The sequence below is a fragment of the Sinohyriopsis cumingii genome, chromosome 12, assembly GCF_028554795.1.
Source record: "Sinohyriopsis cumingii isolate HCF-2022 chromosome 12, ASM2855479v2, whole genome shotgun sequence".
Classification (NCBI taxonomy): Eukaryota; Metazoa; Mollusca; class Bivalvia; order Unionida; family Unionidae; genus Sinohyriopsis; species Sinohyriopsis cumingii.
The window spans coordinates 45,851,838-45,996,016 of NC_142972.1; the positions used below are offsets into that span (position 1 = coordinate 45,851,838).

Genomic DNA, 144,179 nt, shown 5'->3' on the forward strand with positions numbered 1-144,179 from the left:
GCCCAGGCAATGTTGGCAAATTACTTTTCATGAAGGAGAAAATCACTTAATAAATAAGGAAGAAAATGTGAGTGCTATTTTGAAAATGAGTGATGCTTATTCTTAATACGCACAAGAATAATTGCCTTTGACGAAGAATGACAGGATTTAAATTAGTGTGGTTGTTACGAAAAATGTGGGCGTTCTATTGTCCATAGAATAGCTATTTATGAAAGATATATTAGGGTTAGTGAAGATGGTATCATTTTAAGGAGTCTCTCATCTAACAAGTCACTCAGTCGCCCATCCACCCTTTTAATGTCCCAAAAAAGATGACCCACAATGCTATGCTTGAGAGAAAGTTGTGTTCTGAAACCCGATTGTCGAGAAAGTGGTTGTAGTTTGAGTGTATGAGAAAACGACTGAAACATTGCCGGAGCGGAGATTATATAGTTATTGCAAGGAAATTGTTCTTAAAGTCTGTTATTGAGTACACAAAATAGATTTAAGAAACAGTGTTGTTTTAATGATTTAAACGAAAATTATTATATGTCATAATGAACATCACTACTATCACTTGAACAAAGTTAACCATTGCCGTAACCAATACAATCACCTCATTCATCCTAATCAATGTAGTCGTCTTCATAACCATCTACTTCGTCTTCATCAGCGTCATAAAGAATCATTCAGTTAAAAGTTCTGTATGAAACCACGTAATGTTTTGCCACTTTGAATAAGGTTAACAAATTTAACACAGATACTGTTTCTTCTTTATTTAAATTTAGACCTTTTACACATGAAAGCATCAACACTTAAAAATCGAAAACAGAGCAATCAATACATAAAACGACTTATAGTGAACAAACGCCAACTTGTTTTGCAACTCAATTTGGTGCACTGAAATAAAAGTAATTTATTTTCTCATTTATTTCTTTGGTCGTCAAGTTTGACTACAGCACTTCAACCATATCATTCATTAAAGAATAAAATCTTTCTTGTCAATGAAAAATGAATAAAAATGTGGAACATATAAGTGTTGTATATACACAAAACTACATGCTTCGTTCGGAGTCGACTGAAAGAGCGAGTTTGATACGGCTAGGAATACGCGTCGTCGCAAGTCACGGCAACAACCCGTTACGATTCTTTATCATTAGTAGCTGCATGTGCTGAAAATTTCCGAACGTTTCACGAGTACGGCTGAACACGACTACGTCATCAACAACACAATGTAACAATATCCAACCCATCAATGAATGTGCCCGTTTTGTCTCTCAACTACGGAATATATATGGAAGAGAAACTTAATTGGTTCGTTCAAACATCGTGAAAGATCATATTGGATCATACTGGTGGAAACGTTAGCTCGTGCACACAGTGACTGAGTAGGCAGCTTTATGCATATTCATAAGGAAACGAAATTTTCCGAACATACGCAGCCAAGGGTGATCAAGGAACTTAATGGCTTTTCTCCTCTGATGTACGACGATGGGGGACACGTATTGGCTTTATCAAAAGGATTATTCTCCTGACTTGTACAAACACCTAAATGCGGTTTTGTACTTATTGTATAGTCTGTCTTGTGCGTTCTGTCAATAGTTTTAGCTTAAACATATGAACGAAATTCAAAACGAACTTGATTTACATAGGATCTATTGAGCTGCGTCTGAGAGGATAGGCCTGCGGACGGATGGAATATCTGTATTGAATGGCATATCAGCCATATAAGATTACACGAGCATGTGACAAAATATTTTAATAATTTATTTCGTACTACCAACTCGCGGCTAAAGCATACCTGCTGTAAACATCAATCTCTTCAGAACTCTATTGACGACATGTTGACCCATTTAAGTATTGATGATTAAATAAAATGCTTTATTACTGTTCAAGTCGTACTCATGCATGTCTGACAAAATTGCTATAAAATGCAGTCTAGAACAAGTTTTTGAAGCCAAGGCGCTTTCGGAATATGAGGATCCTTTTCTCAAAAACCAATAACACTCAAAACAAAATTCGCTAAAATACGAAATTAACACGATAAAACATATTGGAGCATTGATCCTTAGTGTACCTTTATCGATATTTCAAATCTCGTCTGATGTGGTGTAAACTATGTTATTACGAGAGATAAATATTTACATTCTCAATAGGTGTTGTCATTAAACCTGATTTTCACAAGAACAAAAATTGACTTGGGGTCTTTCCCGCACATACATGTCTAAGCTACGTCTGCTTTTATACGAATTGCGATTACGCTAACAACGGATTGTACAGGATAGTGGTAGATTTATATTTGCAAGCAGTTTGCAAACTGTAGGTTCATATGTACATACATTTCATTTCTTTCAAACAATAGCAAAACTACGCCTTTCTAACTTCAGACACTTCCCGAATCTGTTTTGTGTGAACGTTTTATGAAAATGAAGTTACTGCTTTCCACATGTACAAATAACAGTACAAACGTACACTGCAATAACATTCACACATATATTTGTAATAATCGCACCATCAAAGCAGATTTTTTTCTCAAAACAGAATTGATTTAAATGCAATTGTACCAATAAAAAAGTAATTTTTTGTTCAGCAAGTTGTATTTTTAAGGACACAGATGTTTACCATCAAGGATTAGGCTCATTGTAAATATTCATCTACGCTGCAATAATGAGGAAATGGGACAAGAAGCACTGAAGGAAATATATGTTCGCGTTAAAAGTTTAATTAAACTTTGCAGAATTTTAAAGAAAATAGCACCCGATTGTATTATGTATGATAACTGAAAATGTTTGCTTTCCCTTGAAGTGTAAGAAGCGATGACCGATGCAGTGGTCCTTATGACTAATGTTAAAGGAGTAGTTGAAATAAATGATAGTACAAAATGATAAGATGTATGAATAACACAGCACCATATTTTACTTTAGCAGCAACTTGTCACAATAAATCAACTCTTCGGGCATTAAAACATGATAAATATTTTGAAATATAAAATATTTCTTGGAATGTAAAAGACATATACATATTTCTTTTAGTATAATTTTATACCATCGCTTCAAACATGTCGGTGATGTTCTATCGAAGTATCGTGATTTTGGTTTTATCACTCTTTGTCGAAAGAATCGTAATCCAAAATAACACGCCGGTTTAGTGAAGGATGTTATCACGAGGTTTTATAGGATATACATAACATTTAATTATTTGCGTAGTGATTGACGGTCGTTTTCGTCTTTCTTCGTGATGTTTCGAATGTCTGTTTCGAGATCACTAAATGAGTGTCTTTATAGTCTTCATTTACGTTTCCTTCATGTGCTGTAGGATTTGATAGAGTCTTAGGGTGGACATAGGTTGTGATGATATGAATTAAGATTACACATTAACAGCTGAGAACAATAATTATAAAATTACAAAATTCATCGCAGGTCATCTTCGGATACATCGTATTATGAGAGCAGTATCTTCACGGTTAATATGCACTTTGAATTTTGCGCCCTCACAGCATGTTCTAGGCCGGTAGTCTAAAGTCTCATTATTTGACGTCACCACCTCTTTTCCTTCAGTAAAACATTCTTTGCCAGAGAACTCTGTCTTCGGCTGAAATTAAAGTAAATGTGGAATAAATAAAACTAGTATCTATACAAGAATCAACAGCTGCTGTGGTAATTACATTATCAACACACAAGACTAACTTATACATGTATTCAGATGGCTTGTAATTGGTATGGTCTGTTTAGACTATTGACTGATAGACTGGAGTTCAAAAGCAAATAAAACATGAAAGACTATCTCGTTCCGATGAAATTATATTTTCTTGTCCAGACAACACCATGAAGTCTGATCAGGTGAATCTCAGGGCAGGATTCTAACCCAGACACTTCAGGTAGCAAGTTCGATACTCTAGCCATTAAACTATAGCTACATTATCTGGTTACCCTCCGTTTGTTTGTATCACCTTTTCCATCAAAACCGCCGATTTGTGACAAAACTAAAGCATCAAAGATATACCAAATCACGAACCTAAGTCATTTCATTCATCAATTTAAAATGCCTAACCTTGCTTAACGCCAGGTGGCCATAAGATTGTCAACTTGTTCGAATTTTAAAACAAACTGAAGAAGTTGAAAACATCGAGACAGATTCATGACAGTCTCAAGAACAGTCTATTTTCATGACAACCTGTAGTCTGCATCCAATATTTCCAATGACAAGACTTAAAAATATTCTAAAATAATCGAACAAAATTATTATTTTTTTTAACTCGTACATGTATACGTTCTCAAGGATATAACTTTACGGAAATTTAAGAAATTATTTAGAGCTTATCGAAGACGGAGAACTACATGGTATTATTAGTCCGAAAAAATAGACTTGTTCATGCAAATACGGCGCCGTGTTGGTAAAGAAAGTCCCGTTTTGGTTTTCAATGTGCAGAATATGATAGTGTAAGGCACCCTCTGGTGACAATCAGATAAGAATTTATAAAATGATGAATCAAAGGATTATCTTCTGTGAATATTTGTATTATTGCTGCGTTTCGTTTTTAAAATCGTGAGGGCGGATTTACCAACATAATGGAGGGAAAACGAATATTATCAGAGGATACCTAAGTCTGTGAAACAGGGCTAACGTATCCATTCATAAACAATTAACAGTAACACACAAAAATATTATTATGATCACAGTTGAATGAACATTAATATGTCCCATTATATTGGAATGTTCACAATATAGACAATATTCAATTTCTTTTTGCTATTTTGAAAAGATATAGTATGAACGCGATGTCAATTACGTGTCACTTACCTTCCTTTGTCTCTGCCGATAAAGTGTACGAAGTACCAACAGACTGCAAACCAAAGTCCGTTTCACAGACTACTTAGACTATTGTCATTTTTCACCAATTGTCAACATATTAGTCGAGAAAGTAATAAACTATTTTTCTATCTCTAGATAATGAATGGATATACGAGATATGCTCCGAGAAACAATAATGCGAAGCAGCAGCAGTAACAACGATGAAAACAACAGCAGCAGCAACAAGAACAAGAACAAGAACAACAACAAAAAACAACAACAATAATAATAATAATAATAATAATAATAATAATAATAATAAATGTAGTATTTTTACATGGTAAGAGTTAACAAAGCTACTGTAGATGGACTTCAAAATGTGAATAAATAATCGAATACCAGTCTGGTTTCAAGAAGAAAAAGTCTGCTGTGTACTACATATGTATCCTCAACGTAATTATTTCCAAGAGTTCTGGTGACAAAATAACTTATAGTGTGTATAAATCGATAATCATTCGATAAAATCGACGGCAATGTGTTATGGCATAAATTAAACAGCCACGGTTAGTAATGTGGTAAAGGCATTATATGCTATTTATAATTACGTAAATCTTGTGTGAGACACAATAATTCTTCCGTTTTTTTTGTATCACAAAATGACTTGAAACAAGGATAGCCTTAGCCAATCTTGTTTGCAATTTTTTGTAAACAATATTTGTACTAACAGAGAGCATAATAAAAAGGAAGATGATGTTTTATATATGGATGATTTTTAAATTTTGCACAAACTGAAGAGTCATTTCAGACCATACTGAATACTTTGGGATAATCATACACCCTTTTTTGGAACCTTAATGTCAACACTAGCAATGCAGGATTTGAAAGAGGCAAAGAGGCAAATCCAGAACTGTACAAGAATAGATGAATTGTCAGAAAATGTAGATTCATTTAAGTGAGTAAGTATACATTTGTTTAAGGGGACTTTAATTTACACAAATTATTCGGATGCACTGTTTTACATATAAGGGTAAAATGTTAAAATTTTAATACTCTCATTGGATCAATGCTTAGTTATTGACAAGATATACTGAGTGTCCGTCTAGGAAAAAATGTTGAACAAATTTATAAAAAATTTCGCAGACGATTATTAGGGATGAAAATATCTACTAATTTGAATTTACTGTTGTGAACTGTGAAGAGATGTAAATACTAAATGTTATGCATAAACACATACAATGACAATAGTTAACTAAAATTTTGCATTGTGTTATTTTAGAGTGCTGAAGCTGAATTCCCTTAAAACATGTACGAAAAGATCAAAATAGAGCTGATATGTATGTTAACGCAAAGTAAGTCTGTACAGTGAACAAACAGCCTTGGTCAATTTTTTGTTTGACTTCAAGGTTATGGTTGCAAAATCGTCGCATCAATTAAACATGTTTCTTTTAGTAGAAGAGTGCCCTTGAACAATCTTTACATAAACACCTTCATCTGTATTTAAAATTTTCGAATGTTATATAGGTGTTTACTACATAATTCTGCGTTTTGGTCAAATAGAACTGGTATTTTTTTTTATTCATGCAATAGATAGAATATTACACTTGTGCCATGTTATTAAATGTTTGAACTCTGCTACTTTCAGCAGAAATGTATGCATATGGCTCCATTGATAAATTTAGCTGGAAATGAACACTTTTCAAGATTAACAATTTAACTAGAAATTATCAGTGGATAAGTCCCACGATATAAAAAGGTAAAAAGTGTTGCTTCAAAACTCATATATTGGTCTTCTGCCAAGGAGTAATTTAGTAAACTACTTAGAAATTCCCATGTCATTTTGGAATTTAAGAAGTACATATAATGTTTCCTCAAATGAGCATTTAGTCCATAATGCATCAACGAAATGCTATTATAGAAACACAATCAGTGTTTATTTTATTTTATTAGACATGCAACTGAAGGCTTGAGAAGCAGGGAAATCATATACCTGGATCGTAGTTACTACTTTCTTCACCTTATTATCGTTTTATTTTGTCGTAAATGCAAAAAAGACAATAAAAGATAACTGTTATCGTTCTTTACACCAGTGAAATGACTTCCTGTCTGGTCTTAAATTATACATCAATGCTTGATTCTAAATGCCAGTGAAAGGGATGCAACTATAAAGCATAACGTTTTATTAAATAACAACGCTAAACTCCCTTAGCTGCCAGTATCACTAAGCATGTCTTCATGTGCAATAAATCATTTCAACTTTTGATCAAGTTTCGTACGTAATGTGACCGAAACCCCAAAAAGATCTCACGAAACTGCACATATCTGCTAGACGAGGAACATCATTGGCAATATGCTGGGTTGAGGCATCAGTGGAATTCAATTGGTACTGTTAAGTGTTATAAACAAATCGTATCATTTACAGAATCATACATATATACATAGACATACACAAACACACACAGATAGATAGATAGATAGATAGATAGATAGATAGATATATGGATGGATGGGTGGATGGATGGATTCATGATCGGCAATCAGGTGCAATTTCACACATGATTTGGATTTGCAGCATTTTTCTCTCTGTCATGATGTACAAATGGCTATCACCGGAAGGATATATATATATTTATATATATACACACACTGTCTTGTGCAGACGATTACTTATCTCTAATCATGATATAAGACCCCCGTTTCTCGAGACTAATTTTAGATTCTTCAAAAATGTCGTGTGGCTTGTGGTCTCCCTAACTCTCTCGACGCAATGGTGGACTTACACCGCCTAACACATAATACTTTTACTATAATATTCCCCGTGTATTTTAAACCACTTTAGTATGTTTGAATTTCAAAAGGATTATGCATTGTTCTACCGTGATTGTACATCTTACCACGCATCTGAAGCAGAATCCTAGTGCATGGTTAACGTGCACAACTGCCACTGTTTCACTTGTATTACAGCAGGTCATATTGGAGCATGGAAGTATCGAATGGTGCCATACGTAACTCAAGGTTCCGTTACAGCACCCCGTAGTCTCGGAATCCATTATAGTCCCATCCGTCGAACACTGAAAAATGTTTAAAATATCTTGAGAGGATGTTGCTCTGATGCAAATAAAACCAGCTATTTTCTAAGAACACTGTCTTTATAAGCATTCTGTTTTTTCTGTTTTATCACAATTATTTCGTATCTTTTGCATACAGTGAACTGTACTACATAATGATGATAAATAAATCATGGCTTAAAACAAATTTATTTTTTTTTTTTTTTTAAATTTTAAAAATATTGATAGACATGACCATTTCTTTCAGCTCATGGTCATGCAAAACATTTAAAAAGAGTGGTCATTATCAATTCAGCTGTTGACCGTTCCGGTGGCCTAGTGGTTAGAGCGTCCGCCTCGGATGCGGGAGGTCGTGGGAAGAGTCATGCCAAAGACTTACAAAAATGGTACTAACAGCTGCCTCGATTGGCGCTCAGTACTAAGAGGTTAGGGTTAGGACTAGTTGGCCTGGTGTCAGGATAATGTGACTGGGTGGGACATCATGCTAAATGTCTGCGGCATGATGCCCCAGTGCTAGACATCAATATAAACTGTCACACTGCAGACATCGTAGCGATATGACTGAAAAACTGTTTAAGCTACGTTAAAAAGCCGAATCACACACACACACATACACACACACACACACACACACAAACAAACACACACACACACACAATCCAGCTATTAGATAAGCAAGCTTCAAGTAAACTAGTTATCCTCGGTGGTGATGGTGGTGTTGGTGGGCGTGGATGTGAGTCTGTGTGTTACTATCTATACGCACGACAGTAATTGGTTTTCACTGAAATAGTGCTTTGAACTTGCTCACATTTTGCCAACATTTAGATTTGATTAACTGGCAAGAATATACAAGATAAGGTAAATGTTTACTACAAATAGCAACATTTAATTTATACTTATTTTATTGTAATTATACTCTTAACACAATATGTGGGTTAGTTTTGGAAGTATTATCACCCTTTGAAAGTAACTAGCCATACAACCGAGAATGTCTAAAAATCTGTTAAAACATTAAAGAATAATATCCCATTCAATAAGCGGCCAAGAGGACAAAACTCTCCCAGCCTGCACTTAACTAGTGGCATTCAAAAGCTGCTTTATCTGGCTTTATGTCTGATGGACAGTTTTGCTTGTTTCGCGTCTGTTTCAGGTACCTCTAGGCGTCAACAAATTTCTAATACAGAACATGAAACACAGTTTGCACGCTTTATGACAAAAATACCAAACAATAGGCGAAGGGGACGCAAACGGTCAAAAGCGGTGTAAAAACGATACGTTTCAATAAGAAAGCATTTAAAAACGGAATTTGTATGAAATTGTACACATTTATACCTAATGGTCGACACATGAATGAACGGTGGTAAAATAATGAGCAACGGGAAATGATAAGTACTCTCAGAAAGGAAACAAAACGCTTCTAAATACAAGAACTATGCATATAGTACGTTATGAAAGTAGGAGTAATCTGTGTTACCTGTTACGACTAACAGATGAGAACTCTTATTTAGATAATGATAGAAGAGGATCAACGAAATTCAAAGAAGATGACCGTAGCAAGTGCAAGAACTTTACTTTTTTCTTACAATATCATGGGATCAAGTACAAAAATATACATTGAGGAAAATATATTATTAGGGTGAAAACATACGGGTAATTATTGGCTAAAGTATGGTGGTAAGTCACATGATCACATACTTATGATATCATATACATAATTACATACTTTTTTCAAATAGCTTTCCTTAGCGTTAATGCGAAATACATCAACTGTGCTGTTTTTATACTTACATCATCAGATTCTCTACAAAGTAAACATAATATATTGTGTAAGATGGGGATTCGTGTTAGAACGTGAGAAAAAACTTTAAACTAAAATCTGAGTAATTTTTGAGCATTTTTAAACAATGAAATTCATCATTAATTTCCCCTCTGTCGCTTAAATAATGAACTCTTCGTGCCCTGTTGACAATGGTTGTCTACCTGTAAGGGCAGTGGTACAGGTCCATTGGTTCCGTTCGGGATGGAATAAGACACCCCCGGCCCCTCTAGTCTCCCAACTATGAATAAATTAGTGTGATGATAGCACAGCATAACTGGGTGGACGTCTTCTTCGATGAAGTGATTCCCTTCAGCACCACAATCAAACAGTCCTATGCAACCACATCTATATATGATGACAACGAGCTGGAAACATTTTACAATCAACTGCAGGATGGTATTGACAACTTGCCAAAGAAGGCCAATCGCTTTGCAAAATGAGACTGGAATGCAAAGGTGGGAGTTGATTCACAGACAAACTGTCAATACACTTGCGGATTGTTCTGCAATGCTGAAACTAATCAAATATGACTCAGGCTCTTAGAGTTTGCCGATTACAACAGTCTTGGTCCTCAAAAACACGTTTGGTCCTCAAAAACATCTAGAAGATGGACCTGTCATACTCCAGATGGACAACATCATAACCATTGGATACACCTTAGTAAAAAGACGATTCAGCGAGGGATCTGAATATCGTAAGAACACGAAGTTTCCCTGGAGCAGATATTGCAAGTGGTCATAATTATTCTCCCCTGAAGATGATTAAAAAACCTAAACAAACAAGAAGCAGATTTAACCTTAAACATTGACAGATCCAAAAGCATTCCAAACAATGATAGGTGGTAAATGTACACATCTGGTAACCCTGGACGACCATGTCACCGACACAGAGTCCTTAGCAACCACATCGCACAGCCACCGAGATCATGGGCATATATCGTCACAAAAAACAAATTGGGTCACAACATAGGTCCCATTGCTATGTGACAAAAAAGAGAGCTGCAAAACAGAATAAGAGATTATGAAAAAGCTAAAACGACAGATAGATAAACGACATGATCAGAGAAGGATAAAAAAGGCAAATGAGTCCTGGATAAAAAGACAATGATGTGAAACGACTACAGTGCGCAGAACAACAACAAGGTGGCATATCAGCTAATGAAAGATCTCATAACTCTTAACAAAGAGAAAACTTCCACCATGAAGACATATCAGGAAAATGCCTAAGAGACGATCCTGAGGTCATCAAGCAATCGACAGAACACTGCTCAAGATTTTACAATCATATGACCCAAGGAGATCAAGCAGTACTAATTTGCCCTCAGGCAGAAACACTTGAAGACAACCACAGTGTTTGTGAGGAAGTAGAAACTGCAATTAGGTAACTAAAGAAAGGAAATTCCGCTGGCGTTGACAACATATCAGCATAGTTCATTCGAGCAGAAGGAAAATAAATAGTCACAATCATAGCAACAAGTTGCAATGGCAGACAAGAGAATGACCCACCGCATAGACTTAGTCTTTGGTCAACGTGATCCCTTAGAAAGAAAACCTACAAATTTGCAAAACCACAGAACCTTCCGTCTGATCAGCAACCTAAGCAAAGTCATGCTGAAGAAAATTCTCAACCGACTAAAGCTTCAAGTAAACAAAATTATTTCTGAAGAACAGGTAATCTTCCGAGCATGAAGAAACACCATAGAACAAATCTTCAATATCAGACGCCTTTTCGAGAGATACCTTCAGCATCAGCAAAATCTATATAATGTCTTTATATACTACAAGAAGGCTTTTTCACGAGACATTATGGGCAACTATGAGGAAGTATAACATCAGCTCAGACCTGGTGCGGGTTGTTGAGCACCTCTACAACAAAATCATATGTGCTGTCTCCATCAATGACAGTAGAGGAGATTCGTCCCAAAATACAGTTGTAGTCAGACAGGGATGTATACTGTCACCTACACTCTTCAACAATTTCTTGGAAAGGCTCATGGAGGATGCATTGCAACACCACGACGGCATTGTTGTCAGCATCGAGGAAAGAACAACTACCAACATTCGCTTCACGGATTATATGACTGAACTGGCTGACATGGCTGAACGCCACTACACAACTCCACAACATACGTTATGGAGATTAGCAGCGAACAAAACCAAACTGATGACAAACAACATCAAAGGCATCAGTACAGAAGTAATGTCAGTGAACAGAAGCTGGAAACAGTAACAAGTTTCAAGTACGTGGGATAAATTATCACTAATGAGAGCTTCAAATCAGAATTATTTTGCTGGATTGCTCAGACAAAAGCAGCAATAAAAAGGTTGAGACCAATATGGAAAGACACAAATATTGCTCTTGGTTCCAAAATAACGCTGATGAGATCGATTGTCACATTGATTGTTTTAGTATGCTTGTGGAATATGGACGCTCATATCACATCAACAAATAGGGATTAAAACCTTTGAAAAGAGATGCTGCCGCAAGATATTGGGCATCTCATATATTGACCATGTAACCTACAAAGAGGCACACAACAGGAACCAACGAGCCATCGGACCCAATGAAGACCTCTTGACCAATGTGAAAAAAATGCAAACTGAAGTGGTACAGTACTCTCTCAGGATCACCTGGACTGGGAGAAACAATCTTGCAAGGCACAGAAGAATATGCAGAGAGAAAAAGAGGTGGGAAGACAACATTAAGAGTGGATAGGCATGAGGTTTGATCATTCCCAAATGGCATCAGAGAACAGGAAATGATGGAGAAAATTGGTTGTGATGTCATCTGTGGTGTCCTAATGACCTTTTGGGATACAGGATTGATGCTGCTGCTGCTGCTGATGATGATGATGACGATGACCTGTAACTATGACTAGGAAGTTCTCATAAGTTAAAGAGATTGTATAACTGTATTATCGCATTACTTTCAAAAAACATATTAACACTTTTCCCATCTATAAGACTTTACAATTCCCACGATTCTTTAAAGAGGCTGTTCCATTTACTTAAAATCCATTAACCATTGTCCAAATTGAACAATAACTAATCAGCATAGCAAACATCCTTCGGTATCCCAACACAATCATACCCATATTTACAAGGCAGCTGCCTGATATAAGTTGCCAAAGTTATTCTCTCATTATCATCCAGAGATGTTAACATCATATAGCATTTCCTAGGATGTCCATAGCTAGGCAGATGCTGTAAGTTACGACAATATTTTATACATCTCAAATAATAGTCAATATACATTGTCCACATTCACGAAGAGCTGCGGTGATTTTAGTGTCCTCCAAGAGACAAATAAAATGTTCATGGAATCGCATCTTTCTACATGTTTCCTATTCTTGTATTCCCAAGTCTCATATGAATAGATGAGAATGGGCTTAACGTGAACATCAAATAAATTGAAGACACTGTTCGGTGGTGGAGATCAGAGTTTTCTTATTAGATTTTAACGGGCATTCAAGCGTTATTGGCAAGTGTATGAATTGATATAGACCAGTTAAATCTGCTATAAAACATTACTCCCAAATAGTTGTACTAAATTAAAATTTTGACATTCTCATTGCACAAGTCCACATTTCAAACTACCTAAGTATGTCACCGTTTCTAAGAAAACAATGTTTATCATATATACACTTGGATACTGCTCCAAAAAGCCCGTCTTTAGCAGGTCATTTGCTACCTTTAAACGAAGTTGATTCTTTCAATAACTTCTTTCTCGGCTATTTCTGAGTTGCGAATCTGATTTGTGGCTTTTATTTCTTATATTATTGTCATGATTTTATATAAATCGTCAAAAAAAAAGACAATATTTGTTCGTAGTTCGCCTCTAGATTGATTCAGTATGTTTTTGAAATACTCCAATCATTCTAGACTATTTTTGTGGTATTTCCATCGAAGTACTCTTAGATTTCGATCTTACAAGACCGGAAACATATTTGCCTCATCACATAAACTCTCTAATTTAATATACAGAGCTTTGATCAACAATTCTTTTTATTTATGCAGACCTCTCTATATTTATTTCTGAGATCCAGAAATCTTTAATAGTTTGCACTTACATTTATTTCTCTAAAGAACCAGGACGTTTTAGGAACATTTGATTTTGACAAGACTGCATTTTGCCATAAAACTATCTGTTGCATTATATACTATTTTAGGAGCATAGCAGAAGCCTGGTCTATATTCTTGGTAAAAGTGGTTACGGAATCATCGAAAGCGACTTTGTAACAAAATATTTTTAAGTAGTTCACATATACATTATTTGCATTCTTATTCAACTTTATAGCGATAATGTGAATTTGGACCAATATTTATATCAACTACAGCCGTATTATTTTCATATAATATTCTGATTGAAACTTCAATCAGTAAATTATCCGAATCTGTTCTCCTTTGTACAGTGAGTCGCTCAACATGTGTAGATAAATCTGACTTAGCATTATATAATCTACTTGAGTCATTCCCCTTTTGGAAGACCTGTATAATCCCCCTTTGCTTCTCCATCTACTCTGCCGATTGGAAACTGAATACTAAATGTGCAGTAAAACTGAATCAAATTTAAGTGTAATCATCTCCGTATATCTGAATTGTCTCATGTTGCAAAGTTGTCAATAGTATAATATACAAAAACGAATGTTTGAACTAGTTTTATATTATTCGATTATATAGGTATACCTATAAGAAATTCCAGTTTTAATCACCTCTCAGTAACCTTTTTATATCATTTTCAGTGTCGTTTGAAATGTCAGTCATATTGATTTCCACTACGTCAATGAGATTAGAAAAACTTCGTATAAAAGTGAACCAGAAAGTTCTATATAGATGCAACCTAGCATGACATGCGGAACCTCTAATAATTACTTGTTCAGTACAATAAAACGGCGCTCCCTATATGTCTACACCGTTATATTCGCTTTTAAGACGAATCAAATTGCAAACAACAAAATATACAGATTTGCCGCACCATAATGCAGCAGCATATCAGAGTCTATGCTGCTTATTCTACTGATAACTACTAACATTGTGGACATAGTCAGATCTGCCGGCGGATAATTCGCTGTCAGATCTTTGCCTGTGCAATTTGCAGTTGGGTTCGACTTTTAACAAGTACATAAGATACCTTACGTTCTGTCCCAGTGCTGTAAATTATATACAACTGACTCTCACCAGCCTTGTACCGCTTTTTCATGCAGCTGTTTCGCGAACATCAAGACCGCTAAATGGTTAGAGAATCCGCCTCGGATGCGGACGATTGTGGACTCGAAACCCAGATGAGTAATATCAAACACTTGTGAAAATAGTACTTGGCATTAGTTAGTGTTAGGGTTTGTCGACCTAGCGTTTATATATTGAGAGATGATGCTCTGTGTCTATGGCATGATGCCACAGTTCTAGACATTACTATCACCTACTACACTGCAGACATCGTAAAGATATGACTGAAACTGTGAAAGGTACGTTAAAAATATTTTCGTTTAAAACACAAACACACAAGCACTTTTGAAGTGAAATAGTTTCTATTCCTCAGAACGTTAAAGTGTCATCTGGTAGAATTTGATTTCCCAGGACTACAGTTTATTGACAACATTTGCATGAAGGGTTATATTACAGTTTCCATGATTGCCATTAATTCAACGAGTAATTTAAGCTGGTAATAGCTGCAATCCATTCAAATCAAATATGAAGTTGTGATACGAGCCTTTTAAAACAACGCGCCAAATACGACACAGTCCAATTTCATTCCATTTTATCGTCCATTAAATCTTTGGAACCCATTATTGAATATTTGGTCTGAGCTAACCTAACGACATTCAGCAGTCAAACATGTATTATGCTTGCTTTATAATCATGTATTATCGATGCATCTCGGACACGGTAAACTGGATGGCTTTATTCCCGTGTGTGACATCATTCTCGGAACGAAAATAAAAATTAATTAAGTTTTAGTACGTTTTGTACAGATCAAATTATCCAGGAAGCAAGTAAAAGAAGACAAATTCCTGGTTATGGTAACATCAAGAGGTAGCTAATATACATAAACATGTACATACTGGTGTATCTTCCTTGAACTAACAATGCCTAGAAATAATGTTAATAAGTTGAAAAAGGATTCGTTCAGATTCGTTTTGGTTATAGCTACCCAAAAAGTAAAATACAAGACAGGACTCTTAATAAGCAAAGAAAAATAAATGCATTTTACTTCACTGTAATCTATCTGGTCTTTGATTGATAGAAGATATGTTTTCTTAAACAAAATTCAACCAAAATGATTAATGACTAACCAAGTTTTTAAAAAATACCGTGAATATAGTACATACTAGAGGCTGAGACCTATCCATGAATTTGACTCAAAAAAGTACATATCCAACACAATGGACATTTGTCCACAATTCAGGAGAAGATACAATGAGAGAGAAAAATATAGGAAGAGAAATAATCGAAAACGAATCTTAAATATGTCAAGTGAGTTAGATAAACAACAACAAGCCAAGAACATATTGCAACCTAATGCGCCACAAACATGAGAGGTACATAATATTAAAACCTTGTTAGAATGGTTTAGAGTAGGGAAATTTGACAAAAATGATTAGAATTACATATCAGATAAATAATAAAAGGTTCTTTAGTATTTTTAAATATAATTTTGTTATCAAAAGTTAATATCTGCATAACTATCTAACTATATTAGACATACACAAATGTCTTCAGCTTTAATCTGAAAAGTGAAATCAAATCACGTCTCTTTAATGTAATTTACAAGGGCCGGATCCAGAGAAAGATATCCTGGCGATACTAAGTATATCATGCAGTACCAGGTAAAATTAAATGATTTTGTACAAATTCAAGTCATACACATGAAATAGATGTTAATTAATTAATGCTTATTAAAATGTCTTTGAAATTAGACAGAAATTGAAATGAAGATAACTGATGTTGACATGGCGTGGCTTATTCCAAATTGCAGTCCATTTTCGAAGTCAGCTTTGTGCGAGGATATTATTATTGAGCTATCAAATGTAGTTTTCTGGCATAGATGCATCTGTACTTTCGATGCAGCGCAGACACTGGATGATGAAAAAGCAAATACATTACTGCTGGTAATGAAGCCTCTGAATTCCCTGAAAGCTTCGACCAGTATCAGTTATTGGACTGTGGATGGCATGGTATCTTGAAGGCAGGTAACCGAGGAAAGGAAAAAAATCACGTTGTGACTTAATCAGAAATATTAAGCATTGGGCAGGTCAGCCAGAGAAATAGCTACAGGCGAACGAAATGAATCTGGGATGTAGATTTGTCCGAGAGAAGGATCTGCTGCGTAATAACGAGCAAAATACTAAGAATGAATTTGTATAGTTTTGTGTATGTCAGATTTTAAAATTCTCAAGCTCATGTACAAACGCAATATGTCAAATTTCAAAATTCTCAAGCTCATGTAACACTATCTGGTATAAATAAGATCGTATGTCAATGATAAGTATTGTGATAAAAAAAAACAACACAAACGCCGAAAATTCTGTGCAACTAGTTTCGCATTTAATTTATGCTTCTTCAGGCACGAATTGTTTTGAAAGTAACGGATGATAAGTATGGGATACATCTCGCATCATTCAATCTTGAACTTATTATGACCTTCAGTATGACCTGAAATAAACGGACACAGAAAGAAAAAAAGCTGTACGTTAAATTTCTTGTAAAATTGTTAAATACAGGCAAAACTATAACAAACAAATTTCTTTCATAGTCAAATCGAAATCATTTTGGTACTACATATTATTGCAGAAGGAAAAACAATAACCGAAGTTTTGATCAATGAGAATCTCGTACCCTATGTATCGAAATATGCATACATGATGGATCATTCGTTCACAAGTTTTCTACTAGAGTGCGTTGACTTTGAAATATATTTTACAAATTCAAAGTATGTATGTATGTATGTATGTATGTATGTTGTTGTTCTAGGGTTTAACGCCATTTTTCAGCACAAGATAGGCTATACATGTCGGCCAGTATAACTAGTGGAGGAAGAACCCTGGAAAACCCAGGGAAGAACCACCGACCCACGAGAAGCTACCGGCAGGCTTTCCCACGTACCCACGCTAGCCGAAGCTTGGACTCGAACCCACGCAGGCAGAGGTGAGGTGGCAGTGATCCGTAACGGTGAGCGCTTTAGACACTCGGCAACTCGGAGCCCCCATGTATGTATGTATGTATGTATGTATGTATGTATGTATGTATGCATGCATGCATGCATGCATGCATGCATGCATGTATGTATGTAAGTATGTATGTATGTATGTATGTATGTATGTATGTATGTATGTATGTATGTATGCATGTATGTATGCATATTGTTACGGCTATATCATCTTAAAACATGTAATAGAAAAGAGTGAGAAACAACAGGCAATATTTTATTTCCCTATAATACAAAGTGAAAATGAGAAGAATGAACTCACGGTATTTAGAATTAAACCCAAAATAATCACTAAATTACAGATACGAGTCCTAATAATAAAAGTTCTGAATAAACTTTAGTGGAATCCTAAATTAAGTCCAACCCTGAAAGTGTTGATGTATTGTGTGGCCTGTATCATATGTTTGTACCAACAGTGATTTGTTGAATCACAGTAATACAATTTCCAGTAAGAATTCACTATATATCTCAGTGAATGTCTCTGTCCAAGATTCTTAATTTTTAATGAACACTTTGTATTTCCAGTGAGAAATCGCATAAATGTATGTATGTATGTATGTATGTATGTATGTATGTATGTATGTATGTATGTATGTATGTGTGTGTGTGTGTGTGTGTGTGTGTATGTATGTATGTATGTATGTATGTATGTGTGTGTGTGTGTCTATGTATGTATGTATGTGTGTACATGCCTGTGTGCGTGCATGTATGTATATATGCATGACTGACTGGATTGATAGATGCATATATAGATGGATAGATGGCTATAAATGTGGATGAATGAACGAAATGGTATTATATTATGTTAGAGATTGCTAGATCGATTCAAACAAAACTCATTGGATCAACAAGTCCATTTCAATATTTCTTTACAAATATAATATAAACATGTTAAAAATAAAATGCTCAGATACATTAGCAGAAATTGTATCTAAATGCTGTACTTAGTTCCATTCTGCAACGAAATGCAAGTCACTCATATCAAATATTATGATTTTATTCCGTGTAAGAACACTCTTTCAATCAGACAATATCCTATTCAGGTAATCAGAGTTGCTACAACATGACATATTTCCGATGGAAAACCATTTATCCCGCAACGATTTGTGCCAGGACATCATTATTAGGCTATCAAATGTGGCTTTCAATCCGGATTTAATCTTTTATTGTCGATGTAACTCTGACACAAGAGACCAAAAATGCTAATGTAGTCCTACGTGTAATAAGACCTCAAGACAGTTATAATGCTTTATCTAACTTTAGATAATGGACTGCATATCACATACTGTTTTAGAACCTGCTGTTAGGATGACATTACCAGATTTTACTTCATGACAACTATCGACGAAATGACTGGATATCTTGTGTTGTTTGTTTTTTTTGGTGAAGACGACCTGGAAAAAATTCACTCAGACATTCATGCAAGACAACTCAAGCATTTATAAATTGCAAGGTAATTCTGCACACCAAGCAAAAGCTTTTACGTTTTAAATTTGTCGAAATGGTTTTTACAATAAAATAGTCTTTAAAATTCTTCGGTGCATTCTATAAACCTAATATTTAAACACATGTCAAAGCATATCATAAATAGTTCAAGTAATGTAATTTTTATTTAAATTCTGTTCTTACCTCAAGCGTAAATTCTGAAGCATATAATCAACACTCTATAAGCATGCCACCAAATCAGATCAAACCTCCTGTCCGGCAACAAATAAGCTCAAAGACTTATATTCGAAGAAAACGAAACAACTTTAAAATTCGCATTTTCAACAAAATAACCTAAAAGTAAAAAAGGTTAACAGAATTTGTGCTCAAGATAAAAGAGATCAAGAGTTACGTTTTCCAAAACAAGGTCTTGGTGAAATTATAAATTAAATCACTGTTCCAGATTGTTTATATCTTACATCAATATATTGAAATATCACACGAGGACAGTTCACAAATTCAAGGTTGAAGCAAAGGCAAAACATAGTTGGATCCAAATATTGTATAAGTTCTGTCGATTCTTCATATAATAAAGTGGATTATGGACTCGCAAACCTCGAAGAAAAACTAAATTGCTAGTCATAAGATGTACTGAAATATTCAATACAGAGTGACTAAATGGCTCAACAGTTAATATACTTCAATATTTGTGTAACCACCAATGCAAACAATTGGATTAAAAGGATGAACCCTTCCTTTCTAGCATACACCATTACCCTGCCAGCCTTACCTTGCTCAAAATGCGATGCAATTTTGACTTACATATATTTCATATTCTTTTTAAACACTGTGCACAGTATCAGATAAATTTGAACAAATTTACAACATCGTATAACGAAGATCATAGACGAGATCATTTATTGTCAGAGCCTTCAATCACATACAACAAAATTGGCTGAGTCAAATTGATATAATATTCTGCAATAAGTATACGGAAGCCGTGACAACAAGCACGCACATTGGCCGGAAAAAGTGATTTGGTTCATTTTCTTGAATGTTATAATTAACATCTTTATACACACCCTGCTCGTACAACCATCACACAATTTATGGCACCTTGTCATCTCATCAACCAGATTTAACTTTATGCGATTTTCGTCAATGCAGGCAATACGTCAATTCTAATCTGCAAGCACCTGGGTATGGGGTATTGACTTTGAACTGTGATATTTTATTGATAAGGAAAACTCAAAATTTGAGTTACAAGAAACAGAGCTAAACGTTCACAAACACATTGCTAACATATACTGAAAACGGAAACATTCGAAGGCCGGTTGTTGTTCTTGTTGTAGTGTTTAATTTAGAAATTAATAACGTGGAAAGACAACATAAACCACATTCAAATTGTTCACAAAACTAAACTGACTACAAATATTCAACAGGAAATGTTATAGGAAAAATCTGCATCTACTAACATCAGCATACTTCAAGTTTTTAAATCATCCAGTTCTTGGCCATTATATTTACATCAGCAAATGGACGTAAAAAAGAATTAAACATACTTAATAAAGAAATAATTGTTAGAAACGAATGTGCATTTCCCACAATACTTTTAGATTTCAGTAATTTTAATAATGAGGTTCGATGATTGTGCCTATTTGAAATCTGTTTAGAAAATGCCATAACATAAAAGTGTAATATATGACATAAGGCAGATTCATGCTAAATCCAAAAATAAAAGAAACGAAAGAGATGCTTTAATTGGTTTTCATTGCAATTAAAGAAGAATACGTCGGATATATTGAGAAATGAATTAACAGACTTTGTTGCGATTGATCATTCTCTTTTAAGTAATGAAAGTCTGACTTCCTTAAAAATAAAATAAATACAATAACGGATGATAGCTCTTGCAAATATTGTTCATACGTGTTCAATCAAAATAGTTCTCTTAAAAGACCAGCTTTGGAGCATTCTTGAAGTGGTCTTCTAACCGACGTGTCACAATTTCTCTCTCTCTCTCTCTCTCTCTCTCTTATGTGATATTTAATATTTAATTTATGAAACAAGTTGAATAATGTCCAGCTTTAGCGAACCATTTGAGATTATTTTTATCACAAAGTTTTCATGTCATTGGAAGTTATTTAGATGAAGAAAAAAAACCGGATAATTTCGTTCATACTGATAGACGTTGTACCTTTCATTTGTAGTGCGTACAAAATAGTCCCAACTCAAGTTAAACTAGTATTGACGTTTAAAAGCAGTTTATAAGTTTCTTGTAAGCTATAAATCAAAGAAAAAGCAAAACATTTTACACAAACAAAATCTATTTCAACAAAGAATTTCCAACGTGCGTGATGTCGAATTGTATGATGAGCTACAAAATATTATTCAGACTTGTGTTTCCCCCCTTACTTATATTATTCAGACATGTCTTTCCATTGTGGGACCTATTTCATCTATACTCCTCTTTATTTCGCACACCCTCCTCTCTGTCTCTCTCCATCAAAATGAATAGATCCTGCAAAGTGTCAAGACGGTTGACACTGAAGTATACGTTTATATAATTAATGAGAAGGTGCCATCAAATGTGGCTAAAATAAACTCCAAACAACAAAAAGTAATCTTCAGTTATTACGTTTTATAACAGGTTTTTCACATTAATCGTGCAAATTGTCAATGAATTGTCTTGCATGACCTGCTGATTTTTGACGCACTGTGCCTCCCTTACAGTATCGAATATATGTTACACTCAACGACAAATAGTACACATTTTTATGAAAACTCTTGATTAAATATAGTAACAAAATTGTTTAAGTAGCAATTTAAATCATCTTCACGATCACAGTCATGTCTGAAATTAGGCATTGATGAATGTTGATTGCAAACCAGAATTAAGTGCGAATCGAGATTTGGGGTGCAGCATGTGTTGTCGTAATAGACTGGAAGTCTTCCAACACAAAACATAGTCATGTCTGAATGCATAAACAAACAAAAAAGACACCAAAGAAATTAAAAATAAACACGCAAAAATTAAGACTTATTTTGTAATGATGGTCCACTCTGATGTTACTTATACTGTTCTGACGTGTGTATATGTTCCAATCCCATCCCAGCAATATTTTCGAAATCAACAAGCGTAAGAAATGTATTAACCAAAGTTACAGAATCCTCTTTAGTTTGCATGATAATACACATGCATCTGACGAAATACAAAATCTTATGCACCATATTTACGAATGATATTTGTACAAGGAAACTGTCTTGAAATGATTGTAAAATTTCGATATTTTTTTATTGATGTAATAATGCGGTCGTTAGTCGAAGTGACGTAGAATGGAAGAACAAATCCATGCAAATCGAAGTCTTTTGCCTTAAACAATTGGGGGGTGTATGTCCGCATCCACATGTATACATACATTGACACGTGTGTGTGTGCACGTGTTGTTATGAGTTAAGTCCACAACTTTTTCTATATTTAGCATTCATCATCCTGCTAAATACATAAACTTTTTGTCATAAATGTTTTTATATGAAAGCATTTTTCCAAATTTAGAAAGTTCACCCTAATCCAAGTCTAGAGTGAAGAAAGAATATCACGCCAAAAAACCACTATGATATCAATTTGAAACAAATGAAGAATAACACCGACTTGAAAGATATTGAAAATAACCCACATAAGTCGTATTTGGATAAAAAGAATTTCAATATATATTGAAAAAGCAAATACTTGTAGGAAACAATGATTCGGTTGCAGCGTACTTTCTTTCGACCTAGCCAATTTTCTAAAGCTAATTTAGGACAGGAAAACGGGCTGAATACGATTTAGACTGGATATGTTATCCAGACTTGGCCACTCTCAATGGAGTAAAATCCCCAATGTGATATTATTGCGCGCGTGACGTGTCTTAATAATCAGGGGCTCAGTACAACTTATACATTTTTCAGTCTGTGTAAAGTTAAGTCTACTTCTTATTCTCTTGGAATATTACAATACATCATTACTGCAAGTCCAATTAACATTATTTATTATCCTCGGGTCAGGACTCCAGTAATTTCAATTTACTATTCACTGATCTTCACCATTTCTTTTTAATATTAATATTGTTTAGAATTCGATTTTTATAAAGCCAATACGTAATACCTCAAACAACTCCTGCCAATGATTTATCCCATTCTTCAGAATCTTTCCTGAATTGCTTTCCAAATCATTTTGTGAAACTGCCAATAACTAACTAACGCGTGACACTTAAAATTTATATGAATACATCTATAATTGAAACATTAATCATATTTAATTCAACTAGAATATCAAACAAAATCAAAGACAAAGTGTTAATAATTTCAGGCCTTGAGAAAATGGGAATCAGAGAGTGAGAAGTAAGTGTTAAATTAATCAAGGCAGTTTTAAAAGAGACCAGACCGTATCCAATCAAACTGAGAGATTCAAATCTAGGGCGGAGTCTAAATAAGCCGCCGCTTATTTTCGAATTAAATCCATTTTTTTAATCAGTGCATGTGTGAACCTCACCAAGGTCAGATCATGGAGAAGTTGAAAGCCGTTAGATCACACCCCGAGTGTCATACGTTGCACACTCGTTAACGGCGAGAAGGAAATTCTAGTTGGAATTCTAGTTTAGGATTTGCGAACCAAGGCTTCTTGAGGTAACATATCTTCGCCGGAATATTTGTATTGCTTTCGTAAATAGGTGTTGTAAGATTGATACATTATTAAGTATAGTTAGTATATTAGAAATTGGATCTTCCACGTATAGCTGAATAATATATAGCGTATAGCAAATCATTGACATGCAGGATTAACGTATAGTAGACAGTTGGACTGGAATTGCAGTGAATCGTATAATTTATTATGTTACATCATAATGCGTAACTGAATTTATTAGAGTATTGTGCTAGAACATGTACTAGCTTTATCAGAATGAATATAGAGATTGTGAATTATGCAGAGTTAGTCATTGCTGAACTTATGCACACATAATTAGGTATTGGTATATTTGTACGTGTCTTTTATAATTCGTAGGGTATGAAATGCATACGATTGCTATTGATGATGATAGTTTACTATATGGAGAAGTTAACCATTAGGGATGGGTATGCACGTAGTACACTCGTCATTATTATTATTATTATTATTATTATTATTATTATTATTATTTAATATAGTATAATTATTATAGAACAAAGCGTGTATTGCATACTTAGATGTGAGTGTGTGAGTATACCTGTTAATTTATTCGCCAATTGTCTGAAGAAAGGCTTGCGAGAGTATCGTGAATTTTCCTAATATTAGAATAAGGAGACAATAATATATATTTCTTCTAATTCTACTGGAAGCTTTCTGGTTGAGTGTTAGAGTTCGACACCCAAGGATCAGAGACAAGGAAAGATGCATGAAGCGCACTTAGTAGGTCTTTATAGTAACGTCAGCAGTTTGTGTAGAGGTGCTGTGCCGTAAGGTGGACTTGATGGAAAGTACCGGAAGTGTCGGACGAACAGTTCCGGAATTGCCAGGAGAACACGATGACAGGGATACCGGAAGTACAAATGAGGAACAAGAGAGCCGACAGTGATTGCCAGATGAGTAACATTGTCAGCGCTGAAAGGAAACACTCTCAACTTAGACCTTTACATTTATGTAATGAAATAATAATTTGCAGCTGCTAATAAGACATTGATTGTATTTGTTCGAATGAAATTGCGATTGAGAAATGTGTCGATGAATACATGTGCCATATTTTATTAAATTGTTATACATACCTAGACCGTCCGCATTGCTGACTGGGGGCTCTGACTCTGAGCTATTTAAATCTTAATTCCTTATTTTTATCCGGTATTCGAAATAATCCTGTAGGAAGCATGCGACAAATATCATTGTTTAACTATCAGAATTTGCTGTTGATGTAACTTTTTTCGTGCAGTGCTTGTTATACTGTTCCTCGTATCAACTTTGAAAAATGGAACCTGTTGAACACCTTTCCTACCATCATAGAAACAATACTGTCTTATTTATCCCATTTTACGTTCCACAATTTATGTAATGCGATCAGGTTTTACATATAACCTGCTATGCTAACATAACCAATTGCATTTTTGCAATACAGTTGCTAGTTGGGTTTGCACGCAAATTTCTACTGCATATCACTTTCATTGTACACGCAGAATTTCGTTCACCGTGTCTGCACTGAGGCTGTATAAAAAAAGATCATGCAAGAAACGATGTTACCCTCACCATGCTGCCACATTTCCAAACATTTGAACGACAATAATGTTTGATTAGTTTTTATCATAAAAAGTAACATTAACCTTTTGACAAAAACATGACAATAGAGATATCAGTGCAACATACGATTCAGAGATGCAATGAAAAAAGAAACAATCGAAAAAATAAATTGTGAAAGGGTTATCTAAGGCGATAAATTATTAACACTAATAATTGTTCAAAACTAATGAATAATAAATTGACACTTTATCCGTTATATTTTCCATAATATTCGATATGTAAATTAGCTTTACACGATCATGATTTATTTGTTCCTCTTTTAATTAAGTATATATTGTTTAAATAGATGTATAGCCTCTGATTCAAGAAAAGAGAAAGGTTTCTGAATAGTTTTTTTATACCCGGTGTCCGCTAATTCGTTTCCAGACAAAATGTTGTATTTTCTTAATATTATGCAATGTTAGCAGGTATCACTCGATAGTTAAATATAATATTGCTAAACGAAACACAGACCTGCTGAGATATGCTACAGATATTGATTCACGGTAATTCTCCCCAGTGATTAATGCATCGGCTTTTCATCTAGGCGCTGAATTAAAATTTAATAAAATGTTAAAGTAATATGCATTTATTTTATTCCCTGATATTGGGGTGAAGACTTGCATATCTCCATGTAACTCGCCTCTAGGAAGATCAGAGAACAATATATTGCTCAGGAATATGCTAATAAATAAATCAGCCTTTAGCCAAATATGAATGTTGAAGAGTCAAGGAAAGAGCTAATCTTGTCAAATATAAGTTTCAGACGATTTGCTCTCTTTTCTTGTTTAATCAACATTCATACTATGCAAGACTTATTTATTTTTTCTATCTGTTCCATTTGAGAATGGTGAACTACCAATGTTCGTTCTAAACGGTGAATGAGAGTCCCGTCCTTTAGCATGTGTAACTTTGCTGAATCCATTTCAGTGTTGATGTCTTTGCAGAAATCTGTACGCTTTTTACAATGCAATATTCCCATCTTACGGTGAACATTGTAAAGTTCAGAATATTTTATTGCAACCGTTTTCGTTCCTTTGAACCTGCTAAATAAAGTTAATGACGTTCGATAATGCTCCAGGAAATAATTTGCAGTTCCACGTACAACACGCCGAACGCCTGCAGACATAAATGATTGATATAGCACGGGATAAATAGTGACGTAAAAATGTCGAAGGAGAATAATTATGCTACTGTGAAAAGAACATACACGAATTATCCCGGATCTGTTAGGGTACTCACTGATTGATATGTATGGCGACTTCAAAACGGTTTCCTAATGAAATTTAGAACGTGATTGTTGTTATATATTGTGAACAGGACAATTGATAGCTATGCTAGAAACACAGTGGAAGATATTTATATCATCGCGTGCATAAATGTCTCAGCTATTTTTAATATACTGAAGAATGCTTTGAAGTTCAATAGGGTATTAGCAAGATGGGTCCAAAAGTTTTGACGGCTGATGAAAAACAGACTCGGGTTGAAATTGCCAAATAGTTAATGATAAAACGAAAAGAGTGATCAGATATGATAAACGATCTGGTTGCCTTTCTGAACCTTAAAATAATAAAGTTTGGATAGAAAGAAACGAGTAGAGACCACAATTTACTGGGAATAATAGGACTGTCAAGATTGTTTTATTCGCTTTACTGTTGGACGAAAATGCCCAGTCGTTCACGTTCCACTACCTGGTTCTGCTAGTTGTCCCTGGACTCTTGAATACCTCTCAGGGGGTGCCAAAGTTGTGGACCTCTTCCAAGCAATACGTCCGCGCACTGATATATTACTTCAATTGATCTTTGTATATGTGACCGTTTTCTTGTACTTTAATACTTAAGAAAATATGACACACTACAATGCTTATCTGTGGTTGCGTTAGCGTAATGTCACACATCCATGTAGCGGCCTATCTAACCCACTAACCAACTCGTTTTCTTACTCACTCGCTTAGTAGCTTACAAATTCGCTAATTGATTGACTGTGAAACTTTAGACTTTATTGTCTGACATACATAGTTTCTAACTTTCATATTTATTTACTTACTAACAAACCACTGAACAAACAAGCAAACATTAATGATATGTAGTTCGCAAAACAGAATCCCGATTTATTTGGTGACAATAGCTATTCTGCATTACTAGAGTTTCAAACAAGTCTTAATACGGACCATGACTACGACTTAAAATTATTTTCCCCGAGGAGAGCTTCAACAGATTTGATTTATGGCTCCTTGTTTGAAAAGCCTTGCATGAAGTGCAACGATATTCCAAGGATAATGACAAATGTATTCCCTCTTAGAAACTGGATAATAGTGTAATTAAAGTGAATAACTTTCCGATGACCCGTTACGGTAGTTAATAATTGAACCGACCTCGGCGCTCAAGGCCACCTCTGTCAACTAAAACTCATGAAATATTTATCCATTATGTAAATAGCGTAGAATATGTGAAGAAAACTGGTTCGTGATGATACTGGAAATACTTATATGCACACATATATTTACATGTTCATATATGTATATACCTCTTAATTTTCTTCTGCACGAAGAGCAAATCAGTAAGGAAAGGTTTGAACGAATAGTTTTCTTGACGTGACTTAGTTACCGTATATATTTGTTTAACTGCAAATAACATAGGCCCTGTGCTACCGTTGCATAATGCACCGGCAAATCAGAGTCTATATTTTCCTACATATTACTCCTAGCAAAGGGGGGGGGGGGAGTGGGAGACAAGCGACATACTCCTCGAGAAATGCCCCATACGGCTTGTGTATCTGATCAACTCTGTCAACTAAAACCCAGCTCCTGGCCTTCGCGAGTGGCTTAGCTTCGAAGTCCGGCGGAACATGTTTCCATTAACAGGAGAAGGGGTGAAGGCGGGCAACTGACGCCTTAACACCAGTCGCTTCGGGTAGATGCTACTGGTAAACCTTGGTTGGTAGCCCATCTAGGAGAAGGAAAACTCCAAACCTCTGCTGCCTTACGGCTATACCCACTCATGGGAAAGGCTAAGAGAGTAAATCTCGACAGAAAATCTAGAGACGGAGTCCCTAAGGCGGTCTGACATTAAATTCATCGTCATTCCGGCAACTCCTGTAACGCCGTTGGTGCCAAGCTGTATCGGCACTCGTCATTCCCTTGGATCCACCAGCTGTGTGGAGAGGGGGTGATTCTCCATACCACCCTGCCCAGGCTTCATAGCTCCACTGGAGAAGACACAACAGCGTCGTCGTACGGCGTCGGCCCAAAACGGGAAGTAGCAGTTTACCGGTTCTAAATCAAAGCTGAGCTTGGAGCCAGGGGTTACTTCTGCACAACTACCGCCAACCTCAAGCTGGGCAGCACCCGGGCAGTATGGTCCTGCCCGCCATGGCCTACCTGCTTCACTGGGTGCGTGGAACTTAGAGAACCATCCGTACCAGGAAAGACTCAGTGAAGAAATACGAAGGCTCCAGCTCTTCGTTTTGCAAGATGAAACAGCAGGACCATGTGTCCTGTATTTACCACTGACCTACGACAGATCGGCGATGCACGAAAGACTGCTATCATTGACAAAGAACTTTCCCGACAGAACATCGTCATTGCCTGCCTCCAAGAGACACGACTGGTTGAGAACGGCACCATGAGGGAATCCAACTGCACTTTCTTTTGGCAAAGGAATCCCTCAGCGACTGCTGCAGATGTGCTGATCCTACAGTCTATGTGCGACCAACACTTTCTTCAAATGCAAGGAAATCCATCAGGTGTGGTGGAGACACCCACTTTCACACCACTGGCACCAGCGAGACCTCGTCATCATCAGGCATGCTGAACTAGCCAGTGTCCTCCACACCCACAGATACCACAGTGCCGACTGTACAGTACAGTACAGACCATTCGCTCGTGGAGAGCAAGGTGCGAATAATACCCAAGAAGCTGAACCACGATAAGCAGAAGGGTCGCCCACGCATCAACACCTGCTGTGCAAGCGACCCAGATAAAACACAGTAGTTCATCAGCAAATTGAAGGAAGCTCTCACCAAAGCGACACATGATGACACAACCGTGACTTTCTGTAGAATAAAGCTATTACTGCTTACGGAAAGGAGCCTAAAAATGCCGACTGGTATAAGGCCAACTGGGAGGCGATGGAGCCCGTGACTGAGGCAAAGAGGAAAGTCTTACTGACATATAAGGCTGCACCTAGACCCAATACACTGCAAGCAATCAGGACTCTCAGGAACAACGTTCATCAGATCTCCAGCTGCTGCACCAGCACCTATTGGCTGAACCTCTGCACCAGTATACAGAGAGCTGCCGACACCTGGAATGCAAGAGGAATGTATGAGGGTATCAAGAAGGCGACAGACCCCCACCAATAAGACCGCCCCCTCAAGTCGACGAAGTCATCATAGACCAGGGGAAGCAACTGCAGCGATGGGTCGATCACTATTTCGAGTTGTATGCAAACCAAAACATCGTCACCAACAACGCCCTTGACGCCATCCCAGACCTGCCTGTCATGGAGGAACTAGACGCACCACCCAACCTGGAAGAGCTCGGTAAAGCCATCGATTACCTTGCCTGTGGCAAGGCTCCTGGAAGCGACTGCATTCCGCCTGAAGTCCTCAAGAGCGGGAAATCAGCACTGCTCCATCCCTTATACATACTCCTCTTCCTCTGCTGGGAACAGGGACACATCCCCCAGGACATGCGTGACGCCAACATTGTCACTTTGTACAAGAACAAAGGAGGCCGTAGAGACTGTAGCATCCGGGCATCTCCCTCCTCATCATCGTCGGAAAGGCTTTCGCCCGTGTTACCTTGGCGCACTTGCAGACCCTAGCTTCCCACGTCTACCCAGAGTCTCAGTGTGGCTTTCGGGAAGGCAGGTCAACTGTAGACATGATCTTCTCACTACGACAATTGAAGGAGAAGTGTCTCGAGCAGTAGGCATTTGACCTGGTCAGTCGGAGTGGACTCTTCAGATTCCTGCAGAAGATCGGGTGCCTCCATGACTGCTCGCTGTCGTCACGTCGTTCCACTAGAACATGCACAGCACAGTGTGCTTCAATGGCTCAACATCGGAGGCCTTCCTAGTCATCATGAACATAAACCAATCTGAAAAGAGAACTAGAAAGAAGGAGAAACTACAACTTACTCTGGAGTTACACCATCGTCTCCCGTAGACGGACGGATGCCAATGCTTGCAGCAAACTGCATTGACGTATTATACAGCTGAAGATCTGGATCTATACAGTCTGTAGTTTGATCCGAATTATAAACGAATATTTATGGCAAGTTAACTTGTTTCTGCATGGAAAATATAAGCCGTTAGTCTGTGGTATCTGATGGATGCACTCCGATGTATCTGTGTTTGTCTGTGTGTGTGTATGTGTGTGTATGTCTGGGTGTGTGTATGTGGGGGTGATTTCGATTTTTTTAACGTAGCTTTAACAATTGTTCAGTCATTTCACTACGATGTCTGTAATGTGGCAGTGTATATTGATGTCTAGCACTGCCACTGACATGTAACATTATGTCCCACCCAGTGGCATTGTTCTGAAACCAGGCCGACCATTCCTAAAACTAACTCTTAAAGTTGAGCGCCTAGCGAGGCAGCTGTTAGCGCCATTTATAAAAGTCTTTGGTATGACTCGGCTGGGGCTGGAACCCGCGTCCTCCCGCATCCGATGCTGATGCTCTAACCACTAGGTCACCGGAGCGGTATCTGCTGATACACTGAAGTTGTTTGGACTTAATTTTGACATGAGCATATTCTTGATGAATTTATTGTATATTATTTTAATTGAAATATACAGAAAAGTACCTCACTCAAATTTTATTTTTTTACCACAGCGTATAAGTGTTCCATAAGGCTGCAATCTTTACTCCAAATGTAGTTTGCTTGTGCGATATTGAGACAGTAACAAAAAGACTACTAAACATTAATGATTGCATATACTTTTGCCAAACAAATTCTCTGATTAAATATATCACATTACATTGTTTAATATTCTAGTGTCTATGTTATCATTTTTTTAAATCTAAATATGTTCACTATTGATTTTGTTGTTTTTTTGGGACGAGGGTATACTCACGACTAACCTAAGGAGCGTATCCGACTCTTGTCTAAATATTGAAACATAAAAAAGTACTGATTGTACAGATGAATACCATTTGCATTTCTGAGTGTTGAGTAACAACGATGAAGGCAGAAGATGTGTATCATGCAAGATTTGCTGCGTAAAAACATTTGTCGCGGACAGATGGGGGAACACTTTTCCTAAGTACTTCGATTGAACGCATACATGTTGTATATACCTTCTTTTTTCGGTGGGCTATCCCTTTTCTGAGAACTTCCACAGATCGTCGGTACAGAATATTATGGACACAATTAATTAATTAGTAAAGGAAGAACATTAAAATATACTTGTTACAATGATTTTATATGCACGTACGAAACCTGTACTCTAACAGCATGTGATATTCTGTTGTTTGAGCGGGTCAGCATTACAACATCACACCAGCTTAAATGCATGTAAAAGATTTTCGCTTGCTCGTAGCGAGTATGCATTTTTGCAGAAAGGCTTCTCTTTATCAATGGAACCGAAAATGTTTCTTAAAATATAAATGAATGCACAAATGTTCCACAAAATGAGCTTATAAAACAGATATTGCTTACAAATCAATCTCTTTTGACTTCCCAATAGTTTAAATTCCCAGCCTAAAGTATGGTCGAAATTATACTTTGTTGTGCTGTGGATGAAAAAAATATTAATTACATTCCACTGTAACAGCTTAGCATTTCATTTGTGTTTACTATTTTTGCAAGTAACAAGACTCTTGAGAAACTAATGGGGGCTGCAGAATAACACTCTTCCACAAACTTCGTCAGACACAAGAAAATGGAATTCAAACATTGTCAATCATTGAAAAACAGGCCATGCTTCCTATCAAGAGGGTTAATGCTGATGAATAACCGATGATAACAAGGCAAGTCATCTTACATATTGCTAAATAACCTTGCTTCCATTAACTTCTTTAGACAGGCACCTTTTCATTTCCTTTTACATGCCGAAAGCTTCCTCTTTCCAACAAGCTGTCAACGCAGCACTTACACCCATTAATCTGGTACATTACAGACCATTAAGAAGAAATAACGCACTTATCCTTTCATTCAACGGTAGAAGTTTGTATTATTCCAAGAAAATCATTCTATAAACGCCCATCAAACCAACTGAAATAAGACAAAACATAGAGCATGTGTGTGTGTGTGTGTGTGTGTGTGTGTGGATGGGTGAAGTTTTATGTAATACATTTGCGACTTTCTTCAAATTTAAAAAATCTCAAATTTTCAGAATAAATCCATGTTGTAATTGCACATACAGTAATGGAAGATATCAAACAATTAAAATTTCTAAGGGTGAAGTACTACTTATAGAATATTGTATGAATAGTCATTACAAATCGTTTCGAATTGAATTCAGAATGCAGAACTTGGGCAAAATCGACCTCCAAAAATTATATTGTATTTCATGAAGATTATATTACAGGATTTATTTGGGGAAATATTACCCTCCGAAAAGAGTGGACTAATAAACTAACACACTGTTCGGGAAATTGTAGCTTCTGAAGATTTGCTGCAGTTCATTCTTGATACTGTACATGCGAGATTTAAAAATAAAGAACGGATTCAATCTTCGAATGTACACATACGATAACACGAACTCTAGAAATATGGTACAAATTGATGCGAGTGAAATGACCTCGCAACCTTTCTTAGAAAGGATGCAGTTTCATTACAATCGTTCCAAAGAGGAATATTATATCCTTGAACCCACTGTAAAGACTGTTATATATACCCTTATACCTTCTTCTGATCTGGTATATATAGAGGTAAATGAAATCCTCCAAACAATATGTGCCATCAATTATCCAACATTCGTGTCTTCAAAATAACATGCACATGTTCCAGTCGGATGTAGTTCAGTACAATTAAGATATAAAACAATGATTACAATTTCCCACATATGTTAAAGTACTATATTACAAAACACAAATTAGAAACACGTGGTTTAAACACACGTATGTTTCTCTACAAAGAAGACTGCAAGGCTGGCAACTATAGGTTTCATCATGAGCATTCAGAAATTTAAACCTTTTAAATTTAAAAATAATGTTTTGGTTTTTTTTGCATTAGTTTACTATAGGAGACGAATTATTATAGCGGGTCCTAGGAGTACAGATTTAAATGACCTGGGTAAATATTTCATTTACAGATGATCGTGTTTTAATGGACGCTGTCCGCAGCACAGCAATTTATTTTCATCTAGTTTTACATCCAGACAGTAATACAGGTACGAGAAACAAACATATAAATGTCCTTATGTTATAGTGGAGGGAGGTGCAAAGGCGTAATGCTACTAGTAATATTATAACTTTCTTTCGATAGTTGCGAGTGAGACTATGAAAATCGAGATAATCAATATTATTATTATTATTATTATTATTATTATTAAAGTATTGTATGAAGAGTCTAATGTATAAAGATTAGTTTATCTGAAAACATAACAAATCGAAAACTGCATCGTATCAATCTGTAATGGTTTCCTTAAGTAACCCATACAATAGTGTCAGAAGTAAGATCGAATTAGGCGGCGCACTAACGCTTTTTGGTGGTTCATGCTATAATAAAACCTTTAACGCTCTTAAGACAAATTTGATCAATGCAACAATCCAAAAGTTGCCCGAGCTAAATAAATCACTACATTTTGCGAACTGATACGTCCGACACCGGATAAGGAGCAGTTTTGATAAGGAGCAAAGACGGTAATGTCACTTATAACTAAAGCTAGCAGAAAATTGCTGCTTCATAAGCAATACTGTTTTTTGATCGAAATGGAGAATTTGGCAATGGTGTGGAGGACAGGAAAATTTCAGACGTACTTTTTCGGAGGAAATTTTTCTTAGAAACCAACCACCAGCCTCCCATGTATTTGAATAGAGCGAAAGTCGCCAACACGAGACTAATGCGTAGGGCCTTGACTATATAGCTAAATCGTTTTAGATTGAGGCAATTCAAGAGTCTGAAACCTTAGGGGACGATTATTTAAGTAAAGTGTGATTTGCAAATGTTTATTTTTACCAAGGTAATACGGTACTGAGAATAATAAGTTTGAGTTAGCGTTCGTTATATTTTTCAAATTCCGCAATTTCTCAAACAGTTTCCACTTTTTTAATGGGGATGGTACTTCGCGTAATTCTTTGAAGTAAATTATTTAAGCAATTTTTTGAGCTAAAATATAATAGGGCTGGGTTTCCACGTACTGCATTCCTAAAGCGTGGCTTGCTTTTAGTCGTCGCTATTTTAAAATTCTGAATGCCATTTATCCGTTTCTGCACGCGCAATGAGCCTGCAAAGAAAAATCATTTACCTATAATTCTCTGGCTATGGGCTTTCACCACGACCAAGATATTTATTCAGTAAACTTTCGTATTTTTGTCACGATACAACGAGTTTTGTCAGGAACCTGTCCACTTTACGCATGGATTCCTGACGAAAACAAAAAGGCAGAAGTTTCACAGTGGGCTCTGCCAGAAAAAACCAGATATGTATTGTGTTGAAAATTACTTACACTAATCACCTTTCTGGATTAATCTTCATCCATATTTGTTTATACGTTCCATACATTGTATTTTGCTTGATTATTCGTTGAAGATACGTGTTCTAGCTTGTCCCCCTTGGGAAAAATATAATTATCTTATATCAGTTATTTGACTCCAATCTCATCATTCTGTTATATCCATTGTTGAATAGTATACTCACGAGTATGGTGTCAGATTCATGCATCGTTCAATTTAATTTTGAATGAATAACTCCTTCACGTAATTGCTTTCAGAAAGATAACTAACGACCTGATTAAATAGCCGGTTGTGTGACTGACTGGCAGTCTGGCCAGAAAAACAATAAAAAAGTGATTTAGTAAAATTCTTAATTGTTTATGAAATATATATATATATATATATATATATATATATATATATATCCAATCGCCCTGCTTTCAAGCACTACCCACCAAGGGTAGCTCTGTGTGCTTTGATGTTATTCTGTTACCAACATTTGATTAACGCATTGTTATGCATGTTTGATTTAATTTATATTTGATTTCATTTAATTGTCTGTTTGTAAGTTTTAAAAAAAAAAAAAATTCATTATATTGCAATTATATGTAATTGTGTTTACAAGGAACTTGATATTTTCCAGAAAATTCAGTTTGACCTGAATCTTTTTATAAATATCTAATAATAAAAACACTTTCTATTTTTAACTTAGTTCCCTACCTTGATTCAGAAATCCCTGAGACAAATAAACACCTTTTCACTTTTATTTTATTCTCGGAGTAAAATGATTGTTCTATTTTATCAAGATCATACTAGGAGTACGTGATTTTATATCTAAACAGCCTCTATTTCGCAATTCTGGGTTTTCCGAAATTGGGCAGTATTCAGGTTTTATACTCATGTCTGTAGAGAAATTAATTAGTGGTGCTTTTACACTTTTTATTCAAATTATTTGGATTCTAAAAGATTTGTGTGCTCATAGATAATTCTTGGACAAAGACATTTCTTTAAATTTTATTCTGAAATTCAAACACCGGAATATTATTGTTTGTCAATCAACGACAAACTTTAGATAAAAGCACAATACTGCCTACAGTATACATCATCGCCTTCCATTTTGGATCTTTCGATGGGACTCGAACTCAAATTTCATTAGAACATTTCATTACAAGGACTTCTAAAATTTAATTCGTGGACTATTCCTGGTATTTTTTTGTGGATTTGATGCTCAAAACCTTATGTTCTTATGTTTTAATTTTTTAGTGTTTTCCCAGGGAAATACATTATTTGTTACATTTTTCAAAGCTTGTTGTTTTCAGTCTTTCTTTTGTTACTGTTTATTAGAGCCTAAAAACGTAATATAAGAGCATCCAATATGACTCTGGTTGACGCATCAAAGTACGCATTAGTTTCACATATGACTGGAGTCCTCGAATCGAGATTTGGGATTCGGTGGCTTCTCAACAGGGTCATAGCTGATATTATTCTTTACTTAAGTTCACATCAGTTTTCGACGTTTTCTCTATTGATTAATTTGAAGGTTCTTGATTAATGGTGATATATGATAACACTAATGGTTAAAATAAATATTCATTAATAATGTTAACTTGTTATCGGATAAGAACAAGAACCAGATTTTAATTACATTAAATGATTATTTTTATTTTCCGGACGACAGCCCACAGTTTCATCTCGCAGCATGTCATCTTTACGTTATCGCAGTGATATGGAAATAAGGAGCATAACAAATATAGTATCACACTCAATAAAAATATTTGATGGGAGTTTAAGAAGAAAACCATCAAATGAATTCCAAACTAGTTTTCCAGTCTTTCGTTATGAATATCGATTAATCTCAACTTTATGGCGCTTCGTTTATAGGGCTTGGTTTCATCATTTTAAATTGTTTTTTGTAAGCATTTGAATTAAAGAGGTTCAAGTCGATGTGTTTATTTGGGATATAAGATCTCGATATGAATGAAATCCTTACATGAATGGAGAGTGATTTGAGACTAGAAGTTTTCATTACCTGTACGCATGCTTAGGAAATTTCGTTTCCACTCACATGCACGAAACCAAAATATAGAGAATAATGAAGCATATGTGGAAATCGGAAAAGATATGTCTAAAAATAAATTCCTAATAACATCAATAGATGCTATTCATAGAGTACGTGTTACATAATTGAAACTCGGTATAATTTGAAAAATGTGTATGTATTTTCATTCAGGTGACAATAATTATATATGCTTCGCTAAATAAACCTTTTGTAAAGCAAGTAAGTTAAATACTATCAAAAGGCAGTTTAATTTAAATCAGGCTTCCTAAGAACGGTTGCCAATGTCAAATCTATTTACACATATAGTGTTTGATAAAAGGCGCGTAACTGTATATGCATTTTTCATGTACTCTAATATTTCATTTCCTTTCTTTTCGTAGTGAAAGTCTGTCAAGCAATCGTGTCATTTCATGCAGTATTACAGATGGAAATTTACAAACATTCAGATGTTTTAGCAATGTTTCCTCATTAAATATTTTGGACTATGGCCATATGTTATGCTTCTACCTATAATCAGTGAGATAACTTAAACTATAATTGACATGCATGTACTCATTTATGAGACTTTTACATAGTTTTTGACGAGATGTAATATATCCACGTTGTCTGAACGCTTTCATTAGAGCATTCCTGGTTCCAAGCATTACCTGGCACGGTATTATCAATTTAAAAATATTACTTAAAAATGAACAAGATGGAATGAGCCCACCAAAGTTATTTTAGTCCAACTTGAATCTTCAAATCAGACCGCACGATGTTTTTCGTTCAGATCGTGCTTGCCTCTGAGTAAAAGGGATCTGTGCTTTGAATCATCATGTGTAAAAATTACAAAAACTGCTGAGAATGACTTTCAAAGGTATTTTAGATTTAACATAGTCGGAAGGCAATTTTTGCGCGTCATTAATTAATATGTTTGGCTGTATCCTAGACCATCCGGAATATATATTGTCTTTTTGCTCATTAACGGCAAAACAAGTAATGTACTTCTGGGTTTATTTTACAGTCGAACCGCCGCGATGAGTATCTTAAGGTACTACAGTTCTAGTTCATTAAAAAACAAAATTAAAAGATACATGTTTGTATTAACGTGGCATGAAATGTCACTTCAAACGAATTGTTACTGGCGCTACTAATCACGAGCCTAACGCCTTTTTACCATGATAAGCCTATGGTCTGGTACTTTTAACTGGACCACAATTTTATAACTCGCTTATCATTATTTGAAACAGTTGACCCCTCAATATACGGTGTATATTTTCTAAACAATTAATTATCAAAGCCATTTCTTGACCACAGTCCATTTAGTCACCTAAAAACTACTTTGGAGTAACGCATTCTTCTGTTTGAAATTTCATTTGCACAGGCTGCTGTTATGCTCAGTCCAGTAAATTATTACATCTGATATAGACATTTGCACTGATCAAAATTAAAAAAGAATAATATTGTATCCTTACTTGCAAATGACATAAATAGGGTCCCGGCAAAATCTTTGATTTTTGCCCCTGGACCTCATTAAATATTTGTCTTATGTTTAATTCAAATATGTGTTAATTATCGAAACCTAATCCTGCCTTTTAGCGGAAGGTTTCGTGCTTTGAATAATGGGTTAGAACAAGGCAAGACAACGTAATGATTCTTTAAACGCCCTGGATCCCTTATCTTCTTTAGAATCCCACCGTTCCATTTCCTTTATATTGATGAAATTGCCCTATTTTGTATTAAATTGTCACTGTAGCACTTAGGGCGCAAATCTACTTAATCAATGGCACTAATCATGCAGAAATAAACCATCCCGTCTTTCAGAAAATACAACATTTATCTGGTACATTGCTTACCGGAATGAAAACAATAAAAACGCAATAAATTCATGCAACATATATCCCATTCTCAGCCACTTCAACAGCCCATAAAGCCCATTTGATGACAAGAAAATTAAATACGGTATTGCCTTCAGCTTTGGAAAGAAAATCACTTTAAGAAAATATTTTTATTTTTTATTTTCTTCGGTTATCAACAATGTGAATGTATTAAAAAACATGTCACGTGTGAAGCTTTTAATGTTTTGATAGTAAAGTGAGGACATACAAAAGATATTTCTATGCAGTGCATTTGGGGGGAATAAGTCATGTAAGTTTAAAACCATTCAATCAAGACCTGCTTGAAATAAGGATATGCATGACACATAGATCTATCAATCAAACTGCATGGAATGCACATGAAATATGCAGACCAAAGTAAATCACGTACTGCATGGATCATCATAAATAATTTTAGCGACTATACTACTTTACATGAATTTTTAGCATAATCTAAATTGGATCATAAGTAAGAAAGGCATACATCCAGTACATCAGCAGTGTTATGTTCACATTTATCCTGCAAGGGAAGAATTGGCAACGAAATACCAATATTGTAATGATCAATTAAGAGAAAGGAAATACATATGTTTGGTGATAAACTTTCTTGAGAAAAGTGCACTGTATAGAAAACTGAGTTTTCCTATATCAAATTAGAAACATCTATTATGGAACAGTAAGAAGTATTAAATCCCCGAGAGACAAAGAAATTGTTTCGTTTAATACGCCTGATGTATAAAAGCTGCAAACCTATCGATTATTACGTCAGCATCGACAGTAGAAAAATGCTTTCAAAATGCAGCCTATCCAGACAGAATAGTACGTTGCTCAGAAAGTCCCTGTGGCATATTATCTTCATTATATTTTAATCAGAATTAAAACTTTTATCTTATGATTTGTAACAATAATTTGATTGTGTCTTACACAGTAGAAACGAATTCATAACAAATTACTAAAGGTAATCTCACCCAAACAAACACCAGTCAATAAATTTCGAATCATTTTATGCCACGTTCCGTACATATACAATGTTGTTTCTTTTTATAATTCCTCAAACTGAAAACATGTACTGTTCAGGAACGGACTCCTCATAAGATGTATAAACCAATGTTTATTATAAAAAGTAGAGATTTCTCACCTTTTGAAAAAGGGCGATTATGCTTTGATTCTACTGAAGGGTGAGTTTATGATGGATTTGAGTCACAATAACCAATCAGTTTAAAACCCACGCTTCCAAAGAAGAAATTACAGTGCACGAATTATTCAAAGTGGATAGCTGTAACAGGGCAAGACAAACCGATTCAATGGCGTCACAAACCGTTGATTTAATATCAACGTTAGAATCAGTGCAGTTGATGGAAATTGTAATCGTTAAGATTTTATTTCATGCATGAAGGACTCTTTCTTATCTCATTAGAAGATAGGAGGGATTTCATTTATCATATTCAATAGGACTCCTGATTTGTTTAATCAATCAACCAAGTCACTATACAACTCATGTCAATTAAAGGTTGGTTTTTATAAAACGAAAAATCATCTTGTTCAATCGTATATATTCATTGCGGCAACTGTTTTAGTGTCTAAAATAAAGTATGCCTAAATTGGTGAACATTTTAAGATTATGAAAATAATAATATATACGTTATTTTGTCAAAACTGTCCTATTTAAGGTCTTTTGGGCAAGGGTTCAGAAAAAGACACATCAGATATAGCGGTTCCCCTAATTAGATTCAGACATGTGTAGAAAGCATCATAGGTTTTCAGCCGGCTGGGTTCACCAATCCAAAGTAGCTGTATGAGTTTAAAACGGACGAAACATCAATTCTTGTTTCATCAGAAATCATTTTTTAATATTGTTTAATTTCATCGTCGATGAGTGCCTATTATCATTGATACTGAACAATACTAAATACTCTGTTACTTTTCGAAACTCTACTGAGTATTCAGTCGAAGACTATAATGTATAGTAGTGGCTGCTTGATAATTGTGTAAAATTTAGAAAAGAATTCGTATCTATATATATGTTAAGGCTATCGATAAGTAGTTATCAATTACTTTTGTAAAGTTGGGAATAAGAATGTAAAAGACTGCTGATAAAATCGAGCCGTTTTTATCAACTACATTTTGAACTGCCGCTGCTATAATTGATCAACAAAAATGTAGATTGTCTAATATATTAACAAATTTAAGTTTTCAGAACGTTTGAGAATCTTGATTTACATCATGTTGGTTTTCCTTGCAAATTATTTGATCTAGAAACCCTTTGAGATGCGGGAGCAGAACAAGCGGACACCTATAAATACCTGGTTCTCTGAGTATTCACAAAAACAGTTAATAGTTATATAATGACATGCAAGAGCAATAATCGTTCTTTCGGGACAGCAGTTGTAAAGAAGAAAAACACCACTAAAGTATTTTCACTGCTTTTGACAGTACTGTCGGTACTTACACATGATAGTGAATATGAATAATCTTCTTGCATTATCAATTACTGCTGCAAGACATATTCTTCGATCAATGTGTCTGGTATCAATGACGAAGATCGTATTATGAAGATTGGCAGATGTTCTTCGTTTGGATTTTCTTTATTTATGTAGATGCACGTGGAAAGAGTATGCTTCAAATACATGCAATTTTTTCTGTGAATCTGAGATCAAGGTTTTGAAGGCAGACATTATGAAGCATCGATGATTCTTATTTTATAAGCAACTTGTATGTATGTATGTTGTTGTGGGGTTTAACGCCATTTTTCAGCACACGATAGGCTATGCATGGCGACCAGTATTAATGGTGGAGGAAGAACCGGGAAAACCTTGGGAAGAACCACCGACCCACGCGAAGCTACTGGCAAGCTTTCTCACATACCCACATTGGCCGAATCCTAGACTCGAAACCACGCAGACGGAGGTGAGAAGGCAGTGATCCGTAACGGAGAGCGCTTTAGACCACTCGGCCACTCGGGGCCCCATGTATGTATGTATGTATGTATGTATGTATGTATGTGTGTGTGTGTGTGTTTGTGTGTGTGTGTGTGTGTGTGTGCGTGCGTGCGTGCGCGCGCGTGCGTGTGTGATGTGATGTGATTTGGATTTTTTAACGTAGCTTTAACATTTTTTTCATTCATATCGCACGATGTCTGCAATGTGGTAGTTTATAGTGATGTCTAGCAATGGGGCATCATGCCGCAGACATGTAGCATGATGTCCCACTCAGTCACATTATCCTGACACCAGGCCGACCGGTCCTAACACTAACCTCTTAATGCTGAGCGCCAAGCGAGGCAGCTGTTAGTACCATTTTTGTAAGTCTTTGGTATGACTCAGTTGGAGATAGAACCCACAAACTCCCGCATCTGAGGCGGACGCTCTAACCACTAAGCCACCGGAACGGTATGTATGTATGTATGTATGTATGTATGTATGTATGTGTATGCATGCATGAATGGGTGTATGCATGAATGGGTGTATGTATGTATGTATGTATGTGTGTATGTGTGTATGTGTGCATGTATGTATGTATGTATGTATGTGTGTATGTATGTATGTATGTGTATGCATGCATGAATGGGTGTATGCATGAATGGGTGTATGTATGTATGTATGTATGTATGTATGAATGGGTGTATGTATGTATGTGTGTATGTATGTATGTGTAAACATGCATAAATGCCTGTATGTATGTATGTGTATGCATGCATGAATGCGTGTATGTATGTATGTATTTATTTGTTCAAAAATCTATGTATTCTAGGGAAGGCTTGGGTGGTCAAGTAATACAGCAAGTTTTCATTACCATACAAAGTGCCTTTTTAGAGTAGGTGTACATATTATTCGATTATTAATTAAGTCAATATAATACCAAGTCTTGTATTGTGTTACACTAACTTACTATACTGAAGTAACTGTCACGGAATTGTATAAATCCTTTTATTTATATATCAGAAGGACGAGTCGATGTAGTAACAAAATGCTTGATTTAACAGAACAAATATTGGACCATAAACCAGTGATACTAGAATTAACGATCATTAATACAATCAAATGGGGACAAGGACTGTGGAAGATGAACAATGCTCACCTGCTCGACGACGATTATGTGGACATTGTTCATCTATCCTAGCAAGAACTCACTTCAAAATGTTATGGGGATATAATTGATAATTGGGAAATTATAAAAATGGGAAGAAAACAAATTTCAGAATATAACAGTAAAACTAAGAAAATAAAGAAACAATGGGTAAATGAGAAATATCGTGAAATACAGTGGCAAAATGGTCCTATAACAGAATAAGTTGAAACATGTCTCAAACAATGGAACAAATTAGAACAAACTACCACTTAAGGTATCCAAAATAAGGGCGGGAAAATTTGGGGAAGTGTACAAAAAAGGTAGGAGACTTTACAAAAGGATAGAACTAAAGGGAGGTAGGAACAAGAAAACAAGAGTATAAAAATTAAAAATACAACATGCAAAGACAAAGATATTTTAAAAGGCATTAAAGAGTATTATGCAGAAATATATAAGACCCAAAATATAGATATAAACATTAAAAAACTACATAGAGAAAACAAATTACCAAAAATACCAGAACAAGATAAAGAACACTGTGACAATACTTTTACTGAAATTGAAATTCGTAAAGCAATTAACATTTGGATACAGGGAAATCTCCAGGGTTAGATGGGATTACATCTGACTTTTATATTAAACTTCACTACGAATTAATTTTCGTACTAGAATTGCTATATAATGATATACTTTTTAAAGGGGAAATGCCGAAATCTTTGAGGGAAGAGATATTTACATTAATATATACAGGGGAGGTAGATGAGGAATGAAATTAAAAACTGGATACCGATTACACTACTAAATACTGACTACAAAATACTAAGAAAAATTGTCACCAACATAATAAAAAACCTGCCTAGATACAATAATTAATGTAAACCAAAGATGTGGAGCAATGGAATAGAACTATTTTAAATAACACTTTAGATTGGATCAATAACTGACTTTTTAACTAGTGGGGGGAAAGGAGTCATGTTTCTATTCGATCAAGAGAAAGCTTCTGATCGAATAGAGCATGACTTCATCATTAAAGCACTGGAATCCTGTGGATTCGGCATACATATAATTAATTGGATAAAAGCTATGTACAAAAATATAACATCTAAAATAATAATAAATGGTGCAGTACCATAAGAATGTATGATACAGAGATCAGTAAGAAATTGTTGCCCCCTGTCAATGATGCTCTGTATTATAGTTATAGAATCTTTATATATTAACATTAATACAAATATTAATATTCTTGGAATTAAAATACCTAATTTGAAAGGGGAATTTAAAACTATGCTACATGCAGACGACTGCACAAACTTCACCAGAGACAAATTCTCTTTTAAGCATTTACAATATGAATTCACACAATTGGGAAAAGCCTCTGGGTCAGCAATTAATCATGATAAAACAGAAATAGTACTGATAGGTAACTGGTGAGGTAATCTCCCTTCAAATTAATTACAAAGTATGTAAGAGCATTAGAAATATTATATGGGAGCAACTCAATTCATCTCAGCTACCGTGAACTAATAACCAAGATAGAAGAACAGGTTCACATTTGGTCACACACAACACGCAATCTCATGGAGCGTATTCAGGTTGCTAAAGCCTACATGTATATTTAACTCAACTATGTTATGAATACAGTACACCTAACTAAAGCAATGATGGAGGTCATAGAGGGGACGATTATAGACTTCATATGGAATAATAAAATGCATTATTTAAATAAAAAATAAATATATAGACCAAAAGAAAAAGGAGGATTAAATGTGCTAAACATAAGTATTGAACAAAAGGCAAATATGTTAAATAAAATAAAACATAAATAGCTCACCCATATTCCCCTGAGAAGCTATTTATATCTATTTGTATGGCTATTTGTGCCGATTTAACGATTCTATTTTAAAACATAATATACTTACAAAGTTACTGGAACCACCGAGATGTGGTAAAAGAATAAAAGATTTGATATATACGTACAGAGACAATAGTGAAATTTTGATTGGAGATAAAAGCATATATAACATAATAACCGATATCATATTCAAAGAGAAACAAGAGATAGAGCTACCGCAATCAAATTTAAACTGGAGGAGTATATGGAATAAGTGGGCAGGTATAGCATCTACAACCATACAAAGTAGGATGTTCCTGTACCTGCATGACAAATGGGTGACTGGAGAGGTGGCCTTCAACAGGCACCTAATAAGAACTTTACCACCCTGCAGACTGTGTAACAACCATACAGATAAAAAAAATCATATTATTTTAAGATGTATCGAAACTTCTACAGACAGGTATAGAATCACAAATAAGATTAGAGGTAAATACGGGGGAGTGGAATCTAAACAATTACTATATACAAATGACATCATAGATGCGAAAATATACTCTCTACTAACACACTTTATTAACGAAATTATGAAAACCTTTAGAAATTATACATAGACCTTAAAATTAATTTAAATTTGCTTTTAAAATGATATGTAAACAGAAACAGACAAGACGAGATAGGTATGTACTCTTCTATAGAATTTATCCTAAAGGAGAATCTCTGCATAGTTTTTGTAAGTGTAATTTTGGAACTACATTCTAATATCCAGATTATATAAACAACTATAACTATTGTATACTTCTACAAATACTTATTCCAAATAAAAGAAAACAATAAATTCATTTTTAATGATATACAAACAAAAAGAGACAAGATGCGGGAGGTTTATCCTAAACAAACGTCTCTGCATCGTTTATGCAACTGTAATTTTGTTATTCTCTATCAACACAAATACTAAATACTAATAAAATAACACACTAATAAAAAAACACTGAATACCTCGTAGAAACTAATACAAGCAATAACATCGATAGGTACAAAAAGAACAAACAGTGGGACAGGGATTGGCCTTACTGATTAAGGTGCATCTGATGGTACAATGCCTAAGCTACGTGGCTCACGCGACCTAGCACGGATCGTATCGGATCTCCCGAAAGGTAAGGTCAAATTATAGAACATTACGGAAACACAAAAACGGGGACACACATACAATCTACTAAAACAACGAGGCATAAAATGCACAACATACACGAACTCAACAATAAAAATATTTTCTTTTTTCTTTCTCCTCTTGATTATTTTATTCTCAAACTTTTAGTTTCCTCTTCTATTCTACACACATCACTTTAACATTAGAAAGAATGGGAATGAAGGTATTGGTCTCTGTCACGGAAGCGTGTGAACAAAAGAGTTGTCACATGTTAATACCGGACTTCCCTAGCTGGAATTATTTTTTCTTTCTTAGACATGAATCCTCATAACTGAAGACAACTCTAAACATAAATGTGATTATGAGCCAGTCCGTGCAAAAATAACCAAACGGGTATCATACAGTACATATAGCATACGCATATAGAATACGCTGGACAACATAGATTCCTGGCAAGGATCACTAAGGTAATTAAAGCTCCGAAACCAGTCAGGGTTAAGGAGCTATATAAACACTAGAGTTGGACGGTGTACAAAACCTAATGCAAAATAATAAATCTATCAAAATTCTATTTGAATATACACGCACTACATATATTGCAGGGGCAAAAAACCCCACATAAAATCATTCAAATTTTGGCACGGGGGGGGGGGTCCTCTCTATGAAGGAATCTGAGAGGGACCACACCAATAAATTTAAGGACTTGCACATCTTCAGCTGTAGAGGGATGTGCATTATTAATTTACTGTGTATAAGTTATAATAATTGTATTACTACGTTTATTTTTACACGTTTGCTATGTAGCTTCGGTTTACTTGGTAAATTGCAAATATTTTCCATTCTGGTTTGTGACTTATCAAGGGATTTATATTAGCAATATTAAGCTGCATTTTTAAGAAATGTTTAGTACCATAGGATTCTTGTCTACTTCTTGTTTACTTCTGAACCTGTTTGTTGTTTTGTAGTTATTGTGCGGATAGTGTAATCTATGTAACTTACCGTATATAACGTCATTACTTTTTATCGTATATGCCCGTGTCATGCATAGTACACGGTGTTTGATGTATTTTCAGCTGAGCCGACTGACCAGTCTGAAAAGCTGTAGAGCTGACCTAGCGATACGTTATTGGAGTGATCGGAGTCGACTGTAGAGCTAAATACACAGTGTTGCTGGTCAAGTAGCAGGTGATCTGGCGTTGCCGACCGAGTTTGGTGGACGCTGACTGCTTGATTGACCAACCTGAAATACTGACGGGCTTGATTGGACAGTGTGACTGATAGCCGAGTGTGCTAGTGGCGGAGTGTAACTCCATACATGTAATCTTTTAGCCGTGGGCTAAATTCTAGGGTCTTTTTTAAAACCCAGTGTGTTTTGGGGACTGTAAAGATAATTTGTATATCTGTCCCTTTTTGTTTACATAATTTCAATATTTGAGTGAATACATTTTACTATATGAGTAAAATACTACATTTCTTTACTATTTGAGTAAAACACATCATTCTTTCGTTGTGAAATCATTGTGAATTATTTACCCCTTGTACTTGTACTATGTAAAGCCATTTATTCGTATTTTCATTATTTTAAGTCCGTGCTTTTTATGTTAATTGATCCAATATTTGGATCATATACACGCATCCATTAATCATAATTAATTGCTCATTCAAGTCGTTCGTATCACCATTAAAAGTGTACTGTTGTAAATCCCACCGGTTATCTTGTTACAGTAATACAAATTATTCTTCAAGGAATGGTCTGACGGGAAACATCAAATTACGTTCCAACATTCCGTTTCAGTATACTGAGTATATCATATAACCAGAGTAAATTTGATTCCTAGTTTAGTGAAAATGAAAATGAAGAACACGATTTTCCAACCACATGAAACATTTTATATTTATGAGTCGGTTTTGAGGGTGTGCGGAATATTTATAGGTTACTGCATTTTTATGGGAAAATATGAACGAGATTTTTGGATGGAATACTGCACGACCTTGGGAGTGCAGAATATCCATCCGACAAAACGAGTTCATATTTTCCCATACAAATGCAGTAACCTTTTTATCATATGCTCATTTTCTTATCCTACCTAAGGCTTAATTATATAAACAAAATACACTACAAGAAACATGGTAAATGAATGTGTGCCGTATTCCAAACTAAATGCACAAGCGCAGATTCATCATTACATAGCAACATTATTAATGCGATCATAATTCCGCCGAGATAAATTTGAACGTAGTCGCGCGCTCGACATAACTTTCGAAGAAAATGGCGTGACTAGTTAAACTTGAAATTTGCAGTCATATTGTGAATAAATGCGCATTGCAACAACTTTTCCATTTGATCTGGAATGAATATATTTTGGTATTTTTTTTCAATTCTATAACAGTTCGTGATTTGGACTGGATTCATCTGTGCAAATTGTATATGAAATACATCTGATTGGAGCAGCGCGGGATAAGCGTGTTTACATCTCCAAGTGTGTTTGTTCATAATGTGCGAAAATATGAAGTGTTTCAATTGCAATTATCAAATGACGCTATTGAATTTAATGTTTATTTCGTTTTGAGTGCGGTAAGGAAGATGTAATTGCACTTGAAGATAGTCGAAAATACAGTACAATTTCGAAATGTGTAATCAAGCTTGAGAACTCATGACATTGCTCGTGTAATTCGGATTGGCAGAACTAAGAAAGTACATTTTGAGGAAATTCTGGATGTAAAACATTTGTTGCCATTCTTATTACCAGCTAAAGGAGACATTCTATGCCTTTAAAACTTGCATGTTATTTGTAGGTACCAAACAATTGTATGAAATCTGGAGCCTATCGCAAAATCTGAAACAATGTTTAAAAAAGTTAACGTTCAATGTAGCAAAGCAGTTGGTATGTTGCAGTCCACGAAACATCTGCTTTAGTTCATTCAGAAACAAATTTAATCAACCAGAACGTATTGCGCCTACTATGCGAATGTACATGATTTGTTTACAAAGTAGTTCCTACTATACTATTGGGCACACGTGTCCTGCGCGTGTTTGCAATATGAAGGTGTGCAATATCGTAAAATATTGAACGATTCTGATAATGTAAAATTAGCGGAGAAAAAAATGAGCATATAATAAAATATGATTATTCATGGTCTCTACTTTACGTAGAAATTAGTACTCACTTATTACAATCTCAAAAATTCCATGTATCGCTAGGTAATTCAACATGTCATAAAGTCGTTGACTGCATTTACAGATTCGAGATTTCCAGCCTCTGACGGCTGCTTCAGTTTTATTTCATGTTCACTGAGAGTAAAAATTTTAAGAGTCTGTTATGAGTAAAATTAACTTTATAATCAGCTTCGTAAAAAACACCCATGCGGCTCAAATATTCAAGACCACATACATAATTCCATGCATGTTATTATTCGAGTAATTCAGCAATGTTTATTAAGTTTTTAAAGTTATGAACTAACAGAACCTTTGTTGGCTGTATGTACGTAGGTTTTCAAGACAAATATTTTATGCTTGACGAAAGAAATATGTCTGTAAATCCAAACCTTACCTGTATGAACGTTTGACCTAGGACTAAGGTAGGAACAGTTCTGTCATCAAATTGCATTATGATTCTAGTATCTAAAATGTTTTTGAACAGCTATAACATGACCTAAAGTATTTTTCAGTCTTTCTTTGAAGGAAATAATTAGGTAACATAAAAAAACACTCAGATGTATATAGTCAGTGTAATCGGTAGATAAAATACGAGATTTTTCGAAAACACTAACTTGATAATAATAATAATAATAATAATAATAATAATATCAATAATAATAATGAGTAAATAATAATGTAAATAGACTCACCACTGTGTCGAAAATAATATCCAGAAAAAGGAGAAGAAAGTTCAATGTAGCTGTGTGTGTTATATTCATTATGTAACACACTTCATTTTAATCCCTTACATGAAAGAAGAGTAACAGGCTTTCACTTTTCAATAGTCAACACTCGGTCATGTTCGCTCCCAAGACAGCTCTAATATTCACATGCCAATGAATAATATCCACTCCCCATCGTATTGTAATCACAGATATTCACTGATGTACTGTTGCTGAATGATCTGCAACAAAAGCAATATTTTAGGCAGTAGCAGTAGTAATATTGGTCGTGGTAACAAAAACGCAGCAGTACTAACGAAAGCGGTAACTGTAATGTGAGAAGAAGAGAAAGTGCAAATGTTGTTTACCACAAAACAATATTATAAGTGAATAGGAGAGAACGTCTGCAACGCACAGCATCAAAATAGCCCCAACACAAGATGTTTACGGTTGATATACAGTAGAAATAATATTTAGATAACGGCAGGCATATGTAAAACTTCTCTTGGGAAATTCAGACACATTGGAATTTACAGATGTACTGAACTTTATATTTTAGAGGTTTCAGGAAGCTTGAAAATCGATATCATAAACGGCCGAGGTGAAATTGTTTTCTGTCCACCTAGAGATAACAGCGGATCCTGTAATAGTGGTCTCCGTTTTATATTCTGTCTTTTACAAAGATCATTATAAGTTCGGCTTACGTTGGTCCATTCGCTACCTTTGTAGCAAAACTGTAAAATAAAATGATACTAATATTTTCCTTGTCATCGATTTCACGCATATTTTGCCTTCGGTAAACTACTGATGCTGCCTTTTAAAACCTGAAATAAAACAAATCATACTAATATAATCTGCTACTTACTGATCAGGCTGAAATGTCGTGTTTAGGTCACAACCTCCAAGTGGAATTTAAGGGGGAAATATCCGTAAATGGTGTTATCTTGAGCAACAACAGTACTTCTCAGTCCAAGTAACACTCCATTTTCTTCAATCCTGTTCCAGTTTGAAGATTTAGAATTTTATCTGAGCTAGGATAGATGACTAACTGTAGAGGAAACTGGTTGAAAGGCTTTTAGAGATGTAAGATGATAGATATCTTTAAATCTTCCTGTCTGGTGGAAATGCCGTGACAGATAAAAGTGTTGTTTACAGCAAATGGACAGTTTGAGAACAATTTCCTTAAAAAACGGTAATAGACACGGAATACAGTTTGATATTATTAACATTAATGAAGCCTTAATAGTGGTAATTTTCAGATTGCCACTTAGATATATCAGTGCACGAAGAACGGTTGCTTTGAGGCACGCTGAAACGGATTTCTATAAAACTGTGTCCGCAATAATTATACCAAAGCCATTCCATGTTCATCGATTTACATCAATCGATATGATTCTCAATCACATATTTGAGTACATACCGTTGAACTGAAATTTAAGTTCGCCAGAGATATTTAAAATATTGAAGGACGACTCCCATTTATTTTTATTATTATAGGAACTTTATCAGTTTCAGTCGATAAATGCGCACTTTATACATACTCGATACAATGTATCGTCACTTCATTCCTAAGAGGTATAGTCATTAGCTAGGACGTCTTTCAAGAAATTTCTTCGAAGTAATTTATTGGCAGCAAAATCTCTAATATGCTTTTCACGAGTGATTATTTGAGCAACATTTTTAGTGTTAGACATAAAACGAAATAACCAAAGGATCGATAAACAATAACATGTAGTGAATTGACAATTAGTTGCATTTGCGTAACAGAGGTACATAAAACCATTTGCAAGTACTCACTGCCACAAATTATATGGTCCTAAAAAGTCATTTACCTGGCTTCCGTACGTTTTTCATCAATTCGCTAGCATAAGGTTTGGGGTCATTGGATAGACTAACGTTTATGAAGCATCATCCGTGTCACGTTTACCCCGACCCAGAGTAGCCCCAGTTTGAAACATGTATAATCAAGGTAATTCTGACAAGCCATTGTTTGATGTTAAACATTGCCGAAGGCTAGCACCAATCCATTACGTAATATTGCCGTGGTTAGAAGTGGAGAGCCAGACCTAGGAGCTGCGAGGACGCCAGATAGCTAATTATCACCTAGATGTGGAAACGTTTGTCCAGATCAAAAGAAGTTGCACGAAGAAGTGGGAGTGTCTTAACTTTTTTCCCTGCAGACAGACAGCCAGGTTGAACTGGCCGCTAAGACGATTGGACAGGGTCACAGTGCCACCCAATCAGAATCGTGATAGGGGAGAGACCCTGATTTGGGTAGGATGATACCTCCGCGTCTTCCGGCAAGAATTAGTTCGCTAAGAGAGATTGCCAGAGGAGGTTAGCGTAACTCCGAATAGCCATTCGTTATTGGCGGGAAAATCTTAGAACAGAAAATTCTAAGTACAGACAGCTTCAAATAAGGTCAGTGAGCTAGTTGTTCGGTCTTTGCGGAATGCGACTGCATTTTAATTGTAGGTCGTATGTATACTTTATTATTACTAGAATCGTAGTACGAAGAATTACTTTGTGGTATTAATATGTTTGCATATTTTGAAGGAATGAGTTGATATTTGTAAAGAATTATATAGCTTGCCAGCCGTCGTAAGAGTTAATATTGTAATTCGCTATGTGGGTATTTTATAGAAGGCTAACACATGTTTTCATGTGATTATAGATTTTGCCATTGTTGAATATTTGTGTAATGTACAGACATGCGTCTGATTATTGTCAGATTGTAGTACAATGAGATTAAATATATATGTGTATATACTGATGTGACGCAATGTATTGATGTCTGTATGACAATTCGCTGATACCGTGTTATTACGCCATTGTTTACCCTGCAAGGAGTGTGTGGAAATTTCGATGTGTACGCATGCGTGACAGAAACCGTGATAGCCTTATCTGATGATTAATTGTTGATCTAGTGTGAGGTGAGATTCGATAAAGCAGATGTTAACGCCTTGTGGTTTTTCACAGGAAGCTTTGAGGGACAGACCAGTTACAGTGTGGTCCCGTAGTCTCAGATAGAGAGACGGAGGAAAGGAGAAGAAAGGAGAGAAGTCAGGAGAAGTTGAAGTCGAGGAGGAAAAGGGGAGAGAAGGGAGGAAGAGGAAATTGGAAGCAAAATTGGAGGAGGAGATAGTCGAGAGGGAAACGGAGTCGAAGGAGGTGTTGGAGGAACGGAAGGAAGGAAGTAATTAGCGGGAAAGAAAGAGATAAGTAGACACAAGGACAGGGGGAAAATCGAACTCACACTGTAAATCACGGGATGAATTAGGCTGTCACTTGGTCGAGGGAAATACCGGTGATTGAGAGTTTATCGTTTTAAATTATCGAATGTATTAAATTGTTATTAATTGAATTTCATCTTCGTGTTCTCTATAATTTAGCCGTCGGCATTGCTGACTGGGGGCTCAGAGCTGTAAATCTACCTCGTCACTAATTTAACTTCCTAACCCTACGAGCCAGGGTGGAACTTCCATCATAATTTAATTAATATATATTGGAAGAACCCCACCCCAATGCGTGCAAACGTCACAATCCGGCAACAATTTTACTGATTAGCTGTTTTCTGTTCAAGACCTTATGTCGTCTCTTAAGCTAAGACACATATTAATACATGATAAGAAACAATTTCGTATGGACAGGTCTGGCAGAATCAACCTTAATTTATATTTAACCTTCAGACTTGACTTATTCATAAGTGTCCAAAATAAAATCAGACTCGTGTTTATTCGACCCAACAAATGTGTTGACCTCTTTGAAAAAATGTATTTGGAATATATGCCTTTATTATGCTGTTTTGTTTATTAATATTCAGCAAGCCGTAATAACGTGCTCTTTCCTTTTTACAACAAGGTAGGTAAGAAATGATACGGATTCCTGATCAATCTTATCATACGTTTTATATTTAAGGGTTGTGCCAGATTGATTTTTGGAAGTGCTCAAATGAGACAGAGATGTTCTTTTACCACAAAACAATCTGCTGAGAGGAAGGCTTACTGACAAATGAAATTCGATGAGCAAAGGAATAATCATAAGCTGTGCGAGCAGCAATTTCCAATTTCCGAAGTTTTCGCATTTTGCTGTTTAAAATGTATCGTGACATCATCGTGGATGCAATTCTTGAATTCTTCATTTAGCATGAACTGTCTGCGGGTAACGTTATTTTTATCAACCTTCTTGCCCGAGCACCGCCTATCAATAGTAGTTCTTTTTCCCATGCAAACTCGACATGGTTTGTCCAGTTTCTTTTATACCTTCGTAAAGCTCCCAAGATATGCAGTAGCCACCAACGCATACCACCTCCAAAATACATTCCTTATCCATAGCATAATCAACACTTTATTGTACGACAGTGAAATGTAGACTTCATGAGTTTGTCAGTAAGTACACTTGGTAATAACAAAGCCCAATCCTCCATTGTCCATTTAAGTTTTCAGCAATTCTTTCAAAGTGATGAGAGTATTTATCTAACTCTTTTTCTTGAAAATGTGGTACTAACTTGATAATTCTGTTAACATCAAAACTTGATTTGTATGTAAAGGTTGAACAGTGTTACGCTTGCTAGTTCTAATTCTCCTAATCTCTTATCTTATTGAATTTCCCTTTCCTATTTAGTTCCCTCGTCATTTCTTCTTTGTACTTTTCTTTATGATATCTCTTCATCTGGATTTGATTTTTTTCTTTCTCTCTCTCTCTCTCTCTCTCTCTCTCTCTCTCTCTCTCTCTGCATTTGGGTAATTTTTAGGCTTAAGCTTTCTTTGTTTGAACAACATCAGGATTTGTTAAACTGTAATTCCTTTAATTTCCAATCAAATGCAGAGACTGGAATACGAATCAAACCCACATAACTGTGAATCAAACTGTACCTTTCCACCAAATATTGAATCAATATACCTTATGTTTTGCTTTGTTAAAGATGCTTTCACCTTAAAAAGATAATGTTGTCTGGCAAGCTCAAGTAACTTCTCTTTTTGTGCAGTCTCTAACCCACCCAGGGAAGGACTTAAAGCAAAGTTCACTACATTAGATATTGTTAATGCTTGCTAGTTTCGCTATAGATTTATTACATGTGTGAAACTAAAATCTTTAAAAGGAAGAAAAAAAATTATGAACAGTTAAGTTAAATTTAAAAACAAACTTTTAATATCTCTGTAATATTTTAATAAATTCAGATTCCAGACAAGCACCTAATTTCTGTTAAGATTCGACGTCTTAAATAATGTCTTAGAAAGTAGCGAAACTAACAAGTCCAGTAAAATCAACAAATATTTTTTCTCAGTTACAACGTGAAAATTGAAGAGACACTAACACTTATGACAATTAAATACCAAATATTCATAAATGTTGCATCACATATCGCAGAGTTTTCTACTTGGATTGCAATAATCTTTAATGTATCATTGTATCGATAGTCTTGAATGTGCTGATGTACCTATCGTCTTAAACATGTTCACAATAATCCCAGGGTAAAGTGTGTGTTCAAGTGTCAGTGAGCGTTTTGAAATTCGAATGAATTGTCTAATTTGTTTACTAAGCCATCTCTATCTACGTTTCAATGGTATCGATGTTACAGGAATATATTTATTTTGTCAAAGATTTTGAGAAGCCACTTTTCTATGAAACTGTGTCCCTCAGTAATGATTAAAACACGTGTGCTACATCGCATCTGTCAACAAGACTTAACGCAAACATACTAACACGCAACTTCACTGCTGAATGAGATATCAGACCAAAATAGTCGTCAAACGCTTCACAAGTGAACCCACAACCATAACATTATATTGTTTAATGTTTCCATGTTTTCGATACCTGCTCAAAACGGAGTACAGCTTTCTCGTCTATTTCCATATGGCCTATCAGATGAAGGGGCTTTCTTTCACAACGTGTCTGACCCACTTGGAAATACCTCATTCAAATTTAATTAATCCCAACGGATACATTTTGACGAATTAATTAAAAGGGAAATGTGTGTATTTTCAATGAAACTGGGATGGCTAAAAAACATTACGTGGAGGCAAATTACACGGTAGCTCCTCAGAGGCAGAGCTAATATATTGCCCCTTGTAATTTCATTTCAGTAGTGAATCTCTTGAATAAGTTAATATGAACATAAATTTATATCTTAGAACATAATTTGAGATATGATATACAACATATCCTTACAGAGGCCTATGAGAGGAGCTTGAGTGTCATCAAACATAAATACTTTGAAATTAAAAGTGAACACATTACAAGTTGTAAAATTCCTATATACATGGGGTATTCAATATTGTTTTAGTCGCTAACAATTGTTGAAGCCGTGCAGATAACATCCATTAATGTAGATATGAGTTACTTACACAAAATACAATTTCTTCCGAGATGAAATTTCGACCCAAAAAGGAAACAATGTTGTTAAGTCCCTCACTGCCACCATATGACAGGTGGTTGCTAAGGACCTAAAGCGCAAATATGCATCTGAAGCACTATATAAAGTCATTTAATGGATGACAATCAAAGTTAGTTCCTTTTGCATCCCTTGGGGTGGGGGCGTTGCCCCTACCCCATTCTGTCTTGCATTCAACATAACTGTCTCCTTTATTAGGAAAGATACAGTTATACTAACTCTGCGTAATTGTGGAACATATGAGATATTATATGAGACAATTATAAAAGGGACTGAATTGGAAAGGCAAAAGCAGGATATCATAAGTCTGTTGATGAGCCAACTATACTAGGGACTTGCCAGGAAATGACAGGATAAACAGGTCGAGCTGTATTAGGGACTTGGCAGAATAGGACAGTATTAAACAGGATATCATACGGCTATTGATGAGGCGACTGTTCTAGGGACGTGGCTGAATAGAAACGGATAGAACAGGATAGCATAGGTCATTAAATGAGACAGCTAGACCAGGGAATTGGTCGAATAAGACAGGATAAAACAGTTCAACGTGCGTCTATTGGTGTGAAAACTATACTATGGTCCTAACTGAATAGGACAGGAAAAAAACCGGATATTATATAATATTCAAGCTTCTTTCGAAGCTGTATTTGACGAGATAACTGTACTGTGGACGTGGTTCAATAGGAAAGGATAGAAAATGATATCGTAGGTCAATTTATGAGACAACTAAACCAGAGACTAAGCCAAATAAGACAGGACAAAACAGGATAATAGATAATATTCGAGGTACTTTGTAGGCTGTATTTGCTCTTATTTTGATCGTCAAAAATTGTATATTCATACATTGCTAAAAGAAATCAGATCGAACACGTTCTATAGACATCACAATCAGTGCTACCTCAAAATAAGCACGTACATCCGCAAGGAGCTTGATAGGAAATGCGAAGCAAGTTGTCTAATATGATTATTGACTAATTCAAAAAACGACAATTTATGATGGACATGGCACACAAGACATCATGGAGTTACCTGCACTTACAGCTGTAATTATGTTGTCCTCTTTGTGGTATAATATGAATCAAACCTATTATTTGCATTCAAAATAACAAGTACTATACTTTGCTCTTTTTCTTTCCTCTTCTTATTCTATTGCTACATCCTCTTAATAATAATGATAATACTACTACTGCTACTACTAATAATAATAATAATAATAATTGTTCTTCGTCCTAGCATGTATGTAAACTTTAAAATGCATCAGCTATAAGGTCTCTCTCTCTTTCTCTCTCATGAAAATAATTAGAATCAACTTTCATGCTATACTCATCTATAGTGCACTCCTGTACTGAGCATTTTTTCTTCTGCATGATAATAATAATAATAATAATAATAATAATAGCAACATAAAGTCTGGTGGTATAGCTGTATATGAGTCAACTGTTCTAACATATTTTCATACCTTAATACTGGATACGTGTATATTTCACCAGAATACTCATCTTCTCACTCTGATGAAGATATATTTGCAATTATAAAACATGACATACCCACGTTGCTGGCGATTGCAACGTATATACTAGTACATAACCAGATTTTATTTATTTATGTATTTTATTTATGTACGGTAGTACTATTGACCCACCTCTTGATGAACTATACGCGAGATAGAGAGATATATGTTCGTGCTCACCAAGATCAAAGGAAGAGATATATCATTATGGGGGGGGGAGAAGCTTAATTTGTGGATTATTACTTGACGCAAACTATCGAATGGCAGATCTTGCATCGGAATATGTACATGTATCCAAGTTAAATAAGCTATTTTGATAGACAATGTTTCAGGTGATCAAGAAATTTTAACTACTTACTATCCTTTTATGTTGATGATATACTAAGATCAAAAGATATGTCGATACTGGTATGTGTTAAATACTTCGACTGATATGAACATAAGGGATGTCGGATAATTTAAATGTTCCTAAAGCTCGATACGTGCATAAGGGACAAAGCAAACTGACCACAATTGTTGAGCCATTTAAAACTTTATTTGCACAAGGATAAAACATATGACAAATAGTTGTTTGATATGATCATTTGAAGAAAGTATTGAACATTTAAAATAAATTAAACTCAATGTTGCAAAGCAGAGAGAAAGTGTTATTAGTGCTTATAGAAATTTGAAATCCCAGCCTTAGGTTGATAGAGGTTAAAGATTTGTTAAAAACGTGATTTAAAAATGCTATGAATATTTCAGTTTAACAAAACATCTGAATTGCTTGAAGATTATGTTTCACCGTAGTGCTTTTAAAGCAATTTGTGGACTAAGAATGAACCAGTACAAGCAGTATATGCCAATGACAAAATGACAGCTAATAAATGACATGCGCCTACTGTAAACACCCACATCCTCCGTTCAGCGTTTATGCATATTTTTCTAAGCACAACATACGAATTTTAACATTTAATTGGGTAATACAGATTTGATTATCAACATGAGCTCGTAGAAAATATAATATCAGAGGACGAGATGAAAATAGTACTGTCAAACCTGAAAAACAAACACGCCGATGAAATAAATGCTGTACCGAATGATTTTTGTTCAAGTGATTATTCATATTATTAATTAAATACTTTATTCATTATTTAAATGTTTGTATAATGTTTAGTTTCCTAAGAAATGGTCAACGGCGATAATAACTCCAGTTAATGAAAAAAGTGATGCACGTAATCGACCCAACTGTAGAGAAATAAGTTTGTTTTCAGTTCTATGCAAGGTATTTGCAACTTTTATGAAACAACGATTAAATGACTGGCTTGCACACGATGGCGTTATGGGAGTGTAATGGGCTGACTTCTGGAATGGATACTCAACGGTTTACTTTACCAGTCAGGATCCAGATATCGGGGAACAACCGTTTTACATTTTTTGATGAGGCTTTTTACTGAGTGAAGGTTTTTTATGCCAACTTTTAAAGTACAACTAACTACAAAATGTTATGAATGGTTAGTGCAATCCGTAAAGATGTGAATCATTGTGTTAAAACTAATAATTATTTGAACGATGTTTTTTGTTGTCCAGCTGCAGTACGACAAGGATGTTTATTATCTCTATTACTGTTTGTCTTCTTTTGAAATGATTTTGAGAGTACTATTGTAGATGAGTCCATGAGAATATCACTAGAAGTAATATGAGTGTTGTATTGTTTGATTTCGTTGATTAAACATCATTGTCAGACACAATGTATCAACTCAAGAAACTGTTAAATATACTGAGAATGTATTGTTGTCAATTGAAACTGTCAGTCAACCTCGGAAAACTAGCATTGTTGTATTTCACAGAGGAGACTATATGCATAGCTACAAGAAATGGTCCAGCAGAACTTGCAACATACTATAAATATTTAGCTGCATATTCTCCAACAAAATGTCTTGTACATTTGAGGCAACACTTGCCAATCAATCAGCAAAAGCTCTACACACACACTGAACAAGCTGTTGTTCTAAATGTGACAAATTCCTTGCACATACACCGCTTTACATATCTGACACAAACATTGTGGATGGAAACAAAAGTGCACACTTCATTTTGAAATATATGATGGGTTTGTCAACAGATGCACGACATGTTTTGTTTAGCACGAATAAGGAAGAATGTGCCTCAAAAACGTTTGCTATATTAGAATTAGGAATTATTAGTTTCAGATTTTAAAATACGTCGAATAGCAGTTCGAAAACAATTACAATTTCAATTAAAGTAAAGTGAAAACTGTAATTATTGAGCAAATAATGTAAATCACATTAAACTGTGGATTTAGCAGCCCCTTGGTTTACACAGGGTGTAACTAATGAACGTCTATTTGTAGAAATGTCTGGATAGTTATATAACGATATTTTCATGCAAGAAAGGACAGATGAGATTAACGGAATTGATAGACTACGTTTTTATACATATATTAAATGTATATATGCACGACAAATATTTAGATGACGTATGTTAGTCGTATTGAGGTAACCTGTTTTGAGGATCAGAAGCAGAAAATGTACCCATTAGAGCAAATACTGGAAGGTAAACAAATATTCTATATGAAAACAGAATATGTCTGATCTGTGACACATAAATAGTAAACTAGTATCACTTTATTCTGACATTTCCATTGTATGCTGGACTAAGGTGTCAGTATATACCACTGAATATTTACAGAAATCCACATTTGCTAAAATTCTATTCTCATATACGTATGGTTGACAATAACATATTAATGAAATAGCTATAGTTTGGTAAAGCATTGAAAATTCTAGAACGTAATATGGCACCCTGTCTTTACAAGTAATTAGAGATGTATTGACAGTTTTTAGAACCTACTCCATGATAAAACTATATTTAGGAATACTAGAATGCATAAATAGTCATACATTACTAAATCTAAATGTAAATAGTAATGTTTTCCCATGTGTATATGTTAACCATGAAATGAAGTATGCCTATTAAATATCATTTTTTATCAGTGGCTAGCAATAATAATACTAATTTATTATTTTTTTAAAATCAGCAACTGCATCATCACCATGTTACTTAATCTCAGTGACTTTTCACTTGGCACTTTAATGTCTTTGTTTTCACAGCGTGTTGCACAAGAAGAAAAAAAGTATTTTGAAAGATCACTTATTTCTAGGAAAAGATAGTCTAGACTTGTTTCCTGCTCTTGCTTCATCCAAAACATAAACTCCTATTACCAACTAGTACATATATTATGCAACCGACATTAAAGTCAAAAACATTTTCATCCTTCTTTAATAAGTGTTTTGTATGTGTAATAAAATTAATTCCATGCAGTTATCAGGCAACGATTGTGCTATTCCATTCTTTGCTTGTAACCTACACTAGTAGGTGTTACAGACGTCGTGCTTCTTCATTTTACTCGCCAATCCAGACAAAAATAAAGCGAGAGATTTATCTATATATAAAAAAATTAGAGAACTGAAATTAAAATAAAACATTTTTCTCCATAAGATGACGTGCAACGTTCTTGAAGTAACGTTTAATGAAGTTTTCCTTATACAATTGACACATCAAACCATTACAAGTTCAGCTGTTTGGATAGAACAATAGAAAATAAAATGTACAATATATCAATTATGAGCTACACTTCCTATGCTAATCTTTTTCTCCCACATAACCACTATTAGCATTTCCTTACTAGTACCAATAATTATGAATGATATGATTATTTATTCTAAAGTTATGTTGGTTTTGAATAATCAACTTAATTATTATAAAAACCGTTTCATTTCCTGATGATAAACTTCAAATATCAGTTGATGACATTGTTTGATTTCAGATATATATGTTCATATTGAAGATTTTAAATATCTTAAGCTACAGTTTGGTAAAGTCAAGTAAGCCTTGTTCAATTTCGATTTCGTTGACCTGTCTTCCTACCATCTGTGATCGACACATGGAATGAGCTTTCCCTAACCACATGAAACTGTCTATCATAATCGGTGGGGCCCGAGTGGCCGAGTGGTTTAAAGCGCTCTTCGTTACGGATCACTGCCATCTCACCTCTGTCTGCGGCGGTTCGAGTCTAAGATTCAGCCAATGTGGGCATGTGAGAAAGCTTGCCAGTAGCTTCTCGTGGGTCGGTGGTTCTTTCCGGGGTTTTCCGGGTTCTTCCTCCACCATTAATACTGGCCGCCATGTATAGCCTATCGTGCTGAAAAATGGCGTTAAACCCCACAACAACAACAAAAAAATCATAATCGGTAGAAAACATATAACTAGATGTATTATTTCAGCCCTTGGCTATTGAGCCTGAAGTGATTGGTGAGCTTCTGCTTTAGCAGCGCGACCTAGACACGCATAGTGCAAGCTCATTTATGATTTATTCAGGGTAAACATTAACATTGAGACTTGTTTTGTTTTCTGATGTACATTTCCTTTGGAGAGTGATTGCAATTTACTTTCAGAGTGCAGATATATCATCAGAGATCAACTTTTTTCGGTCTAATTCACTCCTTAATATCGATTGTGACTTGATTACTGGTCTCTTTGGAAATTAATAACAGACTCCTGCATAAAATATATCATTACAAAAGCGTTGCAAATATTTTTGTATAAATTAATAATCTCACAGATTCATACATGCACTAACTATAATTTATCTGACTTGCATAATATGTATTCAATCGAAATCTTTTTCAACATTCTAAACAAATCTATTATAATAAATTTTAATTTGAGACCTTATACCTGTTTCCTGTATGACAGATATGTAATCATGTTATTTATAATAGAGAAGATCCTTTAATGAGGTATCTAGTTTTCAGTAATATTGCCTTCTATACTAAAATGGTCATTTACAAACCAAGCGAGAAGTGTGAGCGGTGCTTGAGAACCCGATGAAACGTGCGATGCTGCGTCCTTTACATTTCCTTTCCAAATGCGTAAGTGCTTCGCTTTGCGCTTGGTTGTCTTCCTAGCAATTTACGTTCTTAATCAAGTTACAAGCTATCTAAAAGTGTGGAGCTTAAAGAAAGATTCCCTTAGTGGGAACTAAGAGACATATTGCTTTAGAAGTTCTTGTCTCTGTACTGTTATTTGCACAACTGATTGGTAAGAGCAGAAACAACACACAGGTCGTACGCCAGTGTCAATTTTTTCAGTCGTCATTGTTGTGCAGTGAATATTAAATAAGCTAATAAATGCATCGGTTTCGACAAACAATTCGCTTACATTATAGATTCTTACATGAACTTCAAAAGGATACTTGTTAGCGGGTTAATTTTATTAATCGCTAGAAGGTCTGATCTTGAATACTAGAGTTGAAATGCTATCATTTATACAATCTGATTTCAACATAGTATGTTTATTAAAATGCTATCGATTTTGAATGAAAACAAAACTATATAATGTTGGTACTTTAGCTGTTGTATACGTGAGCATGCATGAACTTATGGGTGGATATACGTGTGTTTAATTTAGCAATCTCCTTTTTGTACATTTGATGTGGTATGTTTATCTCCTGGTTATTAAGAAAACAATTAACTGAATAAATTATATTTTCATCAATACAATATAGATTTAAGCAAAATAACATTTATTAATGTGGTAGAAATTATTAGTCTTGATTACAAACATGTCTCTTTTGAGGATGAGATAGGTGGTCATAGACAACAGATAAATGCCGCATCTTTGATGATACAGAAAAGGTCAGATTCGTGTATTTTGATATCAAACCCCAATAAATGTCAATTCAGCAAATATGACGAACATAAGTGTATGCAATATGGATTTTGGCCTGGCTATAAATTATAATTTCTAATGACTGTATTTGATTCAATTTCGATTTGGCAGTTTTTGTGTCAGAGTGCTATTTCTTCCTGCTTACGGATAATCTGGTTATGTCTTAACTATTTGAGGAGAACCTCCCAATTTAGAAATATCATATTTTTCGACAAAAGCACAGTTATAATCTCATTGACATATATTTCTGCAAAATTTGTACAAACTTATGATCACTGGAGATATGTTTTGTTATGTTTGCAAACATTTATACACAATACCTTGTATGCAAAGGTGAGTATGTCTAAACCAAATTTAAAAACTGTATGATTTGATGTTTGTAAGCATTGTCAGCTACGTTAGCGCTGTCGTGTGTGTTGTAAAATAAACTTGCAGACTTTAGCCCCATATTTTTTGGATTACTATGCATATAATCTTGGTGACACCAAGTTCTCTTAACACATTCGTACGTTTGCAAATCAACAAGCATAGAACTGGTGAAAACACTATAATAATTATTTCATATTTGTAGCTATTATCAGCGTCGGTGAGATTCGAATACAAAACAATTTCATGGAACTTTTGTAGGTGCATTTTCTTGCGTAAGATTTGATTTTGACACTATAATATTGGCTTACCCTACAGATTGTTTGAAGTGACAAAGGTGCAATTTTACATCCTTGATACGTTTCGTTTTTCAAATCAATTTAAGGGGTACAAACAAACAGAGAGTTATGCAAATAGTAGAAAAATGTTAAACAAGGCCTCTGACCTTTGTAATATACAACGTGTATTAACAAAAACTATTAAATAATGAACATCAGACTGTTTACGTTGCGACGAATACAAGCCGACTATTTTTATATCATTTATATTTTCTATGAGATAAATACATTCAGTACAAACCTGTAAATACAGCGATCCGATTATGCCTGGGGACGCAGGCTAGGTGAATATCAAGCTGATTAAACTTTTAGTTTATGTATATTCAAAGACGTGCGACTCAATAACATTATCCATGTCATTTACGTTCACATTGAAAGCACTATGGTGATCTAAGTGGTTAGAACTTCCAGCTCATATGCTGGAGGTCGCGGGTTAGGACCCCGGCCAAGTCATGCCAAAGAATTATGGAAATGGTACTAGCAGCTGCCTCGCTTTGCGCTCCGCATTAAGATGTTAGTATTATGACTGGTGTTAGGATAATGTGGCATCATGCTACATGTCCGTTGCATGATGTCGCAGTGCCAGACATCACTATAAACTGTCACTATTTAGACATAGCAAACATATGAATACAATTGTTAAAGCTACGTTAGAAAACACACACACACACACACACACACATTCATAGTGAGAAGACAACTTACTTTACTCTGAATAGATGATGTACGTAAGCATTTTATGGATGAAACATGTAGATGGCGAACTAACCGAAAATGAATATTTTAAGTGTAAGTCCCTTCCAATAGTGATTATGTAACTGCCTGTTACTGAGGATAGGTGGTCTCCTACACAGTTGTATAATGGTCACAATACTGACCGTGCTATATGTAAAAATCTGAGACTTATGTACAGGGAGAACTGTATTGAACTCTTGACTGATCCAAACAGAACTTTCAGTTTCAGTGTTTAAGTACGTATCATCAATCGGACAGTTAACAACTGCGTTGAATTTCATTGATATCATTGAGGTAGGAGACGTTCCATGTTTTGGCAATGCAAACAAGCTCCATGTTTGACATTGGTTTTTTGCAATTCCTTTTCCTTAAATTAGCAAATGTTTATGCAATCTATTGGCTAGAAGTGCTTCATACTGACTGCTCTTGATTATACAAATATTACATTAATTGAAAAGAGTTGACTGATCTTAAATGTACCAAAAATTATTCAGTGAGCAATAGCAAAAAAGATTACGATTTCTTCTGATTATTTGCATTCAATGGAACTAAAATATTTACAGAAAGTGTTTTGGTTAAACATTTTAAATCGGTCGCTGTGTTACGATATTTAACAAGTATAGTCTACTTATTATTCAACCCTATGCATATGAACATTTTATGGTCCTCGATATGACACGATTTGTTGACCCTATAACCTTATAAACTAAGATTCTGCTTCAATTTCAAGAAAATTAAATCTCCATTAAAAACTGAAACCAAACTTTCGTTTTCTGTTTATTGATATAATTATTATTATTATTATTATTACATGATCTTCTACATTTCTACTACAACTTATAATACCTGCCTCGTTAGGTGCTCATCATTAAGAGGTTAGTGTTAGGACTGGTTCGCCTGATGTTAGGATAATGTGACTGGGTTAGACATCATTCCACTTTTCTATGGCATGATGTCCCAGTGCTAGAAATCGCTTTAAAATGCGACACTGCCGACATTGTAGCGCCATGTATGAAAAATTGTTAAAGCTACGTTAAAAATCCATATACACACACAGATACACGCGAATATTGCAACATACCAATACTACCAATACTAGCGCTCAGGAGTTATCGTCCTTCCCAAAAAGAAAAGACTATAGTACTCGCTAAGCAGTACTCATTTGACTGAAATGATTGCTGTGCTTTTATACCAATATTCTGAACGTTCCTTTCAAATTGTTTATCACTATTCTCATTTATAGTTTCTGAATGTTTTTCAATAACTGTGTACCTTTAATTGTCTCTTTAGTGGCAATGACATTAAAATTCATCTTCGATTAATTAATTAGTTAATTGTTTCTCTGCAATATCAGACCTAAATGTTTTCTGGGTAAAAACTTGTCACGTTAATAATATGTTTGTTTTCACAGAAACTCAAAATTGCATACAACTGCCATACTTGTTATTTCCCTTTTTATTGTGGCATAGCCAGCTTGAAATATCTGAATAACATATTTTATTACTATGTTATTTTCGCTAAATTCGCTGATGTCTAGAAATATAAAACTTGAACCTTTTCAAACCATTGCATTTCAAAACTGTACTGACTAATTTCCCTTCGTCTATAAAGGCAAGAGTCCGTGTATCTTTAAATGTATTCATATGCATCTTGCAAACACGGTTTCTGATAAAAGCAGTGGTAAAACAAATAGCTCCTCTCACATCCGATATGTGATCCAATCACTTAAGCAAAAGCGAAAAGCTAACTACAGTACATTCACGTGCTGAACAATTCAATAACTCTTTTGCTTCAGTGAGGCTAACATTATCTTGAGGATATTTTAATACGACCTTCGTGCCGTCTTTTCGATCGTAAAATGGAACAGCTAAAATCTAATTTGCAGATTCTTCAAAGACATTAATATACAAACGGCAGTTTTATAACGATTATGTATAACCCTGAAGTCTCCATTTGTAAGAAAAAATATAATTCCCTGGCGTCGTTGATTCTAGACTCCTAAGGATAGAATATAACGTCAGAGTGTGCTAGAGGATACCAGTGCTGGAGAAATCGAGCAACATGAATGTTTCATAAATCAAACATTTTGCTTAAGGTATTGTCAATTAAATGACTTAAGCGAGAATATATATCTGCGTTACTTTTAAGTCTATCAATTATCGAACATGATTAAAGACCAAATAACAATACGAATTAATCATATACTGTGGCTATATGTGATGGAATGAATAGGCTATTATATAATTTTATGATTTTTTCTAATTTTGGCCTCCACTAAAATTCGTTATCTTACAAAACATGACTATAAAATGTCTTGAGCGCGTGTTCTCATATCTATATACAAATGCCATCATTGATACGAAAGCACTAGAGACTAGCTTGAGAAGGCTTGTAAGGAATCCGTGTTGGAAAATGCACGAAATTATTATTAATCAAGATAAAACATCTAAACGCATTAATTTATTGCTGCATAAAGTATTTTTGTTGATTTCGTTATTTTAAAACATAATAATTTAAAAATTCAACAAACGACGGTCCTTCCATAGAAACAGTAGGCTCTCCTCCTCAGTCCAAATGTACTTTTCTACAACGCGATGATGATTGATCCCCGTAAAATATATGAATTCAAAGTACCTATAATTTCCATCGGGTGCTACACTAGGCACGGCACATTGGAGAATTAAAGGCAAGTGGTCTGATGAAAGGAAATAAAAAGCGCTTATTTAACAGACATCAATTTAAAAACCGAGTTTAAGTGTTTCATCAAATCTTTTCTATGTTACTGATGTTATTGATTTAATTAACATTGGCTATCATAGTCATATCAAAACAATTTTTCTATACAAAACTACCTTCTGTCTCATAAGTCCTACCAAGGGAACAGAATATATTATTAACATGCATGGATACAATACTACTATACATGATGTAATTAGGACTTATAATTCTGAAAACGCCATAGGTTTACCTCAGTTGTCTCCTGCAGCTTTCCTCTCTATTATGAAGATCGTCTTATTGGATTTGTGTATGTTTTGTTTTATGTATTATTTAAAACTCTTTGACGTGTTTCAAACCTTTCTTTAATTACGAAATTTGTCAGGTAAATTAAGCATTCAATGAATATCAGATATATTTGTAAGAGTAAAATGTAAAGTACTAAAACTTGTCATGTCTCATTTGCAATTCAAATATAAAGCTCGTATCCTCCGTTAAAAGTTGTACATGCTGCATGTTTTAGTCGAAATTCGGATTATAGGATTTGTCGATCATTCCATATACTTGCTTCTCTCAAAAACTGAATAGCAGGATATTGAAGTAAAATGAAGTTGGACGTTAACTTGCATATTAACCATATTTTGAGGGAGTTGCATACTTTATGTGTGATTTTTGCTGTGTCATAATACAAGTAAAATACGTTCTACGCTAAATACCATCAATAATCTATGTTATTACATCTAGACCACTGTTTGGTAGCCGATGGATATTTACCAAACTTCGTATTATCCGCTTGTATGCTTATTTTCTATCCCGCAAAGTACGTAAACCGTGCCTATTACAGCTTCCGATGCAATAAATTACTCCGGACACTTTCCGTCTACATTCAGAACCGGTGATAATGAGTTGTCGTCTTAGGACTCATATTATGCCCATTTACGTTTGCAAGGGAATACAAAGTTAAATGAAATGAACGGACGATGTGAAAAATGAGAGGCAAATGTCTATGAAAATGGTTATAGTAAGCGTAAACAACACCGCTTGGGACAAGAAATACTTAATTTATATAAATACTTTCTCCAATCAGATATCTACAATAGATTTATGCTCCGCTTCACGACCCTCTGTGGCGCAATATATATGTACAGACAATTTTCCATATCAGACTGTATAAGAGGCTTTGGAGATATCATGATGGCTGCAGGTCTAACTAAAAGTCCACGATTATTTCAAGGCACAAATCCCCGAAGTATATGGACGTAATAAGAAGACAACAAACTTTCTAGTAGAGGAGAGAGAGACCTGAATCTGTCAATGACACAGAAAATGACAGAATGTGTGTCTGTTGTCTGTGTGATTTGGAGTTTTAGTAGTTTATAATGATGTCTAGCGCTGGGGCATAATGCCGCGGACAAGTAGCATGATGCCCCATCAAGTCACATTAGCCTGACACTAACCTCTAAAAAGCTGAGCGCCTAGCGAGGCAGCTGTTACTACCATTTTTTAAAAGATTGGTATGACTCGTCCGTGGTTCGAACCCGCGACCTCCCGCATCCGAGGTAGACACTCTAACCACTAGGTCACCGGAGCGTTCGCCAAATAGGGTGATTAGCCCTGATTATATCATGTACCCATGCAAAACTTTCCTTATATCAACGCAAACTATAAGTTTACAATGCCACATCCTGGTGTCATTTGATCATTGTTCATTTGTAAATTGTATGATTTGTAAACAGTTACACAAAAAGGAAAGACTGAACTATATTTTGACAATGATTTATAAGTTCGACAATTTAAATTCGAACGCTTAGTAGTGAGTATCGATGAGTACATACTTGATTTATATTAGAATTAATATTGTTCTACCGCAAACCATGGATTCCTTCAGGAAATGTTTCTTTGGGAAAAGCTTTGGTTCCGTACCACAAAAATATGATTTTGTATTTTGAAGCCCACAAACAAATACATTCACAAAGATTTATATAGCAATGCATAAGTACTGTGTACCTCTTGTTTGTGGATTTATACCTGTCATGTAACGTGTATACGTGAAGAATTTCTTAAGGCTTTTATGTGTAGAGTTTGTTTTGTTGATGTAAGTTGTCCGTTCCCAGACGAAGATCACGTTAAGCTCGAAACGTTAGAAAACTGTTTTGTATTTGCTGCTCTCTCTCTCTCTCTGTCTCTCTGTCTCTCTCTCTGTCTCTCTCTCTCTGTTTCTGTCTGTCTCTGTCTGTCTGTCTGTCTGTCTCTCTCTCTCTCTCTCTCTCTCTCTCTCTATATATATATATATATATATATATATATAGAGAGAGAGAGAGAGAGAGAGAGAGAGAGAAAGAGAGAGAGAGACAGACAGATATATATATATATATATATATATATATATATATATATATATATAGAGAGAGAGAGAGAGAGAGAGAGAGAGAGAGAGAGACAGACAGACAGACAGACAGACAGAGACAGAGAAAGTGTTTTAAAGTTATTCAAAATTCAGACGTCGTAAAAGCTGAGTCTATGACATGGCACATTTTCAGAAAAAACTGACCTAGTATGGATAATATCAGACAAGAAAAACCTATATTTTGAGTTTATAACAAATAAAGATACGGTGATTTTGCTCTGGCTATGAGATACCGTCGTCTGAAATATTTTATTGTTTTTTTCGTCATAAATGTCGACTGCTTATTGCTCAAGCATAGTCTCCGTATTTCAAGCTTATAAATAATTCTAGTAACGTTTGAAATCCTTTAACGTCCAAAATTAGTAACATATCGCTTTGCACGCAGTATATTTAGTCTCGTTGTTTTCTTTAGATATTGTACAGAAATTTGTTATACATCTGCTTTCGTTAGATCAACAATTTCGCATTTTCGAGACATACTTTGCTTTGTTATGGGTATTTTGAGAAGTATATTCTACACGATCTTCGAGAAACGTATTAATACGCACGCCACACTAGCATCAGTGGGGTTTATAGTTATCCAGTTAATGAACCACATCTGGGTCTATCTAATGACAGACGTGTATTAAACTGGAAGATAAATTTCGCTTGAAGTCATTGAAGTTGTTCATTGAATATAAAGTAAAGCCTATATATAATTATTATTTGCTATAAATATGTTTAACGTCAAAGTCTCTAACTGCTGCAGCCATATCAGATTAATTCGAAATTCTTATCTGGATCGATGTAAATCATTCTTTTTTTATACTCATTGCGGAAATAATACAATTGCTATCAAATATAATTTTAGTTTATTTCCTATAGATATTTTATTAATTTTCCAGGTTTATAGTACCCTATTCTACTATGGGTACTTCTAACATCTATTTTTGCAAATCATCCATTACATTTTCTAAAGCAGTTTAGTTGAAAAAGTAGTCTGTCACAAAAAAATAAAAAGCGTTTCATTTGAATAAAATCAGATGTCGGTAAACCCTGTTATCGTAATGACAAATGGGAATTAGGGGAATGAGTCATATGACTATTTAGAAACCTGGGATCCATTACATGAACTATTAGTCTAACCTTTCATTATATTTCCTCATTTACTAGCGCACGTGTTTAGCAACCACGTGATGTTATGACAATCGATGATGCCTATCATGTCAATAAAGCATTATAAAGAAATAACAAGTTTCTTTTTATAATGAACTTTAATTCACTTTCTTTACCTTGCTCATTAATTTTTTGATGCCAAACGGCACATCAACACACACAAATCTTTATTGCTCCGAGGATATGAGCAAAGAGTTCAAGTTCCAGACCACGAAATCAGACATGTTACAAGAAACGTCGCCTGCTTACTGAGAAAACAAACTGAAATATTTTGTGTTTTCAGAGTCTGAGCTTGGACTTTCGTTTCACGTTAAAATGTTTCGAAAAGTTAGGGTCATGTATCGGTAGGATTGGAACTCATAACCTTCTTGTCATTAGTCAGGAACCTTAACTCTCACGAATCTCAAACTTTCATCTAATAAACAAAATAGGAATGTAGAATTTGGACGCGTGGTAATAACATTTGTTGTTCAAGTAAACACTGTCCAATGAGGAGATATTCCACTAGACTGACGAGATAATGAATGGTCAGTATTTGTCCGAGTCGCCTTAGGACCACTAAGTCTGCGAAAAAGTACATGATCTTTGTGTTTTAGCTAGTTTAGTAATAATATCTCCAAGCGTTATGATCCAAATTTTCATAGCTTTTTTAAAGCATATAATAACATACAATATTCGACGTATTTCAAAACTAATGATTAAAACTACATTTTGTATGGCATATTCCTTATAGTATAGCCACTAATGCAATATTATGTTATTTGTAGTATTCGGTTTCAAGAATAAATAAAATAATAATAAATAAATGAAGAAAGTAAGAAAGAGAGAAGTTTGATTCTGTTGATTCATTCCTGGACTTAAACAGCAATGTTATTTTAATTAATAAAACACCTTTAGCATTTTCTTATCAAAAATATATGATGGTATTGACAGTAATATTTAGGCATGATTATACTCCTCATATGCTAGACGGATTTTAAGATAAAACTCTTTTGAAACATCCAAATTCCTTGTTATTCAATATCAACACAATCTGCATAATGTTATTTAAGATATTTGTAATTACAACCGGATTTAAGGAATGCAGAACTATTCAGATTATTTTGTGTATGACTTCTCATTTATATTTATACATACCTTTGAAAGTATCTTAACATGGCTGTCTTATTATGTTTCTCCTTATTTGTCCGCATGCATATGTGTCAGTTTTTTAGACTGTCCTTAACTTCATCTCTTTCTCCATATTTATATGCATGTTTAATTTTCTAACAGAAATGCTCTCTCTCATCAGACGCTCTCGTTTCTGTGATTGCTTTATTATAGAAAATAACGTCATAATCCGTCCGAAATTTTCTGCTTTTGAACAACGATAAAACTATATCAATTGTGTCTCTAAGGCTAGGCAAACCTATTCTTTATTTACGCATGAATCACATTTCAAGCACGGTTCTTTCAGTATAATTAAATCGCGTGATACTTTTTGCGCGACATCAGAATTAATATTAATAATCATTCTTGAAAAGCTGTACGAATCTTTTCCAATCAACACAAATTAATTTACATTGATACACCAGAGAATTCAGTTTACCACACTAAACACCAATTGAAATTTGAATTCCAATTCTGTTTGCAGTATCTAGCTAGAACAAAACTTGTAGTTATGTGATGTGGGTTTTGTACCATTCATTTAAGTCTCCCTTTCTGCTTCTTTGTTTACTTAAGCTCTTTGGTTCTCACTGAATACCACACTACATCACAACACGTTTCGAAGGTGCCTAGTATAAAATTTCTACAGTCTAGACTTTAACTACCAAATAAAGTAAATGCCATATTTCTAAAGCCTATGAAGATCATGGTTAATCGTGCATCTTAAAATTACTTTAAAAAATGCGAGGAGGAAATCATACATTAGGGTATACGTCATTAATTTTGATTCACAAATTAATGTCAAACTGCTGGTGGTATTGACTTCTCAATGAGCACCTCCATGTTTTTGTTTAATAATTTATTTTTACCGATTAATAGGATACATTACACATTGGTACAATAATGTTCAGAATGACTAGTCCTCTGTCGAAATGCAAAGGATTACGCATATACTATTTCTAATAGGGCGAATAGGTAACTTCTCTTATTACCTACTCAGGTAGTGACTTTAAAATTTGCGTGAGATGATCCGGTAAATTTTTCACTTTTTTTAATTTCTTGTAATCCGCTGTGCTAGGTATACACATGCACTCTGCATCATCGTAGTTGATACATCCTCTCAGAAATGTATGCCATTACCCTTGGCATAATATGTGCGCCACATTTGACTCGCATTCCTTTATTATCGGTATACATCAAATCCTTAATAAAATACAAATAAAGGTAAAATGACGAAACAGTACGATTTGGAATAGAAGAATGGGTACAATGCGGTCCAAAATGGTACACAGCATCCATTTTAACGGTTGCTGTCAACGTATAGGAAGATCATTCGCATTTACATTAGTTAAGAATATTTCAATGACCTCGTTGAAGAGGAATTAGAGCAAACAAATGAGTTCAGTAACTACAGGTGAAGAGGCTCTAGAAACGTTACGAATTTGCATGGTGCTGTAGAAGATGAAACGAAGACGGTTAGCAGCCTGGTACCACTCTAGTGAATTAAACTAAATAACAGAACAAAGTGGAGCTTACAAATTTAGTAAAATTAAATAATTAATTTAATTCCCTAGAATGCATGTAAAAATGTAAATTCAACGTATGGTGTTGTGAATTAAACCCCTAATAATCATAATAGTTTTGCTGCAAGTCCCAAAGAATCAAATGTTGGGAAGAAGTTCCAGTTGTGTTTCGAATCAATTCCAATCTTGAATGTTCTGATTTACCAATAGGCTTGAATGCATCGATATACCAATAGTTTTGTTGTTTTACAATGATATAAACCAGAAACTGTTTAAATGATTTGACACAAATTCAAAAATAGTGTTTTAGTCCAAACAATCAATGTGCACTTTGTAATTCAAACAAATAATTTAAATAAATGATTCCTCTTAAATTAAATCTAAACACAATAGTCAATACTTTTGCAGACTAAAATTAAAGGAACGGTGCATAATCTTGTGTATCTCAAGCTTGACCCCCGTGGCAATAACTATTACTGAAAAGCAATTAATCGTCTTGATGGAGTAAAAACTTAACTGTAAACAAGCGCCTTTATATATTCTTTTAAGGCTGGGTCTAGATTCGCAATGTTTCCCATGCAAATTTGATACGGGTTTGTCCAGTGTCCTTTCTACAATTCCTCACCCTTTGTCGATATGCCTCAAGTAGCAACTCATACCCCTTCAGGATACAGTCTTTAACCAAATCATAATTAGCACTTCGTTGTAACGACAGAGAAGTTTGGGCTCTACGAGTTTTGCCAATAAGTTCAAGTCCGATGTTATCTTGGTAATTGCAAGTTTTTAGCAATCTTTCCAAAGTGAGGGAAGTATTGGTCAACTTTATTTTATTAAAACGTGGGTACCACACTAATATTTCTGTTAACGTCAAAACCTAAACTTGTGTGTAAAGGGAAAGAGTGCTCTTCTGCCTGTCAGTAATGATTCTGCTAATCGAGGTTACGTTTTTTTCTCTCTGCGCATTTACCTCCCTTTCCTCTTTCTGAATTTGCATTTGCTTTCTTTTTTTCTCTTCTCTACTCTTCTCTTCTCTTCTCTTTTCTTCTTTTCTCTTCTCTTCTCTTCTCTTCTCTTCTCTTCTCTTCTCTTCTCTTCTCTTCTCTTCTCTTCCCTTCCCTTCCCTTCCATTCACTTCTCTTCTCTTCTCTTCTCAACTCAACTCAACTCTTCTCTTCTATTTCTCATTTGTACTTTTGTATTTGCAGCATTCGTGTTCTCTCTCTCTCTCTTTCTCTCTCTTTCAATGAATTTGTATTTCCCTCTCGTCGATTGGTCTCTGTTCTTGTATATTTTTTTTCTCTCTCTCTCTCTTTCTCTGCATTTGTCTTTCCGTTTTCTCCTTCTGATTTCCAATTTTTTCATTTGTTTCTGAAGATGGCGTTTTGATGATTCCAATTCCATATGATGTTTTAGCAGTAATTCCTTTCAGCAGTAATTCCAAACAAGCACTTTTATAAAACAAATATTTCCACCAGGTAATGGACCAAAGTATTGTTTTATTTCGTGTTTTACTAAAAATGGTTTTACTTTCGAATTAGAATGTCTAGCAAGCTCAAGCTGGTCGTCCCTTGCTCTAACTCTTCATTGGTAGATTTTAAACAAAACGAGTTGACATTGTGGATGCTTATGGGTTTCACTAAAAATGTCTTCAATACGTAAAATTAAAATCATTGCCCGAGAGAATACAAATTCCGAAACATAGTCAGTTTGAATTTTAATAACAACTTTGAATTTCTCTTAAATAGTTTAAAGCAATTCACATCCTAGACAAGCCAGCAGATTCTGTGGCAACTCTGTGATCTTAAATTAAGGAAAGGAAAATTAAAAACAAACACGTTTTTGTAAAATTCAACAACCAGTTTACTTCAGTAGAACACAAAATGGAAACTATATCCCCAATAATCCTAAATGTTCATTCACAAGTGCAAAAGTGTAAAGAGTTCCAAATGAATTCTAGTGGTGTTTTGAATCCATTCCAGTCTTGAATTTGTCAACATACCAGTAGTTCCATTAATCACAATTATGTAATCCAAAATCTCTTTGCATGAATTCAATATAATTCCAAAATATTGTTTTAGTCCAACTTGTCAGTGAACACTTTTTATTCTAATAAATAAATTAATAAATGGTTCTTCTCATGTTAAATCTAAACACAGCATTAGCTACTTCTGCGAACTGATATTAAAGAAGGAAAGCCAAATCTCATTTAACCCAAACATATCCATCCCCACTTGACTTATGTCGCGATAACCATTTCTGAAGAAAAAAACCTTTATCAAATTAATGGAAATTTACCAAAAGGTTCTAAACAGATTCCTATCTAGAATCGTTTACGGTCATAACAAAAGTTGTGTCTAGAAATGAAACCCAAGCAAGCAACCTATTCGTAGCTTACTACGAAGACAAATATGAAATTATTAAGGTAGACCTAAGATGTACCCTCAATTACAGACAAACTCAAGGCACGCAAAACATTTTAAATATGTCAAATAAAGCGAAAGGAGAAATAATAATTTTGTTTCCACGACGTCTCGTGCTTTCGGACTATACTATAATATATATATATATATATATATATATATATATATATATATATATATATATATATATATATATATATATATATATATATATATATATATATATATATATATATATATATATATATATATATACATACATATTATAAGCAAATTTCTGCTATCAGAACTCTCGCCAGGAATAACAACAGATTTTTAGGGATTTATGAATCCTTATGTTTTGGCACTTTTCATTTTCATCCATCCATAATTTATTTTTACTTTTACCTGACACAAAAAGGGCTGAATAAGTTTCGCACGTTGTATTATGTTTCTTTACTTATTTATTAATTACAAGATCTGGATGAAAAGCTACGATGAGACTTTGTCATTATGAATGATACAAAATAATACATATAGACCTTCTAGTAATCTGTAGCTCCGTTGCAGGAACAATATGTGAAAACTTCCGTAAGATACTGGTCAATTTGTTCTCAATTCATGTATCATTGGGGATATTATTAGACAATCAAATTTTCGAATATAATCTTTTGCTTTTTGCTTTATTCATTGATAAGATTTCGAAATGGACATATGATATACAGTAGTGCTAACTGTTTACAAGTTTATTCCTATAGTGAATATGTTTATAAGTCTGTGTCATGCTAGCGTCATTGAGTAGTTGTGAGACAGTCGCTTATTAATCGTGTCTTTAATACAATTGGCTCCATTTGAGGTCTTCAAAACAGTTATGCAGAAGGACACTAATAATATCAATATACCTTATTTACATTATAACGTCATATTTATTCACATAAAATATTCGATGCAGAAGACTTTGATACATTATATGTATCTAGCCATAGTTTCATTTATCATTCGAACCCCTCACTATTGCTCGTCATTCTCCCTACCTTAATGGTTGAAACACCACCAAACTTCCAAGAAACTTCAAGAATTTTAATTCATTACACTATACCAATTCGATCGAATGGAAATAACATTTTTTATTATATCTCAAAGTGAGATACCGAAATAAATCCGTGAGGACAAACGATATTTCAACGATGGAGATATATTTTTTAGAAGAAAACAAACCCTCGTGATTAAATATAGTAATACAATTTTGTAAGTAGCGATTTTTCTTTGCATCACAATCAAGTTTGAAAACGATGTATAAATCATGTATTGGTTAATGTTGATTGCAAAATGAAATTAAGTGATATTAGCAATAGCAAATTGGACAGAGAGGATTCATTATTGCCAAGACCTTACGCAAAATTACATTTGAATGTAAAAATGAACAAATTGAAGAACGAAAATCATTACAAGTAAACTGACTATCATTAAATCTTTGCTTATATATAGTATGCTCTACTATTTTTCTAGTTACATCAATAGCATCAATCCGCAACTGTACTAATTTAGCAAATATAAATATCTCTTCACTTTTGAACGAATTCTGTCATTATTGTGAGAAAAAAGACACCTTCAACCTTAATATGTACAAGCATTATTGTAAAATTTGTAAACTTTTTTGTTTGATTTAGTAATGCAATTGTAAATCACACATAAGCACATAATGGAGACAATTCATACATCTCGGCGGCTTTTGACATTAACAAATATATGATGAAGAAAAAATGTACGTTTTGTGAGTAGCTATACGGAAATATTTCACTCGGGAAGTGGAAACATTATGTATTGTCACTCGCTGCTTTGCCACTCCTGGCAATGTAATGTTTGCACTTCATTCGTGAAATATCCCTGTATATCAACTCACAAGGGTAAATATCGTCTATGTAGAACAAACACCAATCTTATTCATTAAAATTCGTCTTAAACTATAATATAATACTGCACATATAGTTTTGCACTTAAAAGTGTAATAAAATGAAATATGTTTAAGGTCATTTATTTAGCAAGTCAGTGTTTTAAGATAACAGGCTGACACAAAGCTGCAATATTGTTCCTTACTGCATAGTTTACGTTGATAAAGATTAAAGCAGAAATGACAAAACGTTTATCATGCGTAACATCATTTACGAAATACAATTCGTTCCTCTAGTCTCATTGTTTCACAAATTGTATTCTCGTTAAACATATCTTGTGAACTATTTTTGTATGGTGATGACAAGTTTGCTTCTAACATCGATAATTAATATTAAACTAACATCTGATACACAAGACCAGGTTTTGTTGCTCAGATTTTGCACTAGTCTTTCCGTTTTATGTATGGGAGTCCTTTTGAGTTCTTACATGACGTTGCAGTAAAACTTACAGGCTTCTCATTCTCATGCACATTCGAACTAATGGTCGGCATACAATTCGACCTAATGTTCCATATAAACTTCGACCTAATGTTCCATATAAACTTCGACCTAATGTTCGATATAAAATTCGACCTAATGGTCAATGTAGAAATCGGGGTGATACATTACGGTACAAAATGGCTTTCTTTCGTGCCAGTATTCGAAATAATTTCCAAGGTAAAATTAATTTGTCGGTAATCGAATCGAAACTGCACAGTATTTTTTATATGAGAGCTAAACATGAATAAGGAATACGTTCATAATTATAAGTTTCCATTAACCCTGATTGTATTCAGTCAAGCTTCAGTCAATGTTTGTTGCTGATTAGATAAATATATGTGAAAAGGATATTTGAGAATTTAACCGTCCTAATTGTCTATATTATCAAATTTGTAAGCACGTGACTATCAAGGGTACTCTATAGTTAGAGTATGAGCCAATGATGTTTATACTAAAGTCGGTCTTGTTCTTTTGTGCAGGTCTATCCAGTTAGTTTGGGTAAAAATGCAAAATTGAGTAACATTTCAGTTACAATCCCCAATTTCTCTTATGAATATTTTTTATGTTGAATTGCCATAATATGGTTGCAAGACATTTAAAAGGAAAAATCGTGGCATAACCATGCAAAGTTACACTAAAAGAACATAAAAAGACCGATTATGTGACATATACATGAAAACTTATCTCATTCGATTCGATAACTGGAAGAAAATAGCTTTTTCTGCATGAAGTGATTTGGCTCCAGCTACAGTAAGACGGATCTGCACATGATGCAGTTATTATAACAATGCAAAATCAATGCCTATTCGTTATCTTACAAAACAAATCCACAATTTACTAGAATTTACTACCACGTTACTTGATGACTCATTATCGACATACAGAATGCTCTTAAAGTCCTTAGGTGTTAAAGTTTGCCAATCGACATAATTCATTGCCTCTTGAATGTAATGGAATAGAAATGCCGACAACATTCTATACATCAAACAGGAAATCAAATTTGAAATATCAATGAAATTTTAAATGCAAATTTGGCTATGTTAAATCCATAATTGATTTCGTTTTCCCACCGGTAATTACGAGGAAGAAGTATTCCGTCATTGCAATGACGTCACCAAACTAAATCAGCATGTAGCACGTAAGACAGTCAGCCGATCTTTTCTTGTGGAAATAATTTGTAAGGAAGTATACCTTCAAATATTCCAAATGGACCATTATATTGACCAATCTTATCAGGATAAACAAGGTATCAAACATTTCAACAACTTAATAGACTACTACAGATGTAATAAAACAAAAGCATTTGGACCACTTCTTCCAAAAATCACAATCATTTGCGTCCAATTATTAAACAGGGAAGACATTAGAAGTCATTAAAGTCTGACAAGAATATCACATTTAAAAGAAGGCGTTTTCTATTCTACTTAATAAAAGAGACTGACACATTTTGCTGCAGTTAGGAAGTAATCATATTTCGATGATGATGGCATGAAGAGATAATCTTTGGGAGGGTCACTCAAAACATATCTCTTACTGTCACTCTGATGGAGAAACCCGTCCATTTAGTGATTAACATCAGTTATAACTATTATGTCTAATAGATTCAAGTGTCAAATCTAACGAAATAAGCTTCTGAAGCATGTAATGTAGGATACGTCTATGAAGGATTGAACATAATGGATTATAAGGACAATAACCACCGAGAATCGACATTAGCACTGATAACTATTTTTAATTCTTGTTATTTATGGAAGAATCGTCCATCATAATAGGAACCAATGACATCGCATAAGACTTCCATCTGCCATTCTTTTTATTATTACGACCTAGCGTAAAATGAAAAACTGATTATTCTCGATATTGTTGTATTGATTCAAACATATTGATGAACAAACCTGCATGACGACTATTGAGATGAATGTTGACGTAATAAAATCTTACTGATAAAGTAAGACACCCCAAGGAAATTTATCGTTCTTCTGATACTATTTTTACACTAAATTTTCTATCGCAATCCCTGGAGTATCTACTGATGCTGCTTGGTTCAGCGATCTAGCATCTACAGTCTTCGATAAATCCACGTCGCTACAACAGCTTACAAAATACAGTTACCAAAGATGACGAGGCAGAAACAGGCGATAGTGCCATGATATTGCGGGCACCCATATATATATATATATATATATATATATATATATATATATGCATACATACATACATACATACATATATCGCTGGCAAAGGGCACTCATCGCCTTGCCTGCACACACCAGCCCATATTCTATCACGACGTACGAATTAAGAATTCTCTTACGAGTATGATAGTATTATTTGTATTAAAATATTAATTCTGCCTAGTATTATCAACAACCTCCTGTATAATCCAGAGACAGCTCTTTCTGATATATATATATATATATATATATATATATATATATATATATATATATATATATATATATATATATATATATATATATAGATAGATAGATAGATAGATAGATAGATATATTCTGCAAGGAAGGCAGTCTTGACTTGGTTTGACAACGATATATTGCAGTCAATGAAAACTCTCTACTTTTCTACAACATTTCTGATCTGACGTCTCCTAATAGACTGCATAGAACCACTTCAGTCACGGTGCTATGCAACAGGATGTCGGGTTATGTGCAATTTGGACTCGACTAAAAAGCGAGTATATATAGATATTTTAACTTATATAAAAATGTAATGCGTTAGACAAATAGTTGACTGGTAAGAATTATTACAAAAGAAACTATTTTAAACCAATTGTCCGTGTATTTAGAACGTAAGATCACAGGTGAAAATCAGCCAAGCACCGGTAAGTGGTGTGTGTGTGTGTGTGTGTGTGACATGGATTTTAACGTAGCTTTGACAAGTTTTCAATCATATCGCTACGGTGTCCTCAGAGTGGCACTTCATAGTTATGTCTAGCACTGGGACAGCATTCTGCAGACATGTAGCATCAGGTCTCACTCAGTCACATTATCCTGACAAGAGGTCGATCACTCCTAACACTAACCTCTGTGCGCCAAGAGAGGCGGGTGCAAGTACAACTTTTAAAGTCTTTGGTTTGACGCGGCCGGGGTTCGAACCCGTCACCTTTTGCATCCGAGGCGGACGCTCTAACTACTTAGGCCAACGGTGCCATCTGTTGGAAGGGGCCCCGAGTAGCCGAGAGGTCTAAAGCGCTGTCCGTTACGGATCACTGTCATCTCGAGTCTCGAATTCGGCTAATGTGTGTAATGAGAAAGCTTGCCAGTAGCTTCTCGTGGGTCGGTGGTTCTTTCCGGGGTTTTCCCGGGTTCTTCCTCCACCATTAATACGGCCGTCATGTATAACCTATCGTGTGCTGAAAAATGGTGTTAAACCCTACAACAACAACAACAAAAACAACAACCATCTGTTGGATATGAATAAGTATTTTATGTGGTGTAGATAAGGTCATATACCTTATGTAGTCTATTTGTACTTTTGACATAATTATTACATTATTCTTGATGGGGTACGTTATGGTGTAACCTTGTCTGGAGAAGTGTTAATATGACTCATAATATAAATAACATTGCAATCCATATTTTATATGTCACGGTTATTAATATTGTGGTTTGTTTTTATGGGTTTAACGCCATTTTTCAGCACTCAATAGGTTGGCCATACGTAGCAGCCAGAACATTTAATGGAGAAATAATCCTGGGAAAAATATTGTTGTTTTGCGTACAAAACATGATGTATTGTAGAATTACGAGAAATTTGTGTAGGTTACTTTGCTACGTAACTAAGAAAGACCTTTTTATATTCCTAAATGCCTTACATATTCATCATAATGCTTTGTGCCCATGAGACTATAAAACTCAAAGGCAATACATTATCATGTGCTAGGTAAAAAGCGTAATTTTAAAGGATTTTTTTTAATGAGATAGTTTGTTTCTTTGATGTTTATATGATTATACTGTATCTTTGTTTCCAGCAGATTAGTAGCCCAACTCCATAGAAGGGAATATTGTTTATCGATTCGACAAGCCTGAATTTGTCATGGAGAAATGGATAAAATTAACTCAGAGGTATAATAAACGAAAGATAGCCAACTATTTGAATTTTACATTTACATTACCTTTTCTAAAATTTAAGTGCTTCAAAAATGTTATCAATTTACCAATGACAGTATCTGTTAAATGCATCGCCACTATCATAGTTTAAAAAAATGACTTTATTCATAATTCTAGCTCTGTGAAATAACCTTCGTTTTCTGATTTCACTCATTGTTTCATGATTTTCTCTTAGAAAAGGTACAGTTGGGATACTTAGCAAATGTTTTAATTGAAATTATGAAATTAATATTTTCTTGATTTAAGAGTAGACCCAATAATACCAGGGTACCATTCGCGGAAAAAGGGAGAAACCCAGAAGAGAAAACTTTACAGAAGGATATGATAATCATGCCTACAATATGCAAGATTTATTATTTTACTTGTTTGTGTATGGATCTTTAATATCTATCCTGGCTTTGAAATGAATTTGTTGACGTCATTAACTTTCTCTTTCCGTACATTACACTTTAAGTTCATAATTTCAACTTTGCAATCCTGTCAGCATTTACTCTCTTTTAGGAAACTTTACACGCAAATTGGTTTTGTTAATCGTCTGTTAGTATTCGCAGATAATTTTCAATGATGACGTCAATAACTATCAAGGGATATCGCTATAGTCATATTGATAAACCTCTATAGTAACGAAATCGAATTTGGAAAACCTTGGAGATTTGACAACTTCTAAATGGGATGCCGAATGTACAATATCAGCCTTCACTAAGTGGAAAACTATTGGATTCTGGCGACATGGCTAAGGTTCAGTTTGCCGCAGAGAATTCGTTTGATGACTCAGGGCTAATCAAATGTTTAATATGATCTTTACCAAAAATTTGATTTTATTCCCTAGAACGATGATTCGAAGATGTCCCCATTAGATATTTAAAAATAATTCAAAAGGATACATATTAGTGCATATAAGGAATGAATTTATATTTATTTATTGTTTCATTTTGCGAAGCCATGAATTCGGTAATGCTGCAGTTCCTATTGGTTTAGTTTTGCATGTCAAGAATTTGGCAATGCTGAATTTCCTATTGGTTTTGTTTTTATACCAATAATAGGAATTCAGAATAATATGGTGAGTATATCTCTTTCTGTAGCTTAAGAAAGAAACATTTCCGCTAAATGTTTTCAGACTTTGGAATACCACCCAGCTGTTTAATTTAATTTTATGGGGTTGACAGATTCAATAGTTCTTAGTTCCTAATTCGATTTGTACGATCGCCAAATTGGCTGCTTCAGCCTAAACGTCCAAAGTTTTATTGACTCCTGTAACTTCATTGGAAAGACATTAGTATTGCTCCATCTCAACGGCATGCCAGATACTGTTGAAGTAATCGAAAATTAATACTTATGGGAATTGATTCTCTATATCTTCCATCAAAACACTTTTGCTTCGAAGTTTTAGTTTGCTTTAATATAACTTTTAAATTTACAGTAGTAAATATATTTCAGCTCATTGAATAACCAACCACTTAACCTAGTCATGCACTAAAGCCTCTATGATATAGTAACATGAGACGACATAACTTACCATTGTTCGCTTAGAATATCCGAGATAGAAGAAGCACATTGAACATATTCGTATACTGGACATATATAGCGAAGCTATCTGGATTGATTTTCCTTTGTCCAATCGTAAGCTCTGTACGTTCCTCTACTTTATAGAGCTGATACAAGTTCATATTTTCCAAATTCTAGATATGACACACTCGTCACAAAGTATGCAAATCTTGTTAAACTGTAGCATCAATTACCTGCAATGATAAGCCAAACCAAATTAAGAAGTATGTAGAATTATAAAGGACGTAAGACATAGCAGATGCAATGCTATTAAATACAAAAACAACAGTGACCTGCCCTGGTGTTTGTGGTAACAATGCCAGAAACTTTATAATTCCATGTGTTATCATTGCTGTAAGCTGCTGTACCTTTGATTGCAATAACTGTGTATGTTATGTTGGGGGAACATTGACAACAGCAACATTAGTAGTGTCTAAATAAAACTAACACTGGATCAAGGTAATCTATGTTGGTTTATCTCCTTGCATAATCATATGCTAATTACGTATCGCCAACGCTAAATAAATGTTAACATATGTGATGCATGTTCAAGAAATCCACGCAGGGGATTAACCAGATATATATATATATATATATATATATATATATATATATATATATATATATATATATATATATATATATATAATTCAGGGTTTGAATAAATAGTCAATTGTACTTAGAATTATGTGCATTTACACTGGTTAAAATGCACGCCTACATAATTATAACGCACGAGTAAGGTTTTGGTGTCCTTTTCTAAAGCCACTGATGATATATACCACAATAAGTTCTCACCTTTCGACCTTACTCTGTATTATGACTGTTTAACTTCTATAAATAATTTTTAGTTTTTTCTTTGACTGTACCCTCGTGTTCTTAGGTACTGCATGCAATCCACTGGAATTTGTTTACCTGAAGCGCTTTCTACACAATCAATCCCATTAAGCTTGAGCGTTAATCCATTGTCAACGGTTAAATCAAGACAAATATATTCCATGTATATACCCTGTGCGCCGTGATCAAGTTCTATTTTTGTTTTTTTTTATCCAGTCTCGTGCATCATCATCAGTAATACCGGTATTTACGTGTCACAGGCAGCGAAATCATGTTTTACCATCATTGTTACTGTTGCTTATTCCTGTGAAAGATCTGGCTATCGACTGAATAATGTGAATTGCTTATTGCAACCAGTGCAACAAAAACTGACTTACCAATACATCAATTAACCTTATGTTCCATTAGCACAAAAGAAGAATTGATTTCGTTTTATTTCAGTTAATTAAATCATTCTGGCTTTTCAGTATAGCCTTTATACGTTAAGTACAGGATAAAGGTGTAAATGGCGGATAATTTCCGTTGGGTCATTTTCGCCTGAAATGGCTCCTTGTGGAGTGAGTATGTCCTTGATTGCTTTGCATGTTAGCCCTTTGTCCTTTGCCTATACCGGTAATATCGACGGTTTCTGTATTTTGATTTTAAATATTCCATGATATATTTATCGGAGTGAATAGCCCAAGATAGAAAATACAAAAAGAGATGCAAGTATAATTCTTTCCGTTTTCCGCTCAAAATAAATAATAAAATTACGTTTCTTTCTTACCTACAAAACTGAGTCATTATTTGATCTCACACAGAAGATCTGTCTCCTTTCGACAATTAGATCAGGAACAACATGTCCGTTTTGCAGTGAACCAAAACACTGTCTCGTTTTAAATAATTAATCAAGGAAAATATATGTACTGAACCCTCAAATTATAGTAAATTAAGAATAAATTTAATACCATTCACATTTCTTGATATATCTTCGCTGAATGATCCAGCTGAGCTTTGTCAATCCTGACAAGGAAGAACATTATATAAAAGAACAGCCGCCTGCTACATCCTGGACAATACAATACTATGATTGAAATTCCTCGACATGACTTTAGATAATCTTGTTTCAGCAGCCAGCCCCCACCCCATATCCCGCCACACGCATACATGACACGAACTTTGGAAGTCAAGATTAGGTTACCTTTATCCAAAAGTCCACAAGTTTGGGTTATTGTTAGTTTTCTTTAGTTACGACATATACAATATCCTGGATGATTCTCTTCCTCTATATCAAATTGTAAATATTTATTTCTGTTACGAGTTTGGCTCGTGTGTGTGTGTGTGTGTGTGCTCTGTATTGTCCCCGCATAAACACCCTGCTACACGTCGAAAAATAATCAACTTTGCTATTTTCCTGTGCCGTTTCCCAAATTTAGTGTCAATTTAGAATGCTCGTGTTGTTGTAATGCGTTTCAATTTGAATCCTTTCGATATTTTTGGTAATTTAGGCGCCTACCAAAGTCTAGGTCTTTGGCTATGCCAGCATTTTGTGCCTGTGTCATGAAACATCAAGGCGTTCGACCGATTTCTCAAGCATAGCAAAGATGCGTCAGTCAATTAAAATTCCTTGAATGTTATGTAAATTGTCTCATAATCCAGTATTCGTCCATTAAGTAAGATAATGTTGTCCTTCGGACATCTATTACAATATAATCGCAACAAGACGAGAATCTAAGTATGAAACAAAATAAATGTATATATGAATCACATGGCCGCTACAGAACACATTTCACCGTGATAAGGCTCTTTCAGTAAAATCAGAATTGCATTTAGGCAAGCTATTGCATGTGCCAGCAGAGTTTAAGACGAAACCGTGTCAAGGGAAATTATTGATGAATAAATCAAACATATATTATTTATATTTCTTTTGCATTTGAAGAGTCCCCGTTAACCTGCTTGATTCAAGAGGGATATTAAACCACTGAAGGCAATTTCGAAATTTCAAACCTTCAAAAAAGCATCAAACCATATTGAGTAATCCGAAATGCAACAACTCTTGACAATTTATGTATCTTTGTCATAATGCTTCAATGCATACAGTGAATACAAAGAATCTTTTTTTTAAAAAAATTGGGCATAAAGTTATATATCGAGTAGATCTTTAATACATTTACAATACAGTCGACATTAATTAAATATTCGATATTGTATCATAAAAGACACAGAAGATACAAAGACGGAACACACACAAACAATATATATAAAAACTGTTAAACTAGTAACAATATTTGTTATAAAATAGTTTGGTTACTACATACACAAAACTATATTAGTGTTTTGGTTGTTAGCCGACGTAAAAATCTAGTTTGACATGGACTAGCGATACACTGAGGCTATAATGTGTCAGTCGCAGCAAAACAAAAAAGCCGTTTCGTATTTATTACATACCCACTCTTTTACGCTTTCAAACGAATTGGGATTTATAACCGTTTGATCGCTGCGTCCAAAATATCTACGCGCACACGTAAAAGGAGACACATACGTAGCTCCCTTTTGTATCCTGTTATACAGATTAACGAATTGAACACCCGTATCGAAGCCCATAGCATTCCTGTAAGATTAAATGAATATGTAATACAATACAAAGAGTCATATTCCAGTTTAGCAGTTTAGATAATATTGTCTCACTTTACATGAAAAGGAGTATCTATGCAACCACTAAATCTATACTAGAGAGAAAAAGACGGGATCGATTGCCTTAAAATAATTCTGACCATATATGTTAATATACTCCCTTCTTCTTATTGTTTAGAGCTTACTCAGCTTAGTTTATAATAGACTTGGTTCACTTTAGCCTAGGTAACAATTAAAAGTTGACACGAAAACGATCTTTTACTTTGGTATAGAGTTAAAGATCGTATAGGATCGAGATGTGTCGTTTGGCATTTCTACTACAGGCAGCATGTTGCCATTTCAAACTTTTCCTACCACAGACCAAAAAATGAAGTGCCTAACTTTGCTGTAAATTTAATATATCCATACATTTATCACCGGTATAAATTAAATAGTGCATGTGCTATTGCATCACCCGGTTTTCAAAAAATATTTTTTTAAACAGTTTGGCTCGTCTAATAATATACAATAATATGCGAGTGGTTGTGTTTGTGTGTGTGTGTGATTTGGATTTAACCTTACTTTTCAGTCATATAGGGATATATGGCAGTGTGGCAGTTTATAGTAATTTGTAGCACTGGGGCATCATGCCGCAGACATTATCATGTAGTATTATATTCCACCCCGTAAACATTCTTTTGACTCCTGACACAAGTCCTAACACTAACCTCTTTTCATAATGTTGAACACCAAGTGAGGCAACTAATAGTACCATTTCTTTCGGTATGACCGTCGATTTTCGAACCCGCGACCTCCCATATCCGAGGCAGACGTTCTAACCCCTTAGGCCACCATAGGGCCAATAATATCTATCAGGTAAAATATCAAAGTGATGATATGAATATATGCATGTAATCACTGCGTTTGAAGTTGACAATAATTAACTATTCCTAATTCATTCGTGTCCACTTTGTTTCTTCTTTTGCTATAAATATTCAGACCATTAAGAACGATATTGAATCTCATAGACGAAACTTTGGTATACTGCCATATCATGATCATAATTGCATGCATCGGATCGGTCTAATATACGACAGCACCTTAACGTTGGATTATTTTATATTGCAACAAATAAACTTATTTCATATATCTGCAAGCAGAACCATGATCAATCAGCCGTGTACCTACACCCATGGGTCGTCAGAAAGACATTGAATACACTTGGTATATTAATGAAGAACAGCCAGAAACGAATATTGTCTAAAATAGATTCGTGTCTTCTAAACAGTAAAGGTGAGTGTATACACCTCCCGTTTAAAGTTTAGGCTAAGGTCACTATAAACACATGCCCATAATATGTTCGATATATATATTTCACTTTACATCGAATACTAGGAAACCGTTATATCTTTGAGCTTTATATATGAAAATTTAAAATTTGCAATTTCCTTTAGAATCATACCATAAAACTTTACTAATATATTAGGCACTTTTCAAGATCTCACTTTCTATTTACATTTCTCTAATATTCCATCGAATCGTTTAGATTTAAAAAATGTCCCATGTCTAGAAATAGGTGAAGGTCGTTTTAGTAATGCAAATAAATTGTCAGCGCATATATTTACCAGTGTATAACAATTGTCGCATGTTACAGTTCCTGTTTGAAACGATCTAACACGTATGAGAAATCTGGAAAAATATATTTCAGTGTCGATTAAGGTATGCTGTAATCGTTAATAGAGATATTTTCTCTATAATATAAATAACGTATTCAGAATATTATAGAGATTCAAATATAACTCTTTAATGTTCATCTTCAAAGTCAGTTGTCATAGAAACCAAAAAGTTCAAAGAATATGAAGGATGTCTTTACCTGGTGATGGGCGTTACCTACTATCACAGTGATATCATGACTTTTTGTACATATTAACTCATCTTCAAATACATTTTGACAAATAATTTGCTTTACTATTTGTAGCTATAAAAAAAGGTTACTGAGAAAGACCGTTACAGGCTTATACTGAGAAAGTATGTTTACTTACCAACGAAGAAAGTTGTTTTATATGTACACAATATTGGCAACATTACATGCACTGTGTGAAATGTTCTGTAGAATTTGTTTTTTTTAAATGTGACGAAGAATGTGACGAATTATCTAACTTACCACTCTCACCATAACATATCTGCAGCAACGGGGGCACTTATTTGCAGTTCCGTTTTGTATCACATAACATAAACGTTGCATAACTATTTGCTTCAGGAATCGGAATTTCGAACTTCCATCATTGAAGAGTAAATACTTGTTCACTTTTTCCTAAACACAGATGGGAACAAGCTATTGTCTAATTTTGCAATCACTTGCCTGCTCAGTTAAAAGTTTAGTCACAGCTTCAAGAAGGAAATGAAAACACGCAGCTTCAACAGCAACAACAGAAGTTGAATTACTAGTGATGTGATTAGTAACTGCTATATTACGTGGTCCTGGAACTAATACGTTAGCCGATGCGGTATGAGGAAACGTAACCTCCAACAGAAATAAGAGGATTTAGCGTCAAATATCCGTTCCTGTAGTGGCAAATTAAGGTTAATTCCTTCCTTCGGGGATTAACAATGTACTAGGATTTGTGTTTCCCCATCATATTTGCTGCTGTTATACAATTATCTGCCAGTTTGTGTCAGAATGACTTGTACCATACCAAGTCCCAAGATATTATGCCAGAGTAATTGTGAAATTGTATATCATTGTAATAAGTAGCTACACTTTATGCTACTTGCGCAAAGTCACCTAAATTCCATGAATTTTACAAGAATATAAACTTTATCTACATTAAAATCATTTTTGCCAATATTGTCCGTGTTTTAATGATTGTGCTCATGTATGATCTTTTTTAATTCTTATTTCTTTCCCCATTTAAAGCGTTCGTGTGCTACTTTTGTCAATGTGCGCAATTATTCCTTTCGGTTTTCGCCACAATTACTGGAAGCTGTATTAAAATATGTTACCATTAAATAGAACGACAAAAAGAGTGAAAAAATAAGGGTTTCTTATTCAAATGTTAAATAACGTGATGTTTATTTTACCTTCAAATATTCTACATATTTTAAAGCTCCTTAGAAGCACCCTAGGTAACTGAAACTTAACTGGTTTTACCGAATATTTCATAAGCAGGTAACTTATAAGTATTCTTCTGTTGCAATTGTAATGTGTGCCAATGTTTGTTTTTCGGTTAATAATATATTTGCAATGCTTCTAAATAAATACAATGGCTACAGATGGAAAATATATGCCTTCCTTTTCATAGAGACACCACATGTAGTTAAACATCTGAATCTCCTTAATGAAATCCATTTAAAAGTCATTTCTTGATTTATTTCGCAAACTGTAGTCTTTTCATTCATGATTTTTATAACAGTTAAACTGGTTTAATTACCTTCTATAGTTTTAATCCAATATGACATACAACTTCAAAGTAGAAAAATTGGTACCATTCTATAGCACATAAATTCAAAGTAGTATAATGGGTACCATTCCATAACATACAACTTCAAAGTAGTATCATGGGAACCATTCCTGTCTTTGTTTCATAAAGTGCACAACAATTTACGTACTGAAGTATTTTTGTATCCTTTCGTGTATTCTAATAATTACGTTTATGATAAATCATACTCTTTAGTAAGTACTTGTTTTTCTGAAGCTAATTATATTCTTTAAAATAGTCGTGCACATGTATGGGTATTTCTAAATCAATTTATAACATACCATAAAACCTTTGTTCGACACTCCAAGGAATTACATTTTCTTGATTGGTTTGTATTTTCATGGATGGTGTTCCCATCTAATTATGATACAGGCATTAATTGGTTTATGCCCCATTCAAGCAGCAGAGGAGATGAACAGACCTTTTGCTGGAACGCCATTTTTGAAAAAGTAAAGATTTCTACGAAAACGAAAAAAATAAGGTCAATAACGCCAAACCGAAGTCTCTAATTGACCGAGTTTCTCTAATCGGGTTAGTTTATTATTTTACTTTATCTTTTTTGTTCGTTTTCAAATTTGTATGTGTGTTTTGTTTACCTGCTGGACGTTTCATTGAGGTCGCACCTCCTCTGCTTTTGTAATGTGTAAGTAATTATATCATTATAATATCAATAATGGAATCTCACACAGCTAGATTAGCTCAAGAGCAACTAGAGGCAATTAAAAAATATGTCCATGTTCGTGACGCTGTCAAGCAGCAACTACAAGCGCGTAAGGAGTCTCAGGTGGAATTTGCAGAAAGTACAGAACAGTTATATAAACCAATTGTCGAACCAACAAATAAATTGTTACAGCAGCTGAGGCGGCTCATAAAGCTCTTGAGACATTACCTGTTGATACTGCTGGCCGTTTTCAAGCAGCTCAACCACCACTCCAGCAACCTCCTCAACCACAAGCATAAGTTCAACCACACCCTATGCCAAGAGTTAGAAATAACATCATGGAAAAAATAACAACTGAAGGTATTACCGATATCAAAGATCGAGACCAAGTACTGGATATTGCTGCGTTTGGATATCATGATAGAGATAAGTATGTAAAACCCGAATATTTTAAAACGTTTTTAAAAAATGCTGATTGGAGAAGAGATGTGTATCTACATCTATAATGATGCTCCGCAAATCAGATCTGAGGAAGATGTTAATAACTTTAACATTTTTAACCAGACAGTAGATGAGCATATTAGACGAGCATTGCTGGAAAGGAGGCAAAGAGAGGAAGAAATGAAGTTCCAACTTGAAGAAGCAACGGCAAAAAGGAGACAAAGAGAAGAAGAAATAAAGTCGAAACTTAAAGAGGTTGAACGAGAAAGGAAACAAAGAGAAGAAGAAGATTTGGAATGTGAAGAACTGAGACAAAGAAAGAAATTAAGTTCTTCACCAAGTAAAAATGAAGCAAATTGGAAATCAGTCTTCGGAAACTGGGAGAAAGAAGCAGATAAAACTAAGGTGAGGAAAAGGAGCAACTGGAAGTGGTCTTGTTACTCGAGGAAATGGTTTTATTACTCCATGTCCCAATAATGTCCTTGTCGATGTTGAACGATAAGAAATTCGAATTGGAGCAAAACGTGCAGGAAATAATTCCCCAGAAATCCCTGATTAAGCAGCTGATATTTGTCAACGATTATTTTCAGGCGGTATCATGGATATTATTGTTTATCGGTCCCTCATTGATGAAATCGTTGATGATTATCACAGTGATTAAGGGTATTCAGTTAAATACAATGACTAAAATAAGATGATTGTATATATGCTCAACCTGGACCTATAATGGTCAGGGTGACAAATTCACGATAAGAAACATACATAGTTACCAACGGAGATGGCCTTGGTGATGTTGTTCAGGATCTATTTAGAAGGATAGCTCCAAAAGCAATATCGATTGAAAACCAATTATCAACGAAAGCTATTGACGTTGTTTGTGATAAAGGTATTGGTGTTGTTGGTGATGTTGCTAGCAAAGCATTCGCGGCAATCAAGGATAGACTAACACGATTAATGCGAAGAAAACCACAACCAGTATAATTACCCAGCACTTAAGTCATGCCTGCAAATGTTAGTAAAAAAAATAAATCAAGCTGCAAATCAAAAAGTAGCAGAGTTGGCTGGTGTTTCCATGTCAGAAAAATAAAAGGAAAATATATAACAGCTAGTCTGATAGCAGGAAGTGGTCTTCATGTTAGACGATAACAATTATAATCAAATGTTCAAATGTATATCTGATCCATCATTTGACATGGATGCGCCAGTTTTCAAGGATGAATCGGTACGCAATTATCAGTATTATTCTTGTGACTCACGTGTACCGATCAGCGTGGACGAATCGAATTACATGTTCAAGATATAAGCAGATATTTATTTACTTGCTGAAGCGTTTATTGAAGTAGAAGGTAGACATTTAAAAGCAGATAATACAGCATACGAACTTTTAGACCGACTTGGTGTTCTTAACATTGGTATTATGGCAATATTTAACAGTGCCATATACATGATTCACGGAAAGATATTGAATCGTGTCTCGAATATGTTGATATTGCTACGACGATATTGGGTCTGGCAGGATACAGAGATGATTACTGGAGGCCAGCTTGTCCGTCAATGATGTTTGCAGAGTATACCACTGATCACCCCGAGGGTGTCGACGTGAGACTAAATGCAGCTGGGGGCGCAGTTGCATCGAATAATGAAGATTACAACTTTGCATTTGCCGCACGTAGATCAATGTTAAATGGCGAAGAACATTTTTCATGTGTGATCCCATTATCGCATATCTTGGGATTTTTTAGAAATGTTAGACAAGTTATATTTGGAGCTAAATACACTATAGTACTTATAAGAAAATCCCGGACAATGATGCAACCTTGCGACTCAACGCAGTTGACGCTGGTAAAGTAATACTAACAAAAATGGTGTTGTGGATGCCAGTAATGCCTCCATCACTTGCCGGAAAACAACGGTTACTCTCATTCATGGATCAAGTTGGTAAATCATTGTGATCATGGTTGACAATCGCTACAGATAGGGTTCAAAGTAAAGTGATTTATTTAAGTGGCAGATAGCATCACAGGAAAGGGTTTCTGCACCAAGACATATATTTATTGCTTTTCAGTAAAATGCGAGAATAGATTCACAAGAACGAAATCCAATGGTATTTGACAACTTGAGTTTCTGAAGTTGCTATGAGGATAAACGGACATCACGAACCCTTCTGAAGAAGTTTTATTAAAGTTTGATGAAACTCATGGTGCACGTGCTTATCGTCGGTTGATGACACTAATGGGGCTTAATCAAAATGTTGACACTGCTTTGCAGATATCTAATCGGGATTTCAAAACATTAAATCCAATATATTACTTCCTGTCGTTGATATACATTTTCGAGCCCGTATAGCTCGACTGCATGCAGATGGTTACAGAGCAATCGCTGTTATTATCTCAGACAAAGCAATGCTACTTGAAGGTGTTGGTTGACGAATGAAAGTTACTGATACTCTAGCATACAACATGTAATTAAATCGCTCACGATATTTATAATGTCATATCATTATGTTGATGTCAGCCTTACTCCAGTTATGATTAAAAAGCTTCAATCAAATTCAGCAAAGAACTGTGGAATAAAATTATCACTAAAGCAAATCATATCACAGGTGGTCAAAATAAACTATCATTGTCAGAACGTCAACTCAGACATTTCAATACCCCCAAACAATCACAAACAGGCGTTAAACTCACTCTTTCTGCTGGTGCGGTTAAAGACTCAATTAAAACAGGCGGTATATTTCCACTTTTTGCAGCTATATAAGCGTTAATAGCCGCTAAAGCCCCAACTTTTTCAAAACCAGCTGCACTTGGTGATGTTGGAACTGCTGCTGGAATGGCATCATCGAAAGCAACAGGACAAGGATTCACAAAAGGGAAATGGGTCTAAGATTACCAGGAACTCCTTATCGATATTAGAAAAGGTCTGAGACTTCCAGAAACAGTTCGTTAATTCTTCCAATGTCAAATTGTGCTTTGCTTGATGCTGCTAAAAATTAAGTATAAAACATTTTAGAGGTGTTTTATGCATGATCAATTACCAAAACAACCAAACAATATTGAAACATGCATTATTAATCTCTATAATAGTTCTGGTCCTGGTACTCATTGGGTGGCATACGCAACTGATCCACGGGGAATTATATATTTTGATTCGTAAGGACTGTCTCCACCAAATAAATGTATAGGTTACGTAAAATCAATAAAATCTCCAGTCTGGTATTCAACATTACCAACACAAACAATAACAGATCCGCCAATATGTGGCCGTGAAGTAATTGCTGTACTCGACGCTATATCTTCATCAACATTACCGCCTCATAAAGTCGTGCACGAGTATACACGTAGACGCTAATCGTTTTAAATAGATCTTAAAGTATAGTGGTAGGTATTTAAGGAAGATCTTCTCTTAGTAAGACTCAGGTTGAACCTCAAGGCGACTGATCTAAATATTTAACCTAACGAGGTCAAGGATGAACTCGCTAATCTTTTGAATCTTGCAAATGTAGACCAAAATGAAGTCGTTGTTTTTCAGGATAAACAAGGATAATTAAAGACGATTAATATCCGGTTGACAGATATTATTCTGCGGGTTTCAGATGCAACAGAAGATAACTTAGTGGTGTTTACTATCAACGGTAAAATTTACAAATTAGATGAATCAATTATATCAATCATGGGGGGAATTGCTGGACGTATCAGAAGAATTGAAATTATTATTTAAGGCGATCTCAATATGAGTAAAAATACAATTATTATTGTGAGAGAACCAAAATCAGATGATCATGTGGCAATAAAAAGATATGTAGACAGCAACAACAACACGATAAGAACTGAGATAAATGATCGTTTATTAACCACAGTTGATACAATGAATGGTTCTTTCAATATGACTGATAATAAAATTACTGGTCTTGGCAAACCAGAATCAAGCGATTACAATGCAACGAAAAAATATGCCGATGATAGCATCATTCCGATCATGAACTCGTTAATGACAATCAACGATGGAATTACCATATTTAGATTTGAACACTCTAATCATGTACAAACGTTTTTAAATTTTCGTAGAAACATAAATAGAGTCATTAGCAATTTTTTTTAGGAAGGCCACCAGACATCGACATTAACCTCTCTGATATAAAAACAATTACCGATCGTGTAGTATATACGGTAACATATGGATCAGAATTATGGTTACCACTCAATATATGCATTAAACACCGTGCTGAGGTTAACAGTGTATATAGAATTTTAATTATCGGTACTGCAACATATACAATATCTACAACAATTTCCCGGCGTTTTCCACTAACCGGATCCTCTGGATGTATGTTGGTCATGTTAGATCAAAACGACGAGGGAATAGTTGAGGTGGAACCTGAAGAAAAAGGCAACCCCATGTTGTATTATTGGTGTCTTAAGTAACAAAATATCGCAGACGTGTAATTGCTGCTGACATAATTTTATATTCGGAGTCTGCTGTTATTGCTTGGACAGGCGCATTATTATCACCAATAACAATATCATCACCAGCAGTTGTAACAATTTGTGTTTCAGCTGCAACAACAATTAGCGGTATTCTTAATATTATCGCAAAAAACATGTACGTATGCAAACACAAAATTACGTTATTATATCATAAAATTACATATAGCAACGGTAGCATACTCCAAATTAGTGATAGGAAAATATAAGATTTCGAGTTCAAGGAGATGATTAAAATTTACAAGGATGTAACGAATTTGATAGAATCCACGCATGATTTAGAAAATCAGGATTTAAATAAGAATGTCAACTCCAAACGAGCTACTTCAGCAGATAATATCAATGAGCTCAGCTAATCCAGATTCATGCAATTTCAGCGAAAGAAATAGCGCTAGCACAATCAAGAGTATATTGCATATGGATCAAATTCATTTGGTGGTTTACCAGCAATAGTTCACTGGTATTTGCAAATAAAAATAAACCAGATGGAACTTCTGACTGACATGTTGTCAGAATTCCTACAGGTAATTATCAGATTGAACAAATAAATGATGAATTGCAGTGCAGAAATAAATCTATAACACGAAAAAGAATCAAACATAGCTATCACAGTTCACGAACCAACTTTATCCGCTGCGATAAAAATAAAAATACGGGTCAATGATACTATCAATGAACATTTCCACAAATCCGCTAATTTAAGGATACAATTCAAACTTAATGACCAATCAGGACGGTTACTTGATTTAAGAATTGAAAATCTTAATACTAATCTCTAAGTAAAATCTTTAAGATGTCAAGGTATATTACCATATTTTTCCTAATACTCAAACAATTTCAATAAGATGGGGTAAATCAAAATAATCTCCTCGCAACAAATTGTGTAATGACATTTTAATAAAGAAAAATATATTTGTAACAAAATTTATTTTCTTTTACTGATTTTTCGTTAATTTGATGGGGTAGATAGTATTGAAATGATAAAAATCTGATATATTTTTTACTTTTGGTGGGTTAAATAGTACTAAAATATCAAAATCTCATCAAAAACAGAAAGAAAAGAAATAACATAATACAAATATCAGGTAGGAGTTTTACAAAATCTGAATCTCTTGACAAAGTCAAGGTTAAATATTATAATCTGAATAAATATTGCACAATAAATATTAACTTTCACTTTCGTCACTAAGATCAATTTCAAAATCCCTTTTACTATTTTAATTAATAACTTTGTAATTGTTATCTGACATAAACTTTATCAACTGACTTACGCCCGTGTTAATAATTTTTTTGGTTGCAGAAATAATATCATTAATACTTTCGTAATTCGTTTATATATATATATATATATATATATATATATATATATATATATATATATATATATATATATATATATATATATATATATATATATATATATATATATATATATATATATATAATATTCATCAAATTAGACGATATTATACAATTGTGTAATATAGCGCAAACACAACCTCTAGATTTCTAAATGAATATTTCACTTACCCCTTTTATAGTCTACACAAAATGACGGGGACTTGCAGAATACCTCAATCACGCGATAATCTAGAACATTCTAGAATGACGGTTTTTCCAGAATATCTCAATCGTTTGATTTTCTTGAACATTTTAGAATGACGAGGATTTCCAGAATAACTCAATTACGTGATTTTCTAGAACATTTCTAGAATAACGGGGATTTCCAGAATAACTCATTCACGTAATTTTCTTGAACATTCTAGAATAAAGGGGATTTCCAGAATAACTCAATCACGTGATTTTCTAGAACATTCTTGAATGACGGGGATTTCTAGAATAATTTTGCGTAGAAAATAAAATGCACAGAATCGATCTATCCCAGACAATCTACAAGTGCACTCTGGAGTGAAAAGAGGTAAGTGAGATATTTTTTCAACTATCTTGTGTTGATTATCAGACAGCTGGTTAAATTACTGTACATTTGTCTATAACTAGTTTACAATGACACACACATTAAAATATTAATTAGTCGTATAAATATTACGCAGTAATAAGCGAGGTAACTATTTAATTACTCTGCTGCAGAGAGTTTTAGCTTGACAGAGTTATCACCCTTCAACAATAGAAGTCTCAAAATGGATAAATAACTGTACCATTATGATATTTTACGCCGCATTAAAAAAAAACACTTCACATGTTCCATGACTGACAAAGTGCACTAATATATCTAGTATCGATGATAAATAGAGTTTCTGAGTTTGCTGCCAGAGGCGTTACGGATTCGTTTTATATCAATTATAAGATACCGGATTGCTAGAACAACTACATCTCGGCATTTATACATCATGATGGAAAGGAGAATAAAACAAGAAAATATACTTAGCTATTCTGAATCTGCCTACGTTAAAATTAAGAATATTTATTACTAAAATAATCAAATATCAAAAGTATCATCTGCACCATCTGTTTATGATCCCGTAGCTAGACATAAAATAGTTTATCTCAATGGACTTGGACGTGCTGGTAAAACAACTCATGTAATTAAATTTTTCTTGAACAGTTGATTTGAAATAGTTCTATTAACACCTACACACAGATTCACATGAGAAATGAGAGAAAGAAATATTAAATCATGCACTTTCCATAAATTCTTTCGATACAAGGGAGATAAATGGACTCCTGAACCAATGGGAGAGAAATATGTTCCGAAGATTATTATTTAGAACGAAATATTCACTGTTTCGTTAGAAACGTTAAAACTATTTCTTAATTAGTTACTGACAAAAAATACTGCTGTAATAATATGCGGCAATCTTGGTCAACCACCACATTTTGTTGGATTGTCTCCACATAAATGGCTGAGGAATTGATTTTTATAATTCTTATGAAGAAATAACTAATGATCATAGAGCACAGGATCCAGAGTTAAGACAGTTTACGAAATTCAACAGACTACAACCAAATAAAATTCAGTGTGAAATAATGCGTGAAATTATTTCAGAAACTCCTACTAATAATGTTTGGAATTTATGGAGACCAAATTATTTGATAGTGGCAAGTAGAAAGATAGTTCCGATACACTTCAACAATTGATTATATTACATAAAGAAATATTTTAAAATGTAACCGTACCATTGTGTTGTCGACCAGCAGCTACGAGGCGATAAAATATTGAAGTTGATCGTCATAGAAACAAAATCTTGTATTAAATGATTATGTTTTAGTTCCTATCAGTGTTGTTGACAGCGCGTTAACTATGGACAAAACTCCATGAACGCTAGGATACGCAATGACAATTCATTCATCACAAGGATTATTCATCTCTGATACGAATGGTCAAATTTAATTTATCTTGCAATGTCTCGAGTCAGAAGAATATCTCAGTTGCGGACGGTTATTAGTTGCAGAGGAGTATGATAGCCTTTACATAAAATAATAATCCAATTCAGGAAACCAATGTTGGCAATGGGGATGATATAGTAAGAAAAAATAGTTAGTTATAAACAATGTGACAAAAACATAAGGGTGACTTTCATCTCGATGCTGAATTTATCATGACATTAAACCAACAACGGAATAATCATTGTGTGAGCTGTAACACAGTACTTTTGTGGCAATATTTAAACAATAATCCAAGAGAGTTTGCCTTAGACATAATTAATAGTAATTTTGGTCATACAAGAGAAAATGTGATGTTTACCTGGCTTGAATGTAATCGACGTCGAGGTGCTAGTTTACAAAAGTGAATGCGGTGTAAATTGTGTCTTCAGGAATTACTTGTAACTTTTCAAGTACAAATCCACGTTGTGGAGCAGTTGAATCTATTCTGTAGATTGCAGGTCTATCGGTAGATCTTACCGCGCTAGAAATTGTATTCTGCCGTAATACACCAAATAGGATCAGTCACTCTTTTTTTCCATCTTCAAGTTCACCAGGTTCATATAAATATTCTACAGTCACATTACCTAGCACTGGTTGTTTTGAAAAGTCGTGTCGTTGTATTGGAATGTGCTGTTTTGTAATTGCATTAATGGATTTCATGGCATTTGTACGAGTAACTTCATTATGTAACGCAGCTATCACACTTGGTAATCTTGCAACCCATTCGCGAGATCTCATACCTTCCTTAATTATTTCCTTCGGATATTGATATCCAAATACCCGCTCATCAAGTTTCGATTATATTGTTCAACAATTGCCTGATCACGATGAATTGCTGTATTTCCTCGTCTAATTTTGACATTATGTTTTTTCATCAGAGATGGTACTGCATCAAGAAATTCCTTGCCAGGATCAACCTGTAGTAACTGTAGCCATAGCCAGTGTCCTCGTTGATAAATACATTCGAAAGCAGATACAACTTCAGATGCTGTTTTAGTTGATAACAGCTTTGCTTCTTTATATCTAATTGCAACATCAACGACAGTTAACGCGTGTTTGTATGAACGTGATTGACGTCTACCAATTTTAATAGTATCGTGTGGTAAAAATAAAATATCTGCTTGATGATTTTCATTAGGAGTGCTAACATCAAAATGTGCGTGCAGAATTGTTTTAGGTGATGGTAGATAACATTTGCCATATTGCCTGTCGTGCTAACCAATTTCCAGCTACATAACGTGTAACATTTGCTGCATCAGCGAGTTTACTAATAGCTGCTCTACCCCTCCAATATCCTCTTGGGCTATAATAAATCGATTCCATTATTTTATAATAATCGGTTGATTAATTACCAGCACCTAACACTAGTTTGTCTTTCATTGCAGATCCTATCAACCGATTAACTAATGATTCTTTAAAAGATTTCTTAATGGAATTTAACGAGTGAATCAACTTCACATCTGCAATATATCATTGTTGGAAATCTGGATTTTTAGAAGATACATCATGAACATGACATGCTTGATCAATAGCATTTATTGGATACTCTTGGTTGATCTCGCTTGTCAAGTCGAATATCAAGCTGGGTTCCAGGACTAAAATAATTACATCCAGGAAGATGTTTTTCTCCTAGGTATTTAGCCCATGGAGTTCCTGGTAATTTCCCTGATGAAGTAGCGATATCCCCACCAATTATATTATTAGAAATAAATTTATATTTATTTTTACCACATTTTACACATTTACCTGTAAGTGCACGCTTTTTCTATTTTGTTACTATTGTCGTTAATCCACTTATGGGGGTGGATGCTCTACATCGAACACAATATAAATCCATATTATATATTATATTTGTATAGCATGGATGTCATTGATTTCTCAGCGACACGAAAACAAGAACCAGTTAAACATATTTTAGCAAAACCGAATTCCATCAGAATGATAATAACATGTCCATCTGGGTCGGGTAAAACAGAATTATTACTTAATTTGATAATGAAATAGCTAAAATGGGATCAGTTGTATTTAAGTAGCTCATTCACTTGATGATCAGAGATGTTACGATGTACTTAAAGAATTTAATGAAAACGCAAAATCGTTGGACGAAGATGGTAATGATATTATTGATTTTATCACCGATATTGATAAAGCCCCATCTGGAGATAACCTCGATGGATTTATTATTAATTTAATAGTATACGATGATGTAATGCTGAACAAACAGTAAAATCCAGCTAGAACATTTTCTCGAGGCAGACATAAAAATACTTATGTTATTTATGTTAATCAGCGATATACACAAATATCTAAAGTGATCAGAGATAACTGTAATATTTTAGTTGTGTTTAATGGAGTTGATACACATACTCTGCTAAATATACATCAGACCTGGTGTAGTGTTAAAATGGACAGATTAGGTTCAGAACCTTTTCGTATAGCTCTTGATAGAATATTTCATTGAGAGACTGATATAATAATGATTTAATTACAGCAGCAGAGGAGGTGCGACCTCAATGAAAGGTCAGGGGCGAAAACAAAACACATATACAAATTTCAAAATGAACGACAAAGATAAAGTAACAAAATAAACTAACCCAATTAGAGAAACTCTCAGTAAGTTAGAGACTTCGGTTTGGCGTTATTGACCTTATTTTTTCGTTTTCTTAGAAAGCTTTATTTTTTCAAAACTGACGTTCCAGCAAAAGGTCTGTTTACCTCCTTTGCTGCTTTATCAGGTCCTATCTCCGCCACCATTACATTCACTAATACCGTCACGAACACCACCAGGACGCATGACCGTACATGTTTTTCATGAATGACATTTTTATGTTTATATAGATAAGATGTCATTCGTTAAGTTGCTTCATTTACCAGTTTTTGTGGTGATTTTGTGGATTTGCTTACGTTTCTTGCATACCAGGGACTTAGTTTTGCTATATCGAAAGCAGCTATGTTGATTAGAAACGATTATGTCAGAGGCTCCCAACGAGTTTATATCTGTCAATAGAAAGCTCCAGATCTTTATTTTTGTTGACCGAAGTTTTTTTTTTTTTTTTTTTTTTAACATATTTGAACAATCCTTGCACTCATCGCGAATGAAAAACTTTTAATTTCGGTTATAATTCATTTACATTCCGGATCAAAAAAGAATCCATCACATATCACTTTGTGTAAGATTTGCCTACACATTGAGTTTCGTCTGCTTCTTACATCCATATTTAAGCTTATATATTTAGAAATAACACGTAGTATTTCTGAAAATGTTCCCATTAGGATTAATAAATGGTTTCAGTTACTTAGGAGTTTCGGTTTTATGCAGAAAGCTTACGTGAATGAGGCAATTATATATATATATATATATATATATATATATATATATATATATATATATATATATATATATATATATATATATATTTGAATAACAATTATTTTTAGCCATCACCATCCACATTTGCGATGCTTCACCATCCACATTTACGATGTTATTTCCTCTGGATGACATGGAAACATATTCACATCTGTAATAGTCATATACAAATTCCAATATTTTGGACATATTTTGTTGACACCGTGACGTAGTGTTAACGAGGTTTTGACTATTTTCTTCGCGCATATCTGAGACCAGAAGGAAGGAACTAAACGTTGATTGATACTACAGTCGAAGTGTAAAGTGAGAAATGAATGCTGTAAAAAATTGTATTTGTAAGCAGAAACATTACCACTCTTTCCACAGCAAAGCTCAATAACCTTAGAAAATTATTTCCCATGAGGGATTCCTCGTGGCAAGCAGTGCCAACATAAATTTATGGAATACACTGGAGTACTAGAATGTGTTTCATTATTTGATAAACCTCTCAACACACCATATCTTTGGGGTTTGTACGTGCTTTGGGCATAGATTGTCAGATAAAAGTCTTAAGTCAAAGATATTCAATGGACTATAATCGCTAAATATATCCTCTGGAGAGAAACACTGAAAGCAAATCAAGGTAAATTATTATATTAGGTTCTGAAACTGTAAAGACCTGAACCATCAAATTATGAGTTACAAAATCGGATGATCGGTGACAGCTGGAATTGGAATACTGGACTGATGTAAGAATGGCCAATGACCAGTTCAATCATTTCTTGACTGGACTTTGTAAACTGATTTACAAAATCTTGATTCGGGATATAAAACATTAACAAAATTTATAAATGGTCGCAAGGTGGTATATGTGCTTAATCAAGTAAACTTATTGCAAGTGTTCTTCTGATTTAGATTTTTATGTGTATTCCGATCAATACAGTAACTATACAATTATATCAATAGATCATAGTCAGGAATTGTTAGATGTTTTGACGTCACGACAATGTGTGCTAGCAAATCTGAGTTTTACAGGGACACCAATGCTACTGGTGACAAAGAAGATCGAAATAACCAATTATATAGAAATCTTTGAAAAACGACACCAATACGTGACAAATCAAAGAAAAAAGACGCAGGACCCTGATCGTACCATAGATTAAATTGGATCGTGGTATGTGCTTTGTAAATTTGGTAAAATGTTCAAGAACACGTACAATTTATACTGTTTTGTTTTTGTTCTTGTTCTATATTGGGGCGTGGGTGTAGTGGTAGATTGGATTGCTTAATACTGCACTGTACTTGTTTTCTATATGAACGTTATAAGGTAGAAAACCTCTGATCAATTACACAAATATAAATTCCAAACAATAAAATAAATGAATCATATCTACAGCGGACCTAATGTAAGAGAACTATATTCACTGTACTTATTTCATAAAACGAACAAAACTTTTAAAACTGATAACATGTACTACACTGATATTTCAGTATAAATACAATTAACAGACAGGCTTAATGGCTCATTACAAAATCAAAATTAACTTGTCTAATGGACATGACATATGTGAGACTTCAAAATACATGTTTAGATATTTAATGCTACCATTGCCTTTGCAAGATTAAATAGATATAAATTATATTCCAAATCCAACCTATTACTAGCAAAAATAATATCAATCTTGCAGGCACCGACCACATTGGATATCGATGTACACGTTCTGTTGCGTGCATGAGTGTGTATGACATTTTTATATGTGGAAATTATGTGCTTTGACACTAAGTCCATTTAATTAAACACCATAATTGACACTATAGAGACACTATGTATTATAACTGTGATTACGTGTCAGAATGTACTACAAACAACGTTAAATCCGATATTACTCAGTCTAATTTACATGACAGAAACGGGAATATAATTTTCCCAACGCATTAGTTTCACATACCCATTTAGTGACAGTTGGATTGACATTACAACAGAATAATGACCTATACAACGGACTGTTTTCGTTTCAGTATGTCAGCAAAGATAACATGCAAGGCACTATGATGAAGGATTTTATTCGTATAATATATATTTTTTCAGAGGCCCTTTCTACCTCAGTTCATTATCACAACAGAGTAACGTCAAATGTAGACCCATCCTCACTACACCACCTATAAATGTACTCATGGAAGCGTAAGCAGTTTTATTATTTCAGACGTTATTAAAATCGAGAGTAATCTGCAAACACTTTCTAGTATATATATATATATATATATATATATATATATATATATATATATATATATATATATGTGTGTGTGTGTGTGTGTGTGTGTTTGTGTAGTATCATTGCTATAGCACCAGATGTATACATTTTCATTAACAGAAAATGAGGTTTGCCGAGTTTCCTTTACTTTGACATTTATACCTCGAGTGGTACATCAAAGAATTCAGCGTGCATACTATACATATATTTTATTTATATCACATGCAAATAATCATACTTGCATTTTCAATGGAGTTAAGACTGACTACATGAAAACGTATATAGACGGAATGAATGAGCTCTTTACATCTCTTGTCAGTGTGTTCGCTAATAATGTAGTTCTCTACCTTTTGCGGATATTTGCAATCCATTTTGCAATTTGATAAGCTGCAATTCACTCCATGACGTGTATTTTAAAATGAGTGGGATATATAAAGTAAACAAACCGACGAATCAACAAGAGGTAATTAAAACATTTAAATGTACTTACAGCTGATCTGTAAAATGTGGCAGTTTATAGTGATGTGTAGCACCTCATGCATCATACCGTAGGCTAGAAGTATTACGTACCACATAGTCACATTATCCTGACACCAGGCCGACCAGTCCAAGCACTAACCACATGATGTTGAGCGCCTAGCGAGGCAGCTGCTGATATCGTCTCTATACATCTTTGGTACGACCACTCAGTTTACTAACACTTTAAAACCCATGGCATTATGCCCTTACTAATGCATATCGCGCTATCGCGATCTTGATTGCTCGAACACAGAATTGTCGGCATCGGAAAATCCTGATTAGGCTTGAAATGGGTGAACATAAAAATTGGGACCACCGGGTTTGGGATGTCATGATTGGTTGAAATTGAAAAGTAGAAAAGTAAAAGGTAAGTGAACTCTTCATTTCAAAGCTGAACCCATCATGAATTGAAATGTGAGGGAGGAACGAATTGAAATGTGATGGAGAAACGGTACAACTGATGAACTGCCAACATCTCTTACTGGCTTGGTTTAGGAACCATAGCACGTTACGTAGAGGTCATTTCTTAGTTGCACAATAGGTAGCACAAGTTCATATTGCATTTAATGTAAAACAACGCCACGGCTGACATGGTTTTTACAATAGAAAATCAAACATAAAGGACGGTTCTACTCTGTAAGATATAGGTTTGTTCTGAGTAATTAGAAATTTAAAGATACCAAAATGTTCAGTACTATGGTGTTTGCAAAGGTTTATCATAATTATTGAATTATGCTGTCTGCCCTTCAACAATAATCAATATTATAGGCTTTCGTTATTGCATCACTTACAGCTGACGTTTTTATATTGCAGTTATAGTGAAACTTTATTGAAAGACTTTTATCGAGTTGTAACAAAGAAGAAAACAAAAACATTGATTAGTCCACTGCTATGTATGACATTAACCGAAGACTCGCCAAGTCCATCAAGTTCTCACATTTTTAGTGAATCACTGGTTTGTATAACATTTGGTAGTCAAAATGATGTTGTCTTTAATCGGTTGATGTATTTAGCTGCCTGATAATATATTATCAGCAAAATGACAAAAGAGTCCAACACGTGGATTGAAATCAAGTCGATTGTAATCCCCAAAAGGGCGTTAACCCATATATTTGCACTTTTGATGACACACTAAAGATATAATTTCGTGTCCCTGGGGCAGTAATTGCATTATGCATAGATTATTTAAACGGAAACAGCGCTGGAAGAATTGCTTAATAACATAAATCGAAAGTATGTTATCTTCATATCATTTAATATCAATATTTCTCAGTAAAACCGGATATTTTTATGAGATCGCCAATATATAGCCAAAGTATACAGATAAAAGCTATACCTCTAGCATTAGGTGGCATCGAAACTTAACTGCAAACCATTCATTTAACCATATTACTTGCTGAAAACAAATGTCTGCTAATTACGCTGCAAAGCAAAAGGCGAAATGATAAAATGAAAACATATCGCGCTCTGCTGGAAAGGTAGAACTTGAGATCATATTGAATTATTGAATAGGTTCATAGCATATCTCGCAAAGCATATTATCGTCTTTTCGTATCTTAGACGTACCGTCAACAGTTGAGGCATCAACAAGAAAACAATGCGATATTATTATTATTATTATTATTATTATTATTATTTGTAGTAATAGCAGTAGTGCTTGTAGTAATAATTGTAGCAACAACACTGTCAAAAGATAAAATATTATTGTCGCGCGAATTTTATCATAATGGCAATAATAATAATAATAATAATAATAATAAAAATAATAATAATCAGTAGTAGTAGTAGTACTGATATCTTTGATATCACCTTTACTTTTTCCAAGAATAATATGTCAAGAAATAACAAAGTGAACGAATAATGATCAGTGATATAAAATATAAGTTCTCGCAAAGTATTTGCCCACACTGGCAAAATATTCGGTGTCAGGAATATAAATATCACCAACGAGTAAATTCTCCACAATGAACAGAATAGTCATTTGGTTTGCGTGGCAGCCAGATCTGTATGTGTTCACTTAATGTTATGAGCCATTATCCATAATCACCTCCGTAAAGGAAATTAAGTCATCCGACCATGAATAAGTTGCTATGTTTAATGTTACCCTAATTGCTAGATTGTGACCTTCGATTCGCGCCCCATATAAGTCAATTAGGGGAATGTTTCGCTAATTGCTCAGTTAGCGGAAATTGCGGTTTTGCCCTAATCTTGCATTGACCTCGCTTAAAAATGTTTGATAGCATCCGAGCAAAAGCGCTATAGCGACATGAAATGCGTTCCAAAACGCTGTTTTCATCATAATTGTTGTTGCTGTTGTTGGGTTTAACGCCATTTTTCAGCACACAATAGGCTATACATGGCGGCCAGCATTAATTGTGGAGGAAGAAACATGGAAAACTCCGTAAAGAACCACCGACCCACGAGAAGCAACTGGCAAGCTTTCTCACATACCCACATTGGCCTAATCCGAGACTCGAACCCACGCGGACAGAGGTGAGATGGCAGTGAACCGTAACGGAGAACGCTTTAGACCACTCAGCCACTCGGGGCCCCGTTATCATCATAAAAGTAAAAGCATGCTTATCAATGAAATATAAGGATATACATCTACTCACATGCTATTCTTTTTTCATAACGTTGACTTGACTTTATGAAGAAAAAACTCATTAGCTTTCATACATAAACGATATCCTGAAAGATACCAATGTCTCTGTATCTACAATGATAGACCAAAGAATAAAAATCCAACAGCAATTTAAGTTTCGGTTTAATGATCAAACTATTTCATTTTCTTACTCAGGGTACATTTTGTAAATAATAGAGAAACTTGTAGGGATACTTGTGCAATTTTCATTCACAAATTTTCAGAATATTTTTACATGATGCCTTAGGAACTGTACGTCAACGCAGCCCCGTCCAATCACTCATCGACAACAATGACAATCTTAACCAACATTAGCAATGTGGAAAACTTTTCATCCTATCCAGCGATTTGCAACCAAGGATATGAAGTCTTCCATTCACCATTCAGTGCTGCAACCAGCCCTTCGTTTCTTTTGTTCTCTCTGATCTTCGTAAGAAAATCAATATGGAACGATGTCTGTTTTTAGTTCATATCTCCATTTTTCAGTGTGTGTGTGTGTGTGTGTGTGTGTGTGTGTGTTTTTTGGATTTTTAACGTAGCTTTAACAATTTTTCAGTCATATCGCTATGATGTCTGCAGTGTGACAGTTTATAGCGATGTCTAGCACTGGGGCATCACCCAGTCACATTTTTACATTATTCTGACACCAGACCGACCGTCCTAACGCTAACCGCTTAATGCTGAGCGCCAAGCGAGGCAGGTGTTAGTACCATTTTTATAAATCTCTGGTATGACTCGGCCTGGGATCGAACCAACGACATCCCGCATCTGAGGCGGACTCTCTAACCACTAGGCCACTGGCTCGGTCATTTTTCATTAGGAACAATACAAATTATCTAAACTATGTAATGATGTTAAAGTACTGGTTGTTCCGAGCTGATAGTGAAAATTTCTTATATATATATATATATATATATATATATATATATATATATATATATATATATATATATATGGAAAGGGAGAACCAGCATCAAATGAGGTGTGATAAGGTTGCATTGTTTGACTAGATGTGTATTGAAATACTATTTGTTTTAAAATACCAGGGAAACATAAAAGCCTATAGACACTATGTATCGCCCAAATCTAAAATATAGCGGACTGAAATGATAGTGTTTCATGACCGCTGGTGTTAAAACCCCACTAATGATGTGCTGGATTATATTCACGTTTTCTCCAATTTCGACAATGAGGTTATGAACACTCGATTTGTAATCATTATTCAGTATAGTAACATTAGCTTTATTTAATAGTTCTCGGGTCCAATTTTAAATCAAATTTATTATGAAAAAGAGAACAATCTTGATATCATCCGAACAGCTGAGGCCAAGGTCTTTCAAAAAGCATTTTAGTGGCTTTAATTAGGATGTGTAATAAAACGATACCTCTAAAGGCGATGAGTAAAAAGTGACACGATCTGATTCAGAGTTTATTATTTAAGTTTAAATGAAATTACTGACACAAGAAAAACAAAACGTCTTTTTGATACAAGACATAGTTCTAAGAACTTAAGCAATGTGCGGTGATTTGACGTACAGTTTTCAAGGATATTAACATTTGCAGTAAATGTACCCTATTTCCTGTCAACCCTTACCGTTACATGTTTACATATTCACCGGTAGAACGGAAGTGAATACATCTGCGTTTATGTCAAATAACATACACTACGTCATTCGCTTAAAATATTATTTTTGTATCGTGAATTCCAAACCAAACACACGCAATTTCATTATAATATAAAGTTTTATGTAAATTAAAAAATATGTGTCCCTTGTTATCTGTTTAGAAAAGAAAAAACTCTTTTGAAAATATATTCCTGAATACACCAATTTAGAAATTTTAAGCCCATGTACATAACATGTCATAATACCGAATATCACGGAATAAGGCAAACAAATAATTCAGTTTTGCATTAAACGATGACAATGTTTATTTGACTTTGTCGACGCGTATAGCGTTAACTAGATTAGCTTGTTTTTATTACGCTGACATATAGTTACTGAATGAGTATATATCGTTGTAGGTCGCTCGTAGTGTGATGCCCATGTTTCTCGACATGCACGGGTACTTTACCATTGAATCTTGAACGTCTTGTTTTTTTATATAGAATAAATTGTAAGGTTTTACTACAAGCGGTACATCTTGTTACGGAGTGTTGGTTTGGAACCACAAAACTGCAGCCATAGGGGTAAGTGACAACTGTTAAAATAATTTCGATTCCCTTGTACATTTATGCTTTCCAGTGTGCTCGACATACTTATCGTAAATTTGATAAAGCTTCGACAAATAAAATAACCACGTTTAACAGACAATTCAATTTATTCCTTTTCACGTGTAGGACTCTTGAGTAGAAAGTCACACTTAAGAGTGCGTGTTTAATGTATTTTTGTTTGTTTGTATAAACCTTTAGGGACATTGATATAATGTGATGGACTATAGGCATTTGTTGAGTGGATATTTATTCATTTCATATACATGCATCTGAGTATTTTGTGTGATAGCGTATTTCGTATTATACGCTACCAGGTTCATCTATTTGTAGCTATAACTGGTGGAGGGAGAAGTTTACGTGAACCAGACTGAAACTGGTGGGAAGCGATGTTGCGCCAGACTGAAACTGACGGAAGGTGATGTTGTGCCAGTATGAATCTGGGAAGTTGAGCCAAAGTGGAACTGTGATATTTTGTTGTTTGTTGTTTGTTTTTTTTTCATTCAAAGTGGGAAGTTGAACCATAATTCAACCGGCGCGGGTCGGAACTATATTTTGTTTTGTTTCATTTTATATAGAATATCGGTTATATGAACCGTTATCATCATTATCATTGGTAATTTCAGCACTGTCGTCATCATCTCAGTCCTCGTCATTACCATTAGATATATATATTTTTATTTTGTGAATGTGTGTAGGGTGTGTGCGAGAGTCGGGTATTGCATAGATTGTTTCATTTATTATTTTTGTGTTATCTTATCGTACAATACACACATAGTACAATACACACAAGTCTCGTCATTCACACACATTGTGTTTGTGTTATTCATTTAGTCCAAAGCCCCACTCGGTTTCAATTCTGTTGCACCGGAGGAGATCCAACTATGCAAATGCTGACTTGATACTAACTTCGCGGATACTAACTTCGCTGATTCCTATGTGCATCATGTATGATAAGAAGGATAAAATATGCAAATATATCGTCGAGAATAGTTATTTATGATGGCATCGATATAAAGCACACCAAACAGTAACATACCCGTTTGGTAGCTATAATTCCATTTATTATGATATATTTGTCAAACACAAATCCTTCCTAGCATTAATTGCAAAGCTTATTACCGTTTCTTTTTCATTTTGAAAATATTAAGATTGTACTTTAATATATTTATATTTGTCGAATTTTATTTTGCCCCACTAGGTAACTCATCATGGAATATTGTAGAAAATGTCGTTTTATATTGATAGGTTACTTGCTGTGTGGGTAATGGCCGGACAACTAATTTATTTAGTGAACTTTCTTTACTATGTTTTCTTAAATTTTTATTTACTCATCAGTCTTTCTTAAAGTAAGACTTTTATCATCAGGCGTGCTTCAATAGGACTTTCCTCTTCATGCATTCTTCAAATTGACTTTTGTTTCCTTGGTATATTTCCAAGAGTTTTCACCATAAGGTAGTCTTCAGATACGACTTTCCTCATTAGGTATTTCAAACGGACTTGCCTCGTACTGTATTCTTCAGATAAGGTTTTCCATATTATTCAAAATGACGTTTCTAGTCTGGTTTTCTTAAATAGACATTTCATCATCGAATATTCATCAATTGCAGCCTCCCTGTCAGGTAATTTTCAACATGGATTAATCTATTATTCTTCCACAGGTGGGGTATCATAAGGTTTTCTTCAAAAGAAATGTCCTCGTCGGGTATTCTTCAATAGGAGTTTCCTTATTCTTTACAAGGACTTTTCTCTCAACAGTTTCGTTACCACGTATTCTTCAAATAGGTCTATCATAATCATGTATTCCTCAAATAGGACTTTAATCATTGTGTATTCATTTAAGAGGACTTCCTCTTAAGGTATTCTTTGGATAGGACCTTCAACTTCCTTTATACTTCGGCAGAAGTTTTCTCATCAGGTATTCTTCTTCAAGATAAGTTTCATCATTAGGTATTCTTCAAATTGGACTTTTTTATCCGTACAACTTTACACATATATTCTAAAAGAGGACTTTTGTAATCAGAAATCATTTGTATATGACTTTCATCATCGGGTTTTCTTCAGTAGCACTTCCTCATCTGTATATGTTTTTAGCAGGAGTGCATCACCAGCTATTCTTCAAGTAGGATTGGATTATGTACACATTCTTTTAGTTGTTGTAACCTTTTATAAACTCTTATAAAAATTAAATTAATGTTTTCCTTCATTTATGATCCTTTAAAATAGTGCTAGCTGCTGTAAATAAAATTTCCAAATTTTATGGCAAAAAGCTTTTTGCGCCATGGGACAACTTTGTTGCATTTTATATACTGCTGCGAACAAGACAATACGACAGACGTGGCTAATACTGCTTCTAACACTTCATTGCTTTGTTGCATATCACTTTGTGCGAATAACATCCTTGGTGCATACAGACAATGCTCAACTATACGATGCTAAAGAAAGACGATAAATGTCTTTCCAACAAATAAAATTACGTAAAGGTACTCCCGTTGTATTTGCAGGCAAATTTACAAGCAAGAGGATTCCACAAATAGCAGATAATTTTGTTGACAGTATTACCTCACCTAACAGATCCATCTCTGGCGATGGTGTAAAAACATTAAAAAAAAATAGTTTCATGGTTCTAAATTGCATCATGTTTCATAAATTATTTATCCACTTCCGGGGATCCATAAGATTCGCTTCTAGCATCTGCCTCCTAGCTTTAGCTTCTGAACTCTGCATCATAGTCTCTGAACGTGTTTTAACATTTGTTTCTAGCGTCTGCCTCCTCATGTCAGTGAATTTCTTATTATTCACTTCATTCGTCTGCCACTTCATATTTGAGAATTTTGTACCATTCACTTCAGGTGTCTGCCTCTTCCTGTCTGTGAAGTTTTAACATTCGCATCTAACGTTTGCTTCAATATGTCTGAGAATGTTACCATTTCTAGAATAAGTTACCATTCGTTGCTGGTGTTTGCCTCCTGATGTCTGAGAATTTTTAAATATCAATTTTAAGATAATTTCAAAAAACAGCATTGCGAACCATTTTTAGTATTTCGGTTCCAATATTAAGTAAAATCTAGATTAAGGTTATTAAGAATTTCGGTCTATTTCATGCTTTACTCAAAACACTATTTAAATAGTACTATTGATATTTCATAGGTATGTACCCTGTTTCTTTCAAAACCTTCTGGTATGGTGCCTATAGGAAGATAGACATGAAAATAATATACCGAAATGGAGTAAATGATAATAAATAAAAAATAAATGGTGATCTAAGCAGAGATATAGATTAGAACAAATCGATCACCCATATACAGAATATGACAATTTAAATTGAAGATCAACAAAATGAAATTGCAAAGAACAGTCGAAGGATACACTCCTGCTAGAAAACAGTTACCTAAATTTATTTTAAAAAAGGAATTAACAGTTCCATTTACAGTTATGACAAATTTCATCCTAATAGATCGAATAAGCGTTTCGAACTCAATTTCCGAGATTGCATGCATGATCTGATGACTCGTTTCTGGTCTCACCAGATTCAGCACCGGTAGAAGGTTGTGGTTGATTTATCCCTCTGTCTCCCTGTGCTGCAGGCTATATGACCTGTCTCTCCTATTCAACGACCACTAACTGCAAGACGGATCGTATTTCTTATACGTCCTGGTGGAGCTATTTCCCGTTAAAAACAGATGAATTTGCAACCTAGATAATTTGTTGGCATTTTGCTTCTTGGCTAAGCGTCTCCAACGTGTTATGTCAGATATAATTATATCGTAACTGAAACACACTAGCTGGTCATATGGTTCCAGAAAGCGATTGTGCGTACCATTAATATCGTATTTGCCTACACATACGCACACACATACACACAATCTGTTTCGTGGATATTAACATAGTACAGGTACCTGCGTGCATTTCTCTACCGTTACTAATTGATCAAAAGTATAATTTTCTCTCGCCTCATTCATTTAACCCACTGCAGTGTGAGCTATTAATTACTATCTTGATTGTTTCATACACGTACACAGAGTCAACAATAAAAGCCGTATGGTTCCTATTGTGGCTCAAATGCTAATACACTGATACAAAATTTAAGACATTGCATCATCTTAGTTATACAATAAATTAAATAAAATTTACTTGTAATATCTGCGATGGCTGCTAACTAATATTTTAGTGATATAAACATCTACAGACCTAAGGCTTATCAATTCCTAGTCACACAATTATCTTCAGACTCCTATCAAAGAAAATTGTAAGAATCTAACTTGTGCACATTGCTATCTTTTACCGTTTTATAAACTTTGCCTCACAAGACTTCCAATGCAGGGTTTCACATCCTTTAAACGTTCCTCAATAAAACGATCTCTGCAAAATTTTAATTTATGATAAATATCTCAGGATGTACAAACGCTTTTTCTGCAACATTTAGACCCTTGGCATTTCAATACTTTAACCCAATTCGCCTTGTCTTGACCAATAAGAACCGATCATGTCCCCTTAGACACATTAGTGTACCGTATCCTTACCCCCTGATATGGATTTAATTCCGTGCCAATCACGTACATCAACCAAAAATGTCTGCCACGCTGAGATGTGTTCGTTACAGGCATCTGCAAAATTCATATTTAACTTTTCTCATATGCAAATACTGTACTATAATATCGGGAACATGCTGCTCAGGTCTGCAACTCATGGTGTTCATTTTCAAACAGATATTGCTCTAAAGTGTAAAAGTGTTGCCAATATCGCTAGGCTGGAATAACCAAACATTTACATTCTCCAAGCACCTTAACAAGCACTTTATATGTATTTGTACAGTCAGCATAAGCTGCGTTTGTAATTAGTACAGACAGTTTACTTCAACCTATTAGAATGAAAATACTTAAATTGCTTGTCGCAGAACATCATACTTTATAAGGTTACCATATTTTTAGTTGATTTGTGGGCAAGTGAAACCGCATTCGATTTCCTCAATGTTAACTTAGTATACAAGAGATGAACATTCTGTCAATATTTTTGCTTGAGAGTATTGATGACGTACGCATTTGCCATCAAGTAACGGGTCAGTATTGTATAGGACTGTTTTGTTTCCTGCAGGAATTAGACATGATTATATCCTCAAAATCTGCATATTTTAGTAAGTTAAGGTCGCTATCGAAAAGACAGGTAATATTCTATTGCTGATCGACAAACACTTCAAATCGAAAGAACTGGTACAATCAAGATGAATCCTTTAGTCTTGAAGCGACCTAAGATCAGTACGCTCGTATTCAGCCTACCGATAACCTTCAGTATGTAGTGCAACGAAATTTAATTTGCGAAACCAGACAGATACGCTTTTTCATCTGGATGAATGACTTCAGTCTTACTGTAACGAAACAAATTGAACCTTAGCAGCAAAGCTGACATGAAATTGGAGGCAAGGGATTATTATTATGACTATATAGGACTTAAGTAGCCTTGGGCCAATCTGACATTTAGCTCTATGAATTCTGGACGTGCACAGGAAACCTGATTCGAATATTTCCACTGTAAATCCTAGTACCTTAACATTATGGGATAGTTCAGGTGCTTGCTTCACAGTGTTTTTGGCAGTGTATCCAAGTCTACGCTAATAGTGAAATAAAATCATATTGATTTATATATGTCTATCATGTAGCAGTACACGCGTATCAAATTCAGTGCTTAAAAGTTTGCTTCTTGAATGAAAGGGATTTAGTTATTTTTAACTTTTGAAATACAAATTGGACTCGTTTGTATTAGTATTAATAGCTAGTTGATAATTCTGCACAGTAGTCAACGAATCAGTGAATCTATGATCGGATTCGAAATCATGGAATATAATAGAGTAAAATACAATGATAGCAAGTTAATAGATCTCAAATCTTACTATCAACACGTAGAAGAAGCACGTACAGCTTAGTTGTATGAATTAGATTTCTGAAGGAAATCTTTGAATCTATATTCCACTCGCAGAAGCTCTTGCTTCCAACGGCCAATGATACTCTCCTCGCTCACTTACTATGTATAGTGTCTTCATTGTTTTTACATTGACGAGCTTTATCTTTGATGTGCACGACTTGCAACATCTACTATCACCGAGCTGTCCAATACAACGGCAATATAATCTGGTAATTGATGCAGTTGTTTTGATGAAACAAATTATACGAGCTACTAATGTAATTAACCAACAACGGCAGAACTAGTTAAGGTTATCCTTGAAGTCATTTCGATAGAAACAAAATCAGGGTAGTAGTAGTAGTTGCAGTAGAAACAGCTTCAGCAACAGAACTAGTGTTTGGGCTGAAATGCGGCTAAATAATAGCAATATATCTAGTGTGCTGATTTAAACAAAAAACTCCATGCGGTTTTTAGAGATAAAAGTGTTAATTAGCAAATGTAGCAGTGTTAAAAAGATACAACATACTGTACGATAATACAAACCATTAGGCAGCTGAAACAATACAGATTTTTTTTATTCAGTACGACCGATACTTGCTGAAAAGAAAAGAAATGCGTGTGTCCTGCTTGTGCCTAACCAAGTAAAAGCACTAATTTTTGTATCGTAAAGTCGCTTAGTTTGCTCCAGTAAATATGACATGTTGTCAGATGACTGAAAATGACTCTAAGTTTTATTAGGGATTTGTAAATTTGCGGATTGCTTGCGTGTAATTTGATTTCGTATTAAAAGTCTTAAGAACATTTGTAGTATCTTGATATAATTATTTGTTTATGTAACGAATCAATCAATGTCATAGTGAAAACTAATCACATTTTCCCGTATTAGGTTGTACAGCTTTGAAAATAGTTTCCTTACGTATCTGCAGCACATGAATTCATCCTCATCAATTATTAGATAGTTTCACATTGTTGTTCTATGTGTGACTGCAAAATGAAGTGTATTGCAACAAAGAATTGATGGATCAATGTATCGGCGATAGATCGATTTTTGACTTTTGACCTATGTTGCCAACTCCCAAGTTGTTTTAATTCCCGAAGCTGTCTCTAACAAATATTCACACTGTCTAAAATAATACGTGGTGTTATTGCTAATAATCTTATCTTCGCCATAATCGGTAATACATTTGTCAGACTGAAGCAAGATATAAACTTCAATCCGGCAGTGTCTCCTGTTAATGGCGATACACAAGAAGTCAACGATGGCATTTATACAAAGGTACAGTAATAATGTTCACGATAGTCAGATAGTTTGCTGTATTCAGCTGAAACTTGGATATAATATCAGGATATATTTAGATCTTGTACCCCGACATACTGAATTCAAGTATCGCCTGCACAAGCAAATACATGTAACATTATTTGTTCTGCCCGGTATCCCTGAACTAAGTACAGAAAGATAATTACACATAGTTCATTTAAAACAAAAAGTGGTACAACTCTGGCGTTGATAGACACAACAAAAACAAAAAGAGAAAATGTGAACTCTTTTTAGTCATTGTAATTTTACACGATATGTAGAATTTACAGTACTTTTCTTTAGTCTGTCATTCTCTCCAGCAACGTATGCACCCACTTATAACTCTAGACAAACTACAAATAACAAAGACCGTGAGCTGCCGTAGCATGATGCACATGCAGATCAGAGTCTGTTATTTTTTATACTGATGACTCCTTCGAAACAAAGCAAACCGAACTCTGCCGGCGCATTATGCGACCGCCGATCTGGGTCTGTGTTTTTGACTAGTCTTATAATCGAGCGCAGACGGTTAGTGCTGTCAGTAACGTCGCTACATTCGATACTACTTAAACACCTTAAAAGTATGAATCATTTTATAACAAGGGAAGCAAAATGATGTGCCTTTTTTAAAATAACAGCGTACATGCTTATCATACAGATAGGTACAATCTCTCCAGTCTAAAAATTCTGGATCCTTCAAAAACGAGACGGTAGTATTACTAACCGACCGTTGTATGCAGCGTGACTACGTATCTAGTTTTTGCAAAATAAGTTTATGTGATGCTCTTGCTCAATAGTCGTCCTGCTAATGGCATCGCAGCGTGGAAAGTTTGAATAAGTACTTGATCGTCGAAATTTTCACTTCAACCGATTTCCTGGCGAAAACCAATACAATTTCTTAATATATAAGAATCCAAAAAATATTTCTGACATAATTAGAATTGTTAATATTACGTGAGTACTAGTTGGGACAGACAATAAAGTAACTGAAAAACACTGACAAGATTGAAATTAATTATTCCACTTGTAATCCTACCTCATCATATTTTAGGTACATTAATTCAGTTGAAGACAAATTTACACAAATATCTGCTTATATAACAAAACGGAGAAAATTTGGTATGGCTTCGTGATTTTGAAAAATGCTCTTTAACAATGTGTATGTACAATGAATGCCTGTCTGGTTAAGTGAAAGAAACATTATGAGACTGTCATTGAAAATTAGCACTAAATCGTATACTACAATTTCATTGGGAAAATGCATGTTTACTAACAAATGTTACGAAGGATTTTATAGGTTCGTTCGCTGTCATGGGTACATATGTGGGCACTCTGCAAGCACATGCTAGACCTCAAAAACGTAAAGGAACACACACTGCCTGATCAGAGATATCCCAGATCAAAGGCCCAGTAAATATTTCCAAGTTATAATTAGAGTTGGTGTCTCACTCTGATAAGCAGTTTGTTCAGGGGTTGTTAGGGGGATTTGGCAGTGGTTTTAACACAGGTCTGGGCAATTTGCAAGCTCTGCCTTTTGAACGTAAAGACTTTTTGGCACGTTAACAACATTCATACTGCATGTATCGCATCCGAGTAATATGAGACTTATACTAGTCATGTCTGCCCATCATGACAATTGGTACACCCTAGTCTTAATGCTCTCATAGACAGGATGAATGTTCACTCTCATATGTCACTATTGACCATGCTATCAGTATCATGACAAAATTCAGTAGAGGTAGCTGGATATGTAAAGTTGATAGAAACGATGCTTTTAAACCGGTGTCCATTAAGGATTCTCTTCAGCCCTACTGTGGTGTGACGTTTTCCAATAAATATTACTTCAGTACACGATTGGTTGTCGACAATATGTCCAACTGAAATCTCTTTGGTTCCTTATCTGAGACAATTTCTTCGATTTGAAAGAACTATGATGTGCAACATGTACTGCACTAGTTGGACAACTTTCCAGATGGTAAACGAGACACAAATATTATAATCTTCTCTCTGGTCTTTAAAAAACTAAATGTTCATCTGTCACCAAACAAAACTGTCTCACCAACACCAGATTGAATATATGGATATTATTTTAGACTATAAGAACATGGACGCCAGGTTACTTGTTGAATAGGTACGTCATGTCGTGCAGTTCTTAGTTCATAGGCAGTCGCGTGCAAAACGGGAAATACAAAGTTTGCATAGACACATATTTTGCATGCAGAGTGATTTACCTGGTCATATGAACCCTTTTGGAAGTCTGCAGGCTATAATGTATAACTTAAGGTGATAAAAGGTAATACTATTTCAAATATTAAGCATAGAGTCCCTATTTCACCCAAGATGGTGTTGCAATTATGTACCATGCTACGCGAATGAGTTTTGTATTCACTGACTGTGGACTTACTACTGCAGTGCATATGTCTGGTATGATTGCTTGGATTCTTGCGATGAGGTGAATTCACGGTTCGATTATTGCCTAGCGTTTCCTAGTGCAACCAGGGGTAAAATTTCTTTCTTTTTGAAACTCGGTTGTGTCCTGCATCCTGTATGGAGCAGTGTTTGAATCAACGGCGTCATAGTGCTTTGGCTGGAAGTCATGATCGTGCAAATGCTCCTTTGTTCGTGGATTATTTTAGGTTTGCTTTACGTGATGCTCCTATTGGCGTGCCTAAGCTATGATGAATAAAACGTTTTCTGGTCTTTCTTAAGTTGGTATAGAGGACACTTTGACTCAGACTTTGGGCGATGGTCACAATCGTGTAATACATGCTACATTAGATATGACCTTAACAAAATTCACTCTCCCCTGGATTTGTTGTATACTAATATTTAATATTCTGTGCTTCTTTGGACACTATCTAATCAAAATGGAATTTCACATCAAAATTGGTATCCCCTTGGGGCTCTCATTTTATACTTTGTAATATCAAACTCATTTTGGTATTGTTGTTGTTGCTGTGGGGTTTAACGCCATTTTTCATCTCACGATATGCTATGCATGGCTGCCAGTATTAATGGTGGAGGAAGAACCCGTGAAAACCCTGGGAAGAACCACCGACCCACGAGAATATTTTGGTATTACCCAATTGGATAATCACATGCTATACTTATATAATGAAATCCATGCATGTTTAATACATTTCTTGTACAGTTGACATAGGAAAAATCAGTATATTTTCATCATGGTGTCATCAACCTAGCTGTATTTTGCTAATCTGAGATCAAACTTATGCGAAGATCAGCCCAGCATAGCTTTTCCTTAAAATGGGGTCAGCCCACGGTACAGTATTATGCTGGAATAAACCTAGTACAACGTGCTTAAGATAGCATTAGCCCCCAAAACACTAAACAAACTGTAAACAGACTAGCATAGATGTTACTTGAGTTGGTATCAGCCTAGTTATACTCGCCTAATTTTGGATTACCTCATAATACACTTTTATGCTGGAAACAGTCCAGCATATATTTATATAAAAATGGATCAGCCCAGAGTACAATATTATACTGTTATAGCCCGCTTACAATGGGAGCAGCCCAGAATACGTCCATATGTTGGGATCAGCTGGAATAGATTTTACTTGAGCAGCCTAGAACAGTATACCTAATATGGGATCAGCAGTCCAGCAATTTATTGCTGAGATCCCAACATGTTATTTAGCAATTTATGTTTCTCTTATGATTTACTTTTTAAGCCAACCTTAAGCACATTACTTTATTGTGGCCATAAGTTCGGCCTTTTCATAGACATCTTCCAAGAAATGGATTATATAAATCTTATTTGCAAATATTCAAAGACAGGGACAACACAAATGGGAGTTTGCTAACGATTATATCACCGTCTGAAGTCTCACTTGTAGTAAAATAATCTGATTCTCTGTCGTCAGTGATCCTGCTCCAATATCAATGAATTGAAAGTCAAAATTTAGTCTGATAGTTCTTTTAAACAGCTATGAGGTATATCAATGCAGAAATGAAAAATGTTTTTTTAAGCCAATACTTATATTGAACAACAAAACAGTGTCATTAAACTGGCTCTTCAAATCCTATTGTCTAGCAAATTTGTTGAAGAACTCAATGTAGTATCATATACTGTGGGCTGCACAACATGTCATCAACGATTTGCAGATTTGTTAATGGTGTACTAGGACAACATATAATGATATGTTTGTAAGTTTTCTTCTCACCACCTCCTGCATGTTTTCTTCGCATGTTATTTTCATCTCCGGAGGATTCCTATCTGCTGTCATATTAAATTGTTCTACAATCTTTCTTAAAACATTTTGTGCCGTATAAAGAGCTTTTACAAAACCTTGACGAGAAAAATTACATTACGCAAATACTCTTTTAAAAAAATGGCTGCTTTGAGGATCTGAGAACTTTTAATCGATGCTATGATTTTGCATCATTTGCAAGACTGATAATGTTAGCATATACAGCCTAAATGGCTACATTCTTGTCTACGTTTGGATTTAAAAATACCAATAAATTGTTCTCTGTCCATATATGGTTTTCCTTTCAGCAAGTGCCAGGACAAATGAAGTCCAGAAGCCATTGACTCTAAACCACTGATGGGTAGCCGACGCGTAGATTTACAGTGCCCATTACCATCCGTCTTTCCACTATTGTATCTCCTGGAACGCACGTAAGCCTTGCCTGTTAGAACTTCCGATGAAATAAATTACATTGGACACTTTCCGTCTACATTTAAAATCGGTGATAACGATTCCAAATGTGTCCAGTGAGGGATGGAAAGGAATACAAGTCAATGAAAGAAGATATAAAATAGTCGACTAAACTAGGCTTGCTATACTTAGCTCAAACGATATCGCTGCTTGTTCTCTTTAAATCCAATTTCCAGTCAGAGAGTTTAAATTGATTTATACTGTCCTGTATGACTTTCTGTGTAGCACATGATTTGTGTAACCATGCTGAAGAAGGTAAATAATGATCTCTGTGTGAACCCGTATATTGCTGGCTATCATTGATATGTTAAATGACGTGTAATTGAAAGTACAGATTCTTTCTATACCCATGTTACACATATATTATATAAATAAGACAATATCCATTGAATAATGATAAGACATAAAAACAGTAGTCATATGTATATTCCACGAAAATCAAAGATTATCAATCATGGTTATTAGGGAATGATGGTATGCATCTATGCAGAAGTATGCCACGCTCATATGAATGGCAGTTAGACGGTTTAAGTAGTACAGCTGGATGATGTTTCTTGATTATACATTGGTAGTAAGCAAAAGGTGAAGACAATAAGCCCATAGAAAGATTAGATTGAACTAAAGTCTGACTGCTTTCGGTGAATTCAACAGTTCAACGGAAAAGGCTTATGGGTGGGTCTCAATCGACATGCATGCATTTGCGTCGCTTTACAATTGTTTTCTTCCTATGTACTCCGTTAAAAAATGTCTCTTAAGAAACAAAGTGAATACTGCCTAACGAAAATCTGATTTCGTCCCTTGTAAACTACAAACAAGATTTCACAAATATTATTTACCCAGGGAGTGAAGATATAAGGAAAGGGTATGATTCGCAACCATCTAGTAGAACTAGAAAGTATTATTTTTAAATATGGAACATCACACAGTTGCTCAAAACCTTTGATGAATAGTTGTCTTTGAAAAAATAAACATACTCGTTTTTATAGCCTAATTTATTGGAAAATAAATATAAAGAATGTATTATAGATATTTGATGATACATATGTATGGGCAAGCAAAGAAACGAACTGGCAAATCCATCAACGAACCGACAAATGTATTCATGGATTCAAGGACGGATGAATAAGTGAATCGACGGATGCGGGGAGCCTTGTTTTCAAGCTTTGTTTATAATTATTATGAAAGAATACGATATTTTAACAATAAATCTTAAGAAAAAAACAATATGACAGTCAGATCACATTGTAATTACAAACGTCGTCTTTTTAGCAGTATTCAAAACATTAGACAACCCATTGCTCTTCAGCACAAAGAGTTCGTATTGACAATGCAATCTCCAGTGTTTCATCCGTACGCATGTCTTTACAAATCCAAGAGGGGAAACGCATGGAAACTGACAGTAAACGTTTAATGTTGATCTCACTTTGCTGAAATAAATTGCTCTATAAAACACAAACAAGTATATTTCTCCAACGGAAGCTTGTGCATAAGGTAAATTATATTCTTTTTATAAAAACGATGTGTAATTCAAGAGGTTTTACCTATTACAAAACTAAGAAAAGCTACTTAATATTCTGTGACATTACTTGCTAAATCAAGAAAATATTGTTTCGATTTAAACTTCAGTCGGAACATAATCAGAAATCGATTATACTATGCAACTGCTACATGAAATATAATATTTTCCTGTAACATATAACCAACATTCCACTAATGAATGTCAGTAACAAATGTTATGTTCAATATAGCATTGTACGTAGCCTTATGAAGGCTGTTTATGACGTATTAAATGTGGGTATGGTCAGCGAAAGAAAGCGAATGACGGGATTTCAGATAAAAGCTTCCGTTATTATCATCACAGCTATTCCCTTTGACAATGATTGCATACGTTCCTACTCATAATCGAAAACTGACAGTTCATGTGGAACACATTCCGACAAATTAATTGTATCCCTATAATTGAAGGAAATATGTGCGGAACAATAATGTTGAAAAATATGTTAACGAAACTCAATTGGAAATAATGAAAACCGATTATTATAAGAATACCAAAGAGTACTATTTAAAAATGCATTAGTTAGTGACTAAAATCGATTGTCTTTAGCAAAACTCACTGATATTGTATATCTTTCCCTAGTGAGATTTAGCAATAATTATTTTTTCAAGTCCTCTAACACTACCCAAAATTGAAAGTGTCTGTAAAATATGTCCTTTATTTATTTTCTAAACTCTAGTTCTACGGCAACGTTTAAACATTTATATTTACAATCACGTCGCGCATATTATTCTAATGCGTAAGTTCAACACTTTTCGATGATTAAACATATGGCCCAATGAATTGGTCTGAATAAAGCTCTCGGTTTTTCAAACCAATCCGTGTACCATAAGGTCTAAATTGTTTTCAGTTTTAAACTATCGAAAGAAATTCACTAATGGTACACTAGCCGCTTTTCTTCTAAATTTCGAGTTGTGTTCGATCTCATGTACAGTACTTTGATTATGAAAGCCGTTACATTATCAGCCTGTTGTTATATAAAGACTCTTGCTGGATTATAAAACCCGTTACATTATCAGCCTGTTGTTATAAAAAGACTCTTGCTGGATTATAAAACCCGTTACATTATCAGCCTGTTGTTATATGAAGACTCTTGCTGGATTATAAAACCCGTTACATTATCAGCCTGTTGTTATAATAAGACTCTTGCTGGATTATGAAAGCCGTTACATTATCAGCCTGTTGTTATATAAAGACTATTGCTGGATTATGAAAGCCGTAACATTATGAGCCTGTTTTAATATAACGACCCTTGCTGTGAGAAAATTGTTTGACCAAGAAAAGAACGATTTCTGATGCAGTGAAATATGTTAATCACACATACGAGTAATTGTTGTACAACAACAAACATCAATCTTCAGAAAGATGAGGTACTCGATATCTGTGTATAGAAATACTTTACGTACCACTAGTTCCACAGGTGATGAATGTACAGGCTTCTAGCGAGTACCAGTTTCATGACAGAATTGTTTTTCTCTGATGGTCGTTATGTCAATGAAGACTTTATATTATTTTTTCCAGTTGATATTACCATGATCAATAAACAGATTTCAAAAATTAAAGATTGCGATACTGCGGTTTTAACATATGTCCATTAACAACAAATATCTGCAAACGTATAATTTCTCTTATAAATACAGATTTTGCATTCAATGTGCTTAAAATGAATGTCCTATTTCAGACATTACGGTTTTGATTGTTTTTTTTTATAAATAATTTAGTCTATGACCATAGAACTGTAACAATGTAATAATCAAAGTTCTACAATAAAGATTACAGAGGAACTTACATTATTATGAATCAAATGAAAAACATCCTAAATAGCCCAAACAGCTCCAATTTTCAGAATGAATTTCAAAACAAAATTAAATTTTTTTGTAATATTTCTGAAATTTGTATCCCTGGCGAGCCTCTGATTTTTTACGACTCTATTGTCATAAATTAAGTAACACAAAGAAGCAAAACCAACATGTTATGTGAAACTTCACATATAATTTAATTATCTAAGTTGCGAAATGGTATGGGAACCCACAGTACAAAGAACTAATTCAAAAAGAATCCCAAATCTTGCACAGAAGTACAAAACAACCCAATTCTCCGAAAAAGTCCAGATCATCAAATATACTTGTCTTCAAACAGCCCTGATGTATTCAGAACTATCCCAAATGAAATAATGGCTCAGTTATCGCCTTATATATATATCCCCAGGTTTCTATTAAGACTATATGTTGTAATATACCCTACACGGTATAATTTACAACTCAATCTAATATTTCACAATACCTACTCATGTAGCCTACCACGTAAAATTCCCCACTTGACCAACCCATCCAATGGGAAATAATTTAAATGTTTTCAGAACCCACTTGACCTCATTAGCTAATGAGAAATTAAACTTTGTCAACCGGTTTAATATACTGGTTGAATTTAACTTTTAAACACCTACGTATATCTCAATATCTTTAAAAATAGAATCTACACCCCAGGACCAAATATTTTCTATATTATATCTTGTTTATAGTGGATAACTACAATTTATAGTCATGAACTAAAAGTTAGACACAATATAGATGCAGCCATGTATCAAAGGTTACACAAAAAAGATAACATAACATTAGTGACGTCTCTAATGGCAATCCATTTTTAGCATTATATTTCACAATGCAAATATAATTCACGTTCTTCAATGAGACAAGTCCCCAGTAAATATGAGAAATATGCTGAAGAAGAAAATGTTTTCTTTAGTTTTTTACCCGCAAAAATAGTTGCTTACCAGTCAATTTTATTTATTCGAACATGTCCATGACCAATCAAAATAACACGATCAATGTATTGGAGTGTCAATTGTTAGGCAGATATGACAGATGGAGAAAAGATTGGGCAAACCTTTTGCAAGCTGGTGTATAATTTTAACTGACGCAACTGAAGTCAGAATTACACATTGCCTTGAAAATGCATATGAAAGCTGTTGATACGTTCTAGACTCTACATAATGTTGCTGCATACGAAATTTTAAATCACCACTTTCAATAAGACTTAATTTCTAACCTATACGTATTCAAATTAATTGTTAGAAGTAACTCTGTGTATCTTAAACAGAGTCTGACCTTTTGTCCCTATCCTCATTCATGGCCCTCCAGGAAGTTTGATAACTCTCAACACCGGATCTATCTGAAAATCAACAATGTTCCTTAAAATTATTTTATATAGAGGCTTGTAAGCTGAAGACATAGGTATCCAGTTTTGTCTGTAGGTACAATGCTTTATATAAGTATGTTACAGATCGAATTAAAACCCTATTGGTGACAATGACATAGACTCTTTCAAACTGTTGAAATTTCAACTTACTCGTTAACACTGTTTACACATCTCACTGGATAGCAAGAAAATTTTGCTCTTGGATAAAATGCATGTAATATATCATTAAGACGCGTTGTACAAATTTTACAAATAAATATCAGAATCCAGAGTTATATCTTCTAGATGAAATTGTGCAAATATAGGTTTCTGTATAAAATTTCTGAGATCTTTTAGTTCTGGCTTTCATTATCAACCATTATCACCAACGCATTTAGTAAGAAGATATAACAGGTTTATTAGAAGGAAAAGAGGAAACATTTACATTACACAAAAATAGTTTGGTCTCACTATCTTAAATACAAAAAATCGGATCATGTTGCATTCAGTGATATTCCAAAAGATTAGAAGCTTGCAATACTATATTGTGTGTGCGTGTTCACTTACAGTAGTTTTGTACATTAATGTTTCTCAATGATTTTTAATAGTTTACACAATCATATTTTAGTTTTAACCATTTATGGTTGTAATTATACCCTTGAAAGGAAAGCAGATCGTAGTTACCTACATATTTACCCTCGTTGATTAAATTAAACTTTAGTTTTTTATAACATAGTCACATATCTCTTTTGAGTTAGAGAGAAGTCGAGTAAAACAATATTTTCATGGAGGTTATTCTGTTATTTTTGGTGATGTACAAATGATTCATATATCATATACGGCCATCTATAAATGTCAATTAAGAACGCATAAAAAATAAAGTACAAATAATTGACTGTGGCTTTTTATGAACGATGGTCCGCATAAATGTTGCATGGTTCTGAGAAGCATAAATTTCGATCGATTCTTCATTTACAAAACCAATTTTTATCTCCTTGGAGCATAACTATATGGCATGTTCATGTCTAAATATGTTCCAAATCAGCAAAAATTTTAGTTTTCCCTAATATATTTGTTTCTCTTCAATCGTTTTTAATTCAGATATTCGAGAATACAAATAAAATATACTTTATACGAATGGGTGTGCTATTTGCGTTGAATTTTAAGCTTCATCGTATAGAACAGAAACAACATCATTTGTAAGTAGGTTTAAAAGACTCTTGCCATTCCTGATTTAACATCATATCACCGTCCAAGTCGTGAGAGGAAACATTGGCTCGCTACTTAGTGTTACGACACAGGGCTGTTAGGTATAATACCAGCGTGGAATATTTTATATTTTCCTGTGAGGTTAGATCAGGTCTTTCGACTACTACAATCTTGATATTTTTCCGGCAGGCCATGATTACCATCAGTCAACTTAGTGCCAGAATTTTGATTAAGTCAGCTTTTCCCGCTGCCCTGTTTTAGGGAAATTAATCTCTAAACATTGCTGCACACCATATTGATAGCTTAACAGACTTCCGCTAACTTCAATCAAGAAGAATATTCGATTTTTATTATGCCATATATTTCCTCAGAATAGTTTCTATTTTCTCATATGTTAACAATCAAATCGACGGAAAGCGCCTAACAAAAGACCTTTAAGCCCGTTTTAGCGATCTGTCTTACATATACTTATATCTAGTATACGTCTAGGCATATTGCTTAAGATAGATACACCGTTTGTTTCGATATGAGTATCGCTGTATGTCTAGTATGTATACGAACATGTCTTCACTAAGAAACAAACTTATTGGGAAATTTGAAAACAGAACGCCGATAATTAATTTTAGTAGTGAATCAAGAAACTAAGCTGAGGCAGGAGTGACGGTGGTTGTGGAGTTGTGAATTAAGTATTTAGTAGTTTTGGGAAGGACTTTTTAAGCATGAAAATAATTGAAACATTTCAAGTCAGTTAATGAGTACAATATTGCCTTTGAATGAAAATTTAAAGAGTGCATCCCCTCTTACAAAGACACTGTAACACAAAGGCACACAACTCTTCCGGGAGCAAAGCGTTCAGAATACGTATACGCTCACTCGCGCCCACGCAGCTGTACGAGAGATATTTGATAAGTATGTGCATATACCAAGCAGCTTGAGAAATTTATCTTTGTGTAAATGTTTTATGGTACTGAGTTATGCATGTTGTTGATGTAAAACCCTTCAGCCGGTTTGTAAATTACACGAATCAGCAGCACCATTAATAACAACTACAACATTATACATTTTCGAAAATATTGAGACAAGATATTTGCCATGAGGTACCAAATGTGCTATTCCTCAAGAAAAAACGTTCTTACCATATTACCACCGCCAAGTGTTATTTTTCATTGCAAAAGTGACAAATATATCTAGCTAAGTTACAACAAAATGCCTATTGTATGGACTTGATTTTCAATAACCTTTACATTCATATGTAACTGAAACTCTACTTTTCCTTAAAATGCGAGGTATTTAACAATACCGAACCATGTGCGACATTTAAAAAGGGCGTTGTTTGAAAACACTTATCGCAGCTTACACGAGTAAGAATATTTCACTAATATTTCCACTTCCAAATCAAATCTAAATTGCTTGCGTATGCGTCCATTGTTTGTTTACAATATAAAGTAGTTCATTTATAAGTGCAATATGAATTGTGCGCGCGAGTACAATATCAACAATACTGAACGATTCTGACAATGTAAAGTTAAAAGAGAATATAATTAGTAGATAAGAATTAACGGTTAATGATTTTGTATGGGAAAATATGAAGTGTATTTTATCTGTGCCAATTCTACTTTAAGTACATTGGATTTCAACAGCGTGTTGACATCTCAAGTGTGTTTCTGTTCTGTCATTGAATGTTTGAAATCATAATGTGGGAAAAATATGAAGTCTTTCAATTGCAATTATCAAAGGACGCTATAAAATATAATATTTATTTCATTTGAGGCTGTAATTGCACTTGAAATATAGTCAAAGTATATTTTTGCCATTCTTATTACCAAATAAAGAAGGCAGTTCTTGCCTTGTCACTTGCATACTAATTGAAGGGACTCGCCTGCTTAACTCCGAAATATTGTATCAAAATAGTTAACGGTGAATGTAGGAAAGCAGTTGGTATGTGGCAGTCTACGGAACATTTGCTTTAGTTCATTCCGAAACAAATTTAGTCAACCAAAACGTAAAATGCCTGCTACGTGAGTGTACATGATTTGTTTGCAAAGTAGTTATCATACTTACATCGCTGTACATTGCTGATATCACCATTAGCCGCCTACTGATAATATATTATATTCAATTTGCTATTATATAATTTATATTCCATTTGTCCATGGGCTGGTTTGGATATAGAAATACAATTTTGTATATTCAACAGAATATCAGTTATGTTCATTTTTTCTCTTTCAAGACCTTTCTAATCATGATTTTGTTCATTACTGCGATAATACGATGATGAACACAGATTTTTTAATGTATTCGGATGTGTCGTATGAGATTGATTCCTACTTAGTAGTGGCAAAAGTATCTTATAAGAAACAACATATGTCATAATGGTAGGTAACTATAAATATAATAATTTTCTTTTATTCGTTATCATTCAGTTGCACAGCAAACATAAACCTTAGCGAATTCGATGTTCAAGATATAAAACACACCGATTAAAGTTATTCTTTGGCTGACAATTGGAATTCTATATCTACTTTTATTATTTGCTCATTTTTTTCTCCATTCACTTTACATTGTCAGAATCGTTCAGTATTTTAAAACTATGCAGGGAATGTAGTCAATTTAAGTTTAAATATTATAATCATCCATATATTGTAATTGTTAATATTATGAAATAAAGTTATGCTATGCATTTGATTATTAGTGTATGTATTAAACAACTTCTATCTAAATATAGGAAGGAACCAATTGATATTGCAATCATACAGGAACTACATACAGGACGTATCCTGGCTATAGGGTATCGATTGAAAGTTCGCTTCTGCAATGGAATAAATGGTTGCTGAAATCTTTCTGAAGATCCACCCTTCCAAACCAAAAGTGCGCATATTGTGGCACTAGATAAACATAAGCAACACTGATGTGATATTTCATTAAGAGTTATACGATGTAATAGATAAAAGTGAAAACGTAACATCAAAATCAGTTATACAGATATTATACTATTAGAAGGAAATACTTCACTCTCACAATGTAGAAGTCAATATATTTTAAAACATTTAAGGATACACATAGTGTCACATAATGTTTCTGTGCCTTTGGAGCATACGTTGACTGTACAAAGTCTAAGACTGTGTTTATGAACGTGGTCAGTTTTAACTACCGATATATGCTCTTTTCGAATATATGCCTGAAAATACCTTGTCAAAGACAATAAGCTCTATTTATATATGACACATTCTTCGCCAAGAGTCTAACTGTATCTCGCTTCCAAACGAAACTGACAAAGTCGAACACTTTCTGAAGCTGGCTTGACGTCAACGTATCCACTATTTTCAATGATATCCAGACAACCGAGTCTTTTATCTGTAGGGCTCTTAAACGCGCAACTACCGCAAATAATTATCCTCTGATGAATTAAGGACAACACATTCAAGAGACTGCTTTCTCTGCTTTACATTTGTAGGATTTATCAGTACAACTTTCAGAGCAGTAGATTGGTATATTATGCTATGTACTGCAATACACATCTTGATTCATATCTCAAATGACCAGACACGTTTACGTGAAAACATCTAGAGAATTGCTTATGTTATGAAATTTTGGAGGTTACATTTTATGAAATTAACCCATGCTACCTTCAGGTCTTGCAAAACGTTTGCAGTATATGTGATCGTAGTAACTGGTAACATTTCGGAAGTATTATCTCAAGACCCACTCCCTATAATAATAGAAATATTTACTAAAGTCTAAACAACATGTACCCTAAGTCTGGTTCCCTGGCTTCTTTTAACTGAACTGTTCTTTAAAATGACACGTTTCCATGTGAAATTAAATCTTATGTTAAATCTGGATTGGTTTCAACGTATAAATCACGGAAATAATTAAATAGATACCATATTAAACTTTTAACATATTTTGACTTAAATCTTTCAGTAGTTTTCAGTTATGTTTGCACAGGAGGTTTTCGGAGATGCATTTTACAAGGATGGTTGAATTCAATGAGTCGTCTGTCACAGGGTAACTTTTATTTTGTATGTAAAAAAGGATCAAACATTGGTAAGGCAAATTATTCCTACGAGCCAGTACACGCATTATAGGTTCAACATTTAATTTCCTGACAAAGCGGAAGTGTTTTTGTTTAACATTCAAGTGTCGTTCTGGCAACTGTTGATGCACATATAATCATTATATTACCCATTATATAAAAAATTGGATTTTAATATTTAATCAACTTCTGTTTATGGTTATGTCCTGTTCCTTTTCCCTAATTAACATCCTGATTACGTTATATGTACTCAAGCAATGTTGCTATTTGATTAATTATGTCTGTGAAAAGTAAGCAAACCTGTCCCACTAGTTTTTGAACCCCCAGCTTAATTTCTCAGTTTTCGGATACAGGAGGCTCGCCATTTTCTTTTAGAGCGCCCTGCACTTCTGATGAATGAGCTCCAAAATGTTAAATTAATTCATCGATGAGTACCTGAAAAGAACCAACATGGCGCTGACCTGTGGTAATTTAAATTCCACCTGTATCTTGACTATATGACTAGAAAATTGGCATTATAGGTTGGAATTTAATCAGCAACAATATAGTCATAACAGATCAAATGGAACATCAACATACAAAACGCTTTATCGTGCAGAGGTAACTAGAGTCTAGTGTCTTTCCCAATATACACCACGACGGCAAACACGACAAGGGTCATTATTTCTTGGCATTTTTCATGAAGAAACTTACTCTCAAGCTGAAAGTTTCAAATCGACAAGATACATAGAATATGCGTATGTCAATCTAAATTAAGAAATCGTGAAGGTTATACATGTTTTCAAATTTTGTAATTAGGCTCGAGCTTCACTTTCAAAAACATTCTACGAATTGGCGTTTGACCTGTTCTGTTCATGAGTCAGGCAGAATAACCGCTGACCCAAAGCGGTTATCTGCTTGTTAGATAATAATCAAAGCACAAATACAGACTTTGGATATGTGGAGGAAAATTTGTTTTAGCATAAAGTGCCAAAAAAACCAAGACAGTAAGATGGCTCAAAGAAACAGCGAAGATATTGTATTTGTGCAAGTAGTCTAATGTTAAGCTTAAAATGGTCAAATGGGCAGGTCTCTCTTTAATATTCCAACTTTAATCATACTATTTCTAAACTTTTAATGTTTTCTGCATCAATGATGAAGCTAATGTAGATACGTGAACAAGCAAACGTAGCCTTTGACAGAATATACCCAAATGTGTCGAAAGACGAAGGCATCATTTTGCAAACAAAGCGTGTCTATAAAAACATTATGTTGTCGACCCAGCTGTATGCATGCCAGACCTGGATGGCCTACAAACGCTATAACAATAAACACTTTCACATGGGTCGAATGAGCAAGCTGATGAGGATAATATGCAATGACATGGTTTTATATTCTGAGTTTAACACACCGGCAGTCATTCCTAGCACCTACACTCTGCTGATGAAATCGCCAATGAGACTGGCAAGATTCGTCACCAGGATTTCATAAGAGCGACTGCCAAAGAGGATCTTCCGGCCGTGAGATAATGGATGGAAAGCGATCTCGTGGTGGTCAGAAGAGACGCTTTAAAATTTCCTTCAAGGCATCCTTAAAAAATGCTGTATTATTTATTTTGATTCTTTTGAAGAGTGTTCCACCTGGTGTAGTCCCATACATACTGAATCTATAGCTTTTGACCTGAGAATAATATCAGAGGCAGTGCAGACGTACGAGCAAAGTAAATATCTCATAACTGCAGAGCGTCCTCAATTGATCAAGTAAACCCATGCGGCGTCTCTTGCTTAGTGTGCCCCAAACAGTTCAGAGCGCAAAAATTGGCTTGATCACACTCGCGCTCATATAAAATCCAAAACATCTTTGAACGCGATTTATATATATATCATCCACATTGTGATAGCTTTCTGACATTAAGGAGCACACTATCGTGCACTATTTTATTCATTTTGAAGACTGATGATTAAATCTGCAGGCTGCATAGATTATCTTTGATAGCTCCATATTTTATATATACTTGTGCAATACTGTGCCATTTTCAACGTTCAATTTCAACAAGAAATGAATGGCCAAACAAAATCAAATTTGGTACTACTGGTTCCTTCCTAGATTTAGTTAGATTATTGTAACAAATATATTAATAATTAAATGTAAGGAATAAAGCTATTGCATTGTAATAACAATTACATTGAATGGGTAATAATATTATTTAAATTCAAGTCGACGAAACTCTCTGTATAATTTTAAAGCTATAAATCCTTTAAAAGTTCTAGATTTCGTCCTATTTGAATATCAACACATTTTGCACATATCCTCGTCGGGAAAACAATGCTACAAGACATTAATTTCCCGCAAATATGTTGACCTCTGAGCTGAATTAGGCATTCACTTACGACAAATTAACGGGATCTTAACAAGGAAAAATTATTAATTGACAAAATGTATATCATCCCCTTGAAAACAAAGCTATGTGATATATTTATGACAGCAAAATATATTTACAGCTGCACAAAAACTTATTTCCTTACATTTTCTTGTCAATATGCCTTATCGTTTCCATTCCTATATCTCTTCTAGACTTTCAGAATTCGTGAGTCTTATATTTTTTCCATATTTATCTTCCTCGATATGCTCTTGTTAGTCAGCATCATAGACTATCTCTAACGTCTTTATTTTCATACTTCTACACTGGTTTATTTTTATTTCTAAAACTCCTAGATTCTGTACATATGTATTTCTGTCTTAAACTCCAATCCGTCCTTGGTTATGTCTAACATAACATATTAAAATTAGCCATAATATATTCTCCCCTTTGGTAAGATTACAACCGCACCCACAGGGCTTCATAGTCATTGCAAAACGATCCTCTCTTAGCATACGTCACATTTCAACCTAGATATTATCGGTAAAATGGAATCTCGGGATCATTTCGGAGCGACATAAAAATCAATATTGATAATAATCCTTTGTCATTTGAATGAATTTATTCCAATCTACTACAAAATAGTTGGCATCCGTAAACCATTGGATTACGTATACAAAGATAACAAATCAAATTACAATTCTGTTGAAATACAAAGAAGGCTTCCCTGAACTAGAATCATGAGTATTTCGATATTTGACTAATAAAGTCAAAACTGGGCCTCTGTTTTGGCTATATATTTCTCTAGCTCTTTCTCCTTCACGCCGCTCTCTTCCAAGACGATATAGACTGGTCGATAATAACACTATCTTAAACTTTTAGTCATGCAACGTGGGTATTGTTAATATGTATTACCCTAACTTTCCGCACCTTTTCCATATTAGGGCGTGCAGATAAAATAGTCGATGACTTCTAAATAAATATACGTTTTCAAGACTCATATAAAGGCTCAACAGCCTGCTTTTCCCTTTCTATATGAAACCAGTGTCTAAGTATTTTGCGTCCTTTTTCTGAAATCTTAAAGCAATTATGATTAATTGTACATTTTCGAAATAGTTAAACATATGAGAAGCAACTCAATAATCAGTAGAAACATTATAAATCCTGATGGGTGAGATTCACAAATTATTGGCAGTCTGGTTATCGTTACTTATCCTATGCGTTTGTTTGCTGTCTTAAATATTTATACTGACTTTATTGTATACAGTAATTTACTGGTATACTGATACCACAACCGACTTGCATTCTGTCGAGCAGAAGTGGTTTCCTTGCGCTTTTCTCTCTAAGGCACCGATTTCCATTGCTTGATGGATGCGTTGCAACTTTGTACCCCATTTGCATATATGAAATCATATTTTAGCCGTTCCCCGTGAATCTAGGCTTAACTCACAAAGTATAGGCAAAGCTGTGCGACATTAAGAATAGACTCGCGTACACGAGACAAGTAAATATTGTTGTTCTGGACTTTCTTCGACAAATGTGGTACAAGATTGATAAAACAAAGCATTCCTGCAGCGAACTCACCGTTTACACTTCGTTTGTGATATGGTGAAGCAGTACATTTTCCTGATATTTAAACCTCGATTGCATGTGACTTCTATTGCTTTGCTTGGCATGATCTTGTAAATATCTCGCTCAGGGGACGTTGTCCAGCAATAATTCTATGTTATTAAGTACACGCATGACCTAGTCAGTTTGTTGCTAAGTAATATGAAGTCACTTTATGCAACAATGTTTAAGAATAGGTACTGTCATACCATTTATGTATGCGCAATTCAGTAATAAAATCTGATTCAAACAAGATTATTTTGTAATAACATCTTCGTTTTCTTTTTGTTCTGATGATTAGTGTGTTTTCACCCGAAGTAACTAGAACTAAGAAGCTATGTTGGCTGTATATGGGTAGAGAACTCGCGGTGTAAAATAAATCCTATAGAACGTGTCTTCAATGAAGATAAATGATATTAGTTGGTCTTAGTCTTTCAATCGGTAATGCCTTTCATAAGGTTATTAGTCAGCGATAATCTACTGTTTTGCTGATCAAAAGTGTTGACAATGTAGATTTCAAAACCCAAACAAAAAGTAAGGAGTTATTTCTGTTTGGAATGTCTTACTTTAGGCACACACATGCATGAATGTTTACAGACGTTTGATGAAAAATGAGTATATTCGTAAGGGATTTTAACAATTATGTTTAGGCTTTCTAAGCAAATTCAGAAATGGAAGCGAAAAACACTCACTGATGAGGATTTGAACTCAAATGACAAGTCATAAAAACAATTTGAAAGCATAAGCAAACTATCTGTGTCTACCTGTTTTTATATACAGGATAATATACATTTAACTGAGCACGAGCATAATGTAAGCAAATGGACATTTGTATTTCCTACAAAGGAAACAGGTTATAAATATAAATAACAAGTACAGACTTGATGCTTCTACTTATAAAATTCAGCATATGGCTATTGTATTCCCTTAATCGGAGTGAAACTTTCATTTTACTTGAATACAAAGCTAGTTATTCTACAAAATGTTTAATCTAGACTGGTTCAACTATCAGTTCAAAGTACACTTATTTGCCACTTGCACTTATATATGAATCGTTTCTTCTTTTACAGATACAATACACAAGCAAACTCGTGAATGTATCTACATAGGCATTTGCGCCAATTACATATTTTGTCCCTTTCCTGGTAATTCGCTTGATAAAACAAAATTGTTGCTGCTACCACTCCATGAATCCATAAAAGAAACTTCATCTCAGAATAAAATGTCATTCCGTTTACTATGGTTTATTCAGAAAATACCTTTGATATCCTTAACATCCTAATACTTTTAAAACTAATTCTTGACACTAATTCTTGGAGTCATTCGAAAGATTCACCAACTCCCTGCAGGAAAACTTATATATTGCCTGCGACTTTGAAGCCTGATAATTCAAAACTTTGTTTCATCATCCTATTGAGATTTCCTAGTTCTGTTCCATATGACATCGCCATTTACACGATATATATGAAACCAAAGTCTGCGAAATTACTGATCTGTATACTGTTATCAGGGATATTGCTACTCTTAACTCGTCGGTTCTCTCACTATAGTGTGCTTGCTCTAAGCTCTTGACCGCGGCAGCGACCTCCTCGGATGCGGGAGGTCGTGGGTTCGATCCCCGGCGGAATCATACCAAAGACTTACAAAACTGGTACTAACAGCTGCCTCGCTTGGCGCTCAGCATTAAGAGGTTAGTGTTAGGACTGGTTAGCCTGGTGTCAGGATAATGTGACTGGGTGGGACATCATGATACATGTCTGCGGCATGATGCCCCAGAGATAGACATCAATATATACTGCCACCCTGCAGACATCGTAGCGATATGACTGGGGAATTGTTAAAGTTACGTTAAAAATCAAAATCACACACACACAGTCTCTAAGCTAAGACACATAACAGAGATGAATAAATGGTTTACGTTATGGCATCTTTCAAATTTGTATTAATTGTGCATCTGGAAAAAGCGTTAAATAAATAATTGCTCATTCATATTAATACAACGCTCCTCATACAGACTTTCTAGTAGTAGTAATCAGCTCTGTTCCAGCAACAATATCTGAAAATTTAAGGAAATGTTATTGAGGCCATTTGTTATGACGGCTGATTACGTAACATTAGAATCACTACCAGACGATGTAATTTTCAACACAACACAATCTTTTATGCTTTTTACAGATTTATAAGCATTCTAAACTGACACTTGGAAGAAAATTTTATTTATTATTTACTAAGTTTGTCCTGTAGTGAAATTTGATTTTGTAATCGTTCATGGCCACGATCAGTTGCTTAATAATTAAATTTTGGATACACACTACAGAGGCTCCATCAAAATATGGCCATCAGAAGCATTTTGGCATTTCTCTTGTGGCAAAAATCAGTTCATAACAATGTGTTGAGTTAGTATTCAAAATAATACGGCAATGTCTGGCAGCGTGAAGACAATATTTTAAATCGAAAGATATTTAGCAATGCAGACTAAATATCACGCGTTTTAATCTTACTAGACACAAACGATTTAAAATAAACGTTAGTCTTTGCGCTTTTTAAAATTTCTTAAAGACAAATCTTGATTAATACAATTGCCGTTTTGGGATGCTAAACACAGTTAGAAAAAGTGGTAGTCATCTTACTTTCTGCACACACATCTATTTTGCTTCCTAAAGTTTTGATCAAGCAAATTAAATTCATCAAATGATACTTTAAAAGTTTGGGTTTTTATTCCAGAAGTTTTTTTCTGCAACATGGCTGTGCTTTAATTTAACAGGGCTTCAAACATATTAAGAACCCTGAAATACCTAGATTTTCTCTTTTGAGTTAACGTTTAAATTTCAATCAAATTTATTGATAGGTCAAATGAATGTTTTACAACAGTTTCTTCCATGAGACATGAAAAATAGAAGCACATTGCCAGTTCACATTTAGCATTCACCCATACCGCCATCGTATGAGATAATGCATGGTCTGATTATGAATGGTTGTAGAAAGGAAATATTTTACTCCATACTTACATTATGTGCCTATATGTTATTAATCTGTTTCCAAAGTAGGTAGGACTCGTTCTTGTGGATATGACTTTCAAATATTTTATGATTTCATGAATATTTGCGAACGTTTACACCCCTATCCCACTAAGAAATATATTCTGCGTTTAATATTGGCATAAATTTACAAGATATATGTTCATATCAATGTAAAGTTGTATTAAAGGTCTTGTGAAGACACATTGCGTATGTCAAATCTACATAACGGAGAATTTTAAAAGTTAGCGAGAACTTTAAAAGGATATTATATTGTTTAATTCACAACAATCTTCAAAAATGGGAGAAACCAAGTTATCTATGTGTTTTAGTTAGCTCTGAATCTAAGTCAACCTTCCTTCATAAATGATCTATTGCAGTATCAGAGAAGTAAATGACCTTTAATGAGCATGGAAAACTCGAGCCAAATTGGAATATCTCAAATCAAATGGAAATGCAGGATATAAACCTCTTGTTTTTATGATGCAGTTTAAGTGTTAATGATCAGCAATTCGTGTCAGTAGCTGAGAGAAAATACAATTTCAATTACACTGGAAAAAAAATTATGGTACGAATCTACACATGATGTATTTTCTATAAAACAAAATCCATATTCCACATTTGCTTAATACAAAATGACAAAACATAGGCAACATTCTACAATTTTTGCTACCATGTCGAATAACCATATCCGTGTGACTAGCTTTCGACATCCATGATTCTGTAGAAGTTCAAGGTGTTAAGGCTTAAGATCAAAATACTGCTAGGCTACGTGAATATAACAGGATAGAAACAACGACAACATTCTCCAAATTCAATTTTGAAGTACCAGTCAGTTTTGATCAGCAAATTGCAAATTTTGATGACGTCTTATCTGTCACACGATGGGTGACTGATTTAAATTTACGCCTGTAACTTAATTTTACCGGTTGTAATTACCCAGAAGAAATGTCCAGAGATTAGGAAGACGTCACAAGACCTAGGCAGCGGGGGACAATAAGACGTTCAGCCCGAACATTTCTTGTCAAACAAAATCGGAAAGATTACTTCTAAGCACCCAAAAGATTTCGACATTATCCAATCGTAATACTTGGTCTCTGCTATCAAGGATTTCAACAACGCAACTAGACGTATTTGATTAGAACATAAAGAGAATAATTATAATGCAGTTATTAAAACAGTACTATACAGTTTCTGAGGGAAATACACTATAATCCAGTATATTATGAGATGATCACAATACAATCACAAAACCATGTTGCCATGTGTAAATCTTATGAACATTTGTATGGTACAACGGCTCTACTTTGTACGGGTTAAATGATATGATCTACATTTGATGCAACTAAAAAAAGTTTGTTACAAAGAGGTATTTTGTCGGCGATAAAGAACTGGTTCTCCTTTCTAACAGCATTTAAGACATTTTATTTTCTATCTGATGCCAAGGATAGACCATTTATCAATTAAAACGTTTATACACTCTAATAATATATATTTTGTCTAATAGATTCAATAGTCAGCTCTGTCTAAATGATTTACTCAAGTCCTGCCAGTTCTGAAAAATTGACAAACAATCTAGGAAAGCAAAAATTAGAAGAAAAATTGCCTACTATACAAAACAACGATTACCAACAAACCACCACTACATACCCTCAAAACAAAAAACAGCACATCATGAAACCAGTTGTCCTCAGATCTATACTCATTCTTGTTTTTTTTAATGTTACAGTGAAATGCACTAATAACAAATTATTATATTAATTAGTATTTTGTATTCATCCTATCCAAGTTATATATATTGCGCCAAATCATGTGCATCAGGTATTTCCAGTTTTTTTGCGACCAGTTGGTAAAGACTTTCAATTAACATTCAAAACAGAAGCAAACCCTTAATCAATCAGCGGGGAAAGAGCGAAATCAAGTTTATATTACAGTGAAAGTATTATGAATAAAATCATTTTGTTTTTAAAAATCTGAAGCCAGTGTTACATTAAAAGGCTGTGATAATTGGTAAACATCTAGTGTTGTATATTAACTCAGGTTTCAAAATGGTAAAGAATGAAAACCGTCTAATGAATGAACCTCTTGACTGGTGTGCCAATGGAGTTAATATATCATCGACTTTTCTATGACATATCCATTCATTTCTGATCGATGAGCAATATTTCTCTCTACGATGTGGAGCTAAAATTTTAGGAAGCAAAGAAACAGTCAAAAACATATTTGATTAAAAATTATTTAAAATTGCTCTTTATCATGGCATGCGAGAATGCAAAATTTAGGTTTATATACCCAGTTTATATAGGTACCATATCCATGAATGTAACCATAGTTTTCTTATTGGTATAGTGAAGTTTCTGTCCAGTATGAATCGACTCTCTACACAGTGGATTACATACAATTTAGTGATCAAACTGCATGTTGAATATGATGAAAATGGTGCTCCCGTGTACAAGTCCCGACAATGTGATTTTATGTCCTACGATATGTCAACAATTGTTTTTTAAGAGGAGTTGTTTTTGTTTTGAGGGTATGTAGTGGTGGTTTGTGGGTAATCATTGTTTTGTATATTTGGCAATTGTTCTTTTTATTTTTGCTTTCCTTTATTGTTTGGCCATTTTTAAATGCTGACAAGGCCTTCAAACTGTCTAAAACATTTCAGATCTCCAAATAATCATTTAGCAAAAACACATTTGGATTTTACTTTAACCAGTTTTAGACAAGCTTATTTTCTTTTAAAACCGAAAGGTAACTGCGGTACAGGAGATATTAAATAAAATGTTTTCTCTGCAACAAATATTTTTTATTATCTAAGAAGAGACAAACGAAATGAAACCAGGATATCAAACACGTAAAACTGATGAAATTCAAGAGTAAATGATTCCTCCACATCTGATACCATTAAACACTTTGATGTTTCTGTTTGATTCTTGACAAAAGAATGAGTTTGTTGGAGCAGTAATGGTGAATACGTTTCTATTCTATTAATCCACACTTGAAGTAAAAATATCATTTTACAACCAGTTCATCCTCCATTCCATTTAAGATCCATTTGCATGTTAATAGTTTTGTAAATATTCTGTTATTACTATAATGCAACTCTCAGCGATAAAGTCAATCATTATCAATGGACTTCGCCATGTACATATCAACAAACCTCTACATATGGAACAACAAAATCGAATTCGGAATTACCCAGGAGGATGGAAGAGTTTTAAATTCAGTTTCTGCTGTGTTAAATGCACAATCTCTGTCTTAGTTAAGTGGAAAAGTGCTGAACTCCGGAAACATAGCCAACGTTCAGTTTTCCTTAGGTTATTTAGAAAAATAAACCAGGAATGGTATAATAGGAATGTTACCAAAGATTGCATGTTTTCACAGGAAACATGTATCGAACAAGTTTCTTAACGTAATTAAATATAACTGTAAACAATATTTGTGCATGGTAGGAATGAATAGGAGCCCTTTTCATACATGTAATTCACCCTAAAGAGATTGAATATTGGAATGAACTCCTCTGCGGATGTATCTGCACATGTAATTCAGCTCAAGAGATAGAATAATATGAATGAATATATACTCATCTGTAAACATATACACGTAATTTACTGAAAGAAATATAATATAGGAATAACTATGAAGCCCTCTGTGGCGGTATATCTTTACATGTAATTTAATGAAAGCGATATAATATACGAATGAATATGAACCCTCTGTGGAGGTATAACTTTACATGTAATTTAATGAAAGCGATAGAATATACGAGTGAATATGAACCCTCTGTGGAGGTATATTTTTACATGTAATTCAATGATAGCGATAGAATATACAAATGAATATGAACGTCTGTGGAGGTACCAATATATGTGATCCATTAAAAGGGACAGAATATAGGAATTAATATGAATCGTCTGAACCGTATGTACTTGACTTTAATTCGAGTCACATACTCTGATCTACCATAGAATAATGAGCCTGCAAATCAGACTCGAG

At 34.5% G+C, this 144,179-nt stretch overlaps 1 protein-coding gene across 2 annotated transcripts; it reads right to left on the reverse strand.

Annotated features, from left to right (window-relative positions):
• Window positions 1–740: 740 nt before the first annotated feature.
• Window positions 741–84,696, reverse strand: LOC149786376 (uncharacterized). 2 transcript variants are annotated; one of them, XM_089978192.1, is made up of 4 exons: window positions 84,490–84,696; window positions 49,979–50,232; window positions 7,662–7,838; window positions 741–3,570 (listed from the first exon to the last, which is right to left on the reverse strand). In XM_089978192.1, the coding sequence occupies exons 2-4, from the start codon at window positions 50,045–50,047 to the stop codon at window positions 3,400–3,402; spliced, it is 417 nt and encodes a 138-aa protein (XP_089834318.1). In that variant the 5' UTR covers window positions 50,048–50,232; window positions 84,490–84,696; the 3' UTR covers window positions 741–3,399. The 2 variants fall into 2 exon arrangements, with proteins under 2 accessions (XP_089834318.1, XP_089834317.1); XM_089978191.1 differs by lacking the exon at window positions 84,490–84,696 and adding an exon at window positions 50,856–50,964.
• Between the last annotated feature and the right edge of the window lie 59,483 nt (window positions 84,697–144,179).

Bases quoted from the DNA above. Each gene is read 5' to 3' on its own strand.
- LOC149786376 (XM_089978192.1), bottom strand. From the start codon at position 50,047: ATGAATATAACACACACAGCTACATTGAACTTTCTTCTCCTTTTTCTG. The intron at 7,839-49,978 runs GTGAGTCTATTT...AACATTTTTCAG, and splicing joins ATATTATTTTCGACACAGTG to TGTTCGACGGATGGGACTAT. The intron at 3,571-7,661 runs GTAAGATGTACA...CTTTAATTTCAG, and splicing joins GATTCTGCTTCAGATGCGTG to CCGAAGACAGAGTTCTCTGG.